The sequence below is a fragment of the Myxine glutinosa genome, chromosome 6 (assembly GCF_964187855.1).
Source record: "Myxine glutinosa chromosome 6, kmMyxGlut1.1, whole genome shotgun sequence".
In the NCBI taxonomy this organism is placed as follows: Eukaryota; Metazoa; Chordata; class Myxini; order Myxiniformes; family Myxinidae; genus Myxine; species Myxine glutinosa.
This window is the reverse complement of record NC_136266.1, coordinates 172702087-172846265: the sequence shown is the minus strand read 5'-3', so window position 1 is coordinate 172846265 and position 144179 is coordinate 172702087.

Genomic DNA, 144179 nt, shown 5'->3' with positions numbered 1-144179 from the left:
CAGGTGGCACCAGGTGTGAGAGCACAGGTGTGCAGGTGCAGGTGTGTGGAGAGAGTTGGAGTAAGTGGTATGGCGTGGTGTGCATGGTGCGAAGGTGTGGATGGGGGAAGAGTGGACCCCTTTCACGAGTACCCGGGGCGGGTAGTGTAAGTGTTAGGTAGAGGGTATAGGTAAATTGTGGTTGGATATTGGCATTTGTGGTGCGGTTGCAGAATGGTGTTGTGGATGGGTGCATTAGTGTTGTGGAAATGGCTGGGCGTGTAGCCTGTTAGTGTGTGTAGTTGGTTGGGCACTCCACCACTGTGAGGATGTCGGCCAGGTGAGGCCGCAGGTGGGCTCTGGGAGCCGTTAGTGTCAGTGGGTGCCTGAGGATCCCGGGTGTGGATCGGGTAGCCCAGTGCCAGAGAAGGCACCGAGTGGGGAGAGCGCCAGAGGGCCTTCCCCAGGTAGTTAGGTTAGGGTAAGGAGCAGGTAAGCGCGGAGGCAACTGCAGTGGTGGAGGTGTGCAGGTGGGTAGACCCGCTGGGAGAGGTACACGCCACAGCCCAGAAATTGTGCGAGGGCACCGGGAGATGAATCGGGGGAGTGAGACCCCAAATTGAAGAGCACCACAGTTTGGCCAATGGGAATTGGTTTTTTAGAACCCATAGTGTAAGAGGGCCAATGGTTTGGCCGGAGAAAGACCCCGGGTAGTGTAAAGTTGTTAAAGTCATTTAGGAGATAGTTAGGATTGATGAACCTGTCGCACCATACGCAGCCACTTACCTGTGGTGATGATGACTCCACACCTGTGTTTTCTTTGTTTTGTGTTGCAGGAAATAAGAATTGCTGTGAGGATTTGTGAGACGCATCACGACGTGGATGAGACATTGGGGTGATTCCATCTCTCCCTCCCTAGGAGGGACTGATGATGAATTGGTGATAGCAAATTATGATGTTCAGTTGGAGATGGCAAATTTTGATGAGAGTTGAAAATGGCAAATTTGATTGGTTAGGAGGGAGAGAAGACGAATTTGGTTTATGGGAGGAACGGGGAAGACAGTAGGGACGTTTGTTGATTGGTAAAGTAGATGTTTATGGGTAGTGTTGTGTTTTGTGGATGCAGTAAGGGGTAAGGGAGGGGCCATGTAGGTTACCTGGTGGGGGGGGGGGGGGAGCGTACGGTAGGAACGTACCTGTCTCACCTGGTTCCCATGTGCCCCTAGTGTGCATTACCTTGTGCTGCGTGCACTTTTGCGCCCTTACCACCTTACTCACTTGTCTGCTTCTTTTGTCTCCCACCTCCGAGGATCTGGCTTTGGGGCAGAGAGAGAGAGGAGAGAGAGGTGCTGGCTACGCAGTTGTGGGCCTGCACTTTCGCTGCTTGCTGCCTGGATCGATACACCATATGGACCGCAATGTTTGTGGCCACTGGCCACCCACCATGGACCGCAGTTCTTATGCGGCCAAGCACCACCCGTGGATGGACCTATGGGTCAACGTGGCACCTATGCCATACAGGTGAACCACTTATAGTTGGCCCCCTGACGGCCACAATAAAGAAATGGACGCGGTTGGCGCCTTTCTTTATTTTTTGAAAGAGGCAAGAAGGCCAAGTGCACCACACGAAGAGCAAGAGACACCTGCAGGGTTAGGGGTTGTTGTTTTTATTTTAATGAACAATGGTGACTGCACCGATTGGTGCTTGGGGTGGTGCTTTTGGTGCTTGGAAGGGGTGCTCTGCACATTATTAAAGGCCGTAAGGCCACAGAGCACTCATGGGTTGGTGTATCGATGCTGGCATGCGTGCTCTCTCTATGCATAACATCTGCATGTGTTCCTCCAAAAACAGGTCCTGGATCGTAGTGTAAATATCAGCGTAGTCTTGTAAATAATGCTCCCTACCGGCTGTATGTTTAGTTTGCGAATTCTTTCCGGATTCGGTTATCCTGTGGGTGTGTTTCTGTGAGGAGAAGGGTGCAACGTCGCAGGGGGACATATTTACTCATTTGTGAATATCTGTAAAACTGTCGCACTCAGGGTAGAGTTAATAGTAGAGGGAACTACATCTGCGTGCCACACTAAAGTAGGTAAAAATTTATCGGGTCGGGACGCCCCGAGGGTAGAGAAGGGTGCAATGTTGCGAATATGGCATTTGGCCTCCATATCCGCTTGTAAATATTCCCCTATTTCCCCAATACTCCCCAACTATCCCCAATCCCCCATTCCCTAGTCCCATTGCCTGTAAATAACACTCTGTAGAACCGACCTTCCCCTTTTTCCCCCATTGAATGTCGTGCCCAGGTCCACCGCATCTCACGTAGACAACTTTCGGACATCTTGCTAGTTATTCTTAGTCTATGTCAGTTAAGGACTCGTTTCCATTAATTCTGACTCTTCGTTGCACCAGAATGTGATTATATGGCACCAGTAGTGAGTTTAGGACCTCCCCTTACCTCCTCCCATCTTCCCCATGAAACAACTACAACAACAACAACAACAACTACAACAACAACTACAACTACAACTACAACAACAGAGGAGATTGGGGGCGGCGCGGCGCGGGGAGTGTGCGTCCTCACTGCGGCGTGGTTAGCCGCCATTGCCCATGCGCTCCACGGGGTTACCACGAAGGGGCTGGCTGTCAGCTCCTCGTCAGGGGCGGAGCCAGTAACCCCCCCCGCACCCAATAAGAAGGGCGGACCGATTCCATCTGGGGCGGAGCTAACTAGCCGAGGGCGTGTCACTCCCCGCCGGATATACGCAGCGACTTACCGGACGTGACGTCAGATGCGCCCCCAGCTTGAAGAAGACAAGTCACCACCTCCGAGCGCTGAGTGAGACCTCCCGCATCTTTGGACTGGACCGGGTCGAGTTTGCCCCTGAGCCAAGGTGCACCTTGAGCCATCGAAGACCTGCCCCTCCTTGCCATCAATCCCCGTGTGAGTCAGTTTTGTCCCGTTTATCTGTCGTCTGTCGGGGCTAATATAAGAGTGTGTCTAAGTGCCTGCCTTTCTATGCTGTCCCTCTTGTCGTTGTAATCTGACCTTCCGCCCTAATATAACCTCCTCCGGAGGTCTTGAGAACCGTATCCCTGGTGTCGTGTCATTTTAATCCCAGCCGTTGTGTCCTTTTCCTTCATTGATTTAGCGTAGCGCGACTCGGCAACGTTCGAGTATAATCGGGTAACTTGTGCGGACACGGCGGCCATTCCGCTCGGCCCACCATAACATCAAAGTCGTGTCTGTAACAATATATATATATATATATATATATATATATATATATATATATACACGCACACACAACACACACACACAAACAAACACACACACACACACTCCTATGCTCCTTCTTGCAAATGAAAACTGCATAAAGCAACAAAGAAAAGCTATACAAGGTCAGCCCTTTGTTGTTTCAAACCCTACCCGGGTTCCTCTTCAGCTGCAGATATTCAGAGGTAGTACATACGTGAGAATTCCAATGCAACACACACACATCCCCTTATTACTGAGTTTCTCACTTGTTGGCAAATCTTCAGTGACAGCTTAGACAGAAACTCCCACAACCAAGGCTCCCACGCATGTACCATTTGCAATGCCAATAGCAGCTAATATATAAATAGCAAGTTAACATATTGTTACAGACGCGGTTTTAGATGTTAGTTTACCGAGCGGTTTGGTATTACCGCGTCCGCACAGTTTACCCGATTCCACTCGAACATTGACTAAGTCGCGCTATGCTAAATCAATGAAGGAAAGGACACAACGGCTGGGATAAATGCGACGACACAAGGGGGTACAGTTCTCAAGACCTCCGGAGGAGGATATAATATTGGTGATGCAGAAACGGGTAGATTACACGGGAAGAGGTAAAGCACAGAAAGATGGGCACTTAGACACAGTCTTATCTTATGCCCGACAGACCACAGACAAACGGGACAAGACTGACTTACACAGGGATTGATGGCAAGGAAGGGCAGGCAGTCGGTAGCTCAAGGTGCACCTTGGCTCAGGGGCAGAATACAGCTCGGTCCAGTCCAGAGATGCGGGGAGGTATCGCAGCGCTCGGTTGGTGGCGTCTCTCTTCCTTCAAGTCCAGCGCGCATCTCACGTCACCTCCCTCTCTCTGCGCATGCTCAGCGGGGGGTGACACGCCCTCGGCTCGTTAGCTCCGCCCCAGATGGAATCGGTCCGCCGCTCCTATTGGGTGCGGGGGGTTACCGGGCTCCGCCCTTGACGAGGAGCTGACAGCGAGCCCCTGCGTGGTAACCCCGTCGGAGCACATGCTCAATGGCGGCTAACCAAGCCGGAGTGAGGACGCGCACTCCCCGCGCCGCCGCCGCGCCGCCGCCGCTGTTGTTGTTGTTGGTGTTGTTGTTCCATGAGGAAGAGATGCGGGGAGGTATTGGGAGGTCCTAAACTTACTAATGGTGCCATACAATCACATTCTGGTGCAACGAAGAGTCAGAATTAATGGAAACGAGTCCTTAACTGACATAGACTAAGAATAACTAGCAAGATGTCCGAAAGTTGTCTACGTGAGATGCGGTGGACCTGGATGCGACATTTAATGGGGGAAAAAGGGGAAGGTCGGTTCTACAGAGTGTTGTTTACAGAAAATGGGACTAGGGAATGGGGGATTGGGGATAGTTGGGAAGTATTGGGGAAATAGGGGAATATTTACAAGCGGATATGGATGGAGGCCAAATCCCATATCCGCAGCATTGCACCCTTCTCTACCTCGGGGCGTCCCGACCCGATAAATTTTTACCTACTTTAGTGTGGCACTCACATGTAGTTCCCTCTACTATTAACTCAACCCTGAGTGCGACAGTTTTACAGATGTTCACAAATGAGTAAATATGTCCCCCTGCGACGTTGCACCCTTCTCCTCACAGAAACACACCCACAGGATAACCGAATCGTGGAAAGAATCCTCAAACTAAACATACAGCCGGTAGGGAGCATTATTTACAATTGACGCTACTTTATTTACAAGACTAACCCAGGACCTGTGATTGTTCTTTCTGGGGGGGAGACAGTCTGCTCTGCATCAATGCACCATTAAAGCACCCAAAAACGCACCAATACACACCCAAGCACCAATCGGTGCAGTCACCATTGTTCATCAATAAAATAAAACCAACAAACCCAAACCCTGCAGGTGTCTCTTGCTCTTCGGCTCCCTCTGCTGGCTATTACTTTCTTCCAGATGTTGTCATTTCCTTTCATTTTCTTACTGGCGGCCTATTTGAGCATAAAATGAAATGCACCCAACGTGTCCATTTTTATTTATTTATGGCCCACAGGGCCGACTACGTGTGGTTCACCTGTGGGGCATCGGTGCCCTGTGGCCAAGGCCCGCCAGCAAGATTTTGGGCCCTCATGGCCGGTTCCAGCAGAGGGGCCATGCCCCAACCCATGGGGTCCATCAGTGGTGCTCGGCCACAGGCATGTGGTCCATAATGTGGTGCATCGATGCAGACAGCTGGTTCTGGGAGTGCCGGGCGCACAATGGCCGACTCACGCACGCTCCCCTCGGCACCCAATGGCGCACAGGTCATGTGGGAGACAAAAGGGGAAAGACAATGAGCGAGGGGTAAGGTCACAAGGGTACACATCAATAAGGCAATGCAAGGCGAAATGCGTACGGAGGGCGAAGTGAGAAAGCTCGTCCCTACCGTACGTCACCCCCCTGTCACCTACACTACCCTTGCCCTTACCCCATATGTACAAAATCTACACATTACCAATCCGTCGCTACTGTCACGTCTCCCCATATTTCCTCTATACCAAATTCGTCACCACAATCCCTCTATCCAAAATTTGCCATCACCCAATTCATCATCAATCCTCATAAGGAGGAAGAGATGGAACAACAAAGCACAATGTCACACCCACGTCATGATGCGTCTCACATTCCAAACATCTGCACAATAAAATAACAAAACATGGCATGGTGTGGAGGTACGTCATCCCAGGTGAGTGCATGTAGATGGTGCGAGGAGACTTCAATCCTACCTATCCTCTAAATGACATTAACACACTTTACACTACCCGGGGTCTTTCCCTGCCAATCCATTGGCCAACTTACTCTATGGGTTCTAAAAACCAATTCCCATTGACCAAACTGTGGCGCTTCTCAATTTGGGGTCTCACTCCCCCGATTCATCTCCCGGTGCCCTCGCACAATTTCTGGGCTGCGACGTGTAGCTCTCCCAGCAGGTCTACTCACCTGCACACCTCCAGCACTGTAGTTGCCACCCGAGCTTACCTGCTCCTTACCCTAACCTATCTACCTGGGGAAGGCCCTCTGGCGCTCTCCCCACTCGGTGCCCTCTCTGGCACTGGGCTACCCGGGTCCGTCCTCCGGATCCTCGGGCCCCATCCACAACTCTACCGGCTCCCAGAGCCCACCTGCGGCCTCACCTGGCCGACATCCTCACAGTGGTGGAGTGCCCAAACCAACTACACACACTAACAGGCTACACGCCCAGCCATTTCCACACACTAATGCACCCATCCACAATACCATTCTGCAACCGCACCACAAATGCCAATATCCAACCACAATTTACCTATACCCTCTACCTAATACTTACACTACCCGCCCCGGGTACTCGTGAAAGGGGCCACTCTTCCCCCATCCACACCTTCGCACCATGCACACCACTCCGTACCACTTACTCCAACTCTCTCCACACCACTCATTCTCTGCTCCATATATTCCACACACCTGTACTTGCACACCTGTGCTCTCACACCTGGTGCCACCTGCACCCTTCTCTCCCCAAGCGCATTCGCGCTGATCCACAACACTCACTGCTCCACACACCTGTTCAGTTGCACACCTGTGCAATCACACCTGTTCAATCACACCTGTTCAATCCTCACACACACGGCATCATCTCAGCTAACTACTCCCCTCTGAAACTTGCGCTTCCCAGTCGTCCCTTTAAACTATTGCGCTCCCACGTCATTATCATCCACTCTAATCTACCTGCGTCCCCACTACAGGTATCAGTCACTATCTAAACCTTAACGTTACCTAATGTCAATCTCTTCTAGATCCCTATCATTATCCAAGCCCTCCCTGGCTCGGTTGTCATAGCCACCCCATAAACTATTGCGCATTTGCCCCACTTTCTGTGAGGGATGGTGGATTTGCCATCCCACCACATCGGGGGTCTCTCACTATAAATTTTGTTCGTCCAAATCCAACAAATCAAAAATTTTCCATTTACTGCCAATTCTACTCACTTTTCTAAATTTCGTATCAAATCACTATCACTATCACCATCACCCGTCTACTTATTAGGTCCTCTCGGTGCGCCAATTCACATCTACAGCCCGGCTTCGTACAGCCGAGCAATGAACGCGGGTTCTTTTGTGCCAGCGGCTGGATACGTCCCGCATTCGGTGCAGGGACGGGGGCTTACCCGTGCCGAGATCCCACGCACCACCTCGGCGTGGAGCCATCCAATGTCCCGATCTCGACCTGCCGGCACGTCTCAATAGAAAGTGGTCGCCATGACGACCCTTCCTATCGGGCTGCCCGCTCCGCCTAGTGGAGCCCGGACGCGGCCGTTCCACGCGAGGCCCAGCGTGGATCGCGCACGGCGGTCCTTTCGAACCCGCCGTGGCTCGGATCCCCGCTGGTTCTCGCGGCACGCGAAGCCCGGCACGCACCGAGGGCCCGATTCGGCTATAAGTCGCTCTAACCTCTAACCTGGTTACCGTCGATGCCTCACCTGGATGCTTACATGCATACGCTACCCCTTTCTCGCTCATACCTCCAGCTGTTTCCATGCTCCTCGTCGTACCTTCTCTTACACACCCAGGTACACTCATTCCACTCCCAGCCTTGGTCACACACCTGACCACCGAACACTTTGGCACACATTCGTTGGTCGCACACCTCACCAACACACCTCTTCGCGCCCCTTTCTCGGTCACCTCCTTTGTGACAATCACAGGTGTGCTCTCACCCGCACACCCAACCACGTGCCTCACTACCAATTCCAGCGTGCATTCCCACTCACGCTCTACCATTCCAGGTGTGCATCCTTCCATTCCAGGTGTACATCCTCGCTCACCTGTCATAACCAACTCACGCTCCGTGTCACTCTCACTACTCTCACCTCCACTCTTGACAGCATGCGCTTTCCCCATGCACCCGTCCGTTACACACCTTTCTCGCGCATCCTCTTGCGCACACTTTTTCGTTACTTCCTCCGTAACACTCACCACACCGCGCTTCCCTGTGCTCCCTCGCACACGCGCTTCGACCAACTCACTCTTGACGGCACACTCACTCCTCGGCGTGCACTTTTTCCTCACACACCCCATGGTCGGACATTCTCGCACACCTCTTTTTTTGCACACCTGACCTGTCACACACTTCACCAACGGCCTCTCACGAACACCCGGATCCAAACCAATCCCCAAGCCGACTGAAGCTTTCCTCACATCATGTACATTTCCGATTATATCGCCACTCACCTTGGCACCTCGTCTCCGCACCTCTTTTGCCACCTGCAAACTCTTTATTTGGTTAGTGAGCATCACATTATGAGTTGAGCACCGACCTTGTACCAATTCCATTACCTCCTCCTGGATTTCTCTCTTAGTTTCTGTCCGTCTCTTCTTAATTTCACTCACCTCTTCTTCCACTTCCTCTAATTTTTGTTTAACCTCTTTTATTTCTCGGTGCGTCTCTTCAAGTTCGTCCTCTAAGGCTACCGTGACCGTCTCTATGTGCATCCTCACCTGCCGGTCCTTTGTCTCCATTATCTCTGTCACCTCGTCCACCCTCATTGTCAGTTCCTCACGTACCATCTGACATTGCTTCTGTGTCGCTATTAATTCGTTTTTAATTTCTTTTTGTGTCGCCTTTAACCCTCCTAGTACCGCAGTGTTCTTTTGAACCTGCTCCACTAACTCCGTCTGTCCCTCTGTCAGCTGTTCCACCTCCTCCGTCAGATCTTCTATTCCCCCTTGTAACTTTGCCGTATTATTTCTCACCTCTTTCTCCATACGCTTTTCACCTCGCTTTACCTCCTCGCGTAGCCCCGAGACCTCCTCACTTACACCTCGTCATATCCCCTCCATCTCTTTTGTAGATGCCACCCTCATCTGTCCCAATTCATCCCTCTGAGCATCCAATTTGGTTTCTACCCCGATTTTTACCTCCTCTATCTGCTCTCCCATTCGTTTGATTTCCCTGGCAGATTGTGCCCCTATTTCCCGCAATTTGTCCTCCATCCTATTTTCTAACCCCATTAACCCATTTTTCATCCCCTCTATCTGATTCTCCTGGGCAGCCATTCTATTTTCCACCCCCGTTAACCCATGTCTCACCTCTTTTATCCCGTTGTCTAACCCCTCAAAATTATTGTCTAACTTCCCAAATTTCTTGTCTAACTCCTCAAAATTATTGTCTAACTTCCCAAATTTCTTGTCTAACCCCTCACCGGTACCTCTCGCTTCATCCCTCATTACCCCCAATTGCTCATTCTGAGCCTCCATCCGGTTCCCCATTACCCCCATTTGGTTTCCCAATCGCTCACCCAATCGCTCACTATCAGCCCTCATTTACAAGATCGAGGCTCGTGAAAGAGCGAACATTAATCACACAGAAAGACAAACCGACACATAAAACATATAACATAGGGAGCGGTAGACAAGATGGGGAGAGAGGGGGAAGGACACAAACACAACATTTGAGAGCAGGGACCGAGAGACATGGAGACATCGAGAGATCTGAGAGAGGGCGAGGGCTTTGGGGGGGGGGGGCGTGGGAAGGGGGCAGTGGGAGAGGTATAAAACATATGGACACTGCCAGGACTTCCAGGAAAGAAGTTGGAATTTCAAACAAGGTGGATCTGGGGTGAATTAGCGGGGGTAGAAAAGATCAAGGTTTTGGATGGGGGAAGATAAGAGATGGTGGTGAACAGCTGTTTTAAAGACCTGGAGGGAGGAGTGGGATTGAAGGGAGTGAGGGAGTTTGTTCCAGAGGCGGGAGAAAAGAGGAATGAAAGAGTGAAGGTGAGCGGAGAGCCGAGATTTCGGCAGTTTAACCATCAGAGGGTTGCTGGCAGATCTTGTGCGACCTGTAGGAATATTTGGGGGACAGAGCACAGAGAGAGCTGGGGGTGCAAGGCCGGAGAGGAGTCGGTAGAAGACAGAAAGACCACCTACCTGCCTGCGGTGAGTGAGTGAAAGGCCCTCAGAGATAGCTTCATCGCGGGAGATTCCAATAATTCTGGAATTCTGGAAATAATTCTGGAATTCTGGAATTTGCTCACTATTAGCCCTCATTTGCTCACTCTGCAGGTTGAGGGACGCCTGCATTTGTACTATACTGTCGTTTTTCTTCTGCATTTCCACCATGAATTGGGCCATGAAGGCTTGTATTTGGGCCGCGCTCATTGGTTCCGCGACCGTGGCCCCCTCAACCACGTGCGCGAGAGCGCCATTTTGTGCGTCTGAAACCTCCGCAACCACATTGCTATTTTTCTCCTCCTCCCTTTCCCCCACTTCTTCCCTGGGGTCCTGGGTCGATTCTACCCTACTCTCCTCTACCGGAACCCAGCCGTCTTGATCCGCCATAGCGCGACTTTCAAAATTCGGGTTTTTATTTTTGTAAAACAAAATCAAATTTCGCCGTTAACAATTTCGAGCGCGTGAAGCGCGCTACGGGACCGATCTCACTCCTCGACACCAATTGTTACTGATATAACACAATTGGTGTTCCAAAATTTGGGCCTAACAAATTTAGTCCCAGGTCCGAATCCAACTCCTGACAACCAATTGTTACAGACGCGGTTTTAGATGTTAGTTTACCGAGCGGTTTGGTATTACCGCGTCCGCACAGTTTACCCGATTCCACTCGAACGTTGACTAAGTCGCGCTATGCTAAATCAATGAAGGAAAGGACACAACGGCTGGGATAAATGCGACGACACAAGGGGGTACAGTTCTCAAGACCTCCGGAGGAGGATATAATATTGGTGATGCAGAAACGGGTAGATTACACGGGAAGAGGTAAAGCACAGAAAGATGGGCACTTAGACACAGTCTTATCTTATACCCGACAGACCACAGACAAACGGGACAAGACTGACTTACACAGGGATTGATGGCAAGGAAGGGCAGGCAGTCGGTAGCTCAAGGTGCACCTTGGCTCAGGGGCAGAATACAGCTCGGTCCAGTCCAGAGATGCGGGGAGGTATCGCAGCGCTCGGTTGGTGGCGTCTCTCTTCCTTCAAGTCCAACGCGCATCTCACGTCACCTCCCTCTCTCTGCGCATGCTCAGCGGGGGGTGACACGCCCTCGGCTCGTTAGCTCCGCCCCAGATGGAATCGGTCCGCCGCTCCTATTGGGTGCGGGGGGGTTACCGGGCTCCGCCCTTGACGAGGAGCTGACAGCGAGCCCCTGCGTGGTAACCCCGTCGGAGCACATGCTCAATGGCGGCTAACCAAGCCGGAGTGAGGACGCGCACTCCCCGCGCCGCCGCCGCGCCGCCGCCGCTGTTGTTGTTGTTGGTGTTGTTGTTCCATGAGTAAGAGATGCGGGGAGGTATTGGGAGGTCCTAAACTTACTAATGGTGCCATACAATCACATTCTGGTGCAACGAAGAGTCAGAATTAATGGAAACGAGTCCTTAACTGACATAGACTAAGAATAACTAGCAAGATGTCCGAAAGTTGTCTACGTGAGATGCGGTGGACCTGGATGCGACATTTAATGGGGGGAAAAGGGGAAGGTCGGTTCTACAGAGTGTTGTTTACAGAAAATGTGACTAGGGAATGGGGGATTGGGGATAGTTGGGAAGTATTGGGGAAATAGGGGAATATTTACAAGCGGATATGGATGGAGGCCAAATCCCATATCCGCAGCAATATAAATAAATGAGTTGGGAAAGTAGGGGGGTGACCTGGGAAAGTATGAGGGGTGAGCAGGAAGCAGGACAGGGAGAGGGAGCAGCAGATAGGAAGGGGGAGCAGGAGGACATGTCGAGGGGTGAGTAGGAGGACGGGGAGAAGGGAGAGCAGGATGGTGAGGACCAGTGGGCTGATGCCGTCTAGTCCAGTTGCAGAATCAAAGTCGAGGTTTGACAGAAACTTCTCCACCTTGACAGGGGAGAAGGACACAGAGTCCAGGAGCAGCTGCGTACTACTGGGTAAGGTGGGTACAGAGAGAGACGGGTTTGGGACACAAGATTTTGAGGCAAACACAGAGTTGAGGCATTCGGCTTTGTCACGTGCGGTGTCAACTGTGTAGCCATTTGAGGTAAGGGAGGAGATGGAGGGGGAACACACACCAGAAACGGATTTGACCAGACGCCACCAGGATTTGGAGGAAGGAGACAGGTTTGAGAGTTCTGAAGAGTTTAGTTGATGACTAAACTTGGGGGGTGAGTTGGTTGGGTGACAAGAATAAGCTGATTAGATTTTGGTGCAGGTCCGAATCCATATACGGCCTATCAGTGGGATACATAACATAACCCGTTCAGCCTGGCGGAGGTATGCGCTCTACTGAGTGCCTCCTCGTACTTGATCTTTTTTATTTGACTCAAATTGTTTGAAAAGTGGAAATAAAAATGATGATGATTTTGATGATTCTCCACAGAGCCAAGTCCATTATGAGTCACACACAGCTCATCACAGTGAACCAGCCCTTCTCTGAATTAATGTGGAGTATGATTCCCTACTCTGGAAAGTTGCAGCTGCTTTGCATCTTGCTCGACTGATGACAATGGAATTCAAGGCTCTTTGAGTAATTACCCCATGTACGTATGTGAAGCAAAAGTGAGGTTAAGCAAGTGGGTCATTATGTCTGTCCGTCCATCCACAAATGTCAGTTTATGATTGAAGAACAACTTAATTTCAATTGAATGTTTTATTTTAAACATGAATCGAACACAAACCTGTTGTTAGGCAGTAATTAACTTCGGAATTTGTCCCGATCACGCATGTGCAGAGGAGTGACACATATTTTTTCGTCTGTCTGCCTGTGTGGCGGTCAAACACAATTAAAATTCATTCCAAACAGGAAACTTACCGTTTTTAACGACGTGATAAAGTACACAGACAACAGGCATGAAGAACTAATGTAACATGTTAAATAAGGTGGTGTAAAAGACTGCGCATCAACGGCAGTGAACCTACAAAAAATATTTTCTACCACCTTTAAATCTTTACTTTATTTCAATTGAATTATTTCCATCGACACTGTAGAACACAAGTGGCCTTTTTGGCACTTTCAAAAACCTTTCGTTTAGCAGTACATGGACAAAATATTGCTGTATTTTACATCATCTCGACCAATCAAATTTGCCACTCGCAGACCCCGCCAATGTCCATTTTTTCTCAAGACTGTACGGGGTAAGGTGTTCTATGAACGTTCTAGTTGGCATCCGTTTCTCTCACATCATGGGCAGGGTGGTAGCCATTTCACGACTTGACTGTCTTTTTATGGTTTCTTAATCCACTCACCTCCCCCAATCCTGCACATCTTCCATCTCCCAAGGTAACAGGTGTTTTTTCCAGAAATCTGTACCTAGTTACACCCCTTAAGTCCAAACTTGATGCTCATTCCCATTCCTTGATTACACTTTTCTCCCATCTGTGGAACCAAACCCTGTGTCTGTTGTCTCATGCCCTTCCTTCCAGTCTGTCAAAATTGCTGCCCATCACAACTTAATGATTTATTCTATTCTACTCATCTTCCCTAAGCTCACTGATACCCGATCTTTTCCATGCCTACATCTCTTCTTCATATATAACGTATCACATCTCCGCATTTTTTTGGATGTTGAAGGCTCCAGTCACGGACTATATAGTCCTCATTGAGGCCGGCCCTTAAATAAAGGTGAGGAGTGAAAATGAGTAAGAAAAGTGTATGATGAAAAGTGTATGATGTTTGTATGCAAGAAAGAGAGATTAATGCTAGCCCGGCAGCTATAGTTTGAGTGAGACAGAAAGTAAGAGCAGTAATCCTGACACGGAGAGTGTAAGATGGTTCCGGGCACCACTTTAACGCTCCTAAGTCAGAATGGTCGTTCTACCCTTGGCATTTGCTGTCTACAACCTACTACCTAAAAAAAATGTCATCTTTTTAAAATGTATATTTTGTTATCCTGCCATCCTCTGTCATTTATCTCTTCCATGAGTTTGGGTGTTGCGAAGCAAAAGAAATAAGTAAGTAAATAAATAAATAAATAAATAAATAAATAAATAAACAAACAAACAAACAAATAAATAAATAAATGCCTCGCTCAATCAATTATTTATTTATTTTGTTTTTTTTTTGTATACAAGATCGAGGCTCGTGAAAGAGCTAACATTAATCACACAAAAAGACAAACCGACACACAAAACACAAAAAAACAAGGGGAGCGGCAGACAAGATGGGGAGAGAGGGGGAAGGACACAAACAACATTTGAGAGCAGGGACATCGGGAGGACTTGGGGGGAGGTGGGAGAGGAATAACACATATGAACACTGCAAGGACTTTGGGGTGAATTACCGGGGGTAGAAAAGATCAAGGTTTTCGATGGGGGAAGATAAGAGATGGTGGTGAACAGCTGTTTTAAAGACCTGGAGGGAGGAGTGGGATTGAAGGGCGTGGGGGAGTTTGTTCCAGAGGCGGGAGAAAAGGGGAATGAAAGAGTGAAGGTGAGCAGAGAGCCTAGACTTTGGCAGTTTAACCATAAGAGGGTTGCAGGCAGATCTTGTGCGACCTGAAGGAATATTGGGGGGACAGAGCACAGAGAGAGCTGGAGCAAGGCCGGAGAGGAGTCGGTGGAAGACAGAAAGACCACCAACCTGCCTGTGGTGAGTGAGTGAAAGGCCCTCGGAGTTGACTACATCGCAGGAGATTCCAATGATTCTGAAAGCTTTGGCCTCAACAGCGTGAAGCCGAGCAAGGTGTGAGGCAGGAGCACCAGCCCAGAGGGGGGAACAGTATTCCATTGAGCTGCGGATGAAAGCCTTATATGTGGTGAGGAGCTCAGGTGTGCCAAGGAAGGACTTCGCACGACGGAGGATGCCCAGTCGGCGACTGGCTTTGGAGGCCAGCTTGGAAATGTGGTTTTCCCAAGAAAGATCATGGCAGATAGTGAGACCCAAAAGCTTGAGCGACAGAACTTCTTGGAGAGGATTGTTGAGAAAGTAGATGGGAGGGTTGTCCAGTCGGTCCTTTCGGAGAGACATTGAAAGAGTGTGAGATTTGTCAGGATTGAAAGACATGTTCCACTTGTTTGACCAGTCTGTGATTTTGTCCAGGTCTGCAGAGAGTGAGGGGGCTGCAGACTGCCGATCTGAGGGATGAAGAATGGAGCGGCAGATAGTGGAGTCATCAGCAAAGAGATAGAGAGGATTTTCCAGAGAGTCGGAGAGATCATTGATGAAGACCAGAAATAGCACAGGGCCCAGAACACTACCTTGGGGAACTCCAGCCAGAACAGGAAGGGAAGATGAGAGAAATCCATTCAGGGCCACACGTTGCTTATGACCAGAGAGGAAATCCACAAGCCATGAGTGGAGATTTCCCTGAATACCATAGGAGGTGAGTTTGGTGAGCAGAGCTGGGTGCCAGACCGTATCGAAGGCACGTGATATGTCAAGTGAGACAGCTCTCATTTCCTGTTTGGCATTGAGGACCTCCATCCATTGTTGAGACAGCAGAAGCAACATGTCCAGAGTAGAATGACCTGGTCTGAATCCAAATTGATGATCAGAGATCAAGCCATTGGAGAAGAGGAAGGATTTGATATCTGAAGCAATGATGGATTCCATGACTTTGCTGATAATTGGGAGCAGGCTGATTGGTCTGTAGTTGCAAGGATCTGTTTTTGCACCTTTTTGTGTAAAGCGGTAATGTTTGCTGATTTCCAAGATGTTGGCAGATGACCTTGAGCAAAAGAGAGGGTGAAAAGAACAGAGAGGGTGAGATAGAGCGGCAGAGCAGGATTTTAGGACCCGAGGGCTGATGCCATCTGGTCCAGTTGCAGAATCAGAGTCGAGGTTTGATAAAAACTTCTCCACCTTGTCAGGAGAGAAGGACACAGAGTCCAGGAGCAGTTGGGTTCGACTGGGAAAGGTGGGAACAGAGAGAGATGGGTTTGGGACACAAGATTTTGAGGCAAACACAGAGTTGAGGCATTCGGCTTTGTCACGTGCGCTGTCAACTGTGTAGCCATTTGAGGTAAGGGAGGGGATGGAGGGGGCACAAACACCAGAAACGGATTTGACCAGACGCCACCAGGATTTGGAGGAAGGAGACAGGTTTGAGAGTTCAATCTTGAGTGTGGAGAGATAGTGCTTCCTGGCACTCCTGAGGGTAGAAACACACTTGTTTCGAGCTTGGTGGAAGGAATTGAGATTGCCTTCAGTTGGATTTGCCTTCCAAGACGCAAAGGCAAGTTGTTTCAGGGCAACTGCCTCACCACAAGATTCAGTGTACCATGGACGGGAGGAAGGGTAAGACAACTGAAGACGAGATGGGATAAATCTGTGCATGAGAGAGAGCAGTTTGCTTTGGAAGAATTCCCAGGAAGAATTGATGTCAGAGGCATTAGAGATGGGAGACCAGTCCAGTTGATTGATGGCTGCTTGCAGACCGTGCCAGTCGGCCTGAGTGAAATGCCAGACTCGTCGGCGCTGAGGAGGCTCTCTGAGAATGGCCAGTGAGATGTCCACTTTAACAAGCACATGATCAGAAGAACCTATTGGAGCAGAAGAAGAGCAGCAGACATTTGCAGGGAAGTTAGTCCTAACCAAGTCCAGAAGAGAAGATACTCCATTGACTGAGATCCGGGTCGGGAAATTGACAGATTGTGTTAGTCCCAATGAGTCGCAGAAGTCCTTTGCTGAGGTGCCATGGCTGGTGAGAGATTAACCCACACCCAGCCAGCTGGCATGATGACAGTTGAAGTCGCCACATATGAGGAAGAGAGAGTTTGGATGAGTTGATAGAAGTTGGTCCATGTTATCCGACAGAGAAATGTAAATGGAGTCATCACTGTTTGGAGGACGGTACAGAACACATATGAACAAAAGGTGGGAGCGGAGAGGAAGCCGTAGCCAGAGGTACTCCTGTGGGTGGGGTGGAGAGAGGGCAGTGCAGGGAGAGTGAGGAAGAGCGTTTTTGATAAAGATAGCCACCCCACCACCAGGTCGACGCTCAGGTCTATCGTACCGGAGGAGGGAGTAACCAGGAAGAGATATTAAGGAATCAGAGACATCTTGAAGGAGGAAAGTTTCTGTTAAGCAGATCAAGTCTGGATTTTCAGAAGCAACCTGAATGGAGAGATCAATCAGGTTTGAGCGAAGGCCCCGGATGTTTGAGGTCCATACCGTTAGTGAGGAGAGAGGGGGAGCATCGGGTGCAGGACAGGGGAGGGGAGGGGTAAGGTCAGATGAAGGGTGAGAGGGGGATGTAGGAAGAGCAGTTGATAGTGTGTCAGAGATTACAGAAGAGTTACAAGAAAGGGAAGGATGAGGAGGACGAAAGGTTTCATGGTGATGGAATGAGGCACAGTGAGAGTTTGTTTGAGGGGGGGCAGAGGAAAGTAGAAGGTTGGGGGAGGTGGAGGTATGACATAGAAGGGAGACGAAGTGGGGAGGAGGCAGCTTTGAGAAGGAGGTGGGAGGAGGGAGAATTTGGGAGGGATGGTTGGGGGGGAGATTTGAAGGGGAGGGGCAAGGGGGGAGTTTAGAAAGTGGATGATTAATGAAAGACGAACATATATAACAAATTGGGTTTGTTGTGATTTTCAAGTTAGCGATTCGTTTAAGAACGATGGAGGAGGGATGGAATGAATGAGAATTTAGAGCATGGAGTGATTTGGAATCATAAGAGATTGAATATTTTTTTGAAATGGAATGAGTTGAAGAGGAAATTGAAAGGAGCCTTTTAAATCAGAAGAAAAACAGCGTGTTGTAATAAACCACTGAATAAAACACTGAAGGGGATAGTTGAAACATATTTAAACAGAACTGTGAAGAACAATCTTATATTCACAAAAATACCAATGGGGAGAGGAAGCCTAGAGCGACGACACGAGTCACTTGAACAGGGAAAAAGGTGGAAGGCAAGGGGAAAAATGGGGGCGGGGCGAGACAGCGCACGTGGGCAGAGGCAAAAGCACACGAGGAGAAAGGGAAATAAAAGTTTTTTTTGTTTGTTTTTTTGTTTGTTTTGGGGGGGGGGTGTGGGGGTTACAACGTTAGACAAATAGTAGATGTTTGGTGAAGCTTGGTGGAGAAGGGGAAATCAAAAAAGCTAGCAAAACAGCGAAGGAAGGAACAACCTTCGACGGGGGAAGCCTGAGGCTGCAAGGCCTTGCTCGCGACGCGGCAAACAAACGATTAATTTATGAAAGATAAACACCGAGAAACTTCCAGGGGGGACACTATAAGTTCACACACCGAACGATAAATACAGTTTCGACAAAATACAATTGTGAACAGACTTAACTTTGAAAAACGTGGAGACCGTGTGGACCGTCGAAAACCCCTGCCACCGTCTCCAAGATCTCGCGAGATCTCCAATAAATAATAATTTCAACAACTTTTTTTTTTTTTTTTTTTTTTTTTTGTATACAAGGTCGAGGCTCGTGAAAGAGCGAACATTAATCACACAGAAAGACAAACCGACACAAAAAACATATAACATAGGGAGCGGTAGACAAGATGGGGAGAGAGGGGGAAGGACACAAACACAACATTTGAGAGCAGGGACCGAGAGACATGGAGACATCGAGAGATCTGAGAGAGGGCGAGGGCTTTGGGGGGGGGGGGCGTGGGAAGGGGGCGGTGGGAGAGGTATAAAACATATGGACACTGCCAGGACTTCCAGGAAAGAAGTTGGAATTTGCAAAAAGGATGAACTGATGTGACATTTGAGCCTGGGATCTCAATATCAGGAATGATGTGTTTCGAAGGCAAAGCAAAACTATTTATTTAGTAAATGCATTACCTGACCAGAATTTGATTAAGAATTTCGACCACTTGTTGGCAATAAGCACAAAGAATTTCCCGATCATCAAAAGATGAAATCTATTAACATTTAACATGGTGCAGGCAATGCTCATAGCTATGTATAACAGTTATAAAAATGAATTACATAATATTGTATTACTTTGTCTTTATTTATTTTTTAAAAAAAATTTAACCATAATTTTTTTATATGGTACTACTATATTAGTAATAGCTGTAAATGTCGTAGCTTGTGCATTATTTGTTGATAATAATTATATCCGGTGTGTAAGCTCATGAAGGGCTGAATATCAGTACTTGATACTTTCAGGGAATGTGGACATCTCATAGACACAGACACATCTCAACCAGATGCAATAAAGCATACATCTTTTGGAGTCACATCAAACAAATAATGGGCATGATTCGGTTAGATTTCATTTCATAAGCACTAAATCCACTTAGCTGCATTACCCTGAGAACTCAATGCTTCCCTGTAACATAACCAATGAGTTATTAACCCTTTCTTTAGCATTCGCTGACCTGGTTCTCGATTAACGGCAATTGTTGGTGCTAGATCGTCCTGTTCAAGCCAATTATGATCCCACTGACATGAAAAACAATCTTGTTCTGCAAATTAGCACAATGAAAACATCCCGCCGGTGGATGCTGAAACTGACAGGTTAATGAAAAACGAATTTGCCATCGTGTTTGCCTTACCTAAGGAAAATAGTATTCACCGCATTACGACCTTGATGCAATCACACAATAAAGATTGTTGGTTAATTGTGCCAGAAAAGATTGTCAACAACCTCATTGTATGATATTGTAGTAAAGTGTCTTAAATATGGATCACATCATGCATCTAATGTAACTTAGATTTATTATTAGTCAATTGAATCGCCAGAATATAACGTTAATTTAAAAATTAATAAATTCCATCAAACAGCGTAAGAAGTTCTCCGATTCTGATATTTCCAGTAAAATAATTTGTTACATTTGCAAAAAGGATGATACACCAGATGGCTTCATAAATCTTTGAAATTGATAAATTCATTTCAAATTTAAATTGATAAAACGCAGTTTTATACTTCATCAGTGTGTGAGATTGTGTGCATATTTTACATCTGGCAACAAATTCCTGAATTTATTTGTTGCATATCAGTTAAACCAATTTGAGATCGTTTTTTATATCCTTACAATAATGTCAGTAACGGTACACAAATAATTCCAAAAAATATATTCAATTGTTATAAAGATTAAAATATTCCTTTAATTCACTCACCGACTCTTAATGGCAGCTGACGGTTAATTGACTTATAATGAATGCTTCCGTATGTTTTCATGCAATTTCTCTACCCGTGGAATTCATTTTCACGCACTTCATGACTAATTGCTATAAATAAATCCTTAAAGTCACACCGAAATTACACCCGAAATTCCAATTCATACTTCTTTAGCATTTCAAAACCTGACACTTGCTGCGATTAAATAAGAAAAAAAATGTTATTTATATAAAAAAAGTCAATCAACAAAAACAAGGTAAAATCATGAGCTCTTTCATTTAACATGATGCACATCAACAAGTCTGATCATAAATTCCTCCATGTAGAGACATTTTTAAATGCTTCTGCTGTCTCCACAATGGATGGAGGTCCTCAATGCCTAACAGGAAATCAGAGCTGTCTCCCTCGACATATCACGTACCTCCGATACGGTCTGGCACCCCGCTCTGCTCACAAAAATCTCCTATGGTATCCATGGAAATCTCCACGCATGGCTGGTGGACTTCCTCTCTGGTCGTAGTCAACATGTGGCCCTGAATAGATTTCTCTCATCTCCCCTTCCTGTTCAGGCTGGAGTTCCACAAGGCAGAGTTCTGGGCCCTGTGCTTTTTCTGGTCTTCATCAATGATCTATCCGACTCTCTGGAAAATCCTCCCTATCTCTTTGCTGATGACCACTCTCTGCCGCTCCATTCCTCATCCCTCAGATCGGCAGTCTGCAGCCTCCTCACTCTCTGAAGACCTGGACAAAATCACAGACTGGGCAAACAAGTGCAACATGTCTTTCAATCCTGACAAATCTCACACCCTCACTATGTCTTTCCGAAAAGACCGAGTGGACAACCCTCCCATCTACTTTCTCAACAATCCTCTCCAAGAAGTTCTGTCACTCAGGCTTTTGGGTCTCACAATCTGCCATGATCTTTCCTGGGAAAACCACATTTCCAAGCTGGCCTCCAAAGCCAGTCGCCGACTGGGCATCCTCCGTCGTGTGAAGTCGTTCCTTGGCACACCTGAGCTCCTCACCACATACAAGGCTTTCATCCACATCTCAATGGAATACTGTTCTCCCCACTGGGCTGGTGCTCCTGCCTCACACCTAGCTCGTCTTCACGGTGTTGAAACCAAAGCTTTCAGAATCATTGGAATCTCGCGCGATGAAGCTAACACCGAGGGCCTTTCACTCACTCACCGCAGGCAGGTTGGTGGTGTTTCCGTCTTCTTCCGACTCCTCTCCGGCCTTGCTCCCCCAGCTCTATCTGTGCTCTGTGAAGGTGTGGGAAGGGGGTTGGGGGGTGGGAGAGGTATAAAACACATGGACACTGCTAGGACTTCCAGGAAAGAATCGGTATTTCAGAAAAGTGGATCTGGGTTGAATTAACAGGGGTAGAAAAGATCAAGGGTTTGGATGGAGGAAGATAAGAGATGGTGGTGAAAAGCTGTTTTAAAGACCAGAGTGAGGGAGTTTGTTCCAGAGGCGGGAGAAAAGCGGAATGAAAGAGTGAAGGTGAGCAGAGAGTCTTGATTTTGGCAGAGTGTGGAGAAAGATTGATTTTTTTTTCTTGTTTATTAATTTATTTATTCTTGATTTATTTTTATATACAAAATGTAAGATCATGCAAGAGTGTGGAGAAAGAAGGAAAAAATTGCAGCAAACTGAGAGTAGTGCAGCAGGTGTATACAGCAGGTAAGTGAATGAGGAAAGAGAGAGGAGTGAAGGGAACATGTAAATAAGAGGGTTTGGTTAGGTGGAGTTAATGGGGGTAGAAAATATCATGAGTATGGATGACAGATGACATGAGATGGTGGTATACCACGCAACTTGAATCACTGGAGGAAATAATTGGATTAAACAGCCTGAGGAAGGAAAATTTCACCAATGGGAGAAAGGAGTGGCATAAGAGTGGAGTTGAGTAATGAGTCTGCATTTTGATTTTAACTGGGAGGCATTTACTGGATAAATCCTTGTATCATGGAGGAGCTGGGGAATGTCAGAGGGAGAGGTAAGAGAGCACAGGTAGCGGCTATAACGCAAAAAATAAACCTGTCCAGTAAAAAAGAAGATGCAGTATAAAATAGAGGTCACCAACCTACCTGCAATGTGAGAACAGCACACCTTGTGCTTGCGTCTCATTTTATATACTTTCTGTAAACGAAGTGAAGACTCGTGGAAGAGCTAGATACCAATAATATTGAGAGCTTTAGATTCTACAGAATCAATCAGAGATATTTGTGAAGCAGGGGCACCTGCACAGAGAGAAGAGCAGAACATTATTGAACCATAAACAAAGGCCGTGCAGGCTGAAAGTTGTTTTCATTTTTCATGGAATGACAGAAGATTCCCCATCTGTAGTTGCCTTTGGAAGTCGATTGTCCTGTGTGCTCGGCCTTACGTAGTGCATGGCTGATGATGAGGCCTAGAAATTCAAAAGGTTGGACCTTTTCCAATGGCTTGCCGTGGAAATAGCTAGTACGTTTGTTTGACGATCCCCCCGGAGTAATTGGGTGAGAGTGAGGTTTTCGAGCATTGAAGGACATGTCTCATTTGTAAGACTGGCATGTAATCGATTCCAGATTAGCAGAGAGCGATGCAGCTACTTTATTGCCTGTCTGTGAGATGGGTTACTGGTCTGCACAAATGTGGAGTCATTTGCAAAAAGCAAGAAAAGATTTCCAGAGCATTGGTGAAATCTGGGAGAAAAGTGAAAACAGGGAAGCAAACAAGAAGCGAAGGAAGGATATTAGATAGATATACCAAATCAACTTCAAACTGATACAAATAAAAATGAAATACTGTAATCAAATAATTAATACAAATTAATAGGATTCAAAAAGTTGTTGCAGGCCTCACAAACATATTATATAATCTATCTGAATTCTTGCAGAATTTTATTTAATTTTATATTTTCTGGAAGGTTCACTTGGCTGTGCTTGGATGGGATTGAGTGTAAGGAGGTAGGGGAAGGAGTTAGGGCTATGAGTTAGGGCTATGAGTTAGGGCTATGAGTTAGGGCTAGGAGTTAGGGCGAGGAGTTAGGGCTAGGAGTTAGGGCTAGGAGTTAGGGCTAGGAGTTAGGGCTAGGAGTTAGGGCTCGGAGGTAGGGCTAGGAGTTAGGGATACGACTTAGGGCTAGGAGCTAGGGCTAGGAGTTAAGGCTAGGAGCTAGGGCTAGGAGTTAGGGATAGGAGTTAGGGATAGGAGTTAGGGATAGGAGTTAGGGATAGGACTTCGGGCTAGGAGTTAGTGCTAGGAGCTAGGGCTAGGAGTTAGGGCTAGGAGTTAGGGCTTGGAGCGAGGGAAAGGAGTTAGGGCTAGGAGTTAGGGCTAGGAGTTAGGGCTAGGAGTTAGGGATAAGACTTAGGGCTAGGAGTTAGGGCGAGGAGTTAAGGGAAGGAGCTAGGGCTAGGAGTTAGGGCTAGGAGTTAGAGCTAGGAGTTAAGGGAAGGAGCTCGGGCTAGGAGTTAGGGCTAGGAGTTATTGGAAGGAGCTAGGGCTAGAAGCTAGGGATCTTTGTTCCTTTCACATTTCTTTCTACTTTTTCATATTTCTCTTATTAGTCCCCTACCGGTGTACACCGGAGGGGACTATAGTTTTGCACGCCGTCCCTCCGTCCGTCTGTCCGTCAGTCTGTCAGTCTGTCAGTCCGTCAGTCCGTCACGCAAAGAACAGTTTTCCGGACTTTTTTTCTAAACTCTTAATGCTAATGATTTCAAACTTGGCACATGGTTTCCTCATGATAAGTTACAGATCAAATTCGAACTTCACGACGTTTCGATCATTTTTAACAAAGTTATGGCACTTTGAACTTTGGGAATTCTAATTCTGATGATCCTTAACTCAGTGCCATTTTAAGTTTTAATTTCCTTTAAAAACCAATTTCTCTGCAATTCAATAGGACCGATTGAGATCAAATTTTCACCGTAGGAGGGACTCGGTCTGTATAATATTTTAATGGTAATTATGACGTCACAGGTCACGTGGTTCGGCCGCCATATTGTTTTTCGTGAAAACACAAAAACCCCTTTTTCTCTGCAACGGCTGAACTGTTCGAGGCCAAGCTTTGCAGGCAAAATCGCATACCCATGACGAACAGAAAAGTCAGTGAGCATGACGTCATGCGTCACATGGTTTCAGAGTTATGACGTTTTTAAGCATGAACATTTAACACCGAGCTCCTCCCTCATTTTTGATCCAATCGAGGGGAAACTTCACAGATCTGTTCAGCATGTCAATCTACTAAAATGTCCTTTTGGAATTTGCGATAGGGCACGTGGTTTGGCAGATATCGTTAATTAAACGAAAATATTTTTTTTAAATGGATATCGCTTGTTTATTCTAGTTCTCCTCAAGCCGCACCGCGTGCCCTCAGCCTCGTCTCGCGAACGTCAACAGCGCGACACAGCGCGTGCTTTCCGGAGGGGCTGAGCCAAGCCGAGCAACATATATATACACATCGATCATTGATCGTGAACCAGAAAATATAATAAATTACTGATATTTAGCGACTCAAAAGGTTATTTATCAACAACTTATTTTCTCGTGCTTCTGCTGACCTGTCTGCAAGGTGTATAAATCGAAGTCCCGAGTGCGAATCACAGATGAGCCCGTCCTGAGGTAATTAGCGATTGGGAACGATTCAGAATCTGTGGGTAAATAACCCTGGGTAATTTCCCCAACAGTTTTCCGGACATGACTGCCGGTAGGGGACATGTATTGCAGCGCAATACTCAGACTGCTTGTTCATTATAATTCTTGCTTCTTTATTTCTCTCTTTGTTTATCTATCTCTCTTCGGAGAAGTGAATTCTTGCAGATTTTTTTTTTTTTCTGGAAGGTTCACTTGGCTGCACCTGAATAGGTTTGAGGGTAGAGGAGTAGTGGCTGAAACCCTAATCCTATCCAGGTTCCTCCTGATGACTCCATCTTTGCTCTTTACTTTTTTTTGGGTTCCTTCTGATGACTCCAATGCAGTATTTGATTTTGTGTTTCACTATGTTCAGACCAGACCGTTTTAACCCATGTATCACTTCAAAAATAGATTTCGATTTCGAGGACGAGGATATCAATCGTTAAGCAATATTTCATTAGAGCAGAGCACATAGAAATAGAGATGGGGTTATCAAAATTGGAATAGCTGATGGAGAGACAGAGCTCAAGCACAGACCAAGAGAAAGATCATCAAAATGATTTTGTGTTTATATGAAGGTATGCTTGAGTTTATAGTATTCAAATTACATCTGTTGTAACCTCTAAATTAAACTGGATAATAATAATATAAAAGGCTTTTTTTGTCTGGAATACAGATATCCATTTGATTTGCAGTTTAAAAATGGCAATTGACACATCTAAAAATTGTTATATTGTTTCCTCAAACCCCGCCCAGATCAAAAACTTGGTACTTTTATAACAGGTTTTAACAGGTTTTCATCTTTCATCTTTTTTTCCATTTTTTAACAGGTTATCCTCTCTATCTCTTTGCCGATGACTCCACTCTCTGCCGCTCCATTCCTCTTCCCTCAGATCGGCAGTCTGCAGCTTCCTCACTCTCTGCAGACCTGGACAATATCTCAAACTGGTCAAACAAGTGGAACATGTCTTTCAATCCTGACAAATCTCACTCTCTTACTATGTCTCTCCGAAAAGACCGACTGGAAAACCCTCCCCTCTATTTTCTCAACAATCCTCTCCAAGCAGTTATGTCACTCAAGCTTTTGGGTCTCACTATCTGCCATGATCTTTCTTGGGAAAACCACATTTCCAAGATGGCCTCCAAAGCCAGTCGACGACTGGGCATCCTCCATTGTGCGAAGTCCTTCCTTGGCACACCTGAGCTCCTCACCACATACAAGGCTTTCATCCGCAGCTCAATGGAATACTGTTCCCCCCTCTGGGCCGGTACTCCTGCCTCACGCCTAGCTCGTCTTCACGCTGTTGAAACCAAAGCTTTCAGAATCATTGGAATCTCCCGTGATGAAGCTGATTCTGAGGGTCTTTCACTCACTCACCGCAGGCAGGTGGTCTTTCTGTCTTCTACCGACTCCTCTCCGGCATAGCTCCCCCAGCTCTCTCGGTGCTCTGCCTCCCAAATATTCTTACAGGTCGCCCAAGATCTGCCAGCAACCCTCTTATGGCTAAACTGCCAAAATCTAGGCTCTCTGCTCACTTTCTCTCCTTCATTCCTCTTTTCTCCCGCCTCTGGAACAAACTCCCTCACTCTCTTCAATCCCTCTCCTCCCTCCAGGTCTTTAAACCAGCTGTTCACCACCATTTCTTATCTTCCCCCATCCAAAATCTTGATCTTTTCTACCCCCGCTAATTCACTCCGGATACATTTTTTTAAAATTCCGTCTTCTTTCATGGAAGTTCTCGCAGTGTCCATGTGTTTTATACCTTTCGCCCCCCTTCCCAAGCCCCCTCTCCCCAAGCCCTCTCCCTCCCACAAATCTCCCGATGTCCCTGTTCTCTGCTGTTGTACTTGTGTGCTTCCCTCTCTCCCCATCTTGTCTCCCGCTCCCTTTATCTTATGCTTTTATGTGTCAGTTTGTCTTTTTGTGATCAGTTAGCTCGATCTTGTATACAAAAAAAAAAACAATCTCTCTTCTGGTGGATTAAAATTGATGGGTGAAAATTTGTTTACAAACAATTTTTGTTTTTCACCCTTATCTCACTGTTCATGATTCTCATGATCCAATCTATCGAGTATATCAATTTCCATGAATTAATCTTTTTTATATTTGACATATGTGTGAAATCGAAAGTGTAACATACTGTATATTTCAATGCAATTAGACCCCGTTAGACTTATTCCGAATTGGGGGGTTATGGATTGGGCCTCGTCCATCCGTCTGTACGTCCCATGCGTCAATGCGTCCGTCCACAACCACATAGCAGACATTTACAGACCGAGTTTGTTAATACTTGGCACAAAGACAACACATGATGATATACATATGCACATCATTTTGTTTCGATCAAAATCATGCAATCTGTTTTTTACAAAATCATGTGATCAAAAATAGTTTAATCAAGCGATCAAAGATGGCGGAATAGCAGCCATGTTAGTTGTAAAAAAAACCTAATGTTCAACACGTCCTCAACCATTTCCTGGATATACATTTGCCGATATTAATCAAACTTGGCACATAGATAATTAATGATGGCTTACACATCATCTTGTTTCGAGATCAGATCCAAGATGGCCGACTAGCGGCTATTTTGTTACTTAAACGTGTCCCCAAGCATTTATTGAACATGAATTGTTTGATTTTGTTCAAATTTGACACAAGCACAGAACATGACAGCATACACGAGCCCCTCACTTTATTTTGTGGTCTGATTAAAAGATGGCTGACTGATAGACTGGCAGACATTTTAGTTGTAAAATACCCAATGTTGAACAAGTCTTCAACCATTTCACAGGCATGCATTTACCAATCTTGTTCAAACTTGGCACACATATAACTAGAACGGTACTCAGTAGAGAGCATACCTCTGCCAGGTGAACAGTTTACGTTTTGTATCCCAGAGTAGACCAGAAGATCACAATACAAAATCACGTTTTATCGAAATCATCCGTCCACAACTTTTTGAGATATCCTGCTATGTATCGTTTTTGGCCATATCTCCCAATGGTGAAGAATCACTTAAAAAATTAAATAATTCTCACATCCGAATCCATAATCAGATCTCCACCAAAATCGAATCGAATAGTCCTTGTCTGACACCCAACCGGTCCACAAAGTTTCGTCCAAATCCGTCCACAACTTTTTGAATATCCTGCTATGTATCGTTTTTTGCCCGATCTCCCAATGGTGAAGAATCACTTTTTAAAAATCTACTAACCGGAACCGAATCCGGATCTTTTCCAAAATCTAATCATTTCGTCCTTGTGACATACGCTACCTCTCTGCCCAATTTCATTCGAATCTGTCCACAACTTTTTGAGATATCTTGTTCACAAACGGACAGACAAACAAACAGACAGACAGACAGACAGACAGACAGACAGACAGACAGGCAGACAGGGGTGAAAACATAACCTCCATCGACCTTTGGTGGCGGAGGTAAATGAGTGATGGGTTATATATGCACACCATTTCTTTTCAAGATCAGATCCAAGATTGCCGACTGGCGGCCATTTTATGACTTATACGTGTCCCCAACCATTTCTCGGGCTTGCATGGACCAATTTTGTTCAAACTTGGCACAAAGACAATACATGAGAGCATACATATGCAGACCATTTTGTTATGTAATCCAACCAAAGATGGCCGACTGATGGCCTTTAACTCTGAACAGCACAATTACTAAAACAACATGGGCTATGACATTTTATGTCTTTTTCTCCTTTCGTTCTCAGAATTATTGAAACATTGCTTCGATTGCTGTTATTACTCCCGCCAGGGAGTAATGCATTCGATCCTGTCCGTGTGTGTGTGTGTGTGTGTGTGTGTGTGTGTGTTTGTGAAAAAGATATCTGGAAAAGTTCTGAACGGATTTGGATGAAAGTTGGTGGGATGATTGCCCTTGGGATAAGGAAGAATTGATTAGTTTTTGGTGAAGCTCAGGATATTATTCCCGATCCAGGAATTTTTTGAAGGATTTTTTTTACCATTGGAAGATAGGGCTCATTTTTTTAACATTATCTTCTATATATTCTATATTTAACATTGTGATATGAAAATAGTTTTCATATTTGTTGTAAATGTAGTTTAAACTAGTGGTTATGCGTTAGAGCGGTGTATTTCTTTTAGCAGCGTCGTCTTCAATGTTCATTTTTTTTTTTTCTAATAAAGACATATTCTGTCATTTTAAAACCACTAACGTGTGTATTAGGCTTCCCCGTTTTATAAAATGTATCGTTTGATACGTGTAATGCTTTCAAACTGTTTTTTTGTTTTTTTTACCTCAGAAGAGATATCAACATTTAGCTCAGCGAATGTCAATCGCGGTGTCAGTATTTGATGAACTTACTAGTACCGACTGCAAAGCCGTAATGAGCCGGCGAAGCCAAAACCTCTTGCCACTATTTTACCCATCACCATGGCATCAGTAGGTTAGGTAGTTGGTAGGTAGGTAGTTGGTAGTAGGTAGGTAGGTAGTTGGTAGTAGGTAGGTGTAGTAGGTACCGTACCTGGTAAGACTTGGTAAAAGAGAAGAGCAGACAGTCCTCCCCAATACCTGCATACCTCTTGCCACTATTTTACCCATCACCATGGCATCAGTAGGTTAGGTAGTTGGTAGTAGGTAGGTAGGTAGTTGGTAGTAGGTAGGTGTAGTAGGTACCGTACCTGGTAAGACTTGGTAAAAGAGAAGAGCAGACAGTCCTCCCCAATGGCAATACCTGCATACAATACAATAAATGTCACAAGAAGCTTAAGGAAGTAACTATAGTATACGATGTGCTAGCTTAAGGCCTATTTTTAACTGGGCTTAACATACGTTTTCACAGTAAGTGTGTAGTCTAACTTCAGTCGCTGTCAGGCGCCAGGGCTGGTTCTCTGACTTTCCGGGCACGGCAGCTTCGTCCACCAGAAGACGTTAGCTTGCAGTGATTAATTCGGTGAATTCCATCTCAACTTCGGATATTTCCGGCCGTGAAAAACGATCCGTATTTCTAAACTAAATATGTAAAGCGCTTATACCATATTTCTGGCCGTGAAAAACTATCCCGTACGGCCGCGAGATTTCTAAAAAATAATTCTTCGTCAATGTGAGAATATTTGACGCCGTTTTCACCGTCCGAAACGCGTAATAATATTTTTTCAAATGCTCGAATCTCATTGGTTCTGGTCTTTGATGACGATTTTCGTTGAAGATAACGAGGTTGGTCTTAACGTATTTTAATTACTAATGAGAGGTTTCATTAGATTAGGAATCAAAGAACGACGGGTGAAACAAGCTCCTATTGAACTTTTTCGCAATTGTTTTATGCAAACTTCCGCATCCGGTCGATGGCTGTCTCCAGCACTCCATCCAGTGAGCGATTTCATTTTAGAAATATTTTTGCAAATGCTCGACTCTCATTGGGTCCGGTGTTTGGTGACGCGTTTTGTTGAAGATAACCAGGCCCGTGCGGGCCGATGTTGGTCTTAAATTATTTTATTAATACATCTGAGGTGCATAAGATTGTGAATCAAACGACGACGGGTGAAAGAAACTCCTAATGAACGTTTTAAATTTGTTATGCATACTTCCGCCCACGCAAGATGGCTGCGCCCACTGCGCTTCGGATTCTCGAGCCAAGGCAGAATCAGGTTTTCAACATAATACGTACGTACTCGTTTATTGACAACACCGGCTTCGCCGGCTATAAAGACTTAGTTCCAGATTTGTCAATGGCTGAGGTATATTAACAAACGAATAAAACAGATTTGGCAAAATGTCAACTTTTTAAAAAAAGATAGCATATTCACCCAGGGTTGTGAGAGGCTGAAGAAGAAGAAACCTCGCATGGGCTTCCCAGACCAAATAAATAATTCTGGTTCTGGCTCTGCGCTTTTCAGGTTTAGTTTATTACTCCCACCAGGGAGTAATGCATTTGATCGTGTCCGTCCATGTGTGTGTGTGTGTGTTCGTATGTTCGTGTGTTTGTGAACAAGATATCTGGAAAAGTTCTGAACGGATTTGGATGAAAGTTGGTGGGATGATTGCCCTTGGGATAAGGAAGAATTGATTAATTTTTGGTGAAGCTCAGGATATTATTCCGGATCCAGGAATTTGTTTGGGAAAGTTTTTTTCTGTTTTATAGTCTAGTAGGAAGACTAGGTCCCCCTGCACCCCCCGGAGATATACTTCTAATCAGTGTTTCTAGATTGGAAAAAATGTGTAGAAAATGACTAGCTATGGCCCCAAGCTGAAAAAATGTCCCACATACCATTTTTATGCAAATTACTGCTGCCATTATCAAAAAAACGATTTTTGACATATCTCAGCCAATATTGCAGATAATTGAAAAAATAAGGTGTCTAGACTCGTGTTTTGACGGGTGTAGATCATGATAGAACTATTCATAACAAGATCACCTGTGTCTATGGTTTGCTAGTATGCTAATTAGTGCTTTATTTACAAAATAATCACAGTTTTACGAAATAATAGACTCATATTAAGGTCCGTCTACACAGACGTTAACACAAAGTTTTATTTTTCTAAATATTACAACTGTCAAAATAGTCCTAGCACTCAATGTGACCACTCTTCTCTTGCTTGTTTTAGATAAACATCATTAGCATTAGTGATTCTACACTGAGTCAGTCATCATCATTTTCATCGAAATCGTCAGAGTCAAACTCTTCTTCTCCTTCCTCTTCCTCCTCCTCTTCGTGCTCTCCTGTGTTCAGAAGATCCACCAGTGAGGTTGGTAGGATGGGACCACTGGACCACATTGGTTTCAACAGTCCTTCATCAGTCCTTATCCATCCTTGCTCCTCATAAGGTTTTGGCTTTTCGATGATAGGTTGATCGGCTCTTTTGTACAATGCTACGCGGTGGTTCACACGCTGGATGTGCGGCTTCAGGGCAGACTGGCATGGAGGAAGGCGAGCCAGATCAACCTTGGACTTGGATGTGAGGGTCTTGTCCTCTCCCACCATTTTTCGTAGCAGCTTGGCACGGACAATGTCCACTGATGACTCGCGACTCTGGCCGTACATCACACAGGTGAATTTTTCTAACTGCCTCTCCACCTCAGGGTTGGTTGGCATGGGTGGGGGAGAACCAGTTGCAGAGGTGAAACCCCCTAGCCCAGGCACAGGCTGCAGGCCACAGCTTCCGATGTATCTGATGAAGAGCCAGATGTAGTACTCTTGCATCGTAGTGGCATAGACTGTGTCATTCTCTGCTGGCGGTGTGAATGATGAGCCTTCAGGGAACTTCGGGCCAACGCGAGTAAAGTGCAAGGGTGGGAGAGTTTTTGGTGTGTCGACCTTCAGGCTACGCTGTTGTGACCTATTGATGGTAGGTAGCATTCGGTCCTTGCTGCTCTCGAACCCGGGCTTGACCTCCTGCACCATGATTCCTCCAGCACTGTTTACAATGTTGCTGCCGTGCACACTGGTAGTGGTTTTATTCAAGTTGTCCCACTCACAGTGGAATACAAGGTTGCCCTCTCCTGTCACAATTTGTGGTGTACGATAAGTTGAGACTTCATCCAGGACCTTGGCGAGAGCAGTTTCCAACTCCAAGGCGAAATCGTAGCTCTCAGAGTGTCCAAGCCTGTGTAGTATTGTGGTGAGCTGTTTGCTTCGGAACAGGTGCCTTACAGTCACACAGAGGAGAATGTGCTTTGGTAACTTCCATTTTCCATCTGACACTGCACGGCACAGATCTTGTCCAATGGAGAAGACCAGACGCTTCACCTTTTCTGTCTCGATGCCCTCCTTGCCAGTCATTAGCACGCTGAGAAAGCGGACAAGGTCTGGAGGTAGGATGTCTTCAGGATTGAGCTCCATGTCTTCAGCTGTTGGTGGCCATGGTTGGTCTTTACACTCTCTGAAAGCCTGTAGAATACCCTGGCGAAGTTGGAGGGCAACATTTTGGTTCTTGTTTGTGCTTCCGAGTGTGAATGCTCGTGCGAGAGCATTGGAAACTGTTATGTTTGAGCTGTGCACAAGCCAGAAAGAAATGACATCACATTTGTCATGATCAACCTTCGTGAAGTGGATATGCTCCTTGATTGGGTCATTCTGTAGGCGTTTCAGTAGTTTCTCTGACCGATAATTTGAGTTCTCATATCCATTCAGTTTCAGTTCCTCGACATAGAGCAAGCGCAAGGAAGAAAGCTGTAGAACTTTATTCTGCTGGATGACCTGGGTTTGAATGTGTTCCAGTACTGAGTTGAATGCCTTTTCATGGGCGGCTGACATGCAAGCCTGCTCCTTTGGTGCTTCGGCTCTGTGAATCGCACGCTCATAGTTGTAGAATGCTGTGCGGAAAGCTTTAAAACATGACGGATGGTGTTTGGCCTCACATGCAAAGAGGTCTTTGTTTTTCACCTTTCGATGGAGTCGATAGAGACCCATTTTCTCAGCCCGTGTTTCGATTTGCTCCCATGCATTTTCTTTGTTTTTAAAGGATGGGAAGGTTGTAGGCCTCTCAGTATTGCGATGAGCATCTTTGGTCTCAACTTTCTCACAAAATATACACTCTGGCGGGAAGATGGGTTCAGCAGAACCTCCTGGTTTACGAGGAGAGTGATGCCATGATGAGGTTGATGGCCCTGGTTCTGTATCATCTCCCAGACGATGAAAGTGGCGGACAAAGTGCTTATAACACTTGCTGTGATATCCTACTCTTTCTAGGTCATCAGGAAGAGTTGCCGGGATCTGATCACATACTGATTGCATACGACATGGGGAGTCATGCGGTTGGTTGAGACGTCTATCCCGGATCTTTTGAAGCAGTTGCAGTTTTTCTGAAGCAGATCCTTTAATTTTACGGAGGGGCGTGAAATCCCCATGATCAGACATGGATGGTACATGAAGGATGCATGTAGGAGGAGAGCTTTGGGCTGCAGGTTCTACACTCCGTTTTCTTTTGGGCATGCTTGCTGTCGATGTCTACCATCACTGTTAAATGACAAATAAGAAATCACGAATGATGTTAAAAGTGCCTGTGAAAGGAGGCTCTGAGTTTTCAGTGAGGTAACAGAGGTTCTGAGTCATGTTCTACACTAGGGTACTTTTTAGCTGACTAAACCATGTTTAGTGGCATCAAAAGTGCTAATAGCTAAAACATCTAAATTCTTCCACACTAACGTTAGCTATCTAGGCCAATGAAACATTGTGCTAAGTTACTGTAGCTAGCTCAGCTGTCGTGCCTCTTTCTGGTTCAATTCATATACAGAAGTCAACAGATATGTCTCATGTTTGGCATTAACAAAAGTTTAAGTTACACCGACATTAGGAACATACTGTACATAGATGAGGCTAGCTTTAACGTTAGCTAACATGGTGCTAGCTGGCTCAGCTGTTATTCTGCCTGTTTATGATTTCATGCAGAAACTGAAGTCAAGAGTGTGAGTAACATTATAGTTAGCATCTTACCTGGCTAGATTGGAGGATGAATACCAAGAACAACACACAGATGGAATGGAAGACTGAACTTTCAACTGAGGTATTCAATAACATCAACGTTACCAATTGATACGAGCGCGCGACATTACCAATTGATACGAGCGCGCGAGCGCGCATGTTACATGGATGGAAATGTAAAATGGCAGCTATAGCAGCACTAATTTGGATCTCTAGTCTGTCATTTCTGCACTGTGATTGGATAACATAAAAAAATATGTTTGGGAGTTAACAGCAGGAGTTGGTAGATTTTACGTGGGCTGGGTGAGAAACCTTTAAATAAGCAAGTGAAAATCTCTCGCAATACAAAGTCAATGGTGGGAAGAAAAGTTGAGTGGTACCAATGTTACTGCCAATGTCCCGCCCCTATGCAAGACTCAGGAGCATCTTGTTGACATTTAACCTTGAAAATACCTGGGTTTAGACCCCTTATGTACCATGTTAAGTTATCTGCAGTATTAACGTATCCTTATCATTTGTAAAACTGATTATTTTGTAATTACAGCATTAATATGCATACTAGTATACCATAGACACATGTAATCATGTTATGAATAGTTCTATCATGATCTATGCCCTTCAAAACATGGGTCTAGACACCTTCATTTTTCAATTATCTGCAATATTGGCTGAGATATGTCAAAAATCGTTTTTTTGATAATGGCAGCAGTAATTTGCATAAAAATGGTATGTGGGACATTTTTTCAGCTTGGGGCCATAGCGAGTCATTTTCTACACATTTTTTCCAATCTAGAAACACTGATTAGAAGTATATCTCCAGGGGGTGCAGGGGGACCTAATCTTCCTACTAGACTAGTATTTACTGCATTGAAGCTTTTATTCTTATTCTTAAATGATGTTTTTCTCCTCTCATTCCGAGATATATCAAAATAAATTCTCTGACAGTTAGGGCTTACTTTCTTTTTCATTTATTGTTTTGGGGAGAGGGGATGTTAAACAAAACGTATTATTCCAACTAAACCCACGGCGGGAGTATGCGCTCTACTGAGTGGCGTTCTAGTTGGGACTTAAACTACCAACCAATTGACTTAACAAGGATCAGATCATGAAGCATCTATATATATAAAACACAGATTGTGTGTGTGTGTGTAATGTTACCGATAGACTCCTAAATGGAGAGGCTCACGTGCTTCATATTTGGCATAGACATGGCCATTGAGCCTGGGAAGAACATGGCCGACCTAAAAAAAATTATTTCATAATATTTTTTTTACCATATTTTTACCTCCGCGCATTTCAGCGAGGAATATTATGCACGGAATCTGAGGCGGTGGCAGAGCAGCACGCTGATTCGCTCAGAGCGATCACGTGATGTTCCTTGCAGTCATAAACTCAGTTACGCGTTCGCACGTATTTCAGAGCGAAAAGCGATTGCGTTTTTTCACATTTCAGCGAGGAACATTGCCATTCACACCACATAGGTTTTTTTTTCTTTCATCTTTATAAGATCCATATTTTTTATTCATATTTACCTCAGCGCATTTCAGCGAGGAATATTATACACGGAATCTGAGCAGGTGGCAGAGCAGCGCGCTGATTCGCTCAGAGCGATCACGTGATGTTCCTTGCCGCCATAAACTCACAGTTACGCGTTCGCACGTAATTCACACATTCAAAACAAACGAGATCCGTGAAGCGAGTTGGTTGAGTCGTGCTAACCAAGATGGCGACACGGCGGCTTCATTTTTCACGGAGTATGAGCGTTCTATATATTTTCAATTCAGTGCGCCCGACTCGCTCACGTACTTGATTTGTGTCATGGACATGGCCATTGGGCCTTCACGGTGTAATTTGTGCGAGGCTTTTGTCCGAGTGAGCTTGAGTCGAGAGGGCGAATGTACGGGTTGGGAATGTACGGGTCTGCCTTCCCCCGCCCGGCAACGCCGGTACTGGAGGGCGTCACAGGATCGGTGAGTCTCCAAAATCCGCTTCGTGCTGCGAAGATGCAGGACAATGTCGCGATTGTTGTGCTGCTCTCCGACCATGAGAACTGCAACGTCATTGTTGACTGGCCCTCCCCTTCCCCTTCCCCCCTCCCCTACCCCCTACCCCCTCCCCTTCTCTCCCTCCCCCTCGCTTTTCCCCCTCCCCCTCCCTTTTCCCCCTCCCCCTTCCCCTTCCCATCCCCCTCCGCCTCCCCCCCCCACCCTCCCCCTCTCCCCCTTCTCCCCCTTTCCCCCACCCTCCCCCTCCCTCCCCCCTCTCCTCCCCCTCCCCTCCCCCCTCCTCCCCCCCCCCCTCTTCTCCCCTCCCCTCCCCCCCCTCCTCTCCCCTCCCTCCCTCTCCTCCCCTCCCCCCCGTTCCCCTCCCCTCCCCCTTCCACCCGCCCCTCCCCTCCCCCACCTGGCAATGCCGGGTACTTCTGCTAGTCTACTATATAAGAGAGATGTCTGTCTTTGTGTCGCCATTTTTCTGAGAGATGGCTGAACGGATCGTCGTCAAACTTTGAGAGGTTCATCAGTGAGTGCCTGGGAGTGTTTCAGGCAAAGAAAATACATATATATTGAAAAAAAAAGTTCGTTTTCTGGAGTTAAAAAAAAAAATCGCTCAATAGTGCCTAAGCTTTTTAAATTAATGACAGTTATATGCAAGTACACATTCACATAAATAAATACAAAACAATCACTAGACATTTGAACACAAAGAAATCAAGCAATTCCGGAAGTTTCGAAGTTGGTAGTACGGCTTCTTCTTCTTCCTGATCTGCATCAGCCACCAGCAGATATATGAACCCCCTTCCTCTCCTGCCTCCCCCCCCCTCCCCTTCCCCCTCCTCCATCCCCCTCCCACCCTCCCTCCCCCCTTCCCCCCGCCCATCCCCTTCGCCCCCTCCCTCCTCCTATCCCCCCGTTCACTCCCCCTTCCTCCCCTTTCCCCCCTCACTTCTCTCCCCCCCTCCCCCGCCCAGCAACGCCGGGTACTTCTGCTAGTGTTCTATATAGCAGCGCTGAAGCAGTTTATCAGCTGGGATGACAATGCTGTACAGGTCACCACTCCAATACAGTAGGTCAGGGCAGGAATTTGGAACTCCCCTACTCTTTTCGGGGGATACCGTAGGATCTTTCGCATCCACCAACTAATGTGGGCAGACGGAACACACAATTTGACATCCATCGGAGGGATGGTACACACATTGATGAATCACCCTGCATGTGAAACACAGGGATGACAGTTTATAGCTGAGTCGGGATTCAAACCCAGCCTAGACAGGAGAGATGTGTGCCTAACCCTTAACAAAGCGATTTTTTTTAAAGAAAAGAGTTGTTGATTGTATGTCAGATGAAATTCCCCAATGTGTGTTTCTTCCTTAAGTAGGAAAAGGAAACATGGGAGCACTGCACCCATTTCATTTGCTTCCAGTTATCAAAGCAAATTCTCAGGATTCACGTTGTTATCATGCTCATCATTTGATTTATATTGTTTTGTATAGGTTGATAAAAGTGGCCTGGTACTATAGCTTAGTAATTTGTGCATTCACTTCTAAGCTCTCAAGGTTGGGTTGGAATCTCGACGCAGGCATAAACTGTCATCCTGGTGTTTCACATGTCGTCCATCGGAAGGACGTGGACCTAGAGGACCAGTCTTCTGCCACACTGGTGAATGTTAAATACCCTCACAGTGTCTTTCGCGAAGAGTATGTGATGCACCAGCAGCATCCTTCCAGCAGCAGCACCCCCCCCCCCCCCCTCCCCTTCCCATGTCTCCTGCCCCCAAGCCCTCTCCGTCCCACACTTCTCCCTGCTCTCAAATGTTGTGGTTGTGTGCTTCTCCTTCTCTCCCCATCTTGTCTTCCGCTCCCTCTTTTTGTATATTTTGTTTGTCTGGTTGATTTGTTTGTGAAATAAATGTTAGCTCTTTCACGAGCCTCGATTCAGTATACAAAAAAAAAAAAAAAAAAATCCTGATCAAATTCCATCTTCCTGCCACCTTCAGTCAAACATTAGGCCTGGTGAACTTGTTCGTAACCTGCATCAAAAATGTTCCCTGGCTGACCGCATATAAGAATGTGGGAATAATTAGGACCATTAAAGAAGTAGATAGATAAGTTGGTGAAAGTGGTCACATTATAAAAATGCATTTTATTTTAAAAAAAAAAAAAAAACGTTTAAAAAAAAAAATTATTAAATTAAATTATTTTAAAATACATTTTTTTAAATAAAATAAATAATAAATTTTAATTAAAAAAAAAAAAAAAAAATCACATTCAGGTACGTAGAAGATCCCAGATTCCGAAATAAAAATTTGAAGTCCTGGATGTACCAATTACCGGCACATGGTGTACTCACCAGATTGCTTCAAAGTACAGGCTTTTTCATGTATTGTGGATGTGCTCGTCCCAGAGGTGGTTCACTCGATTGTTGGAAGGACTGGCGATGCATTTCAGACACGTTGTGATGTTTGTAAATGAACTTGGTAACATTTATACACTTCTCAATGGTCAACCAGCCAGATCCACACCTCTGTGAGCCATCTTTTCAGCTAATCAGAGGAGGAGAGGGGGTGGAGGGGGAAACCCATGCAATCTGATCAAATATTAGACAGAAAATAATTTAAAATTCGTGTTTACTCTGTTTTTGGATCACCGTATGATGACGGATCCACGAAGACCATGTTTGCTTATAATAATGAAATTCTTTTTTTTGCAGGATCCTTTCATATCCTTTCCTTATATATGCTTTAAAATGATGGGTTTATCACACGAAGGTCTACGGTCTGTGATATAGCAACGTTTTGATTACCATGTTTATTGGTTTTTGCAATGAAATTATATGAAAAGAAAAAAAGAAAAAACTTTGATATCATCTGGCACTTTCGAAATGTAAACACAAGCTTAGGAGGAAACGACGCTCAACTCTACATGAAATGAAATGCGGTTTATTAGAATGCAAACCATGTTATGTTGGTGTTTATATCAGAGGCCACGTGGTGCGCTTTATCCTTCCGAGACTCCTCACATTGGTGTAAAGTGATATGGTGACAAACAGATAAACCTCATAACAAATAATTCCATTTAATGGCTGAAACATTTCGTTGTTGAAATTGTAGAATGTACATAATGTCATCGCAACATAAGGAAGCATGGAAGTTTGGGGGGAAAAAAAATGCATACACAGCAAGTCGAAATATAAACATCTAACCGTATAAAACACGATGACAGTTTGCGACTTTGTGCGTTTGTCTGTCCCCCATCGTTTAACATGAATGTGCGTGCACTACGGTCTGTTTTTGAGGATAAAACAAACTCGAAAAACATTTTCCATAAAAGAGTAATTATGTCTCTTCTATTGGAATTGTAGACGGTGGCTTGCAAACCGAGCCCCAATGGTGAAGAATCACTTTAAATATATATATAATTTTCGTATCCGAATCCATGTTAAGTTCTTCACCCAAATCGAATCGATTCTTCCTCGTCACACACACAACCAGTCCATCAGGTTTCGTCCAAATCTGTCCACAACTTGTTGAGATATACGGTCACAGACAAACAAACAGACAGACAGGGGTGAAAACATAACCTCCATCCACCTTTGGTAGCGCAGGTAATAAGCACACCTGACAATAGGCCAAAGCTACAGACTTTAGCACGCTCACAAGACTACACCGTCAGCTCACAAGACTACACCGTCAGCTCACAAGACTACACCGTCAGCTCACAAGACTACACCGTCAGCTCACAAGACTACACCGTCAGCTCACAAGACTACACCGACAGCTCACAAGACTACACCGACAGCTCACAAGACTACACCGTCAGCTCACAAGACTGCACCGTCAGCTCACAAGACTGCACCGTCAGCTCACAACACTACACCGACAGCTCACAAGACTACACCGTCAGCTCACAAGACTACACCGTCAGCTCACAAGACTGCACCGTCAGCTCACAAGACTACACCGACAGCTCACAAGACTACACCGTCAGCTCACAAGACTGCACCGACAGCTCACAAGACTACACGGTCAGCTCACAAGACTGCATCGTCAGCTCACAAGACTGCACCGTCAGCTCACAAGACTACACCGACAGCTCACAAGACTACACCGACAGCTCACAAGACTACACCGACAGCTCACAAGACTACACCGTCAGCTCACAAGACTGCACCGTCAGCTCACAAGACTACACGGTCAGCTCACAAGACTGCATCGTCAGCTCACAAGACTGCACCGTCAGCTCACAAGACTACACCGACAGCTCACAAGACTACACCGACAGCTCACAAGACTACACCGTCAGCTCACAAGACTGCACCGTCAGCTCACAAGACTACACCGACAGCTCACAAGACTGCACCGTCAGCTCACAAGACTGCACCGTCAGCTCACAAGACTGCACCGTCAGCTCACAAGACTGCACCGTCACCTCACAAGACTGCACCGTCAGCTCACAAGACTGCACCGACAGCTCACAAGACTGCACCGATAGCTCACAAGACTGCACCGACAGCTCACAAGACTGCACCGTCAGCTCACAAGACTGCACCGTCAGCTCACAAGACTGCACCGTCAGCTCACAAGACTACACCGTCAGCTCACAAGACTACACCGTCAGCTCACAAGACTACACCATCAGCTCACAGGACTGCACCGTCAAATAAACGATTGCAACCCGTCATTTTGATGGGCTTTTTAATAGTTATTACCCTCGCCAGAGGAGAGGGTATTGCATTTGAATCAGTTTGTCTGCACAGAATAAATATGATTTTCTCTGCAACCGTTGGTCTGATTGACAGGAAATTTCACCATGGGTGCAGGTCCTTCTGTAGATGTTTTTATTCATGATTATGACGTCATAGGTCATGTGGTATGGGCGCCATCTGGGAAAAACCAAAAAACTTTCCACCTCTATATCTCCGAAAGCGTTGCACAGAAAAATTGAGACCTGGCTCATTGTAAAGAACTCTCCATGGGGAATAACATATGTTAATGATGATGTCATAGGTGCCTCCATTATGACGTCACAATTGGATAAGTACAAAACTTCATCCGATCAAGATGAAATTTCTTGAGCGTCATCTAGGAATCAATTGGTGGAGAAAAAAATAATGATGACGTCACCGGTCACGTGGTTCGGCCAACATATTTGTTTCAACACAAAAGCCTTACATACTACGAAAACCATGTCCTGGCGAGGGTCTGCAATCTCTGATTGCTCTTCCCTGTTGATAAATTGCAATTGATATTGATGCCAAAGGACTTTTTCATCAGTATTCAAAAAATAAATGATTATCAAATTTAAAGTGACGATTTAGGTTAATGTCCATTTAATTTGTAATACATGTGGATTGCTGACAATTACCTTCTTGACTTTTTGGAAAAGTGACTACTTTGAACTAACACGTTGTTGCAAAAACAATTGAGTTGATGGTACACACATCAAATTAATTTACAATTGATATTTGGCTTGCATGTTATTTTTATAAATTGATTAAATGTCTCACGATAATGCAGGGCTCTTCCTTAATCGTTTGGCCACCTGTTGGTTGTATTCCATGGTGTAGTTTGTTGCAGAAAATTATAAAAGAAACAAATAAATGCCTGTTTTTAAGTGGCGAAGCCACTTCAATATTTGGCTGTCCTTCCTTCCATCCATTCATCAAAAAATGAAGAAGAAGAACCTTTCTAACACAGCGTGTTTACTTCTAGAGGGTTCTACAGGGCAATTCTGAACGATTCTAAAGGATAATTCTAAAGGGGTTTAAAGGGTAATTCTAAAAGGTAGTTCAGATGGTTTTTAAAGGGTAATTCTAATGGATTTTGTTTGTTTCTAGGATTTGGCCATTTCACACTAAAAACGCCAAACTGAACTGCTTCCTTCGGACACGGGTGCGAATATTTTTTTGATTTTTTTCAGTATTTGATCGATCGACACACATTTAGCAATACAAAAATAATAGCCCCGAGTTGGCTGACGGTCATCTCTTGAGGTTGTAGTTCAGACTAATTCTGATTTGGGGGGAGGGGGGGACTGTCCTGGGTGCCCCGCTGATATGAAATTGAAACACCGAAGACAGGGCTATCCCGCAGACCATCGAGTAGAAGGGCTCTATCGGTTTTCAGAGCAATCGGTTGTTAAATAAGGGATGAGTAGAGATCCAAAGTTTCAGGGGGTAATCCCCCAGGAACCCCATGATCCGAAATCGAAAAATTGAAACCTGAGTGATTGTGTGGGCTACTACCATGCATTCATATGTCAACTTTCAGAACAATCAGACATATGATAAGGGAAGAGTAGCAAAAATAACAAAAAGTTGATGGACAGACAGAGGGATGACCAGACGGACAGACTTCCGGACATCATGACCAATTTTATAAGCCAATTTCTTTGAAAATCAACACAAGATGGCATAACAATTTATTGTGTTTGGCATTATATAAATGAGATTTTCTCGATCTGTTTGAGCTTCCCCCTATATCTGAATTTCCTTTAGTTTCATCATATTGGAGAAATGTAGAATTTCACCCACTCCCCACCCGTTGTCCCTCCTGCTCTATCACCGTTTCCATCCTCCTGCTCCCCCTCCCTTCCCTCCTGCTCCCTCATGCTCCCTCCTGCTCTCCCCAATCCCCATCCTCCTGCTCCCCCTCCCTTCCCTCCTGCTCTCCCCCATCCCCGTCCTCCTGCTTCCCCCTCCCCATCCTCCTGCTTCCCCCTCCCCGTCCTCCTGCTTCCCCCTCCACGTCCTCCTGCTTCCCCCTCCCCGTCCTCCTGCTTCCCCCTCCATGTCCCTCTGCTCCCTCCTGGTCTCCCCCTCCTCTCCTTCTCACCATCCCTACCCCATCCTCTCTCTCCCCCCCCCCCCCCTCCACAATCCGTACCCTTCCCACCCCCCCCCCCCCGCCCCACCCCGACCAACCCCCTCCACTTCCTATCTCTTAATATTCCTGTCACTAAGCGACAATATGTTGCCCGGTAACACCGGGTGCTTTTGTCAGTGTGTGCAGTGCCTTCAGAAAGTATTCACACCCTTTGACTTTTTCACATTTTCTTGTATTACTGCCTGAACTTAAAATTGATTAAATTGAAAAATTTTGTCACTTAGCTACACAAAATACCCCATAATGACAAAGTGAAAACATGTTTTTAGAAAATTTTACAAGTTTACTGAAAATGAAATACAGAAATATCGAATTTACATAAGTATTCAGCCCCCTTTGTCAATACTTTGTAGAAGTGCCTTTGGCAGCGATTTCAGCTTTACGTCTTTTGGATATGTCGGTATCAGCTTTGCACATCTGGATTTGGGGAGTTTGTCCCATTCTTCCTTGCAGATTTGCTCAAGCTCTGTCAAGTTGAATGGAGAGCATCAGTGAACAGCAATCTTTTGGTCTTTCCACAGATTCTTAATGGGATTCAAGTCTGGGCTGACTGGGCCACTCAAGGTCTTATACGTTCTTGTTCTGAAGCCATTCCAGTGTTGCTTTGGCTGTATGCTTGGGGTCATTGTCCTGTTGGGACGAAAATCTTCACCACAGTCTGAGATCTGTTGCACTCTGAAGCAGGTTCTCTTCCAGCATTTGCCTGTATTTGGCTCCATTCATTGTTCCCTTTATCCTTGCAAATCTCCCAGTCCCTGCCACTGAAAAGCATCGGCATGTGCTCGGTTTCCGTCAGACGTAGCGCTTTACATTCAGGCCAAAAGTTAAATTTTCATCTCATATATAATGTATATATACATTCTGACTTTACAACTATGTATTAGTAGGGGAGCTCCCAATAGAGTTCGTGACCATTTTCCCGTGATCAAGGTTTGAAGGTTGATTTTGAAAGATAAAAATATATATAAAAAAATAAGCTTGGGTATCTTTTTTTAAAATGCGGGCTAACTCGGCCAGAGGACAAAATCCAAGATGTCCGCCAAAACCGCGAAATCGGGCATATTTCCGCCTACGTGAATGCTACATATACATATTGGGTGTCCATATGTGGGTTTTTCTGGGCCCAGATCTTGCATCTTACATCAGTCAAGTGATATTGTGACTTAAAATGATATTAAATGATTAATGTTGACCAAAATCCAAGATGGCCGCTGCAAAAAACCATGTATTGTATATGTTCATAATTGTGCATACCATAGATTCATCGCTGGCGTCTAAATACAGTTTTATACACAAAGAATTAAGTTAAGCACCCCCCCCGTTTTTTTACAACCTCGCACATTACAAGTTTGTTGTCGTCAAAACAGTGTAATATACCCATGATATTGCTATATTTTCTGGAGAAGTGATATTATGGTCACATAAAAACATAACAATCATGCCGTTTTCAATATTTTATTCTGAATAATTTAAGGTGCAATTTTTTGGGAATTTTAGGCATATTTGCACCTCAATTTAAGTATGGAGCTATAGGTCCATCACGGACAGTGTGGATGACGTTTATGTTTTCTAACGTACAGTCATTGTTCTGAGAAGACCTCTAGCGATCTTTGCGTCAATAACGTGTGTAGGACCCACGTGATCGGATCACTGACTCAACCCTACGTCTCATAGACCCTGTGTATCTGCATTTCATCAATGGATAATTGCTAATGTCATACCAATCATTATTTGATCTCACATACCTTAGAATATATGCCAATGTATACATATACACAAAGAATATATATTAGGGGGTGCTTACCTTAATTCGTTGTGTAGGGGTGCTTAACTTAATTCTTTGTGTATACATGACTAGTGTTTTCATTTATAACCTTACTGTTACTATGAATGACTTTTTGAGCAGGTAACGAACCAAGATGGCTGCCTCTCGCCCGTTAGATAAGCAGTTATGGCTACTGTACATTGTATCTATTGCAACGTCTTTTATTTGACACAATGTTCAAGGTTTTCATTTGCAATCAGTAAGAAAGAATTTATCTTTCTCTATTTTGTTTTATTATATTTACAGTGACATGACATTACATTTACAAGCAGTGATACACATTGCACAAGTAGCATATACGGTAGGGTTGAAAATGACAATAGTTGTTATAACAGTTTGTTTGTGTTGGATAGATTGAAATTGTTATTCACTGTCCGAATCGTCCGTCTCGGACCCAGACTCGACTGGATCATCCATAGTTGGGCTGCTTTCCAAAGCCTGAGTTAGTTTTTCTGGGAGTGCTGGGTGAATGTACCTCAATGGAAGACACATGCCTTCCTCGAGATGCCAGCCATGAGATAAAGGAGACGGTGGCGCATCAGGTTTTTCGTAGTTGAGCAACACGTAGGTTTGATAGTTCACTCTCTTGACTTTCAAATCGTGGGATTCTTTGTCTGGTGGAAGCCGCAGTATTGATTTCCTTTTCATTTGTCGCCACTTCCTGGCCCGAGCATCACACAGAGTGGTACTTTGTTTGTCCTTGTATATGTACCGTATGGTGTACAGCGTCATATGATCAAGCACCTGCTGAGGGACCGGTAGGTGTTTCCCTACTTCACTGAGGAACGCTCTAGCTTCAGGTGAAGTGGATGATATGTCGAAGATGGTTTTCTTCCCATGTCCAAAGAATGCTGCTGTTGTGTCTGAGCCGCTGTGGACGTGAAGAGGAACTATGATATCTGCTATTTCCTTCGGGCAGAAAGCTGTACAATCTATGAACTGCTTTTTGTACTTCATTGCGAGCACCCCTTCAGTTCTATGAGCAACATACTGTTGCGAATATGGAATTTGGCCTCCATATCCGCTTGTGAATATTCCCCTATTTCCCCAATACTCCCCAACTATCCCCAATCCCCCATTCCCTAGTCCCATTGTCTGTAAACAACACTCTGTAGAACCGACCTTCCCCTTTTTCCCCCATTAAATGTCGTGCCCAGGTCCACCGCATCACACGTAGACAACTTTCGGACATCTTGCTAGTTATTCTTAGTCTATGTCAGTTAAGGACTCGTTTCCATTAATTCTGACTCTTCGTTGCACCAGAATGTGATTATATGGCACCAGTAGTGAGTTTAGGACCTTCCCATACCTCCTCCCATCTTCTTCCCCAAACAACAACAACAACAACTACAACAACAGAGGGGCGCGGCGCGGCGAGGGGGGGAGTGTGCGTCCTCACACCGGCTCGGTTAGCCGCCATGACTATGCGCTCCACGGGGTTACCACGAAGGGGCTGGCTGTCAGCCCCTCGTCAAGGGTGGAGCCGGTAACCCCCCCCGCACGCACCCAATGAGAAGCAACGAGCCGATTCCATCTGGGGCGGAGCTAACGAGCCGAGGGCGTGTCACTCCCCGCCGGATATACGCGGCCACGTACCGGACGTGACGTCAGATGCGCCCCGAGCTTGAAGAGGAAGTACCAGTCGTGACCTCCGAGCGCTGTGACCTCCCTGCATCTACTGGACCGTACAGTACCCTGTCCTTGAGCCAAGAGTGCACCTTGAGCCATCGATACCCGCTTTCCTTGCCATCAATCCCCGTGTGAGTCCGTTTTTGTCCCGTTTATCTGTCGTCTGTTGGGGTTAATATAAGAGTGTGTCTAAGTGCTTGTCTTTCTATGATGTCCCTCTTGTAGTTGTAATCTAACCTTCCGCCTTAATATAATCTCCTCCGGAGGTCTTGAGAACCGTATCCCTGGTGTCGTGTCATTTTAATCCCAGCCGTGTGTCTTTTCCTTCATTGACCTAGCGTAGCGCGACTAGTCAACGTTCGAGCAGAATCGGGTAAACTGTGCAGACGTGGTCATACCAAACCGCTCGGTAAATAACATCTAAGCCGCGTCTGTAACAATTGGTGTCGAGGAGTGGAATTCGAACCCGGGACTAAATTTATTAGGCCCAAATTTGTAGTAGAATCGATTCGGAGCGCGTTTCCCGCGCGAAATTATAACGGCGAAATTTGATTTTGTTATACGGAAATAAAAACCCGAATTTTGAAAGTCGCGCTATGGCAGACCAAGACAGCTGGGGTCCGGTAGGGGAGAGTGAGGCAGGGTCGGTCCAGGACCAAATTGAGGGACGCGAGGAGAGCGAAGCAGTGAGGGCGGCAGGGTCACAAAATAGCGTTGTCACGCACGAGGTGGCCACGGCGACCGCGCCCGCGACCGTGGCAGCGCCCCTGGTGGATTCGAACCTTTTCCTCCTGCAAATGAGGGCCCTTATGGAACAAATGGTGGGAATGAGGGCTGATAGTGAGCGGTTGGGAAACCAAATGGGGGTAATGGGGAACCGGATGGATGCTCAGAGTGAGCAATTGGGGGTAATGAGGGACGAAGTAAGGGGTACCGGTGAGGGGTTAGAACAAAAGATGGGGTCCAATAGCGAGAAATTGAGGGAGGACATGGGGGCCCAGATCGGAGGGTTAGGGAGTAGAATAGAGGGATTAGGAAACAAATTTGAGGGACTAGACAACAAATTTGAGGGATTAGACAATAGATTAGGGGAAATACAGGAGGGGTTAATGGGGGTAGAAAACAGAATGGCCGCTCAAGAGAATCAAATGGAAGGGATGCAAAAAGGGTTAGAGGGGTTAGAAAACACCATGGAAGGCAAATTGAGGGACATGAGGGACCAAGCGGAAAGGGAGGTTAAACAAATGGGGCAGCAGATAGAGGGGGTCAGAATGGGGGTAGAAACCAAACTGGATGCTCACAGGGAGGAAATGGAGCAGATGAGGGTGGCATCTGGGCAGGAGATGCAAGTGATGGGAGAGGCGATCAGAAGAGGAGTGAGTGAGGAGGTCGGAGGAGTGCGCGAGGAGGTGAGGCACTGTGAGGAGCACATGGAGAAGGAGGTGAGAAAGGGGACTGTAAAGTTACAAGGGGGCATAGAGGACCTGACGCAGGAGGTAGAACAGCTGACGGAGGGACAAAAAGAAGTAACGGAGCAGGTTCAAAGGAACACTGCGGTATTAGGAGGGTTGAAAGCGACACAGAAAGAACTAAAAGATGACTTGATAGCGACGAAGAGGGAATGTCAGATGGTACGTGAGGGACTGACAACGAGGTTGGACGAGGTGATAGAGGTAATGGAGACGAAGGACCGGCAGGTGAGGACGCACCTGGAAACGGTCAAGGTAGCCTTAGAGGATGAGCTTGAGGCGACGTACCGGGGAATAAAAGAGGTGAAGCAGAAATTAGAAGAAGTGGAAGAAGGGGTGAGCGAAATTAAGAAGCGACGGAGAGGGGATAAGAAAGAGATAAAAGAGGAGATAAAAGAATTGGTCCAAAGTCTGTGTTTGGATCGTGATGATGTGCTCATTAACCGGATGAGGGATTCGCAGGTGATGGAGGAGAAGCGAAGAGGAAGAGGACCCGGTGTAAGTGGTGACCAATATGGTCGTGCGTATGATGCGCCAGGGGATTTAAGAAGCTTGGGGGTCGAGATGGACCCGGGTGTTCGTGAGAGGCCGTTGGTGAAGTGTGCGACAGGTCTGGTGTGCGAAAGAGGAGGTGTGCGAGAAAGTCCGACTCTGGGGTGTGTGAGGAAAAAGTGCGTGCCAAGGAGTGAGGGTGCTGGTGAGAATGAGTCGGTCGTAGCGCGTGTGCGAGGGAGCACATGGAAGCGCGGTGTGGTAAGTGTTACAGAGGGTGTGACGGGAGAGTGTGCGCATGAGTGTGCGCGAGAAAGGTGTGTGACGGACAGGTGCATGAGGAAAGAGTGCGCTGTCAGAAGTAAGGAAGAGTGTCCACCTGTGGTGAGTGTTACAGAGGGTGTAACGGGAGAGTGTGTGCGAGAAAGGTGTGTGACGGACAGGTGCATGAGGAAAGAGTGCGCTGTCAAGAGTAAGGGTGAGAGTAGTGAGAGTGACAAGGAGAGTGAGTTGGTTGTGACAGGTGAGCGGGGATGTACACCTGGGATGGAAGGATGCGCACCTGGAATGGTAGAGCGTGAGTGGGAATGCACGCTGGAGTTGGTGGTGAGGCACGTGGTTGGGTGTGCGAATGAGAGCACACCTGTGATTGTCACAGAGGAGGTGACAGAGGAGGGGGCGCGAAGCGGTGTATTGGTGAGGTGTGCGAGCAACGAATGTGTGCCAAAGTGTTCGGTGGTCAGGTGTGTGACCAAGGCTGTGAGTGGAATGAGAGTACCTGGGTGTGTAAGGAAAGGTACGACGAGGAGCATGGAGACGGCTGGATGTGTGAGCAAGGAACGGGCTGCGGGGTGTAAGAATCCAGGTGAAGCATCGACGGTAACCAGGTTAGAGGTTAGGTCGACTTTTAGCCGAAGCGGGCCCTCGGTGCGTGCTGGGCCTCGCGTGGAACGGCCGCGTCCGTGCTCCACTAGGCGGAGCGGGCAGCCCGATAGAAAGGGTCGTCATGGCGACCACTTTTTGGTGAGACGTGCCGGCAGGTCGAGAGCGGGACATTGGATGGCTCCGTGCCGAGATGGTGCGTGGGATCTCGGCACGGGTAAGCCCCCGTCCCTGCACCGAATGCCGGACGCATCCAGCCGCTGGCACCAAACAACCCACATTCATGGCTTGGCTTTACGAAGCCGGGCTTTGGACAGGAATTGGCGCACCGAGAGGCATTAGTGAGTAGACTGGGTGATGAGGTTAGTGTTTTGGCCCCAAAATTAGAGAAAAACAAAATTTGATGATTGGCAAAGGATTGGCAGAGTGATGATTGGTAATGGTACAGTGATTGGCAGATGATTGGCAAATTTTTAATTTGTTGAAATTTGATGTGCAAAATTGGTAGTGAGAGACCCCCGATGGGGTGGGATGGCAAATCTGCCACCCTTCCCATGCGTGGGGGCAAAGGAGCAATAGTTTATGGGGTGTATGGCAGTGAAAACTAGCCCGGGTGGGTTAGGTTATATTGATAGGGCCCTAGAAGATGACATTAGGTGACGTTAAGTTTAGTTAGTGACTGATACCTGTAGTGGGGACGCAGGTAGATTAGTATGGATGATAATGACGAGGGAGCGCAATAGTTTAAAGGGACGACTGGGAAGCGCAAGTTGCAGAAGGGAGTAGTTAGCTGAGATGATGCCGTGTGTGTGAGAGTTCAACAGGTGTGATTGCACAGGTGTGCAACTGGACAGGTGTGTGGAGCAGTGTATGAGTAGTGAGTGTTGTGGATCAGCGCGAATGCGCTTGGGGAGAGAAGGGTGCAGGTGGCACCAGGTGTGAGAGCACAGGTGTGCAAGTACAGGTGTGTGGAGAGAGTTGGAGTAAGTGGTACGGAGTGGTGTGCATGGTGCGAAGGTGTGGATGGGGGAAGAGTGGACCCCTTTCACGAGTACCCGGGGCGGGTAGTGTAAGTGTTAGGTAGAGGGTATAGGTAAATTGTGGTTGGATATTGGCATTTGTGGTGCGGTTGCAGAATGGTGTTGTGGATGGGTGCATTAGTGTCGTGGAAATGGCTGGGCGTGTAGCCTGTTAGTGTGTGTAGTTGGTTGGGCACTCCACCACTGTGAGGATGTCGGCCAGGTGAGGCCGCAGGTGGGCTCTGGGAGCCGGTAGTTGTGAGTGGGTGCCTGAGGATCCCGGGTGTGGATCGGGCAGCCCAGTGCCAGAGAGGGCACCGAGTGGGGAGAGCGCCAGAGGGCCTTCCCCAGGTAGTTAGGTTAGGGTAAGGAGCAGGTAAGCTCGGAGGCAACTGCAGTGGTGGAGGTGTGCAGGTGGGTAGACCCGCTGGGAGAGGTACACGTCGCGGCCCAGAAATTGTGCGAGGGCACCGGGAGATGAATCGGGGGAGTGAGACCCCAAATTGAAGAGCACCACAGTTTGGCCAATGGGAATTGGTTTTTAGAACCCATAGTGTAAGAGGGCCAATGGTTTGGCCGGAGAAAGACCCCGGGTAATGTAAAGTTGTTAAAGTCATTTAGGAAATAGTTAGGATTGATGAACCTGTCGCACCATACGCAGCCACTTACCTGTGGTGATGATGATGACTCCACACCTGTGTTTTCTTTGTTCTGTGTGCAGGAACTGAGAATTGCTGTGTGGATTGGTGAGACGCATCACGACGTGGATGAGACATTGGGGTGATTCCATCTCTCCCTCCTTAGGAGGGACTGATGACGAATTGGTGATGGCAAATTTTGATGTTGAGTTGGAGATGGCAAATTTTGATGAGAGTTGGAAACAAGTACACATACATTCAAAGTACACCGCCCCATGCCAAATAATTAAATATGCTGCAGCGCGGCATTGCCGGGGCGCCTCTGGCGCCCGGCAATACCGCAGTGCAGCTCATTAAGGCTGCATTGGGAGGGAGGGGTGTACACTAATTGATTGATTAATTGTATAATTAAAATCAATAAAAGATTATCACAAAATATTTTCATAATCAATTGGCTAATCGCATAACTAAACCACTAGTGCTTCATCCGAAGATGTATCTTTTAGAAATTTAATTAAATAAGTCATTTATAAAAAATTAAATAATTAATTGATTACTCAATAAATAATTAATCGATTAATCAATAAATAATTAATAGATGAAATGATTAATCAATAAATCAAAAATATCCTTGATAGCCACATCACTTGGTCACTCATGTCCAAATATTAGCTTTCCAGCTCAAAAGGTGCCTGAGATATTGGCCAAATGAGAAAGAAAATAAATAAATGATTAATAATGAAAATAAATAAATAATAATCATAAAAAAATTAAATTATTAATCAATTTGGTCAGAGAACACATAAACTACCACTATTTCATCAGAATCTGTAACTTTAAAAAAAAAAATTTTTTTGTCATTAATCGAATAATTAAATAATTAATCGATTAATTGATTAATTAATAAATCAAAAATATCCTTTGCAGCCAAATCACCTGGTCATTGGCATGTCCAAATATCAGCTTCCTAACTCAAAAGGTGCCTGAGTTAATAATGGTCAGAAGAGAAATGAAATTTAATTAATTAAATAAGTACTTAATTAAACGCTAATAATTAAATAACTCCTCAATTAATTGATTATTCAAAAAACAAAAAATACCGTATTTGACAAAGGACTTGCTCACTACTGTGCCGAAATTTCAGCTTCCTAGCTCAAAGGATGGCTGAGATATCGTCCGGACAACCAAGAAAGAAAACAAATAAATAATTAAGCAATTAAATGATTAATCAATAAATCAAAAATATCCTTGATAGCCACATCACTTGGTCACTCATGTCCAAATATTAGCTTCCCAGCTCAAAAGGTGCCTGAGATATTGGCCAAATGAGAAAGAAAATAAATAAATGATTAATAATGAAAATAAATAAATAATAATCATAAAAAAATTAAATTATTAATCAATTTGGTCAGAGAACACATAAACTACCACTATTTCATCAGAATCTGTAACTTAAAAAAAAAAAATTCTTGTCATTAATCGAATAATTAAATAATTAATCGATTAATTGATTAATTAATAAATCAAAAATAGCATTTGCAGCCAAATCACCTGGTCATTGGCATGTCCAAATATCAGCTTCCTAACTCAAAAGGTGCCTGAGTTAATGGTACGAAGAGAAAGGAAATTTAATTAATTAAATAAGTACTTCATTAAACGCTAATAATTAAATAACTCCTCAATTAATTGATTAATCAAAAAACAAAAAATACCGTTTTTGACAAAGGACTTGCTCACTATTGTGCCGAAATTTCAGCTTCTTAGCTTGAAGGATGGCTGAGATATCGCCCGGACAACCAAGAAAACAAACAAACAAACAAACAAACAAGTACACATACATTCAAAGTACACCGCCCCCATGCCAAATAATGAAATATCCTACAGCGCGGCATTGCCGGGGCGCCCGGCAATACCGCAGTGCACCTCATAGAGGCTGCATTGGGAGGAAGAGGTGTTCGCTAATTGATTGATTAATTGTATAATTAAAATCGATAAAAGATTATCACAAAATATTTTCTTAATCAATTGGCTAATAGCATAACTAAACCAGTAGTGCTTCATCCGAAGACCTATCTTTTAGAAATTTTATTAAATGTCATTAATAAAAAATTAAATAATTAATTGATTAATCAATAAATAATTAATCAATTAATCAATAAATAATTAAGCAATTAAATGATTAATCAATAAATCAAAAATATCCTTGATAGCCACATCACTTGGTCACTCATGTCCAAATATTAGCTTCCCAGCTCAAAAGGTGCCTGAGATATTGGCCAAATGAGAAAGAAAATAAATAAATGATTAATAATGAAAATAAATAAATAATAATCATAAAAAAATTAAATTATTAATCAATTTGGTCAGAGAACACATAAACTACCACTATTTCATCAGAATCTGTAACTTAAAAAAAAAAAATTCTTGTCATTAATCGAATAATTAAATAATTAATCGATTAATTGATTAATTAATAAATCAAAAATAGCATTTGCAGCCAAATCACCTGGTCATTGGCATGTCCAAATATCAGCTTCCTAACTCAAAAGGTGCCTGAGTTAATGGTACGAAGAGAAAGGAAATTTAATTAATTAAATAAGTACTTCATTAAACGCTAATAATTAAATAACTCCTCAATTAATTGATTAATCAAAAAACAAAAAATACCGTTTTTGACAAAGGACTTGCTCACTATTGTGCCGAAATTTCAGCTTCTTAGCTTGAAGGATGGCTGAGATATCGCCCGGACAACCAAGAAAACAAACAAACAAACAAACAAACAAGTACACATACATTCAAAGTACACCGCCCCATGCCAAATAATTAAATATGCTGCAGCGCGGCATTGCCGGGGCGCCTCAGGCGCCCGGCAATACCGCAGTGCAGCTCATTGAGGCTGCATTGGGAGGGAGACGTGTACACTAATTGATTGATTAATTGTATAATTAAAATCAATAAAAGATTATCACAAAATATTTTCATAATCAATTGGCTAATCGCATAACTAAACCACTAGTGCTTCATCCGAAGATGTATCTTTTAGAAATTTAATTAAATAAGTCATTTATAAAAAATTAAATAATTAATTGATTACTCAATAAATAATTAATCGATTAATCAATAAATAATTAATAGATGAAATGATTAATCAATAAATCAAAAATATCCTTGATAGCCACATCACTTGGTCACTCATGTCCAAATATTAGCTTCCCAGCTCAAAAGGTGCCTGAGATATTGGCCAAATGAGAAAGAAAATAAATAAATGATTAATAATGAAAATAAATAAATAATAATCATAAAAAAATTAAATTATTAATCAATTTGGTCAGAGAACACATAAACTACCACTATTTCATCAGAATCTGTAACTTTAAAAAAAAAAAATTTTTTGTCATTAATCGAATAATTAAATAATTAATCGATTAATTGATTAATTAATAAATCAAAAATATCCTTTGCAGCCAAATCACCTGGTCATTGGCATGTCCAAATATCAGCTTCCTAACTCAAAAGGTGCCTGAGTTAATAATGGTCAGAAGAGAAATGAAATTTAATTAATTAAATAAGTACTTAATTAAACGCTAATAATTAAATAACTCCTCAATTAATTGATTATTCAAAAAACAAAAAATACCGTATTTGACAAAGGACTTGCTCACTACTGTGCCGCAATTTCAGCTTCCTAGCTCAAAGGATGGCTGAGATATCGTCCGGACAACCAAGAAAACAAACAAGAAACCAGAGTGAAAACTGAGTACTCTCTTTCAGCGTGCGTCACTGCCGAGCCCCCTTCGGTGCCCGGCAATGACGATTTGCAATGCCTGGAGGTGGCATAGGAAAGGAGCGGTGTACAACAAGAAACCAGAGTGAAAACTGAGTACTCTCTTTCAGCGTGCGTCACTGCCGAGCCCCCTTTGGTGCCCGGCAATGACGATTTGCAATGCCTGGAGATGGCATAGGAAAGGAGCGGTGTACAACAAGAAACCAGAGTGAAAACTGAGTACTCTCTTTCAGCGTGCGTCACTGCCGAGCCCCCTTTGGTGCCCGGCAATGACGATTTGCAATGCCTGGAGATGGCATAGGAAAGGAGCGGTGTACAATAGCAAATTTGATTGGTTAGGAGGGAGAGAAGACGAATTTGGTATATGGGAGGAACGGGGAAGACAGTAGGGACGTTTGTTGATTGGTAAAGTAGATGTTTATGGGTAGTGTTGTGTTTTGTGGATGCAGTAAGGGGTAAGGGAGGGGCCATGTAGGTTACCTGGTGGGGGGGGGCGTACGGTAGGAACGTACCTGGCTCACCTGGTTCCCATGTGCCCCCAGTGTGCATCACCTTGTATTGCGTGCACTTTTGCGCCCTTACCACCTTACTCACTTGTCTGCTTCTTTTGTCTCCCACCTCCGAGGATCTGGCTTTGGGGCAGAGAGAGAGGAGAGAGAGGTGCTGGCTCCGCAGTTGTGGGCCTGCACTTTCGCTGCTTGCTGCTTGGATCGATACACCATATGGACCGCAATGTTTGTGGCCACCCACAATGGACCGCAGCTCTTTTGCGGCCAAGCACCACCCGTGGAAGGACCTATGGGTCAATGTGGCACCTATGCCAAACAGGTGAACCACTCTTAGTTGGCCCCTGACGGCCACAATACAGAAATGGACGCGGTTGGCGCCTTTCTTGATTTTTTAAAGAAGTAAGAAGGCCAAGTGCACCACACGAAGGCAAGACCAGCGGCAGAACATCGGCCGGCTGCGACACCACACAATGATTTATAGACACTTTATTGGTGCACCGGATGGTGCTGACTGTGTGATGGGGTGGTGCTTTTCGTGCTGGGAAAGGGTGCTCTGCACGTTATTAAAGGCCGTAGGCCACAGAGCACTCGTGGGTTGGTGTATCGATGCTGGCATGCGTGCTCTCTCTATGCATAACATCTGCATGTGTTCCTCCAAAAACAGGTCCTGGATCGTAGTGTAAATAGCAGCGTAGTCGTGTAAATAATGCTCCCTACCGGCTGTATGTTTAGTTTGCGAATTCTTTCCGGATTCGGTTATCCTGTGGGTGTGTTTCTGTGAGGAGAAGGGTGCAACGTCGCAGGGGGACATATTTACTCATTTGTGAATATCTGTAAAACTGTCGCACTCAGGGTAGAGTTAATAGTAGAGGGAACTACATCTGAGTGCCACACTAAAATAGGTAAAAATTTATAGGGTCGGGACGCCCCGAGGGTAAAGAAGGGTGCAATGTTGCGAATATGGAATTTGGCCTCCATATCCGCTTGTGAATATTCCCCTATTTCCCCAATACTCCCCAACTATCCCCAATCCCCCATTCCCTAGTCCCATTGTCTGTAAACAACACTCTGTAGAACCGACCTTCCCCTTTTTTCCCCCATTAAATGTCGTGCCCAGGTCCACCGCATCACACGTAGACAACTTTCGGACATCTTGCTAGTTATTCTTAGTCTATGTCAGTTAAGGACTCGTTTCCATTAATTCTGACTCTTCGTTGCACCAGAATGTGATTATATGGCACCAGTAGTGAGTTTAGGACCTTCCCATACCTCCTCCCATCTTCTTCCCCAAACAACAACAACAACAACAACTACAACAACAGAGGGGCGCGGCGCGGCGAGGGGGGGAGTGTGCGTCCTCACACCGGCTCGGTTAGCCGCCATGACCATGCGCTCCACGGGGTTACCACAAAGGGGCTGGCTGTCAGCCCCTCGTCAAGGGTGGAGCCGGTAACCCCCCCCCCGCACGCACCCAATGAGAAGCAACGAGCCGATTCCATCTGGGGCGGAGCTAACGAGCCGAGGGCGTGTCACTCCCCGCCGGATATACGCGGCCACGTACCGGACGTGACGTCAGATGCGCCCCGAGCTTGAAGAGGAAGTACCAGTCGTGACCTCCGAGCGCTGTGACCTCCCTGCATCTACTGGACCGTACAGTACCCTGTCCTTGAGCCAAGAGTGCACCTTGAGCCATCGATACCCGCTTTCCTTGCCATCAATCCCCGTGTGAGTCCGTTTTTGTCCCGTTTATCTGTCGTCTGTTGGGGTTAATATAAGAGTGTGTCTAAGTGCTTGTCTTTCTATGATGTCCCTCTTGTAGTTGTAATCTAACCTTCCGCCTTAATATAATCTCCTCCGGAGGTCTTGAGAACCGTATCCCTGGTGTCGTGTCATTTTAATCCCAGCCGTGTGTCTTTTCCTTCATTGACCTAGCGTAGCGCGACTAGTCAACGTTCGAGCAGAATCGGGTAAACTGTGCAGACGTGGTCATACCAAACCGCTCGGTAAATAACATCTAAGCCGCGTCTGTAACAATACGATGCCAATACAAGCACGTCCGTATCTTCTGCGTCGATGATAACAGGTGTTTCTATTCCAGCTTTACGTATTTGTGAGTAGATGAAGAACATGCATGTGTCTGCTTCTAACTGTTCACACTGGAAGTCTGTAACAGGCAAACCTGTCGATAGATTGACACATGTGGGCCCAACGCAGTAGACAAATTCAGTGTTAGAATAGTTTCGGTACAACACGCTGAACTCGTTTCTGAGAAAGATCTGTAGGTGCTGCTTGTTTGTTGCATTGTGGAAGAAGTCTTGAAATCCTTTGGCAGATGGGAATTTGTCCGACTGCTTGAAAAATACATTCTTGGAGCCATCTGAAAATCCAGAAGTGCTTTTTCGAAGCTTGCGTTCGCTATCCTTGACGGTCAGGGAAACATCATATCTGTCATTGACAAACACAACTTGTGATGCATATTTATGTCTGCTCATAATAACGGCGAACACCTTCGATGCGTAGTCTCCCCAGGTGTAGGAAATTCCATCAGCCTTTTCCCTGTCTTCTACCGATGGCGTAGACAAACGCCATATAAATCCCATGTCCAGGATCGCCGTGTACTTGTCTGGTGTTGGTTCCAACGCATGTAGCTTGAATTTTTCTACCAACTTAGATTTTTGCACTTTTTTCATGGTGCCGTTGATATTGAATATTGGCAGACATTCATCTGTGACTCGGTACGACATTATCTCTGACAAGGTGAAATTTTCGGTGTCATTTTCAGCAAGTGAGACAACTGCTGCCATCGCTCTGTTCTCCATTGCGTCTGACTTCATGATGCGCTCGCCAGTCTTGACTGAAGGTGGGTTGCTGAAGTTCCGTCTCAAATTCCTGTGAATGGTTGCATGGAAAGGTTTGTTGCTGCTGAACATTCTGTCTTCACAGAATGCCTTCAAGCATTTCTCGCCATCGTTCTTCTGCTGTTGAGGAAGGATTCCGCAGGACAGTCAAGTGAGCTTCAAGTTCATCTGAGATGCTTCCCCCATTCTGTAGTGACTGTTGTATGATTCTTCTCAGCAGAGTTTCATACATCAATCGGAGACATCGTATGCTCCTCTTGTAGTGTTTGCCCCGTAATGCCTGGTCCACAGACCCTTCTGCAATAACATCTGCCGCAACGAGGATGTCAGACAAGCCAGACCCGTGAAAACGCTTATTCATGGCAGAAATGTAAGACATGTAAATATGAAATGGGCCCATAGAAGGCAACACGACACTGAATTTATCAGGGTGTTCGTATCTCATTTGCACTATCAAGGCATACACTGGTTGATCTCCTACCAACTGGATGAAGGGCATGTTCTTTTTGCCTGCTGCATCAACCATCCGGCACATTATTTCGTGCACTACAGATTTTCCAGGAGGATTTGGAAAAGTCAAGAAGTAATACGGCTTGCTTTTGACAACATGCGGCTGAACTGTTGACTGGAAACCTGCAAATCCCCCAACTGTTTGACTGCATGGTGCAGGTGGTGTATGAGTCTCATCTAGACGTGCCATGGCATGAATGAGTCCTCGCTGCCTCTGGACTTTAGTATCTGAAGGAGTAATGTCAACACCTGTTCGCATACTTGGAGCTCCACGCTGGACAGTCTTGTAAGGATGGACTTTATGCTGATCGATGCAAAGATGCTTCATTTCTTTAGACTTGGGAATTGTTAATTCTGGGGCCGATTCCTCTGGAGCATGAACCAAATCAAGTGGCTGGACAAACATAACATTTGTACGGTGTGAAGTGTTCGCGCCAGTTAGCGTGTCCTCAGAAAAGTCATCATTGTCCATTACTGCTGTCCCTGGCATACCCAGTGCAAGCTCCTCTGGACATGCTTTGTTCTGCTCAATATCGTACTTGGCCCAAGCATCATAGAGATGTAGCACGTCTTTGTAGCTGATCCCAATTGAGAATTTTTTCAATAACTCGACAAGTTCCCGGCTTCTGGTTAGTCCGTGTATCATAACAGACAACCTTGTTCCAAATGAAGTTCGTTTGCCTGTCATATATGAAGAGAGCAAGGCAGTCAAAGCGATAACTGCAGAGTCGTCATCCTCCATATCAAGGTCACGCTGAGGTTTTGAAGACTTTAGACGGGAAATGAGCTGTTTCAGTAGGCTGCTTGTTTCGTCCTCATTGAGTAAATCGTCAATGTGAGGTGGCCAGATCATTGGCGATACTTTTGCTGCTTCAGCTCTAATTCGTTGCGCTACAATTGAGACGAGTTGGTCATCAGTTGCACCTAGGCAATTTACAGCAGCTTCTATGTATGTTCCACCAGCTGACGTGTCAAAAACCATTGAGCTCTTGTTTTTTGTAACTCTTTCGTGGAAACCAATTTGGTCGCTGAATTCCGTTTGGAGCATAGATTTTATTGTGCTAGAGTGTTCACAGTCATGTGTCTTCACAGTGTTCACAGTCATGCCAAAGTTCACCAGCATTTGCGTGTAGTCTTGTAGAAGGCTCTGTAGTGTTCGGAGTTCATGTCTTTCAAAAATTACAGTGCGCACATGTTTGAAAAACATTTGACGTACTTCTGCCAGTCGTACATTGTGCATGTGCAAATGTTGATCATTATAATCATGGACTTTGATGTATTTCGTCCAACATGACCGATGGTAGCGGATCTCTGTGGCAAATGGATCTGACGTGGAATCAATCAGTGTCAAAATGCGATCCCGCATATTCTCGTCGTCCAGATGGACTGTGTGACCTTTGAAGACATGCCATGCATCCATTTGTTGCATGATGTGCCACTTGTCCCGTCCAGGGTGTTTCAGGTCTTCTCCCTTCATACACCAAATACACAAATGTTTGTCTTGTATAATACCGGTTTGTGATCGTGATTGTCTCTGAGCGCAAGATGGTCCAGGTGCTTCGTCAGCTACATCATCGCTGCGAGAGATTTCTGTTTCAAAACATTTCTTTTGTCGCTTTAGTGCCTGCTCCAATTTATAGTTACTGGCCAGTTGAACTTTACACAGTTTGTGGAAATATATTCCAGCTGGTCCATTGTGCCATGGCACTGCATCAAAGACTTGACCGTATTTGTCCAATCCTCTCCATCGTTCTGCTTGTTGTTGGAGATGCTGCCAGGCTTCTGGGCTTAAGCTACTCTTTTCCTCATCACAATGCTTATGACAGAGGATACACTCACTGGAGCTTGATAGTCCTGGAGGCTGGTCCTCATCTTCACTCTTTCTCTTCTTTCCTTGAATGGGTGGTGTCGCCATGGTATACTCTGCAATGAAAAATAAAACCTATTACTTACTGTACATACCGTACATCAGACAGCATGATATGAATGATGTTAATACTTAACTGAACTTAAATATTGAACAGGACAGATCTTTATCTCTTAAAGAAAGGGACTTAACTAATATTTTAACTATTATTAGTTGAATATACTTAACTGTAATGCCTTGATCCATTGTCCACCCTGGTACTCCCTGGAAATTAATACTAACAACTACCTGTGAACAAATACCTGTGAAACTTAATCAAACCATCTTGTAGATAAGGCAGCAATCTTGGTTCGTTACCTGCTCAAAAAGTCATTCATAGTAACAATAAGGTTATAAATGAAAACACTAGTCATGTAAAACTGTATTTAGACGCCAGCGATGAATCTATGGTATGCACAATTATGAACATATACAATACATGGTTTTTTGCAGCGGCCATCTTGGATTTTGGTCAACATTAATCATTTAATATCATTTTAAGTCACAATATCACTTGACTGATGTAAGATGCAAGATCTGGGCCCAGAAAAACCCACATATGGACACCCAATATGTATATGTAGCATTCACGTAGGCGGAAATATGCCCGATTTCGCGGTTTTGGCGGACATCTTGGATTTTGTCCTCTGGCCGAGTTAGCCCGCATTTTAAAAAAAGATACCCAAGCTTATTTTTTTATATATATTTTTATCTTTCAAAATCAACCTTCAAACCTTGATCACGGGAAAATGGTCACGAACTCTATTGGGAGCTCCCCTACTATATATACCTTTTGAAATTCCATGTTCTATTGTGCTCATCAGACCAAATAATATTTTGCCTCATACTCTCAGAGTCTTCCTCGTGCCTCTTTGCAAACTCCAGGTGTTCTGCCATGTGCCTTTATCTCAGGAAAGGCTTCTGTTTGGACACTCTCCCATTAAGCCTAGATTTGTGAAGTGCTGCAGACATTGTTGTCCTTCTGGCAGGTTCTTCCATCTCAGCCAAGGAACTCTGTAGTTTTATCAAAGTGGATATCGGGTTCTTGTCACCTCCCTGACCAAGGTCCTTCTTGCCCGGTTGCTCAGTTTGGTCGGACGGACGGGTCTTGGAAGAGTCTGGATAGTTCCATATTCTTTCCATTTCCTACTGATGGAGCTCACTGTGCTCTTGGGTGCTTTCAACACTCAAGAAATAGTTTTTTTCACTTCCCCAGATCTTTGCCACCTCACAATTCTATCTCGAAGTTCAACGGATGGTTCCTTGGACTTCATGTTAGAGTTTCTGCTTTGACATTGTGGAAATGTAACTCATTGATTGGGACTGGTAACTCATTGATTGGGACTGGTAACGAAGCAGATAGACGATTTCGTGGATGAATGTCAGGAATGTGCACGAACGTGGTAATCTCTTGTTCACCTGGTCGCGGCCCCGGGCTAGAGCACCCTCCTATTGTGAGGCAAATGGAACTCCCAGCAGGGGGGGGAGCGAGCCGGCTCCGATAAGGCGATTGTGGATGACCAAGGAGCTTCAGCGCACGGAGGATTAACATTTAGCGCACGGAGGATTAACTCCAGTGTGCCCATATAAACGAGAGCAAACTTTGTCAGTAACACTTGTCACGAGAACCTCTGCCCGACGGAACGAACGAGTACGCAACGGGAAACAGCACCAGGAGAGCACCGGCGAACGAAGAAGAACCAACGACTTGAATTACTAAATTCGTTATAGTATTGTAGTTCTTTATTATATTGAAACAAGTGAATTATTAGTTAATAAAGCTTTGCTTTTGTAAAAGCCCTGTTTAGTTATTTTGTATCCTCCTGAGTCATATAACTATTCCCGAACAATATGAAGGCACCGCTGAGATCAATTGGACACCGACAAGATCTTTAAAGGTAAGTGTGTCTTGTTTTTTGTCCAGTATGATTTACGAACCTGGGAATAGTTATTTTGTATATACATGGAGGATTTGGTGTTTGGGCTTCTCCACACACCATCGGTGCACGGAAGCCCTGATAAGGAAAATATAGATGGGACCCTTTGCTCAGGTGCTGTGCTCGCGACACAAAGGATCCATATGAGCGGGGCCCGGGTGCTGTGTAATTAATTAGTACACAAGGAACCAACTACTAGGGTGCTGCATATTCACAAAGATCCATATTTTGAGCTGGTTCTCCCGGTGCTGTGTTTATGCAAAGAACCAATGGCTGTGTGATTAAGATGTATTTTGAGGTACCTTGTAAATAAATGTAATGACGTAACGAATTTTGTAACGATCGTCCGAGGTAAAAGTCCTACAAAATGTCTGCTCGTTTTTCTGGCCGAGTCGAAATTGCGTTGAGTTCCTATGGCATGCGCCATTAAAAGCGCTGTGTAATGGTTGAGCTCCCTTTATTTCGTTTTGGTCACGCGGATGAGCAGACAAAATGACGAATGCTGCGGCTGGAGCAGTAGAAGCGATTTTTCTTTTAATTGTTTAATGATTATTCGTGTTTTTTTTCTAGCGATCTCTGTTAATACGGGTTTTTGCGCTGTGTAAATGAATGCGCCAGTTCGTCTTACACGCGTCACTGAGAAACGCGCGTCTCTAGGCTTGCCTGCATTCACCTGTGTAATTGGGACCGTGTGTTTGCGAGGATGCGTACGTTATACGCTGGTTATGAAAAGCCTCACTCTGTTCTGGAGGCGAATCGGCCCATGAGTGCACAATGGGGCGATTTGTTTGCCGGTTCGGTAAGGCCCATACACGTGTACAATCGTGTACACCTGTTTTGCACTTACAAACGTACTTTTGAGTTGCCCGCCCAAATGCTGGAGGACTCGCTTAGCGTGCGAGAGAGGGCGGGAAATGGAGATATATATATATATTTCTCCCAATTTGTGGTATCACGACGAAATGGCTTATATCTTTGGAACGGCTGGTCGGATTTAGACAAATTAAACGGAATTGTGTAGGACGAAAGCCGTGGGTCCAAAGTAAGAAAGAAAAAAAAAGGGTGGAGGAGAGAAAAAAAATTTTCGCAAATTTTTCCCCACCATTTTATAACACCTAAAAATCGGTCGATCAACATACAAATTAATGACAGGCAATGCCATCTCATGCCGGTCCAGAATTATTGTGAAAGATGGCGATTGGATGAAAATTGCATACCGACACTCCCTCACTGTCCCTCATTGTCCCTCATTTCCATTCCGGCTACCTGTCTCTTGCTCCCGCTCCTTCTCCCTCCCTCTAGTTCCCATTGGCGGACGCTTTGCGAGAAGCAAAGCGTTTGTTGTGTTGTTGTTGCAGTGTTGTTGTTTTTTGTGTATTTTCTCTGCTCCCTGTGCTCGCAGATTTGGTTGGTACATATATTTTATTGAAAGATGAAAAGTATATAGATATGGGATTGGAATGGGATTTTAGACTGGCTTGCATTCCATCTTTGGGATGGTGAATCCAGACCGGGAACAGAAAGAACGGATAACGGATCTAGAACTTAAAATAAAAAGGATACAGGATACAGTGGAGGAGACAAATGCACAACTGCCCTCGAAATTAGGAATAAAAGTGACAGTTGCCCCATCTGATTTCCATTTGTCTCCCCAAAAAGGACGGTACAGGGAATTTTTTCGTGTTTCAGGAGATAACGAGAGATTGCAGTGGCAACTCAGGGATGTAGAGATGCAGCCCAGCAATACAAGTGCACAGGTGCACAGACCAGGCAACGACAGAAACCGGTGTTTCGAGTGTGGAAAGATGGGACATTGGAGAAGAAGATGTCCGTATGTCAACAGGAAGACAAGTTCATGGGGCAAACCAAGATCAAGGGTACCAGTGCTTACCGGTACCTCAGACAATGATTAGGCCTTCATTGCTCCAAATCCCAAATGATGATTGGCCTCAACAGATTCGATTACTGGACAAACATGAATAACTGTCGATGATTCTTGTGTCTGAAAAGTTTTCGGAGCAAGAATGATTCATTTTTTCTTTTGCTTGTTAACAAATTAATAATTAATTGATCAAATGCCAAAATTGGATCTTCTATTTTGGGCACAGCAATTTAAAATTTACAAAGTTTGGAACAATTGCGTTGCAAATTTTTTGAAACCAAGTGACAAGAGTCACATGATGATCAGGTGGGAATTTCGGACTATTGTTCCGCATGATCGATAGGTCAGTGGTCGACTGACATGTAAATGGGCGTGTAGTCAAATTTGGATAAATTATTGTGGGAACTGAAAGGGTAATTTCAATGTGACATCATAGGGGTTTTCTAAGAATAAACTCTTTGGTCCATTTGTGTATTAGCATTTATAAAATTGAAGGACAAATTTTATGAAATTGAAATAAAAAACTGACACCCATCCTGATCTGTAAATAATGGTTCCAACGCAAACAAATATGCATAATGCATGCGTGTGTGTGTGTTTTGTGTATCAATGTTTGTGTTTGTTGTTGTTTTGTGTATCAATCTTACAAGATTGTTGACACCGACAGTGTGCCTTGTCTGAAAATAGATAGTTCCATGTGGATGGGATCGCATATCGAGAGAATTCGTAAAATAAAATAGAAATATAATTTGATTCTGAACATTATCTCTTTTGTCAAGGGAGATGGATTATAAAGATTTGATTTGCTGAGTTATGAGCAGCTATTCATTAAGTGAATTCATTGATAGTAAAATTGGGAGTAATCTTGGGATTCCATTTTGATAGAATTTATATGAGAATCAAAGCTATTTATGGATATGAGCTTCATAAAAATGTGGGAGTACAAAATTAGCCAAATTTGGGAGAGGTCTTACACTGACTTCCCAGAGTACTCTGCTCACGGATTTTATATATATATGAACTTGAATTTGATCAGAATATAAATTGTGCTGTATGTATGGATGTGGATTAGGCATAGATGATATGGGAAAATAGTAAAGAAAATTTTGCTGGTTTGAACTATTGTGAGTTTTAAGTTTTGGAGTTCAAACAAAGTCACTGGTTAACAGATGAGAATGGATAGTAAATAAATTCTTCGATGCTGGGTAAATTAAGTACGATATTACTAAGACTTATGAGAGCTATTGTTCTTCCTTACAGCAGTGGAAAATTATGGGGAAAAAAAAATTAGATCAAACATAATGAATCTATAAATGAATGTGATAGGGATAATATCCTCAATTTGTACTAACTAGGGCGTGCCCGCACGTACGTGCTTGCCCGTACGTGCGTGCAAAAAAACATGCGTGCAAACAACAACAACAAAAAAAAACGTTGAAACCACGTGGCAGTAACGACCACAGAACCCCCCCCTCTATTTACATGAAATGGTTTGGTCCATTCGCAACGACCACAGAACCCACCCCCCCCCCCCCCCCTCTATTTACATGAAATGGTTTGGTCCATTCGCAAAGCCAAAGCGAACGGCTTGCGAGTACGGTGACCATACCTTGGGAAGCACTTGTCCGATTAATTTCAAACCTTGAAAAGGCACATCCTCGGGTCCCCAGCAATATACCTGGCAAGTTTCAAGTATATCGGACCGGTAGTTGTCGAGAAACAGCGGTCACAGACAAACACACACACACACACACACAGACACACACACAGAGATTACTGGAATTATAGATAGATTATTTGATTGTGGGTAAAGGAATTAATTTATCATAGTGGATTGTTAACAACAGCCTGAAAATGTCCTGAGAGTGCATCCATGTAATCAGAAATCCCAGATTTGTTTTTACAAACAACATTTTGGTAGAGGTCTTGTGTGGACGAGCACTTGCTTGGTAGATAAAAAACGGTACTGCATGCTGGCAGCCACTTTTGCGGCCATTTAGACCGAACAAATTGGGAGAAACTGTAATTGAATATGTAATTTACAGATGAGTATTTGGGAAGAAAAAGGGAATTTATTGAGATGAGAGACATTTTTCTAAGTTTTATTAAAGTGTTATAATATGACACTCGGCAAGGCAAACTATTGGATGGGAAAATTATATCTGGTTATATAATAAATTTATTGACCCCTTGAAGTTAATTCTTCGAATCATTGTTTCACTGGATTTTGAGTTCACATTGGATATAGTTTGGTAGAAACCTTTGGTTAAAACCTTTGGTTGCGGTATTTTGGAACGAATTGATAAACCATAGGAGATTGATAAGAATAGAAACAAATATGGACCCAAAATAGAAAGTTGGATACATGCCACTCATTGCAAGCGAGCACACGGGGCTAAGGTGGATGGTCCCACAGAAAATGAGGCTGCACCTAGCAGCCCAGCAGAACATTCAGTGGTGGATAAATGATAGTCGTGATTTACATTCATTTGAATTACATTTTAACACCCCTTGCATTGATAAACATTACATTTTAAACATTTAACATTCCTACTTGAATTAAGGAAGATAGTGACATTTATTTGCCTACATGACATACAATTACCTACTGATATTAATACAGCATGAGTGATAATGTATCACAACTACACTCATGATCAGGGGATTTAGTTCGACTACGGGAGATAGGGGGATCAGGGTAAGACAAATAATCTGATTTATGTTACATATTAAGGGATTTTCTTTATTTACCTTTTAGGAAGCTTGTTAGTTTGGTATATAATGTTGAATGTCATCGACATATAATTATGTCATAGGTATGAACATATACAAGGAGTAGCAGACTTGTTTGTGGGTTTAGTAGTTATATTGGCAATTGTTTTAGTGGTGGCTTGCTTGAAAGCCTTAGTGACGGTGTGTTTGAATAAGGTAACCAACAACACTATGATAATGCATGAAGTAACACCAGAGGAAAGAAATGTGGAACCACAAGAGGAAGACTTTTATGGCGACATAAATACTGAGATTAAAAGATTAAATCAAGTGATGTTGCAAATGAATACAGTAGAATTAAGATAATGACATAACGACAATGTTATGAGTTGTGTCAATTACAAGATCAGTGAACTCATATCACCACGAGTGACACACTGTTAGTAAATTTAAAAAAATAAAAAAAAGAAGGAAAAGGAAAAGTGGGGAGGAATTATGGTAATAATACATTATGCTTAATTTGTTGGTTTGCAAATTTGTTGGGCATTAGATATTCCTGTTTGTGATTGTAATCATATACAATTTATTTTCTTTGAGGAGTGCTAAAATACCTGCATGAGTTAATTTTTGAACTATATTAACCTGAAAGCAATTGTGGATGCTATTCTTAGTTTAGTAGTAAAATACATACCTGATTGAATATTATTTGTGTGACGCATATAAATGAATATAACTTTTGAATGTTTTAAGGGAAAAAGACAACAAATTGTTGAATGTGAAACTGTCGGAAGATATACATGATTATGCTGATTTCATGGTAAGATGTACCCTATCTGATTCAGTGTGTGTGGAAAGCAGATTCAGATGTGACTGAGCATAAGGATAAGACGAGATCACATTTGAAGGGGGTGCTAACGGAATTGGGAAGAAGTTCGAGAAAGAAAATGTGTGGCTAAAATGAAGTTAATCGTGGCATACACCCTCCTTCTCAAAGAATGATGAAGACATTCTCCTGTGTAACTTGGAGATGGATGTTTACCTTCACCAAGGAAATTTATGTGACCATTTGCCTGGATCACACTGCAACATATGAAAGAAAGGCGGTCACTTACTCTTGTTCGAAGGCTTGGAACATTCATCACATCAGAAGTTGCAGGACAACAACATTTTACCTGCGACCCCTACGAAATGCGGGGACATATGTTATTACTTCACCAACTTCCGAGGAGCCAGCATGGAGCTGCAAACAAATGGCTGTGCGTTTTCACAACAGCTGTGCACGATTCTGCTGGTGGCTCCTGGTATGGACCATGGATGACCTGAACACCATGGTCCCAACATCATTGTGGATGCATCCGGCATCCCTGTTCCACATCTTGCTGGCCAATCAACATCACACCAATACTTGCTGCCCACTCATAATGAAGGAGGAGGCAAGTCGACTACAACTGGGCGAAGGCCTTGTTCAGGAATCATTATGGTTTACAGCAAAAGTGGCAAGAATGCTACATGAAGAGCAGGGTCAGTCTATGACTCCGTGCAGTTATTACAACAGCGAGACCCTACACGAAGTAGTGCAGGTGCTATGAAGACATTAGGAAAAAATGTTTCATACCTGAATTCAAACGCAAGTGATCAGCCCTTCCTTTCAAACAAAGAATCAACATTTGTTTGGAGGCAAACGTTTTCGCCAGATGTTGCAGATGCTTAAAAACATGAAAATGGTGAAGTGAAATTGTTGTATCTTGGTGATGGTGAAGTGTTGTTTTGAAAAGATATTTGTGATGCAAATGCAATAGATTGAACAATATGGAAGGAGTCAATGACCAACGAAATGTTTTGTGATCAGATTCTTGCAGGATGACGGTGTATGCCTAAGGGAATTTAATTACCAAAGTTGTGTTTGAGTACTTGTATTGATATTTACTTGTAGTGATTGATTGTTTACTTATACTTGTATTGATGTTTACTTGTAGTGATTGATTGTTTACTTATATTGATGTTTAGATTAATGGTTAATATAAACAAAAACAAAAAGATGAGGGAATTGTGGAAATGTAACTCATTGATTGGGACTGGTAACGAAGCAGATAGACGATTTTGTGGATGAATGTCAGGAATGTGCACGAACGTGGTAATCTCTTGTTCACCTGGTCGCGGCCCCGGGCTAGAGCACCCTCCTATTGTGAGGCAAATGGAACTCCCAGGAGGGGGGGGAGCAAGCCGGCTCCGATAAGGCGATTGTGGATGACCAAGGAGCTTCAGCGCACGGAGGATTAACTCCAGTGTGCCCATATAAACGAGAGCAAACTTTGAGTCAGTAACACTTGTCACGAGAACCTCTGCCCGACGGAACGAACGAGTACGCAACGGGAAACAGCGCCAGGAGAGCACCGGCGAACGAAGAAGAACCAACGACTTGAATTACTAAATTCGTTATAGTATTGTAGTTCTTTATTATATTGAAACAAGTGAATTATTAGTTGATAAAGCTTTGCTTTTGTAAAAGCCCTGTTTAGTTATTTTGTATCCTCCTGAGTCATATAACTATTCCCGAACAATATGCACTGTCTACTGTGGGACATTGTATAAAAAGGGTTGTTTCTTTATAAATGATGTCCAATCAATTGAATTGGCCACAGGTGAATTCCAATCAAGTTGTTGGGACATCTCAAGGATTATCAAAGGAAACTGAATGCACCTGAGCACAATTTGGAGTGTCATAGCAAAGGGGTTGAATACTTATTGATGCATGACATTTCAGCTTTTAATTTATCATTATTTTGTAAAAAAATTCTAAAAAGAAAAAATTTCACTTTGACACGATATACATTATGGAGCATTATGTGCAGTTCAGTGATTTTTTAAATCTCGATTTAATCTATTTTAAATTCAGGCTGTAACACAACAAAATGTGAAAACGCCATGGGGTGTGAATACTTTATGACTTCACATACAGTATATGCATATACGTTCTGACTTCAGATATATGTATAATATACATATACATATACATTGTATATACATTCTGACTTCACATATATGTATGTACATTCTGACTTCACATATATGTATATGCATTCTGACTTCACATATATGCATATACAGTCTGACTTCACATATATGTATATACATTCTGACTTCACATGTATGTATATACATTCTGACTTCACTTATATGCACATACATTCTGACTTCACATATATGCATATACATTCTGACTTCACATATATGTATATACATTCTGACTTCACTTATATGCACATACATTCTGACTTCACATATATGTATATACATTCTGACTTCACTTATATGCACATACATTCTGACTTCACTTATATGCACATACATTCTGACTTCACATATATGCATATACATTCTGACTTCACATATATGTATATACATTCTGACTTCACTTATATGCACATACATTCTGACTTCACATATATGCATAAACATTCTGACCACTTATATGGATGTACATTCTGATTTCACATATATGTATATTGTATATACATTATGACTTCACTTTCATGTATATACATTCTGACTTCACATGTATATACATTCTGACTTCACATCTATGCATATACATTCTGACTTCACATCTATGCATATACATTCTGACTTCACATATATGTATATACATTCTGACTTCACATCTATGCATATACATTCGGACTTCACATCTATGCATATACATTCTGACTTCACATCTATGCATATACATTCTGACTTCACATATATGCATATACATTCTGACTTCACATTTATGTATATACATTCTGACTTCACATATATGCACATACATTCTGACTTCACATATATGGATATACATTCTGACTTCACATCAATGCATATACATTCTGACTTCACATATATGCATATACATTCTGACTTCACATATATGTATATACATTCTGACTTCACATATATGCACATACATTCTGACTTCACACACCTGTATATACATTCTGACTTCACATCTATGCATATACATTCTGACTTCACATCTATGCATATACATTCTGACTTCACCTATATGTATATACATTCTGACTTCACATCTATGTATATACGTTCTGACCACATGCATGCACATACATTCTGACTTCACATATATGTATTATACATTCTGACTTCACATATATGCATATACATTCTGACTTCACATATATGTATATACATTCTGACTTCACATCTATGCATATACATTCGGACTTCACATCTATGCATATACATTCTGACTTCACATCTATGCATATACATTCTGACTTCACATATATGCATATACATTCTGACTTCACATTTATGTATATACATTCTGACTTCACATATATGCACATACATTCTGACTTCACATATATGGATATACATTCTGACTTCACATCAATGCATATACATTCTGACTTCACATATATGCATATACATTCTGACTTCACATATATGTATATACATTCTGACTTCACATATATGCACATACATTCTGACTTCACACACCTGTATATACATTCTGACTTCACATCTATGCATATACATTCTGACTTCACATCTATGCATATACATTCTGACTTCACCTATATGTATATACATTCTGACTTCACATCTATGTATATACGTTCTGACCACATGCATGCACATACATTCTGACTTCACATATATGTATTATACATTCTGACTTCACATATATGCATATACATTCTGACTTCACCTATATGTATATACATTCTGACTTCACATCTATGCATATACATTCTGACTTCACATCCATGTATATATGTTCTGACCACATATATGCACATACATTCTGACTTCACATATATGGATATACATTCTGACTTCACATATATGTATATATACATTCTGACTTCACATATATGTATGTACATTCTCACTTCACATCTATGCATATACATTCTAGATTCACCTATATGTATATACACTCTGACTTCACATCTATGTATATACATTCTGACCACATATATGCACATACATTCTGACTTCACATATATGTATATACATTCTGACTTCACATATATGCATATACATTCTGACCACATATATGGATATACATTCTGACTTCACATACATGCACATACATTCTGACTTCACATATATGGATATACATTCTGACTTAACATACATGTATATACATTCTGACTTCACATCTATGCATATACTTTCTGACTTCACATATATGTGTAGTGAAAATGCACCAAAGTTGAACCCGGGAGTGATGCCCACTTAAACCGCAGAGGGGCGTCTATAAGACCTCGGACGTCCGCGACGCTGAGCCACTCCTGTGACATTTTACTATGACATGTAGACTTGAATGGTACGTACCCGCACATATATTTTAGGCTTGCTTGCATTGACTAATATAATCGATCCTTCCTATATGATGCCAAGATCCTGATATCTATTGCATGATTGTATTTTACAGGATGATGCTAAAGATCTGATTGAGATTAAACCTACCTATGGGACAAAGTTGTGGACTTGGTTGATTTTCAGAACAATATGTATATACATTCTGACTTCACATCTATGCATATACATTCTGACTTCACATCTATGCATATACATTCTGACTTCACATATATGCATATACATTCTGACTTCACATCGATGCATATACATTCTGACTTCACATCTATGCATATACATTCTGACTTCACATCTATGCATATACATTCTGACTTCACATCTATGCATATACATTCTGACTTCACATATATGTATATATACATTCTGACTTCACATATATGCATATACATTCTGACTTCACATATATGCATATACATTCTGACTTCACATCGATGCATATACATTCTGACTTCACATCTATGCATATACATTCTGACTTCACATCTATGCATATACATTCTGACTTCACATATATGTATATATACATTCTGACTTCACATATATGCATATACATTCTGACTTCACATCTATGCATATACATTCTGACTTCACATCTATGCATATACATTCTGACTTCACATCTATGTATATACGTTCTGACCACATGCATGCACATACATTCTGACTTCACATATATGTATATATACATTCTGACTTCACATATATGTATGTACATTCTGACCACATCTATGCATACACATTCTGACTTCACATATATGCACATACAATATACATTCTGACTTCACATATATGTATATACATTCTGACTTCACATATATACAATATACATTCTGACTTCACATATATGCATATACATTCTGACTTCACATATATGCACATACAATATACATTCTGACTTCACATATATGTATATACATTCTGACTTCACATATATACAATATACATTCTGACTTCACATATATGCATATACATTCTGACTTCACATATATGCACATACAATATACATTCTGACTTCACATATATGTATATACATTCTGACTTCACATATATACAATATACATTCTGACTTCACATATATGCATATACATTCTGACTTCACTTATATGTATGTACATTCTGACTTCACATATATGCATATACATTCTGACTTCACTTATATGCATATACAATACATTCTGACTTCCCTTATATGCATATACATATACATGCAGTTTATACATTCTGACTTGACTTATGTATATACATTCTGACTTCACATATATGTATATACATTCTGACTTGACTTATGTGTATATACATTCTGACTTGACTTATGTGAATATACATTCTGACTTCACATATATGTATATACATTCTGACCACATATATGTATATACATTCTGACTTCACATATATGCATATACATTCTGACTTCACTTATATGCATAAACATTCTGACCACTTATATGCATGTACATTCTGATTTCACATATATGTATATTGTATATACATTATGACTTCACTTTCATGTATATACATTCTGACTTCACATGTATATACATTCTGACTTCACATGTATATACATTCTGACTTCACATATATGTATATACATTCTGACTTCACATCTATGCACATACATTCTGACTTCACATATATGGATATACATTCTGACTTCACATATATGTATATACATTCTGACTTCACATATATGTATATACATTCTGACTTCACTTATATGCACATACATTATGACTTCACTTTCATGTATATACATTCTGACTTCACATGTATATACATTCTGACTTCACATATATGCATATACATTCTGACTTCACATATATGCATATACATTCTGACTTCACATATATGTATATACTTTTTTACATTCCATGTTATATTGTGCTCATATCTTCCAGGCATATGTATGTTGTCTTTTCAAAAAGCATGATCCTGCCGACATAATGACTTCAGAACAGTTACTCTGACCAATGAGCATGCAAAATGAAATATATATTTGAAAATTACCGCCTCCTAAAGGTGTCAAATAGTGAATTATTATGAGTTTACGCATTCATATCAGTACTTCATTAATGTGCAAATGTCTGTTTAACCCGGGACAGGAACATGTATGCAGGAAGAATTGAAAAGATTGGTGGGAATGTGTTTGTTTCTGCCTTCCCAGCAGACATCAGAGCTCGGGTGCTAATTTGCTTCGATTCCCTGATAAACTGGCTCCGCCATTTACATGCTAATGTTCACTTTGCCATTAGAAATATGGAAGCTCCCTCTGTGGGGACTGTCGCACACAATGCGCAGGGATTTGCACACAGAAGAAAAAGGCTGGCCGTTCTTGCGAGGAGAGCTTAGAAAGGTACGGATAATAAGCGGCTTATGCACCATGCGCTCGCTTGCTCTGCTTCGCAGCTGGAGGTAATGGCGGCTTGGAATGGCGCCGTGATGCACACGTGCGCACAATAAACCGCACAAAATAGCAGCCCGTAGTCCATGGATTCCACAGCGTGGATTTCCATGGATTGCACACACTGGCCTGGAGCTCCGATGCGGGAGCATTGTATAATTATGCATGCGATTCAGTGAAGCAGATTTTCTTGAACAACGGTGATATCGATGTTCGACCATCTTTGTGAAGGGTTGGGATCTTCAAAATCCCCTGCGATTCCATTTTTGGGGATTTGAGCCTTCAGAGCTTCACCAATTATATTTTGAGCATTTACATGAGTTGAGACATGCGACACTTTCTGCAATTTTGTTCTTTTAATGAACGATTAAATTTCACATTTATAAATGAAACAAAATATCCTTGTTTTTCATTCACCCAAAATTCACCTAAAAAATTCTTCTTTTTACCTTCGCCACCCAAGGTGTATCGAGGTTATGTTTTCACCCCTGTCTGTTTGTCTGTCTGCTTGTGAACAGGATATCTCAAAAAGCTGTCGATGGATTCGAACAAACTTTGGCAGAGAAGTAGTGCATTGGACAAGGACGAAATGACTAGATTTTGGTAAAGATCCGGATGATGATCCGGCTCGTAGAATTTTTTAAGTGATTCTTAATCATTGGGGGATAGATAGGGCCAAAAACGATGCATAGCAGGATATCCCAAAAAGTTGTGGATGGATTCGAACAAACTTTGGCAGAGAAGTAGTGCATTGGACAAGGACAAAATGACTAGATTTTGGCAAAGATCCGGATTCGGATCCGGCTCGTATAATTTTTTAAGTGATTCTTAATCATTGGGGGATAGGGCCAAAAACGATGCATAGCAGGATATCCCAAAAAGTTGTGGACGGATTTGGACGAAACTTGTTTGACAGGTTGTCTGTGCGACAAGGAAGAATTGAGTTGATGTTGGTGAAGATCCGGATCCGGATCTGGATCAGAGAAGTTTTTAAGTGATTCTTCACCATTGAGTGATCGGGATTAAACCGATACATAGCAGGATATCTCAAAAAGTTATGGACTGATTTGGACGAAACTTGATGGGCAGGTTATGTGTGTGACAAGACCGAATCGACTCGATTTTGGTGAAGATCTGATTATGGATCCGGATATGAGAATTATTTAATTTCAAGTGATTCTTCACCATTAAGAGATTGGGCGAAAAGCGATACATAACATGATATTTAAAAAAGTTATGGATGTATTTGTATGAAACTTGTTGGACAGGTTATGTGTGTGACAAGACCGAATCGATTCGATTTTGGTGAAGATCTGAACATGGATTCGGATCAGATAATTATTTAATTTTAAGTGATTCTTCACCATTGAGTGATCGGGATTAAACCGATACATAGCAGGATATCTCAAAAAGTTATGGACTGATTTGGACGAAACTTGAAGGGCAGGTTATGTTATGTGTGTGTAAAGACCGAATCGATTCGATTTTGGTGAAGATCTGAATATGGATTCGGATCAGATAATTATTTAATTGTAAGTAATTCTTCACCATTGAGAGGTAGGTCAAAAAGCGATACATAACATGATCTTTCAAAAAGTTGTGGACGAATTATGACTAAACTTGGTGGATGAGTTGGTTAGGTGACAAGAACAAGCCGATTAGATTTTGGTTCAGGTATCAGTAGGATGCAAAATATAAACTGTTCAGCCTGGCGGAGGTATCCGTCCTCCACAGAGTCCGTTCCAGTTAATTCACCTGCTTTTGACACCGGTATTTTTTTTACCATATGTGGCCAGATCCGACATACTTCTTGTCGACATGGAGAGAAATTAAAGCTAATTCCAGCCTAAAAACGATGCATTATCAGAATGTTGTCTTGATTATGTCATTAACGCAGAAACACGTGCACACAACAGTGCAGACCTGACACTTTAAGAATGCTGGCTTAAAATCTGTCCCTTCATGGGGTTTGTCTTCATTGTTAACTCATTGCAGAGATTTCTCTGGGGATTATCGAATTCAGCTTGCTGGAAGATTTGTCCCATCTGTTTCTGTTTTTCTTGATTGCTCCATCTAATCTGAGATCATTGATGACGTGTTCAGTTATGTAAATTAAGTATTTGCGAAAAGTGGTGCTCATGCAATGGGGAGTCAATTGGTGAAAAATCCCAGATAAAAATTTTAAATTGTTTAAAAAAAATCTTTCTGATGTTGTTGGAAAGCAGAACAGTTAGCAGTTTTTGTAGGAGCAGACCAAGGTGGTGTGCATTCGTTTGGCAAGCTTTTCACAAGCATGCACTTTGGTCTTTGGGCTGAAGTACATGTACTTTTCTTTATCCAAAAGTTTGGATTTTTAATCTTTTTAGATGTGAAGACATTTCTCAACAAATCACCTGTAAGCGCAGCTTGTGAAGGTGCATGCATATCAGCCTTAGGGTTAAGGTGCACATTGCTTTGACAATATTATGATGGCTTTGCGTGACCATGTACTCAAATGGTCTTCGGCATAAAATGCTTCTGTTCAACTTGCACAATGTTTCCACTACTTTTTGCATTTTTACCTTCGCCGCCAAAGGTGGATGGAAGTTATGTTTTCACCCCTGTCTGTCTGTCCATTTGTTTGTTTGTTTCTGAACAAGATATCTCAAAAATGTTGTGGACGGATTCGGACGAAATTTTGCAGGGATGTAGCGCATGTCACAAGGACGAAATTTAAATTTTGGAGAATATCCGGATTCGGATCCGGCTAGTTGAATTTTTAAAGTGATTCTTCATCTTTGGGAGATAGGGCCAAAAACGATACATAGCAGGATATCTCAAAAAGTTGTGGACGGATTTGGAAGAAGCTTGATGGACAGGTTGTGTGTGTGACAAGGACTAATCGATTAGATTTTAGTGAAGATCCGGATCCGGATCCAGCTAGGAGAATATTTTAAGTGATCCTTCACCATTGAGTGATATGTCCAACCAGGTGGAGGTATGCTCTCTACTGCGTGCCGTTCTAGTTTTTTCATGTTTCTTAAACATGAAACACATGTCCATGCCCAAAGCTTTAAAATGCTGCCCTCGTCACTACCCACTCCCACCATCTCTTATATAGCCCAGCAGATATGTGAAAAAATTGTGCTTTTGGTGATACAAGCATGAAATTTTGAACACTGATAGAGCATACTACTAGGAAGATTTTTGGATATAGGGGCATTCAAATCTTTTCCTAGGGACAAAATGGCGGCCATTTTAAAAATGGCCGTTTACGGATAATAAGATACACAGTACCGATGTCTATAAAACTAGATTTACTTATTGCTCAAGCACACCTATGATGTTTTTTTCACGTAAACAGGTTGTAAGATCATAATTAAATGTCAACAAACTCACATAACATTTATTTGGTCCTTATTCTTTACAAAAATAATTACTTTTTGAGCTATTTTGAGCAAACTCCAGAAACACAATGGAAATGAAGTGAAAATGCCACATTAACGCTGTGGAAGTGACTTTCACTATAAAACAGTCTACAAAACAGTCTTCCACATGTTTGTGTATATGTAACAGGTGTGTTATTCCTCCTGTATACTATCGTGTGCACTCCCCTGCACAGTGACACAGAGCTGAGCACTGGAGTGCGGCCTTAACACACTTGCACTGTTTCCTGCAACCCTTCTTGCATCCACATCTAATCAATTGTCGGCATGCCTCAGTTGCCTCTGTGAGGGTTGTCCAATATATCCCCCAGCCGTTATTACTCTGTTTCCAACCCCATTCACTTGGCGATGGGAGCTCAGGTGCGCAAATCATCATCTGGCCCCAACAAAAGCCGGCTTGGTAGGCAGCTCTCTTGATGTGTTGTCTGAGGGCTTCTTGCGTTGGTGGGATAGCCTCTATTGATCTACCAGTCTGGGTGAAGAGATGCTTGCGGGCATCGTTAACATGTTCCTGGCTGCTTGTTCGATCGTAGAGCAGAACAACAAAACGCTCCAGTGGATCCATGTTGTCATTTGCAGTTGAAATGGTTGGTGTGGCAGCCAGTGCGCAGAAAGCTGAGGTGACCTCATCATAGGCTTTCCATGTTTCCCATGCTGTTTTCTTCCCCCTTCCGCCGAAGCAGGACACGGTGTCACACCCAGTGAAGGCGTGGAAGAATGGCAACCCTCGACACTTGTTTGGTCCCAGTGCCACAGCCATCTCGTGAGCTGCCAAGTGCCTGAAATTCTTCCCTGTGCCAAAAGCAACCCAGAGTTCATCGATGTCAAGATATCCAGTTGCTGCCACTGCAAGGATCAAAACATCTGTGTCCACTGTGCGGATTGACACCTTGGTATAGCCCTGTCTGACTGCATCTTGGACATGGAGTAGTATCCTTGTATCTGCCTCCTCGTGACTACACGGGGAAAGACCAGTAACATCTCGTGGCTGTGTACAAAAAACTTCTTTGTGGTTTGTGGTGACGATTTGCTTGTCAGTCTCAATGTTTGCTATCCTCGTTGCTAGAAAGTCAAACAACTCCACCTTGTTCTCGTCTATGCGAAGGAAGGCCTGCCAGTTTCGAGGGATGGAACTAGATGGCTCAACTCGTCTCCTGGTGCCTTTACCCCTCGTCTTCCTGGTGTCGGCTTTCAAACTGTCTGGGAAATATTCATCCCAGATAATATCAACCCTGCTCTTATTTTGTATCTGAGATGTGATGTATGGCAAGAATACTAGTGATGCATACTCAGAGAAGGTCTTCGCATTACGAGGTGCCAGCATGTTCACGATGGCTGCTCCATCCAGGATCATGACTTCAACAGGGGGGCTTACATCATCATTTTCCCGTGAGGTGATCAGATCTTCTAAGCACCCAACCAGATCAGACTTGGTTCCAAGCCGGATTTTGCCCATTTGTGACAATGCAGGGGGACAAGCTTGGTTTTCATGTGCAAAGAATTCATCAAGATCTCCATTCCGTGTCTGGGATGCAATAAACAGCCTGGAGAACAGAACGCAGTCATTCTTCAGAGATACCACCTTCAACTCTGTTCTTGACTTCTCTCTGACTGGGGGTCGGCTGAAGAGAGGGAGATTGTTTCTTTTTATTGGGTCAGTGATAGGCTTTGTCTGATGTACAAGCCTCTCGTTCACATATGTGTCATACTGTTCTTTTCCCAGCTTCTCGATCTGGTAAAGGGTGTTGATGACTGCTGGGTCTGCCAGGTCTCTGCTGTCTAGCACCAAGAGATCTTTGCTGTCGTCACAGAATGGGTTCCCCATCTCTCCTATGACACGGGTGAGTGCTCTCACATCTCGAGCAAAGGCTACCTGCGTGTGCTTTGTCTGTTCATGGTGTTTTAGTTCAGTTTTCCTAATTCTTTTTTCTGTTGTGGCCTCGAACTTATAGATCAGTTTGGCCATCTCTGGACCAGACACCATCCATCGGCGCAAAGCTGCAGCATTCTCCGTAAGACCTACAGCCCCTCCATCACCTTTCACCAATGCATTATTTTGCTCGTGTGCCTGGTCTAAGGCTATGGCAGAGAATGCACGTGTAGTCTTCTTCATGGTGAAGTTTCCTGCCAGAAACTGTGCGTTTTGGTTGGTTGGATGCTTTGTTGCAAGTGTCACCATGTCGCGCAAGTGAACTGGGATCCACCTGGCATAGTTTGTATGTCCCAAGGCGAAGAACCATGGTACAAGCTTGGTCAGAGCATCAGTGTACAGTTGGAAGTTTCCTTCACGGACGGATCTCACATAGATCAGGACTGCCAGTTCTAGCTGCATAATTAGGAACCAGAACTGAAACTGTGGACTTGCATTGGCTTGTTCACCGCACCAGTCATCTAGTGGTATCGTATCCTGTCCCTCATCTAGTCCACTGGTGTACTGGCTGTAGGCTTCCTTCAGGAGAAGATAGAGAGTACTGGCTGTGACTTGGTGTGCTCGTCGTGTGCGTGTCACATGGGTCACTTTCAGGAAGGAATCAGCAGTACCACTTGTAGCAACCCCTGCAAGCATCAGAACGCCTGTCCACCCACTGCTATCCAGAAGGTCACCGAGGGTTTTCCATGCTGCCATCTCAATATGGAGTCCACCAAAGACCATGACGAAGTGATCTTCTCCGTGTGTTTCTGGCCATCTCCATTGGATCTGTTTGGCAAGTGTGTACAGTGGCTGATCAAGTGTGATTACAGGGATCTGACCTGGATTCAGAATATCGATTGCTTTCTTGATGACATCCATGGAGTGACGTATCATTGCCACAGATTTTGCCTGGTCATAGAAGAGAGGCAGCAATGAAGTTAAGGCCACACTACACTCTGGTTCTTCTGGAATAGACTGCTTGCTGGCATGGTATCCAGCCCATGATACTGTCTCGTCTCCCTTAAGTGGTGTGTCAGATAGCACTGTCTTCTCCATCTGCTCCAGCCACCTGTCAAAATGCAAGATAATGAACACAATTAAGAACAAACAAGTCCACACAAGTTAACAAGTCTTGGTTATTTAGGTACACATATAACTGTCCACAGTTCAAACACAATAATCAGTTACCTGTACTCAATCTGCATTGCTTCAGGGATGAGTTGGCAGTTGCTTTTGTTGGGACCCGCTAGCTTGGGTACAGGTGGGTCACATTTACCCAGAACAACAGGAGGTACGATGGTGTATGACTGTGGCAGGTGTGCATCTGTTGTTGATGTGTCATCTGGGTTTACCCGTTGAACTCCACGGCTATCGCTATTTGGGTGCTGGAAAAGTGAAATGCCAGTGCCATGGAAGGAGTCGTGGGCACTTGTTGAACTGGGGTTATGATCAATGTTATCCACTGCCCCAGTTGTGAAGAGGTCACTTTTTAGCTCAGGGGGGCAAACTGTACCCTCATTTTGGAAGAAACGGCAGATTCTGTTCCCCAAGTCCGTGGAGATGCTAAGCACCCTGTCATAGGAGATCGAGAGACCCAGGTTGAACATAGTATCAACCAGGTCTCTTTTTCGAGTCTTTGTGTGGATAAGGGTGCCCAGGTACACAGGCAGGGGAGTCTCCCGATTGTGACTGTGCCTCGTGGACGTGGTAGTACTGCTACTCTCTCTGCGGCGTGAGTAACTGTTGAACATAAGGAGTTGTGAGATTGTGAGAGTAGGTGTTGATACCGACGAGTGGCTTGACTGCTCTTGGATGTTAGGACCATTCAAGATCATAGAAACTAGTGATACAAGCGAATTAGGTACCGAATGTTCTTGGCAGTGGGCTTCAAATGAACCACTAAATGTTGAGTTCATTTTCAACATGTCTCTACGAACTATATTTGCGGCTCTAGCAAGACAAACTCCATCACTGTCAGTGTCATGATCACATGCCTTCTGAAGGGCTGAGCCAACATCCTGGTTGAAAGCAAGCAGAATATCTCGACCGGACATGTGCTCCTCTAGGTCTGGAAAATATGTCATGATTCGATCTTTGAGTTTGGTGGAGTGGACACGCCTGGTCAAGACTGTTCCAAGCTGTTCCAGCCTGGTGGTGTATAGTCTTGCTAGGTCTACCAGCTTGAACACTGGTGTCACAAGAGCATCTGTGCGGGCATCATCGATGTAGGACACTAGCTCTCCAAGTGCTATACCGTGATTGATATCATCTTGTTCATTCAGTGTTGTGCTTGTGGCCCTTGCTTTGTTATAAAGTGACACCAGACACTTCACGTGGTACTGTGCATCTTGTGCTATAAGGTCACCTGCACTCAGTTTAGCAAGAAGTGCCTGATCTCCTAGTTTCAGGGCAGCTGTCCTGACATGTTTATCGAGGTCGAAGGTGGAAGCTTTTCGCAGAGAATTAGTACCCGCTGGTTTGTCACAAAAGAAACACTTTTCAGGCTGTGGCTGTGTGTGGTCTACATGTACTCTGTGACGGGTGTACTTTCTTGAGACACTTGCGGTTTCTTCACTAGACGTTTCTCTTTTTTGTGCCCGATGCAGTTCAGTTTTGTTGTATTTCAGTCTGCATGAATCATGCCACTTAGCCTTGTGGCTCTGGAAGGTTGACTGGATACCTTCACCATCGTCCAGGCGGGACAGTTCTAGAGATTTTGGCAGGCAGCCCATCTGGCTGAAGGTGAGGAGATAATCTGCAAGAGTTTGGTATCCGGACCCTGTGGTTCGCTTGGAATCAGCTGGACAGGCAAGGGCCTCATCGGTGACCTCCTGACATAACACACACTTCTCCCAATCTGTCAGATAAGGCATGTTTGTTCCAGATGTACTAGGGCTTTGGGGGTCTAATAGCTTGAAATTTTTGTTGGCCATTGTCAATTAAGCATTATCCACCACCACCATCCAATCAATATACAAATTGGGAACCAAATCTAGGTAGCTACTACAGTCAATGAGCGAAGGTGCAGTGCAGTCGAGTTATCATCTGAAAAAGAAATACATACATTATTATCATAAATATAGTAATTCGCTTTCGTAACTTTTCACTAGCCTTGCATTGTTCCTTATAGTCACCTAGTCTATGATAGGAAAGTTCATAAAGCTACATCAAAGTTGTTCATATAAAGGTATTGAACCAAAATTACACCCAGGAGAAATCAGATAGTCATGCAAAGTTAAATAATTAAACCGCTAGACCAGTCCTGTCTATTGCAATGGTAAACCATTTGTTCTGCCCCTTATAGGCCACCGTAGATTCCAATTTTGAACCCAGTATGAAGGTATTGCATAGCATGTACATGACAATTTATAATATGCTCATTACATTGTGTTTCAATAGCAGCACAAATGACAAGTCTGAAATAATAGGTAAATATGTCCTTCTTAGCCGCCATTTTGTAAAATGGCCGCCATTTTGGGCCAAGGAGAAATCTGGAATGCCCCTACATCCAAATTTCACTGTAAGGGTATGCCCTAACTGCGTGCCAAGTTTCATGCTTGTATCATCAAAGGCACAATTCTACCACAATTCTTCACATATCTGCCGGACTAATAGAGAATCTGTCGATGGCACTTGATCTGGCAGTAACTGGAAGTAACTGGAAGTAAGATTGATCTTGGATGACTTAATAAACATTTATTGGCATGGTATTCTTTTTAAAAATTGAATTGAAGTTGAAATGAATTCCACAAACATTTTTAAAAAGTCTTATACAGCACTACTTACTTTGAATGAACGTGAATGAATGCTGCAGGTTCAAGTTCACGATTACAAGCCACATTATCCTTTACGTAAGGTTAATGGTGTAAAGATTTGGTGTCAGGTTGGTCTCTTCACTGCCACCGGTAACATGTAACCCAGTGCTACCTGCCGCATGGTCGGGTAGTCAGTGACTAAACCAATAGGGAGCCAACGGCCATCTAGTAAGGAGATGGTGTCTCCTAAAAAACACCAATCCGGTTGGACCGGTTGTTTTTAGATAGTAGGTTGTAGACAGCAACCAGTCAGGGTCGTACTACCGTTCTGGCCGAGGAGCGTTAAAGTGGTGCCCGGAACCATCTTACACTCTCCGTGTAAGGATTGCTGGTCTTATTTTCTGTCTCACTCAAACTATAGCTACCGGGCTAGCTTCAACATCTCTTTCTCGCAAACAAAAATGCCATACACTTTTCAACATACACTTTTCTTCTCTTTTATTTTAGACCTGGCCTCGATGAGGACTATATAGTCCGTGCCTGGAGCCTTCAACATAAAAAAAGAAACAATGAATGCACATAGGTGGATACTGGGTTTGTAAAGGGTGCAAGGGGGGTGTAACCGGTCCACTGCTCCACAATAGGGTGGATGTGGATATAAGGTTTTGAAAAAGGTTAATATACACGTGTTCAAAGTTCAAGTAAATCCAAGTGTTTTTACAAATAAAAACGTAAAAAGGTTGACATTTACACTGTTGATTAAACTTGGTATTCATATGTAGTCACTAGTAAAAAGCCCATTAAAAATTACGGGTTGGAATAGTTTATTGGACGAGGCAGCCTCCTAAGCGTGCCTAGTGTCAGGTGTGCTGATTTCTTTTTTTATTTATTAGACATCTGCGGATGTAAATGAAGACATATTTTATTCTGCGCGAGTTGCACATCACGTGCAGTGAATTTCACCTCCCTGTACCTTGTATTTATTGTTATTTTAAAAAACGCTTCTGTACACCGCCCTTGAGGTTCGGTCTGCAAGCCACCGTATACAGTTCCAAATAGAAGAGTACTCGGCCTGGGCGATAATGGAAAAACCTATATCACGATAATGGACCTTATCATCACGATTATTGCGATGATATCATGATAATATAAACAAGAAGAAAAAGTCATTAAAATGTCATACCCCCGCCATGGTTTCAGTAATTTTGCTGTACGGCGTTAAAGGCCATCATTTGGGCATCTTTGGTCGACTTTCAAAACAAAATCTTCTGCATGTGTATACTCATGTATTGTCTTTGTGTCAAGTTTGAAGAAAATAGGACCATGCATGTCCGAGAAATTGTTGGGTGACACGTTGAAGTAACAAAATGGCTGCCAGTCAGCCATCTTGGACCTGTTCTCAAAAAGAAAATAATGATCATAGGTAACCCATCATTCATTATCTGTGTGCCAAGTTCCAACAACATTGGTAAATGCATGTCTGAGAAATGGTTGAAGCCGTGTTTAATATCGGGGGTTTTTTACAACTAAAATGGCCGCCAGTCGGCCAACTTTGTCCGCATCGCGAAACAAAATGATGTTCATAATCACATGTATACTATCATGTATTGTCTGTGTGCCAAGTATGAACAAAATTGGTCCATACATCTCCGATATATAGTTGCAGACATACGGATGCACGAGACCAAACCAAAAAGCCCCGTTTCGGAATAAGTCCAATGGGGACTAATAATGTAATTAATGCCTTGAGAATCATGTAGCATACAATAACAATCACATCAAAACAAACTGAATTGTCAGAGAGTTACCTGTGTTCATACTCTTTATTTCATAATTCTGTTGCAATTTGGTTAAAGTCAAACCTTATTTTACCTGAACGAAATCGCTTTGCTCCTTTGCCGAGTGACTTGAACGAGCAGTTTGCAAAGGATTTGATATGGAACGTCTGGCTTGGCAAGCGATAGCAAGCTGCTTGCTAACCGAACACACCAAGCAAGCTGCTCACTAACAGAACACACCGAGAAAACTGCTCGCTAATGGAACACACAAAGCAAGCTACTTGCTAACAGAACACACCGAGCAAGCTGATCGCTAACAGAACACACTGAGAAAACTGCTTGCTAATGGGACACACAAAGCAAGCTGCTTGCTAACAGAACACACCGAGCAAGCGGCTCGCTAATGGAACACCCAAGGAAGCGGATCGCTCACGGAACACACCAAGCAAGCAGCTCACTAACGGAACACACAAAGCAGGCTGCTTGCTAACAGAACACATAGAGCAAGCTGATCGCTAACAGAACACACCGAGAAAACTGCTTGCTCATGGAACACACAAAGCAAGCTGCTTGCGAACAGAACACACCGAGCAAGCTGCTTGATAATGGAACACACCGAGGAAGCCGATTGCTAATGGAACACACAAAGCAAGCTGCTTGCTAACGGAACACATAGAGAAAACTGCTTGATAACAGAACACACCGAGCAAGCTGCTTGACAACGGAATACACCGAGGAAGCTGCTTGCTAACGGAATACACCGAGCAAGCTGCTTGACAACGGAATACACCGAGGAAGCTGCTTGCTAACGGAATACACAAAGCAAGCTGCTTGATAACACAACAACACGAGCAAGCTGCTTGATAACGGAATACACCGAAGAAGCTGGGCTGCTTGATAACAGGACACACCGAGCAAGCTGCTTGATAACAGAACACACCGAGCAAGCTGCTTGACAACGGAATACACCGAGGATGCTGCTTGCTAACGGAATACACAAAGCAAGCGGCTCGCAAACGGAACACACCGAGCAAGCTGCTTGCTAACGGAATACACAAAGGAAGCTGCTTGATAACAGAACACACCGAGCAAGCTGCTTGATAACGGAACACACCGAGCAAGGTACTTGCTAACGGAATACACAAAGCAAGCTGCTTGATAACAGAACACACCAAGCAAGTGGCTCGCTAACGGAACACACCAAGCAAGCGGCTCGCTAACGGAACACACCAAGCAAACGGCTCGCTAACGGAACACACCAAGCAAGGTGCTTGCTAACGGAACACACCAAGCACGTGGGCTCGCTAATGGAACACACCAAGCAAGCGGCTCGCTAAAGGAACACACCAAGCAAGCGGCTCGCTAACGGAACACACCAAGCAAGGGGCTTGCAAACGGAACACACCAAGCCAAGCAAGTGGCTCGCTAACGGAACACACCAAGCAAGCGGCTCGCTAACGGAACACACCAAGCAAGCGGCTCACTAACAGAACACACCAAGCAAGTGGATCGCTAACGGAACACAGCAAGCAAGCGGATCGCTAACGGAACACACCAAGCAAGCAACTCACTAACGGAACACACAAAGCAAGCGGCTCGCAAGGCACACCAAGCAAGCTGCTTGCTAATGGAACACACTGAGCAAGCTGCTTGATAATGGAACACACCAAGCAAGCGGCTCACTAACGGAACACACCGAGCAAGGTGCTTGCTAATGGAACACACCAAGCTAGTGGCTCGCTAACGGAACACACCAAGAACGCGGCTTGCTAACGGAACACACCAAGCAAGCGGCTCGCTAATGGAACACACCAAGTAAGCGGATCGCTCACGGAACACACCAAGCAAGCGGCTCGCTAACGGAACACACAAAGCAGGCTGCTTGCTAACGGAACACACCAAGCAAGCGGCTCGCTAACGGAACACACCAAGCAAGGTTCTTGCTCATGGAACACACCAAGCAAGCGGCTCGCTAACGGAGCACACCGAGCAAGGTGCTTGCTAACGGAACACACCAAGCAAGCGGCTCGCTAACGGAACACACCAAGCAAGGTGCTTGCTCACGGAACACACCAAGCAAGCGGCTCGCTAACGGAGCACACCGAGCAAGGTGCTTGCTAACAGGACACACCAAGCAAGCGGCTCGCTAACGAAACACACCAAGCAAGCGGCTCGCTAATGGAACACACAAAGCAAGCGGCTCGCAAACGGAACACAGCAAACAAGTTCTTCACTAACGGAACACACCAAACAAGCTGCCCGATAACGAACACACCAATAAGCGGCTTACTAACGGAACACCATTTGTGAAGAAAGTCATATATGACTATCTTCATTATTCGTGCATTTAAAATTACGCCTTTGATGTTGAACTTCGCGGGCTGACAGGATGGTCTAGAGTCTAGACTCTAGAGTCTAGAGGTACACACACTCACTTCTGAGCTCTCTAGCCTGAGTTTGAAGCCTGACCCAGCTATAAACTGTCAGTTTGGTGTTTCACAGGCAGGCCGATTCCCCAATGTGTGTGCCGGCCCTCGGGTGGATGTTAAACTGGGAGTCCCATCTATCAGCATGGTTTGGTGGACGTTATAGATCCTATGGTGGCCTTCACAAAGAGTCGGCGAGTATGGCGGCCCCATCGCCAAATTCCAGCCTTAACTAGCCGAATGTCAGGCCTGGCCAGCCGGGTCGTGAATGACTTGGGCCAAGCTTCCCCAGGCCGACTCCACAAGTCACATAGTGGCTGTGGCTGTTAGTGTTACATTGCCCAGGGGATAATAGTGGCTGTTAGTGTTAAAGAACAACAACTTTGATGTTGAACTGAACTTCGCAATATGCAAAATGAAACAACGTCGCCATGTTTTCCGCTCGTTCGGTCCATCGCGAACGGCGAGGCCTGAGGAGAGAACGACATTACCTGCTTATCCTTTTCCTCAAAGCCAAATCTCCACACATTGAGTATGCTCACCTTCTCGATGTTTAACAAGGTGTCACCTTTAGTGCTAAACTTCGTGCACAGACAAACAAACTCAAATGGATCAGCAGGTTTCGACACCAGAAGCGTTTTCGGCGCGCTCATTAATTGGTTGTTTGTTTGTTGTAGTTTATTGTTTAACAATTATACCATATAAATTACATATCGGAGAATATACATTCCATATTCGATCACCTGCTTTATTTTTATAGAGCTGCACTTAATGCAGGTGTATATTTTGAGAAAAACTAAACACACAAACTGCTCAAAACAGCCAATACACCGTCAATATCCGGGTTTAAGGTGCGTTCTATACCGACTGCGCATGCGCAGCACCTATCATGACAATAAATCTGGATTATCGTTATCACGATAGTAAATGTAAAGCACGATTATCCCCCAGCACGAGAAGAGACATAATTACTCTTTTATGATATCGAAAATGTTTTTCGAGTTTATTAGCGCTGAGGAAGCGCCTCTAGCGAATGACTTCCAGCCAGTGTAACGCGAATTCCTGTCACAGGAATTCTGAGATCATATAAGTGTGACGTGGCAGTTCCTGATTGGTTCGTGTTGGGGAACGCCTTCTCGCTGCCGACGTGACGTAAATTCGCGCACGCGCACTGGTGAAGCGCGAGATTCGGCCCAAGGTTCTTATTATTATTATTATTATTTTTGTATACAAGATCGAGGCTCGAACCATGATCGAGGCTCGAAATTCCATGCCCGAACCTCAGCGCAATCCAAGAGGATTCACTTGTTTGATCCTCTAAAAATAGACTGTAGTGAACACGTGTTCGTGTTAAAACATGGGCCTTTAAAACCCGACTCAATTCGTCTTTCGGTCGGGGGACAGACATCCGCATAAACACACAAACTGACATTTTGTTTTACTAGCAGCGGAACCCGCCCTACGGGGCGGGGCTTCAATTGGGAGGCCCAAATGAAAAGGCAAAATATCAGAAATTGAAGGCTTTTTTATTTTAAACGATTTATATAAACATCCGTTGAATCATATCGCATGCAAATCATCAAAATCTAAACAGTATTTGGAGAATTTCAATAAAAGCCACATCACTGTTCATATCGGTAAATATTATTCCATCGTGTTTGGAAAAATTGGAAATTGGAAAATTGGAAAATTGGAAAAATTGGAAAAACAATATATCCTATTTTACTCCAGGGGGGTCCCAGGATTACCCACCCAAAATTTTGTCGCGATGGGTTCAGCCGTTTTTGCGGTACCTGGGAACAGACGGACACATTCGGCGAATTATAGGAAGATATGGTAGATATTCCGTGCCACACACTCTGGGAGGGTTCTCAATGGAATGAAGTAACTGGGGATGTATCAGTGGAATGACCCAAATCCTGTTTTAAATAGCAGCTGCTCACATCAGGCAATCATTTTCTGAGGGTTCTGATACATTTCACATTTTGAAAATCACACAAAATGAGGTAACAAAAGTCTTGCGAGGAGGTGACAAAAGATGAGGTTGCATGGCAAAGACAAAATGTGAGGTTGCATATGGCACGCAAGAAGCTATCGGAAACCCGCTGCAGCCTTTTCTTATAGGATCGACAACACACTCGCTGATGGATTGATGTAATTAATGGTTGTTTTTTTTGTTTTGTTTTTTTGTATACTGAATCGAGGCTCGTGAAAGAGCTAACATTTATTTCACAAACAAATCAACCAGACAAACAAAATATACAAAAAGAGGGAGCGGAAGACAAGATGGGGAGAGAAGGGGAAGCACACAACCACAACATTTGAGAGCAGGGAGAAGTGTGGGAGGGAGAGGGCTTGGGGGCAGGAGGCGTGGGAAGGGGGGGGTTGGGGGGGGGACATCGCATCCACTCCAATCTGGGAGTCTGGTTCAAATCCCAGCTGACTCATACCAAAGACTTTTAAAATGGTATGTGCTGTTTCCTTCTTAAGTTCAGCATTTAAAAGTATATAGCATAGACAATCTCCCTGGGTTGGTATCCATGGGGAGGAGGAAATGCCCAGATGTGTGCGGTGAGAAAGGCATGCGCGGCACCATTGTCATGGCATCGCTGGTACCCAAAGTTGAACCACCTTTGGAGGCCATTTTTCCCCGCAGAGCGGGGGTTGGCCTTTTTCGGGCACCGTGGTCCCCTTTTTGAAGCAGTTTTACAGCCGGATGCCCTTCCTGCCGCCAACCCTGTTAGTTGTCTCTTGCGACACACAAGGAATTACCAGTGAACTGGTACTCAATTTGTCGATCTCGGAAGGATGACAGGCTGAGTCAACCCCCCTGGTGTTATTCAGTGATGAACCGGGATTTGAGCCCAGGATCCTAGGATCCCAAGCTGGCACCCTAACCGCTAAGCCAACACCAGGCTCAACTGATACCCAGAGTATCCTGGGAAAAATAATGCACTTCCCCCAAGCTCAGTAGCTGTGTGTGTCTCCTCTCGACCAGTCCTGTGTTGTGTCTCGTGTATTTGTCTGTGTGTGTGTGTGTGTGTGTGTGTGTGTGTGTGTGTGTGTGTGTGTGTGTGTGTGTGTGTGTGTGTGTGTGTGTGTGTGTGTGTGTGTGTGTGTGTCAGCTCCACTGCAAGGATTATCTATCTATAATTCCAGTAATCTCTGTCTGTACGTTTGTACGTTTGTCTGTGACCGCTGTTTCTCGACAACCACGGGTCCGATATACTTTTAACTTGCCAGGTATATTGCTGGGGACCCGAGGATGTGCCTTTTCAAGGTTTCATATTAATCGGACAATTACTTACCGAGCTATGTCCAAAAAACGATTCAACCAATCAGAGAGCAGCGAACGATCGCGTGTGCCGAACGTGGCGGGCACACTCTGCCTCGGATGGCACATTTGAGAGCGTATTCATTTATTTCACGTTTGCAAACTATGTTGGCGTTAAACTATGTTTTACAACTAATAAAAACGAATTTGCGATTCATTCGCTTTCCTGCGCGTTTGTGCACGCGATGGCGATTTCTTTACCAAACTCCGGAAGCCGTTCGCTTTGGACCAAACCATTGCATGTAAATAGAGGGGGGGGATTGTCACCACTCGTAAGCCGTTCGCTTTGGACCAAACCATTGCATGTAAATAGAGGGGGGGGATATAATTTTAGATATAGATATAGTACGGGCATGCCCTAGTATACTGTAAAAAATGGCTCATAATGGAGCTTCCACTCACACACATCTCACACACATGGACATACAAATGAATACAAGAGACACAAGACATGACTGTTCAACTTGAAAAGCAGTCACTGAGCTTGGAGGCACTCACCTTCTTTATGATTTGCAGGTTATAAATCTTATGCAGCATCAACAGCGGCATAAATCCCGTTATTAAATGTTATTTTAACATGTCATTACTCCCTGATTTTAACCTTTCGGTCCCTGATTTCCCAACTTTTGAGCTCGCGATATGTGAGCACTTTCTCAGTGACTCCCCCCACATATCCTCACAAAATCTTCAGGTGTCTCTTCTCTCCCCATTACCTCTCCCCATTACCTCTCCCCGGTAGTAAACGAAGACAAGAGCTGTGCTGGGAAATCTCAAGTCTGCATTTTGGCTTTTTATGGAGAGTGAGACCAACAGAAGAGCTTCGAAAATGTTACAAAATACAATCGTACATGGTAAAAATGTAAACATTCATCATTGTGGTTAAGACCAGTTGTTATTAGCTCAACCTATTTTTCTGGAGGATGTTGCCATTGGTGGCACCTCTCAAATGGCATGGCATGACAAAGTTATCAGTGCAACGGAATTTATGATTTGAAAATACTGGTTACCTTGAACCTTTTTCCCCCCCAGAAAATTACTGCAAGATTCCCTTTGACCTCTTGGAAGGCATTTTTTCATCAATCAACCAGTAATGCCTACACCTTCACATCACGCAGGTTAGCACTGATATATTATCTCAGAAGACTGTCCTGCCTTCCCCGAGTAAGGCCTTGAAGCAAAACAAAACTCACACATTTATGGGACGGGTTTGAACCTTGGTTCCCACCTTTTTAAAGCCATTGGTTCAGAGGGCAAAGCGAAAAATTCCAACTAAAATATATATTTTTATTTTGAAGAAAAGAGGTGGGGAAGCTCTGACATGCCCCAGACCACCCCACCATCTTCAGGTCCCTCCTGCTCCTCCCACACCCCCTCTACCTCAACCTTCCTCCTTCACTTACTCATAAATTCCCCTTAACCTGCCGGCCATATCTACCCCTGCTCTAAAAGGTTGAATTTTGTTGATTCAAGTGTTGGTGTAGAAGGGAGGTATTTAGGAAGACAAAGCCCATACCCTGATTACCCTAGAAAAACTGTATAGATCTACCTTTTAATGAGCCTCTGAATACACAGAATTGTGAAAATGACCATTATGGATGGAGTTCAAGAGTGTTTGAAATATCATGCCCTATCATCGTTTTGGGCCAAACAACTAAATGGTGAAGAAGCAATGAATTTTTTTTTCACATTCTGGATCATTCTTGGATTCTTGGATTTGGATTTTCACCAAAATCGAATCAATTCGTCCTTGTCAAACATCCAACCAGTCCACCAAGTTTCATCCGAATCTGTCCCAAACGTTTTGCGATATCGTGCTACAGTCACATGAAAAAGTAAGTACACCCCATGTAAAGTTTTGACTTTTTCAACATATTTCAACATACAGCTATTTGATCTTCATTTCAACAATATTGATAGATAAAGGTGATATAATATAACAAATATCATGAAACATTTACATTTTGTAGTCCATTGTATAATTTAAATAAACATAAATGCAAATTTTGCATGTGGAAAAAGTAAGTAAACCCTTGGCTCTAATAGGTGGTGTTGCCCACTTTGGCAGAAACAACCTCAAGTAGGCGTTTCTTATAACTGTCTACAAGTCTCTGACATCGACTGGGAGAAATTTTTGCCCACTCCTCCATGCAGAATTCTTTCAGCTGTGCGATGTTTGAGGGGTTTCTTGCATGCACAGCTCGTTTCAAATCCCCCCACAACATCTCGATGGGATTTAGTTCCAGGCTTTAACTTGGCCATTCCAAAACCCTCCATTTTTTTCTTTTCAGCCATTCCTTGGTGGATTTACTGGTATGTTTAGGGTCAATGTCATGTTGCAAGGTCCACCTTCGGTTAAGCTTCAACTTTCCGACAGATGGCCTTACATTATCCTCAAGCACCCTCTGGTACAATGAAGATTTCATAGTGGATTATATGATGGTGAGCTGCCCAGGCCCTGATGCAGCAAATCTGCCCCAAACCATAATATTTCCACCACTATGCTTTACAGTTCGTATCAGGTTCTTGTGGTCAAATGCTGTCTTTGGTTTTCGCCAAACATGTCTTCTGGTACTGTGGCCAAATAGCTCTACCTTTGACTTATCTGTCCAGAGCACATTGTTCCAGAAGTGCTGGTCTTTGCCTCCATGTTCATTGGCAAACTTTAGTCTTGCCCTGATGTTCTTTCTGGACAGCAAAGGTTTCCTCCTGGCACACCTCCCATGTAGATCAAATTTGTGCAGCCTCTTTCTAATGGTAGACTCGTGCACTTTGACATCAACAGTGGCAAGAGCTACCTGTATGTCGCGTGATGACATTCTGGGATCCTTAGAGACCTCTTTCAGCATCTTGCGGTCTGCTCTCAGGCTGGACTTGCTGGGGCGGCCTGGCCTGAACAAGTTGGCAGTTGTTTGGAATCTTCTCCACTTGTAGATGATCTTCCAGACAGTTGAATGATTGATTTCAAATTGTTTGGAGATCTTTTAAAATCCCTTCCCAGACTTGTTGGCATCTATAACCTTCTTTCTGGAGGCCTCAGAGAGCTCTTTTGATCTAGGCATGGTGACGCCGCACACTTCAACTACAAAGAGCAAACCAAACGAAATGTCTGAGGTTTAAATAAGACAGGTTCCTCCAAGATCCTCTCTGACGATGTTCTAATCATTTGCAACTGAGCTGGTGCACCTGATTCTAATTTTAGGTATTTGAAGTCGTGATAAATGTAGGGGTGTACTTACTTTTCCCACATGCGAAATTTGCATTTATGTTTATTTCAATTATACAATGGACTACAAAATGTAAATGTTTTATGATATTTGTTATATTATATCACCTTTATCTATCAATATTGTTGAAATGAAGATCAAATAGCTGTATGTTGAAATATGTTGAAAAAGTCAAAACTTTACATGGGTTGTACTTACTTTTTCACATGACTGTGTATATATATATATATATATATATATATATATATATATATATATATATATATATATATATATATATATATATATATATATTTATATATATATATATATATATATATATATATATATATGTATATATATATATATATATATATATATATATATATATATATATATATATATATATATATATATATACGTATATATATATATTGTTGCGGATATGAGGACTGTATTTTTTTATTTATTGTGTGCTTTATTATTATTATTGTTTATTCTGCGCCTCCTGCCTCCGGAGTTGTGTAAAGATAAAAAGGGCGTCTCGGTAGTTATTCCATGAAACACCACATTGCAGGACCCGATAAAACCCTTGTTCAGTAGCTTATATCTTATTATGTGTTTTAGAGTAAGGCCTTGTCTTCCATTAAAATGACACTCCATTGCACCGAGTAAAAGAGATAGATTCCCTTCATTCCCATTCCCAAAAACCTCCATTTCCCCTTTCGTAATGGCCAAGCCTCAATTTGGCAATTACATCCCCTCCAAAGCCGCCATTGACCACGAGGCAGGGTTGGGGAAGAAAGGCGGGTCTCCACCTCGTCATAGAGGGGAGGAGTAAGTCGGCCCCGCTCATCCAACCCAGAACGAGGGGTTTGGCTTGAGAGGGCGGAGAGAGAATGCTTGGGGGAGGTTCGCAAAGGGTGAAGGGCGGGGGCCGATATAACCCGCCGTGGGGACGCACACCAAAAAGGAGACAAGCAGATGCGTCCAAGAGAGTTGCAAAAAGGTCCAAGGCTGAGCTGAGCTGCGTGGTGAGGTGCAAAGGAAAGAGCTGGGTCGTCAGAGCAGAGCTGAGTTGTGAGGTCCAAAAGCAGAGGTCATCCAGGAAAGCGCAAAAGCCTGCTATTCGTCACCTTGCTCGCCAGCGGCGGCGTCTACAGCAGCAGCAGCAACAACGCTCGCCAGCCGCTTAGGGGCCTGGATGGCAGTTCGGAGCAGGGCCGCGAAGGAACGGCGGCTGCAGAACGTGCGGATCATGCTGCCGGACCCAGTGGACTTTCCTTTCCTTCCAGTCAATCCACTCTGCAATTCCCCGCGTGAGTCTGTGTCTTCGTTTGTTCTGTCCTGGGTATTAAGTAAGCCTGTTAGATAAGCTAGTAATTTGCACTGTGTCGCCTGCGTCTCATGTCCCCTGTAAATAATCGTGACTGTTCTTCTTGCTTGTGTATGTGTACATAATAAACCCCATTACTCTTCTGTACGTCTTCTTCTTCCTCTTTGCATTCGGTCGCTTTAGAGTTTTCCAGATTGAGTATCTGTGGCGCGATACGGCCAACGTTTGGGTGAATCGGGTGAATCGGGTTTAGTCGGGGAACAACTGTTCGGCCGCGGAGCCTTCGCTCGGCAAACAACATCTAATCCGCGGACCGTAACAATATATATATATATATATATATATATATATATATATATATATATATATATATATATATATATATATAAATAAAAAAATATATATATACATATATATATATATATATATATATATATATTGTTGCGGTTCTGAGAAAGTGTACATATTTGATTAATAAAGGTTAAAGGTTTTGCTCCCATAGTTAGTCCACATGCAACACGTAGGTCACCTTAGAACGTTAGTTTATTTTATTTTATTTTTTTTTTTTGTATACAAGATCGAGGCTCGTGAAAGAGCTAACATTTATCACACAAAAAGACAAACCGACACACAAAACACAAAAAACAAGGGGAACGGCAGACAAGATGGGGAGAGAGGGGGAAGGACACAAAAGAGAGGGGGAAGAGGGGGAAGGACACAAACACAACATTTGAGAGCAGGGACATCGGGAGGACTTGGGGGGAGGTGGGAGAGGAATAAAACATATGAACACTGCAAGGACTCTGGGGTGAATTACCGGGGGTAGAAAAGATCAAGGTTTTCGATGGGGGAAGATAAGAGATGGTGGTGAACAGCTGTTTTAAAGACCTGGAGGGAGGAGTGGGATTGAATGGAGTGGGGGAGTTTGTTCCAGAGGCGGGAGAAAAGGGGAATGAAAGAGTGAAGGTGAGCAGAGAGCCTAGACTTTGGCAGTTTAACCATAAGAGGGTTGCAGGCAGATCTTGTGCGACCTGAAGGAATATTGGGGGGACAGAGCACAGAGAGAGCTGGGGGAGCAAGGCCGGAGAGGAGTCGGTAGAAGACAGAAAGACCACCAACCTGCCTGCGGTGAGTGAGTGAAAGGCCCTCGGTGTTGACTACATCGCAGGAGATTCCAATGATTCGGAAAGCTTTGGCCTCAACAGCGTGAAGCCGAACAAGGTGTGAGGCAGGAGCACCAGCCCAGAGGGGGGAACAGTATTCCATTGAGCTGCGGATGAAAGCCTTGTATGTGGTGAGGAGCTCAGGTGTGCCAAGGAAGGACTTCGCACGACGGAGGATGCCCAGTCGGCGACTGGCTTTGGAGGCCAGCTTGGAAATGTGGTTTTCCCAGGAAAGATCATGGCAGATAGTGAGACCCAAAAGCTTGAGCGACAGAACTTCTTGGAGAGGATTGTTGAGAAAGTAGATGGGAGGGTTGTCCAGTCGGTCCTTTCGGAGAGACATTGTAAGAGTGTGAGATTTGTCAGGATTGAAAGACATGTTCCACTTGTTTGACCAGTCTGTGATTTTGTCCAGGTCTGCAGAGAGTGAGGAGGCTGCAGACTGCCGATCTGAGGGATGAGGAATGGAGCGACAGAGAGTAGAGTCGTCAGCAAAGAGATAGAGAGGATTTTCAAGAGAGTCAGAGAGATCATTGATGAAGACCAGAAAAAGCACAGGGCCCAGAACACTACCTTGGGGAACTCCAGCCTGAACAGGAAGAGGAGATGAGAGAAACCCATTCAGGGCCACACGTTGACTACGACCAGAGAGGAAGTCCGCCAGCCATGCGTGGAGATTTCCATGGATACCAAAGGAGGAGAGTTTGGTGAGCAGAGCAGGGTGCCAGACCGTATCGAAGGCACGTGAAATGTCAAGGGAGACAGCTCTAATTTCCTGTTTGGCGTTGAGGACCTCCATCCATTGTTGAGAAAGCAGAAGCAGCATGTCCAGAGTAGAGTGACCAGGTCTGAAACCAAATTGATGATCAGAGATCAAGCCATTGGAGAAGAGGAAAGATTTAATATCTGAAGCAATGATGGATTCCATGACTTTGCTGATAATTGGGAGAAGGCTGATTGGTCTGTAGTTGCTGGGATCTGTGTTTGCACCTTTTTTGTGCAAAGTGGTGATGTTGGCTGATTTCCAAGCAGATGGCAGATGACCTTGAGCAAAAGAGAGGGTGAAGAGAACAGAAAGAGGGAGTGAAAGAGCAGAAGAACATGATTTTAGGACCCGTGGGCTGATGCCGTGAGGACCAGTTGCAGAATCAGAGTCGAGGGTTGACAGAAACTTTTCCACCTTGTCAGGAGGAAAGGACACAGTGTCCAGGAGCAGCTGGGTACGACTGGGTACGGTGGGTACAGAGAGGGATGGGTTTGGGACACAAGATTTAGAGGCAAACACAGAGTTGAGGCATTCAGCTTTTTCACGTGCGGAGTCAGCCGTTAAGCCGTTTGAGGTGAGGGAGGGGATGGAGGGGGAACAAACACCAGAAACAGATTTGACCAGACACCACCAGGATTTGGAAGAGGGAGACAGATAAGAGAGTTCGGTCTTGAGAATGGTGAGATATTGTTTCCTGGCTCTCCTGAGGGTGGACACACACTTGTTTCGGGCTTTGTGAAAGGAAATGAGATTTCCTTCCGTTGGATTTGCTTTCCAGGAGACGAAAGCAAGTTGTTTCAGGGCAACAGCCTCACCACAAGATTCCGTGTACCATGGACGGGAGGAAGGGTATGACAACTGAAGACGAGATGGGATAAATCTGTGCATGAGAGAGAGCAATTTACTTTGAAAGAATTCCCAGGATGAGTTGATGTCAGAGGCGGTAGAGATGGGAGACCAGTCCAGATGATTGATGGCTGCTTGAAGACCGTGCCAGTTGGCCTGAGTGAAATGCCAGACTCGTCGACGCTGAGGAGGCTCTCTGAGAATGGTCAGAGAGATGTCCACTTTGACAAGCACATGATCAGATGAGCCAATTGGAGCAGAAGAAGAGCAGCAGACATTTTCAGGGAAGTTTGTCATAACCAAATCCAGAAGAGAAGATGCTCCGTTGACTGAGATCCGGGTCGGGAAATTGACAGATTGTGTCAGTCCCAGTGAGTCGCAGAAGTCCTTTGCTGAAGAGCCATGGCTGGTGAGAGAGGTACCCACACCCAGCCAACTGGCATGGTGACAATTGAAATCACCACATATGAGGAAGAGAGAGTTGGGATGGGTAGATAGAAGTTGGTCCATATTATCAGACAGTGAGATGTAGATGGAGTCATCGCTGTTTGGTGGACGGTACAACACACAACACATTTCTTAGTATATGTGAGATAAGGCCATTTCCAATAGTGATACCTGCGTTGTGTAAAAGAAATAAATAAGAGTAGACCCTGTTCATTTTACAGCCCACCCTCCAATCGACCTCATTGCATACCATCCAGTCTGCGCCCCATGCCCCATTGCGCCCATCCAGTCTGCGCCCCATGCCCCATTGCGCCCATCCAGTCTGCACCCCATTGCCCCTCGCATTAGGATGCTCAAACCAGCCCAAATGCCACGAGGTAAAGCCTGAAAAGGGGGCGGAGCTCGAGGTCAGGGGTGTGGCCACGTCAAGCAGACGTCAAGGGCAGAGCCGGTAAGACCCCAACAACCAACCAGGGCTCCGTGGACATGGCCTAAGGCACGTGGTCAGAGCGTGGCTGGGACATTCGAGAGGGTTCGCTGGGCGGCGCTATATAACCGCGCTCACAAAGCCCTTCCACAGGACTTATGCGCTTACAGAGGACTGTGCGGAAAGGACTGAGCGAGCTCATATTGAAAGGACTCGCCTGATAAGGACTGAGCGAGCTGGCATTGAAGGACTCACGTGATAAGGACTGAGCGAGCTGGCATTGAAGGACTCGCGTGATAAGGACTGGAGGACTTATGTGGTTTATGAGCACTTGAGGATATTCGTGCATTACATAGGACTGAGGAGTATATGCGCTTTACAAAGGACTTGCACGATTGCGCTTTGATCAAGAGGACTGTCACGTTTGGCATTGATTGCAAGAACTCGTTGGGGGTTTGGCTTTGGGCTTGCTGAGACCGCCAGTATAACCGCCAGCCGGTTCGTTTATTACGTACGCGGCTAAGCCGTGAAATAACCGCCCAGCCTAGCTCACCTCTCCCCATATAATTGTCCGATCCACGCCAACGACACGCGGAGAGCTTGCCTGCCGTCTACCATCTCCTTCGTGGTACGAGTCGGGGACCGGAGCGAGCTGTGGACATCATCGCTGGACCTTCAACCCCGACCATCTACACCCCCGTGTGAGTGTGTGTGTGTGCGGGCCAGTTTGGCTGGGGATAAGTATAAGACTGTTATTAAGGCTGCCCTGTGTATTCTGTACTTCTCCTTCTTCCTGTGTAAATAATTAATAAATCCATTGTTCTTCCTTTTTCCTCTTAATTCGACCGTTTTAGTGATTTCTCAATTGGGTAAGCGTGGCACGATCACAACCGCTCAAATCGGGTTTAGTACCTGTTAACGGCCCGAATCGTGGCTCGCTATCGCTCGGCGTGTCCACTAAAACCGTGGTTCGGGTGGGGTTATTTCCTTGCTTCCCGGGAGGCGCTGGTAATTAGGTAATAGGACGAATTCGACCTACCACCCTATTCAGCGCTGACCGGAAGGAACGTCATGGCCCCGGATCGCGTCGGCTAGATAAGAGAAGGGGATTAATCCCCCCTCGGTAAGGGGAAGGCCGACGTTTGGACGTTATAACCGACGTTATATATATATATATATATATATATATATATATATATATATATATATATATACACACAGTATATCCTGAGGAAAATATAACGAATGACATGACTGGTCCTGCAGCATGGGAGGACAGTGAGTGGCAATTAAATGTACCGGTAATTGCTTTTTCATCTATGGCTTTTTATTCGCCAATATGTCAGGTTGTTCTATTCAATGATGAAAATGTATAACACTAATCGAAAATACAACCTGAAGTGTCCCTTTGATACAACAGTGCAAATATCTGTTAATACACAATGAAACAATAAAATTGTCATGAATAATGCCAAAAAGGAAGTAATTTTATTTTATTTTATATTGTCATTTGTGATGTTAGTGTCATGCACTTCATTGCTCGCTTTTCAAATATATTTTCTGGGAACATTTCCATTCACAGTCTATTTGGTTTTGGTGACAATTATTTCATTCCTTTCAACCCAAGCTCGAACCATATGAATAATTACAAGGAAATGTATACTGCTCACAAAAGTGAAGCCAAACGTGTTCGAGTGTTGTATTGTTTTAAATAAATTATTTAGTTCTGCTCTGAATGAAGAGAGTCAGTGGAAGGTAAAGTTAAGCGGTTTTGCCAAAAGAAAGATGGCTGTCTGAAATGGAAATGCAAATTGGCAACGACACCAACATACAAATGACCACAGATGACTTTATATTGTCAGAAAGGGATATAAAAATATGTCCAATATGGACACCAATACAATCTTCTACAGGTCTTTCTTTTTGATATGTATTCAAAGCTCAAGGAAGAACTAGAACAAATAATGGATCAGGCCACAACATAAGAAAAGGAACAGCAGGCGGAGAAGGGGGAAATGGCAACAGCAGAGTGGGAGTGTTTGAGTGGTTTGTTGGATGTACACAAGATCATGGTTTTTGATGGGGGTTGTGCGCAACTGTCTTGAAGACCAGGAAGGAAGAATGAGATTGAAGAGAGTGTGGAAGTTCGTTCAACAGGTGGGAAAAGAGGAACGAATGAATCGAGGTGAGCAGCTCTTCTGGATTTTGGCACTTTCACGAGGAGGGTGTTGCTGGTGGACTTGGTGTGTCCTGCAGATACCTAGGGGGACAAAGCATGGAGCGGGTGAAGGGTGCAAGACCAGAAAGGAGGTGGACGAATACAAAGAGACTACCTACCTGTTGGTGATGGCAAAGTGATAAGCCAATAGCCTCAGCTTCATCGCGAGAGAATCCAATGATCTTGAAGACGTGGGTTTCCATGGCATGAAGCTGAGCAAGATGCGAAGCAGGGGAGCCATCCCAGAGGAGAGAGCAGTACTCCAGAAATCTGCAGATGAAAGCCTTGAAGGTGGATAGGAGTTCAGGTTTGCCAAGGAAGGACTTTGTATGACGTAGGGTGCGCAGTCAGCGTTGGAGGTCAACTTTGAAATGTGGCAAATGTGGTAAATGTGGTAAATGTGGTAAATGTGCCAAAAAAAAAAATCATGGTTGAGAGTGAGACCCAAAAGTTTGAGTGACAGAATGTATGAGAGGGCTGTTGAGAAAGTAGATGGGAGGTTTGTGGAACGGTCCTTTTTGGAATGTGCATTCATATATTATTGAATATATAAAATTATCTAACTTTCAAAAAGCTTTCAAAAAAGGATAATGTTGATATGAATGAATGATCGTTTTAAGGCCATTTTTTCCCCACTAGATTGGGGTTTTTTTGGGGGTTTTTTGGGGATACAGAATCGAGGCAGGTGAAAGAGCTAACACTTATCACAAAAAAAAAAAATCAAATAGACAAACAAAATATATAAAAAGAGGGAGCGGTAGACAAGATGAGGAGAGAAAGGGAAGCACACAAACACAACATTTGAGAGCAGGGACATCGGGAGATGTGTGGGAGGGAGAGGGCTTGGGGGGAGGAGGCGTGGGAAGGGGGAGGGGGGTGGGAGAAGTATAAAACACAAGGACACCAAGGACTTTCAGGAAAGAAGTTGGTATTTCAAAAAAGTGGATTTGGGGTGAAATTACCGGGGGTAGAAAAGATCAAGGTTTTCGATGGGGGAAGATAAGAGATGGTGGTGAACAGCTGTTTTAAAGACCTGGAGGGAGGAGTGGGATTGAAGGGAGTGGGGGGAGTTTGTTCCAGAGGCGGGAGAAAAGGGGAATGAAAGAGTGAAGGTGAGCAGAGAGCCTAGATTTTGGCAGTTTAACCATGAGAGGGTTGCTGGCAGATCTTGTGCGACCTGTAGGAATATTTGGGGGACAGAGCACAGAGAGAGCTGGTGGAGCAAGGCCGGAGAGGAGTCGGTAGAAGACAGAAAGACCACCAACCTGCCTGCGGTGAGTGAGTGAAAGGCCCTCGGAGTTGACTACATCGCAGGAGATTCCAATGATTCTGAAAGCTTTGGCCTCAACAGCGTGAAGCCGAGCAAGGTGCGAGGCAGGAGCACCAGCCCAGAGGGGGGAACAGTATTCCATTGAGCTGCAGATGAAAGCCTTGTATGTGGTGAGGAGCTCAGGTGTGCCAAGGAAGGACTTCGCACGACGGAGGATGCCCAGTCGGTGACTGGCTTTGGAGGCCAGCTTGGAAATGTGGTTTTCCCAAGAAAGACCATGGCAGATAGTGAGACCCAAAAGCTTGAGCGACAGAACTTCTTGGAGAGGATTGTTGAGAAAGTAGATGGGAGGGTTGTCCAGTCGGTCCTTTCGGAGAGACATTGTAAGAGTGTGAGATTTGTCAGGATTGAAAGACATGTTCCACTTGTTTGACCAGTCTGTGATTTTGTCCAGGTCTGCAGAGAGTGAGGAGGCTGCAGACTGCCGATCTGAGGGATGAGGAATGGAGCGGCAGATAGTGGAGTCATCAGCAAAGAGATAGAGAGGATTTTCCAGAGAGTCGGAGAGGTCATTGATGAAGACCAGAAATAGCACAGGGCCCAGAACACTACCTTGGGGAACTCCAGCCAGAACAGGAAGGGAAGATGAGAGAAATCCATTCAGGGCCACACGTTGCCTACAACCAGAGAGGAAATCCGCAAGCCATGAGTGGAGATTTCCCTGAATACCATAGGAGGTGAGTTTGGTGAGCAGAGCTGGGTGCCAGACCGTATCGAAGGCACGTGATATGTCAAGTGAGACAGCTCTGATTTCCTGTTTGGCATTGAGGACCTCCATCCATTGTTGAGACAGCAGAAGCAACATGTCCAGAGTAGAATCACCTGGTCTGAATCCAAATTGATGATCCATGACATGACAACAAATGACAACAAATCCAAATATTCGAAGCAATGATGGATTCCATGACTTTGCTGATAATTGGGAGAAGGCTGATTGGTCTGTAGTTGCTAGGATCTGTTTTTGCACATTTTTTGTGTAAAGCAGTGATGTTGGCTGATTCCAAGCAGATTGCAGATGACCTTGAGCAAAAGAGAGGGTGAAGAGAACAAACAGAGGGCGTGAAAGAGTGGAAGAACAGGATTTTAGGACCCATGGGCTGATGCCGTCAGGTCCAGTTGCAGAATCAGAGTCGAGGGTTGACAGAAACTTTTCCACCTTGTCAGGAGGAAAGGACACAGAGTCCAGGAGCAGCTGGGTATGACTGGGTATGGTGGGTACAGAGAGGGATAGGTTTGGGACACAATATTTAGAGGCAAACACAGAGTTGAGGTATTCAGCTTTTTCACGTGCGGAGTCAGCCGTGTGGCCATTTGAGGTAAGGGAGGGGATGGAGGGGAACAAACACCAGAAACAGATTTGACCAGACACCACCAGTATTTGGAAGAGGGAGACAAATAAGAGAGTTCGGTCTTGAGAATGGAGATGGGATGAGATTGGGATGAAGAGAGATATTGCTTCCTGGCTCTCCTGAGGGTGGACACACACTTGTTTCGGGCTTTGTGAAAGGAAATGAGATTTCCTTCCGTTGGATTTGCTTTCCAGGAGACGAAGGCAAGTTGTTTCTGGGCAACAGCCTCACCACAAGATTCCGTGTACCATGGACGGGAGGAAGGATATGACAACGGAAGACGAGATGGGATAAATCTGTGCATGAGAGAGAGCAATTTACTTTGGAAGAATTCCCAGGATGAGTTGATGTCAGAGGTGGTAGAGATGGGAGACCAGTCCAAATGATTGATGGCTGCTTGAAGACCGTGCCAGTTGGCCTGAGTGAAATGCCAGACTCGTCGACACTGAGGAGGCTCCCTGAGAATGGTCAGAGAGATGTCCACTTTAACAAGCACATGATCAGATGAGCCGATTGGAGCAGAAGAAGAGCAGCAGACATTTTCAGGGAAGTTAGTCACAACCAAGTTCAGAAGAGAAGATGCTCCGTTGACTGAGATCCGCGTCGGGAAATTGACAGATTGTGTCAGTCCCAGTGAGTCGCAGAAGTCCTTTGCTGAGGAGCCATGGCTGGTGAGAGAGGTACCCACACCCAGCCAACTGGCATGGTGACAATTGAAATCACCACATATGAGGAAGAGAGAGTTGGGATGAGTAGATAGAAGTTGGTCCATGCTATCAGACAGCGAGATGTAGATGGAGCCATCACTGTTTGGTGGATGGTACAACACACATATGAACAAGAGGTGGGAGTGAAGGGGAAGCCGTAGCCAGAGGTACTCCTGGGGGTGAGGTGGAGAGAGGGCAGTACAGGGAGAGTGAGGAAGAGAGTTTTTTTTAAGATAGCAACCCCACCTCCAGGACGAGGCTCAGGTCTATCATACCGGAGGAGGGAGTAACCCAGGAGAGATACTAAGGAATCAGAGACATCATGAAGGAGGAAAGTTTCTGTTAAGCAGATCACGTCTGGTTTGTCAGAAGCAACCTGTATGGAGAGATCAGTTAAGTTTGAACGAAGGCCCCGGATGTTTGAGGTCCATACCGTTAATGAAGAGGAAGGGGGAGCATCGGATACAGAACAGGGGGGAGGAGGGGTAGGGTAAGATGTGGAAGAGGAGGAAGAGGTAGGGAGAGCTGTTGAAGGTGTGTCATATTGTTACTGGTGTTGGTGTTGATCAGCAACCATGTCCAGACCTTTGGAGCCCTCCAGTGGAGCCAACTTCAGTCCCCCCAATCTCATTTTTCCCTCCATGGCTTCAAGACAGCTCTTCATCACCATTTCAGGTGATGATCCCTCATCCACAATCAGTATCTTTTCTGCATGCTATTAAGCCTCTCCAAGCGCAGCTCTTTCCGGGTTTCCAGTTTTTCCTTCCACTTTTGTGATTGAGAGTTTGCTGCTGTACCCATCTTGTTCACACCTTGTGTTGTTGTCTTGCCCTCATTTTTCCTCTATGTCTCTTACTTCTGCAAGACTCCCTCTACTTTGTCCCTCCCCCACTTTATTTCCATTGTTCTTTTCATTCTGTTACATCTTGATACATTCTATGTTCTATCGATCAATAGCATAAAAGTTAATTTTGCGTGTACAGGTAAAAAAAAACAACCATAAATTGTTCAATTGGGGATTCCAAATTTTGCAACAGAAAACTTGGAATCATGTGTGAATGTCAATATCTAATAAAAGCTGGAATCCAGTACTCTTCCTCAATGATGAATGCAGCGGTTTATTCTTTAACGTGCTGGATTTTTTTTTTTACGCAAAATTAGTCTAACTTCAAATGTAAAACAAAAAAATAGTTGTCTTACTAAAATACTTGGTGTGATTTAACAGTCTTGTCAGTTAGCCTTTTGAAAACCATTGGAGCATAATGTGCCTCTAAGAACATAGCCATCAAATTCAGGCATATATCGTGTCTGCATGTCCAATTACATTGTCGCCCACCTTGTTTTTCAAAATGCTGTCGTCAAAGATACCTGGCAGATTGTGTAAATGTCTACAAGTGAAAATGTAAACTCCTATGACCCAGGAACCGCGTGGTATCGTCAAACCAAAGTTACCATGGGGAGCAATGAAAATGAATATTTTAGGGTTTGGCCCATGGACTTATTCGGCTTTTACAGCCATGAAGAGTGGCTAAGGTATTCAAACCAGATGCAACGCCTACCTTGAAGAAGTTACTCATCGCATCGAAGCCCTTGAGTGCAAACCATCAAAAAGAAGTCTGCAAAGTAGAATTGTGATGAATTCCGTGAAAGAAGTGTGGAGAAAAATAAAATAGATAATAATGTCAGAGTCTACAATGTGGAAGAGGATAAGATCAACAATAACCTAGAAGACGAGAGGATCAAAGTTGATATCAACCTCTTCCTTGAAGCGTGTGAAACAATATGTGAAAAAAAAATAAACAACGCTGTTCTGTAAAACCTGTCAAGAGAATTGAGGGCAAAACGAAATGAGCCAAGACTATTGTTGGGTGACAAGGCCAAGAAATGGAATATTCAAGAAATCTTCCTAAGCTTGTTAACTGTTTGAGTGCTGTTGGCTACGATCGTGGCCTGAGTCATGGTTAAACAATCTGTATTGTTTGTTCCTATTTAAGTGTTTGCTCCTCTGGTTGCCTCCATTGATTGCCTTTGAAGCAATGCAGACATTCTATTCAGTTTGCCTGAAAAATACCATATTTTCCCATCACATATTGGAAAATTGAGCACATAAACAGTTAATCGAGAAAATGTTAAATCGAATTAATCAGGATGAAGCATTATATGACAAAAGACAAGAGAGAAACAGCAAGACAGCTTCATGGACAGGTCAAAGATGGCGAGGCTAATGACACAGAGGGAAAACACATCCACAGCATTTGCAGAATGCCTTGGGACATGAATATTGTCAAGATTCCAAAGAACTAAGCAGCTGCAGGTAAATGAAGCACAACACAGTACATGCAAATACACACCATAGCCATACCAAACTTGTACAGGGTCCGTCAGGGATGTGTGACGATTTTCAGAAAACTCGTACACAGTTATTTTTAGTCGAATTTCAATTTTTATTTTTTTTAAAGACTACATATATAATGCCATGTAATACACTGTAACAAAGACATTTTAAAAATGTAATTCATGTTTGAAAAATGACATCATCTAAATGGCGGCCGTTCTTGTCCAAGCATTCTTGCAGTCGCGCGGAAAAGTTGTCCATAGACCTTTCAACCATGGCAAGTGGAATAGCTCGAATTTCTCTGGTGATGGCATCTGAAAGGGTCTCAAGAGTGCGTGGTTTTTCAATGTAAACCTTAGCTTTCAGGTAACCCCATAAAAAATAGTCACAGGCCGCCACTTTCAGTCAATTCAAAAAAAAAAACAGTCAATTCGACGAACTGATCTGTCTGACATCCGTAGAGCGCGAGCGTGCCGTACCGCTGACTGACGAGGGCTGGCCTCCACAGCTTGTCGAACCCTTTAGATGTTTTCCGGGGTCCTAACGGTTCGATCACCTCCCGAGCTGCTCCCGGCCTCACAGGTCCAGTTGTCCTGAAGTTTTTTACCCACTTCAATATTGTGTTTCGAGACGGAACGGCGCCACGTCGACCAACATTGAAGTGAGTACGAAATCTGCGCTGTGTAAGCACCACCGAACTACCCGTTTGAATAAACGTCTCAACAACAAAGACGCGATGTTCAATCATCCACAGCTCCATGGCTACTGAAATGGCGCCTAACAACGAGTAACCAACAGCCATCACGCATGCGCTAGACCCCCCTACTTGCATTGTTATACCCAATTTAAACATGAATTACATTTTTTAAATGTCTTTGTTACAATGTATTAAATGGCATTATATATGTAGTCTTTAAAAAATATAAAAATTGAAATTCGACAAAAAATAACTGTGTACGAGTTTTCTGAAAATCGTCACACCTCCCTGACGTCACCCCTGTATTTAAGTGTATATGCCCCAATCCAGAGATTATTGGTGACAAGATGGGAGAACTTCAACTTTATGTTAAACTAAATTCGCCTTCAATCATTGGGTTGATGAAGTCAAGCATAAACACTTCCGGACCATCCTTTGGGTTAAAATGTCAAAGATCAAAGTCAATGCAAGTAGAAATAGGCCTTATTAGCCCATCCACCGCTGTGCAGCACGAAACGGCCTTGTGTTTTTAATCGCTTCCATGTTTCTTTATTTATTTACCATTTCAGCTTCAGTGTGTCTCTCCCTAGGGCCTGGGCCATAATATTATTTTTACCAGTTCAGCTTTTGTCATCAAATTTTCAACAAACCTTTATCATGAGAATACAAAACTTTATCATGAGAACATGAGAATGGGTGATTAATAAAATGTACAATTATTTTTTTCGTCAGGCTTAGATTGAGTACATTGCGGACGTAGATGGGCTTTGCATTTTGAGATACTTTCTAGTTGTTTCTTTAATCCAGGTGTTGATCTTGTTACCACAGAATGTACACAGGAGTGCGTGCAGGATCAAAATTGATATACAGGATCTCTATTTATAATGAAGTTACTGTTCCACTCATCCGGCACTTTAGTGATGCACTTCCATTTTGAGGTTATATATACACTACCAGTCAAAAGTTTAGGTACACTCAGCATTTTTTGATATTTTACTGTTTAGTGTGCAAAATGAACATAAGATGTCAACAAAACTCCTGCCGAAGATATATCTGCTTATCTTCTGATAATATATTGTGCTTCAATGCATCTTTGTTGTGTGAAACGGAGGTTTAAAGCAATTTTTGGAAATAGGTCAAAAAGTGCAATACTAAATCCAAACTGAAACGCAAAGTTAATGTTATTAACGTTTCATCTCAAGAGCAAAAACTGTTTACAAATACTCTGCTCTGTGTGGAATGAATGTTTGTGCTTAGTTTCTTCATCACGTGCAATGTCTATTATTGACAGGCGTTGTAAAAAATATGTTTACAGAAAGGCCAGCCCTACAATCTAATGATGAGTGTTTTTGTGTTTCAGATTGCATGAACATGGGTGCCAAAGCTCAGCTAATGCCAGAAAAAAGACAGGCAATTGTAACTTTGAGAAAAGAAGGCCAATCCTTTGAGAAAAGAAGGCCAAAAGAAGGCCAATTGAGACAATTTGCAAAAAAATTACAAGTGTCAGTAAATGAAGTTGCTTGTGCCATAAAACGACATAACGAAACTGTTAAAAATGCGGACATAAAACGTTCTGATCGACCAAGAATCACAACAGAATCGCAGGACAAGTAATCTGAATCACCAGTCTGTGAAACAGAACGGTTTACAGCACCGGATATTAGAGCCCAGCTCAACAGCTCCAGCATTGCAACTGTTTCAAGGCCTTCTTTTCTCAAAGTTACAATTGCCTTTCTTTTTTCTGGCATTAGCTGAGCTTTGGCACCCATGTTCATGCAATCTGAAACACAAAAACACTCATTAGATTGTATGGCTGGCCTTTCTGTAAACATTTTTTTTACAATGCCTGTCAATAATAGACATTGCACGTGATGAAGAAACTAAGCACAAACATTCATTCCACACAGAGCAGAGTATTTGTAAACAGTTTTTGCTCCTGAGATGAAACGTTAATAACATTAACTTCACGTTTCAGTTTGGATTTAGTATTGCACTTTTCGACCTATTTCCAAAAATTGCTTTAACCTTATGTTTCACCCAACAAAGATGCATTGAAGCACAATATATTATCAGAAGATAAGCAGATATATCTTTGGTTAGAGTTTTGTTCACATCTTATGTTCATTTTGCACAATAAACACATTATGTTGGTTGTACCTAAACTTTTGACTGGTCGTGTATATCTATATAATTATATGGATATTTCTTTTTTATAATTTTTTTTTTTTTTTTTTTTTTTTTTGTTTGTATACAAGATCGAGGCTCGTGAAAGAGCGAACATTAATCACACAGAAAGACAAACCGACACATAAAACATAACATAGGGAGCGGTAGACAAGATGGGGAGAGAGGGGGAAGGACACAAACACAACATTTGAGAGCAGGGACCGAGAGACATGGAGACATCGAGAGATCTGAGAGAGGGTGAGGGCTTTGGGGGGGGGGGGGGGGCGTGGGAAGGGGGCAGTGGGAGAGGTATAAAACATATGGACACTGCCAGGACTTCCAGGAAAGAAGTTGGAATTTCAAACAAGGTGGATCTGGGGTGAATTAGCGGGGGTAGAAAAGATCAAGGTTTTGGATGGGGGAAGATAAGAGATGGTGGTGAACAGCTGTTTTAAAGACCTGGAGGGAGGAGTGGGATTGAAGGGAGTGAGGGAGTTTGTTCCAGAGGCGGGAGAAAAGAGGAATGAAAGAGTGAAGGTGAGCGGAGAGCCGAGATTTCGGCAGTTTAACCATCAGAGGGTTGCTGGCAGATCTTGTGCGACCTGTAGGAATATTTGGGGGACAGAGCACAGAGAGAGCTGGGGGTGCAAGGCCGGAGAGGAGTCGGTAGAAGACAGAAAGACCACCTACCTGCCTGCGGTGAGTGAGTGAAAGGCCCTCAGAGATAGCTTCATCGCGGGAGATTCCAATAATTCTGAAAGCTTTGGTTTCAACAGCGTGAAGCCGAGCTAGGTGTGAGGCAGGAGCACCGGCCCATAGGGGAGAACAGTATTCCATTGAGCTGCGGATGAAAGCCTTGTATGTGGTGAGGAGCTCAGGTGTGCCGAGGAAGGACTTCGCACGACGGAGGATGCCCAGTCGGCGACTGGCTTTGGAGGCCAGCTTGGAAATGTGGTTTTCCCAAGAAAGATCATGGCAGATAGTGAGACCCAAAATCTTGAGCGACAGAACTTCTTGGAGAGGATTGTTGAGAAAGTAGATGGGAGGGTTGTCCAGTCGATCTTTTCGGAGAGACATAGTAAGAGTGTGAGATTTGTCAGGATTGAAAGACATGTTCCACTTGTTGGACCAGTCTGTGATTTTGTCCAGGTCTTCAGAGAGCGAGGAGGCAGCAGACTGCCGATCTGAGGGAAGAGGAATGGAGCGGCAGAGAGTGGAGTCATCAGCAAAGAGATAGAGAGGATTTTCGAGAGAGTCAGAGAGATCATTGATGAAGACCAGAAAAAGCACGGGGCCCAGAACACTGCCTTGGGGAACTCCAGCCTGAACAGGAAGAGGAGATGAGAGAAACCCATTCAGGGCCACACGTTGACGACGACTAGAGAGGAAGTCCGCCAGCCATGCGTGGAGATTTCCATGGATACCAAAGGAGGAGAGTTTGGTGAGCAGAGCGGGGTGCCAGACCGTGTCGAAGGCACGTGATATGTCGAGGGAGACAGCTCTAATTTCCTGTTTGGCATTGAGGACCTCCATCCATTGTTGAGACAGCAGAAGCAGCATGTCCAGAGTAGAGTGACCTGGTCTGAAACCAAATTGATGATCAGAGATCAAGCCATTGGAGAAGAGGAAAGATTTCATATCAGAAGCAATGATGGATTCCATGACTTTGCTGATAATTGGGAGAAGGCTGATTGGTCTGTAGTTGCTAGGATCTGTTTTTGCACCTTTTTTGTGCAAAGCGGTGATGTTGGCTGATTTCCAAGCAGATGGCAGTTGACCTTGAGCAAAAGAGAGGGTGAAGAGAACAGAGAGAGGGTGAGATAGAGCAGCAGAGCAGGATTTTAGGACCCGTGGGCTGATGCCGTCGGGTCCAGTTGCAGAATCAGAGTCGAGGGTTGACAGAAACTTTTCCACCTTGTCAGGAGGAAAGGACACGGAGTCCAGAAGCAGCAGGGTACGACTGGGTATGGTGGGTACAGAGAGGGATGGGTTTGGGACACAAGATTTAGAGGCAAACACAGAGTTGAGGCATTCAGCTTTTTCACGTGCGGAGTCAGCTGTGCAGCCGTTTGAGGTAAGGGAGGGGATGGAGGGGGAACAAACACCAGAAACGGATTTGACCAGACGCCACCAGGATTTGGAAGAGGGAGACAGATAAGAGAGTTCGGTCTTGAGAACGGAGAGATATTGTTTCCTGGCTCTCCTGAGGGTGGACACACACTTGTTTCGGGCTTTGTGAAAGGAAATGAGATTTCCTTCCGTTGGATTTGCTTTCCAGGAGACGAAGGCAAGTTGTTTCTGGGCAACAGCCTCACCACAAGATTCCGTGTACCATGGACGGGAGGAAGGGTATGACAACTGAAGACGAGATGGGATAAATCTGTGCATGAGAGAGAGCAATTTACTTTGGAAGAATTCCCAGGATGAGTTGATGTCAGAGGTGGTAGAGATGGGAGACCAGTCCAGATGATTGATGGCTGCTTGAAGACCGTGCCAGTTGGCCTGAGTGAAATGCCAGACTCGTCGACGCTGAGCAGGCTCCCTGAGGATGGTCAGAGAGATGTCCACTTTAACAAGGACATGATCAGATGATCCGATCGGAGCAGAAGAAGAGCAGCAGACATTTTCAGGGAAGTTAGTCATAACCAAGTCCAGAAGAGAAGATGTTCCGTTGACTGAGATCCGGGTCGGGAAATTGACAGATTGTGTCAGTCCCAGTGAGTCGCAGAAGTCCTTTGCTGAGGAGCCATGGCTGGTGAGAGAGGTACCCACACCCAGCCAACTGGCATGATGACAGTTGATATCACCACATATGAGGAAGAGAGAGTTGGGATGAGTAGATAGAAGTTGGTCCATATCATCAGACAGCGAGATGTAGATGGAGTCATCACTGTTTGGTGGACGGTACAACACACATATGAACAAGAGGTGGGAGCGAAGGGGAAGCCGTAGCCAGAGGTATTCCTGGGGGTGAGGTGGAGAGAGTGCAGTGCAGGGCGAGTGAGGAAGAGAGTTTTTGATAAAGATAGCAACCCCGCCTCCAGGACGAGGCAATTACACAAAATCCAATGCAACGGGAACTTGTTCATACGAAAAACAGGTAAAGTTAAACAAGAGATTAGAATGACGCATAAAAACCTTCTCACTGTGACCTAATCAAACTATTAGCCCAATAACAACTCTTCGAAACTGGGAAACTAAAATAGTCAACTTTATGATGCACACTCATAGTAAAACCGTTCTCTCCAAATCTAACAAATCAGGATATGCAGCTACATTATCACCATGACTACCCTTATCTGCTATCAGGGTATCGGGGTAAATCCTGTGAATCAACTTATCAAATGCCTAATAGTAAACCACACAAATATCTACAGTCATGTGAAAAAGTAAGTACACCCCATGTAAAGTTTTGACTTTTTCAACATATTTCAACATACAGCTATTTGATCTTCATTTCAACAATATTGATAGATAAAGGTGATATAATACAACAAATATCATGAAACATTTACATTTTGTAGTCCATTGTATAATTTAAATAAACATAAATGCAAATTTCGCATGTGGAAAAAGTAAGTACACCCTTGGCTCGAATAGGTGGTATTGCCCCCTTTGGCAGAAACAACCTCAAGTAGGCGTTTCTTATAACTGTCTAACAGTCTCTGACATCGACTGGGAGAAATTTTTGCCCACTCCTCCATGCAGAATTCATTCAGCTGTGCGATGTTTGAGGGGTTTCTTGCATGCACAGCTCGTTTCAAATGCCCTCACAACATCTCGATTGGATTTAGATCCGGGCTTTGACTTGGCCATTCCAGAACCCTCCATTTCTTTCTTTTCAGTCATTCCTTGGTGGATTTACTGGTATGTTTAGGTTCATTGTCATGTTGCAAGGTCCACCTTCGGTTGAGCTTCAACTTTCCGACAGATGGCCTTACATTATCCTCAAGCACCCTCTGGTACAATGAAGAATTCATAGTGGATTCTATGATTGTGAGCTGCCCAGGCCCTGATGCAGCAAAGCTGCCCCAAACCATAATATTTCCACCACCATGCTTTACAGTTCGTATCAGGTCCTTGTGGTCAAATGCTGTCTTTGGTTTTCGCCAAACATGTCTTCTGGTACTGTGGCCAAATAGCTCTACCTTTGACTCATCTGTCCAGAGCACATTCATCCAGAAGTACTGGTCTTTGCCTAGGTGTTCATTGGCAAACTTTAGTCTTGCCCTGATGTTCTTTCTGGACAGCAAAGGTTTCCTCCTGGCACACCTCCCATGTAGATCAAATTTGTGCAGCCTCTTTCTAATGGAAGACTCGTGCACTTTGACATCAACAGTGGCAAGAGCTACCTGTAGGTCCGGTGATGACATTCTGGGGTTCTTAGAGACTTCTTTCAGCATCTTGCGGTCTGCTCTTGGGCTGAACTTGCTGGGGCGGCCTGGCCTGAACAATTTGGCAGTTGTTTGGAATCTTCTCCACTTGTAGATGATCTTCCGGACAGTCGAATGATTGATTTCAAATTGTTTGGAGATCTTTTTAAATCCCTTCCCAGACTCGTAGGCATCTATAAACTTCTTTCTGAAGGCTTCAGGGAGCTCTTTTGATTTAGGCATGGTGACGCCGCACACTTCAACAACAAAGAGCAAACCAAACTAAATGTCTGAGGTTTAAATAAGACAGGTTCCTCCAAGATCCTCACTAACGATGTTCTAATCATTTACACCTGAGCTGGTGCACCTGATTCTAATTTTAGGTATTTGAAGTAGTGATAAATGTCGGGGTGTACTTACTTTTCCCACATGCGAAATTTGCATTTATGTTTATTTAAATTATACAATGGACTACAAAATGTAAATGTTTCATGATATTTGTTATATTATATCACCTTTATCTATCAATATTGTTGAAATGAAGATCAAATAGCTGTATGTTGAAATATGTTGAAAAAGTCAAAACTTTACATGGGGTGTACTTACTTTTTCACGTGACTGTATATTACCACATATAGGAGATAACATTTCAGCTAAACCTAACTTCTCCTTTATCAGCTAAACCCCCAAAGTCCACCTCTTCTCCTCCAATAAGCATAACTTAACCAACTCAATTTCATATATCCATTTGTTTTGGTGGAAAGAGCAGCAAATGAGCGAAATGAGCCATCATGGTAGCAACGGAAGAGGCGGAGGCAACAAAAGGAGGTATTTTACAGCTTTGCACACTTATGTGATGGCAATCCCAATTACCAGATGAGGCTCCAGAGAGAGAGAGAGAGAGAGAGAAGACTCTGTGGTGTAAATATCTCCCGCTTCACTGCACAGACGAAATCGCTTCCTTGCAAAGCCAATTATGTCCAATCAAAAGAATCTTTGCTACCTTGGTAAACATTTCAAATTGCTCTTGCGTATCATGTATTCCATTTGCGTACACTTGTTGACTTGTAGACCGACAATCACTCAGTTCAAACACCCGAGACACATCACATATGGCTCCTTTGCCCACCCGCCCACCGCTCTCAGGCCGAAATGTATGACCTTACTGATAGCTAGAGAATGAATGTTCATGGTTAGAGTTTACTTTGAAATATGAAATAATTATTTGTTTATTGCTCCAAGTTTTTTAATTAGCTATACGCATTAAATTAAGCCGCACCATAGTGTGGTAGTTTTTCGATGGGTGAAACACAGATGGTATAGAGTATAAACTCTTAGGGTTAAGGATAAGGTTAGGGTTAGAACATTTTTTTTTCTTTCTTAAAAATATTTTTCCTTTTTTTATATAAATAAATCCCATAATTATCTCATCCCCCACTTCCCTCACCTCCTCCTTCCATTTTTACTCACATCTTTCTTCATCTCCCTTTGTGATTCCTGTGGATTTCCATGTACCATATCCATGTGTTGTTGTCTGAGTAGCAATTAGTCAGACATCTGGATTCTTTAACACAGTGGCTAAAATACCACTTTAGTGAATGAATAAGCACTGCCGGGAATCAAGAATGCACTGATATTTGTAATCTAACCAGAATTTTGGCATTTTCTAGAAACTCAATAATCACAATGGATACGGATCCTAACTGGAGGTCTGAGGTAATACAGATAAATTCGGAACCACATCAGCCACACATAAATAACTAGAGTGACGTCGATGGTGGGAATTCGATATCAAATTTTGGGTTAAAGTTTTTTTTCTTCTGTTTTGACCCCTGTGACCTCAAGTCCTGGGGCATTAATCCTGGGGCATGAACCCGGTGGTCAAATCCATAAAAACATTACATATATTTCATGCGTCCCCAAATGTTGATTGCATATACATTATACAGTTTCATTAAAAAATATTTTCAAATGTGCCCAAAATTGCATTTTTCGATTTTTGACCTTTTGACCCGGCATAGGGGCGGGGCCAAAATTGATACTGCTCTTGCACCTTCTTGCCATGTGGTGATCATAACTACTAAGTTTGGTGAATTTATGCACAACCGTTTAGGAAGAGATAGAGTGACGGACAGATGGGCAGACGGTGTCAATTACAATATCCCCCCATCCCCATTTTAGCTCACCTCAAATGAAAATTGTTCAGGCGAGGTATTAGCACCGTGCAGTGTCCGTCAGTCAGACACTCAGTCAGGCTGTCTGTACACACTCAGAACTTCTCCAAAACTAAAAATACGATTTTTATGAAACTTGATGACAACCTTCATAACCCATGATGAACCAAAGATTGTTCACGGCATTGAAAATAATCCGTGTCTAAACGGGTCTTCTGGGGATACAAATGGATCCAAGTAGACTTTGACACTCCCCATCCACCCAAAAAGAGGATCTGGGGTGAATTAACGGGGGTAGAAAAGATCAAGGTTTTGGATGGGGGAAGATAAGAGATGGTGGTGAAAAGCTGTTTTAAAGACCTGGAGGGAGGAGTGGGATTGAAGAGAGTGAGGGAGTTTGTTCCAGAGGCGGGAGAAAAGAGGAATGAAGGAGTGAAGGTGAGCAGAGAGTCGAGATTTTGGCAGTTTAACCATATGCCCAGGGGGCAAACCCCCCATTTTTTGTGAAAACAGACACGGTCTGCTATAAAAGGTTCTTGTATATGGTTGGATTCCTTAGACCCCCAGCAACAACTTCCAGGTGGACAACCTTTCCAACATGCTACTGTAACTGTGCAATTCAATATGGCGTCCAAGATGGTCGCCATATTTTTAAATCTCCATATTGTCGTCAATTGTTATCTTATTTTCTTGTGTAATACTTTGTTTCTCTGGTTTTCAAGGTCAGGGAATCTATTTATGATGGTTTCAGAGTGATATGATGTGTTTTATACCATGTACTAGGCCTAATATTTATTACATGTTAATATATTATTTTAAGGCGACCATGACACAGAAAATCTACAATAACAATACACAGTAGTTTACTGTTGTTGTAAGAACAATAATGGTACAGAAAGGTACTAGTTACGAAGAACAGATTACATGAGAAATCAACTACTGCATGTGCGTCACAGTTTGGAATGCAAGCCAAATGGCTGAGGCAAATATTTGTAAAATTCATGTCAGTGATACACGCCACAATGTTGCATCCTATGAACAGGTCTACCACTCAATATAATGCTGCAATACAAGTGTCCATGTGAACAGCTGATGGTATACAGTTAATTGTCACTGTTTGAGTCACTGCTGTCACTGCTGTCAAATGCTGCAATGTATTTCACTCGGCTGCACTTGGAGGCTGATCCCTGGCAACGACATACAATGTAACAGGCCACGTTCTTCCTGGCACAGGAACAGTTCCTGTTGCAGCCTTTGTTGCAGCCACATGCAACAGCCTCTGTAATTGTCTGTGGCCAGGCTGATTGAGTTGACAGGACTGGAACTAGTTTCCCATCCTCCAGAGCCCAACCATAATCCACAAATGGGGGAAGCTGAGGCTTGGCCACATGTGCAGACTTATCTATAATAGTTACAAGAGCTGCACGCTGTAGATGTAGAAGGAATGTATGTTCTGTTGGTGGGAGTAGTTTCAGCATGGTTGACCTGTTGATCAGGAATTTATAGGCTCTAAGCTTTCCAAGATCGCAGTCCTCAAAGTCATCAGATCTGTTAGTGTACACAGCAATGACAAGTTTGCGTGCCTGGTTGATGAGGTCTGATGTGATCTGGTTGCGGTTCTGACCTTGCTCACCAAAGTGTTCGAGCTCAGTTATGTCTGTGGTATAGCTACGATTCTACCAGGTCTTTTTGCCAGTGAAGAATGGGTAGCTGGTCGTATCCCTTCCACTCAGGCTGTGGATGAAGGGAAGTGCACGACATTTCGAAGGTCCTAGTGACCTAGCCATTTGGTGTATGGGCAGATATGTCTCTGCAGCAGTTCTTACCCACAGTTCAGGAAGATCTTCCGAAATGCTGGCAGCATAGTAGATACAAATGATGATTATATCTGTGTCATTGCCATGAATGACCACCCTATCAACACCTTCATTCTGGATACTATAAATAGCATGAAGCATTACTCTGGTATCAGCCTCCTGCTGTGTAGACTCCAAGGCAGTGATGTCGGTGGCTGACCCTTCAGTGACCAGCATGCTCTTGGTTTCTTCATTGAAGCCTCCACCTAAGTAAAGGCGAGTTGAGCCCAGTGCTGGATTTAGCTGTTCACTCTTGCTCCATGTCTCACACAAGAAACTCAGAAGGGCTGCTTTGTAAGCTGACACAGAGAAGAATTCCTGTGGGTCAGGGGCTTTGTACTGCTCACTGACCTCAAACACCTTTGCTTGCCTGGATTGGCCATACCTGTGTTGCTGTTCTGCTGATTTGAGGCTTTGTTCACTGTTTCGGTCGCAGCAGAAATGTATGATCTCTGTGCCAGCAGGCACATCTTTCAGCAGCTGCTCCTTGTAGCGATCAGTAATGTTTCCAAATGTCTCCTTTTTCTTGAAGGACCAATGGCATATGGCATGCATTGCATCAACCACTACTGTCGTCTTCCAGTCTCCTTGTGGCAGAATATCAGCACCGGTCACTTGAGTCTCCTCCTTCAGTGTTTTCACTAGACTAGCCTTTGTACCTGCAGCACTCATGGTTCCATCTTCATTGAATAAAGATGGGGGTACTTTACTGCACTCGTGTTTGCCAATAAAGTTGACGACATCGACGTCTCCACCACTGGCATTAACCTTGAATTTTGGTTAGCCTTGAATGCTGGGAAGAGGTACTGCACCCAGGCTGGTTCAAGTCTTCAGCATCACTGCTTCCAATGTTCCTCTTTTCAGCAAGTTTGTAACTCTTTTCATTCGTGTACCAGTTTCTACATTTACTGTGCCATTTGGGCATTTTGTCTGTCAGCCATGTACCAGTAGCCAAATCATATTTGAGTCTCTCAAATGTCTCATCTTGTCGAGCCTTCATGGCCAAAACTAGTTTGTCTGTTGTTGTAATATTATATAGTCCCTTTGCACCAAGTCCTTGACATATTATGCACTTTGTGTAGTCAATGTCAGTGTCCTGGCGTCTCCTCTTGGGTCCCTTTTTCAGTGACAAGCTTCCTTCCACCACCCGTTTCTCTGCCTGGGTCATCATCGTACCTCTCATGCAATCACCTGCAACAGCAAAACCACCACCATGTTATGCATACTAGCAACTAGAGTAGGCCTACATGCAAGCTATTGATATGCTACACTCCATGCAAATTTCTGATATGCTAGACTACATGCACACTACACAATGGCCACACCACTACAGATCACACAGTTTTGGACATTTCTGCCCACATGATTTTTATGAGACAAATGGCATAAAACACATCATATCACTCTGAAACCATCATAAATAGATTTCCTGACCTTGAAAACCAGAGTAACAAAGTATTACACATGAAAATAAGATAACAATTGACGACAATATGGAGATTTAAAAATATGGCGACCATCTTGGACGCCATCTTGAATTGCACAGTTACAGTAGCCTGTTGGAAAGGTTGTCCACCTGGAAGTTGTTGCTGGGGGTCTAAGGAATCCAACCATATACAAAAACCTTTTATAGCAGACCGTGTCTGGTTGACCACTCTTGCTCCCTGGGAAATAAGAGGGTTGCTGGCAGATCTTGTGCGATCGGCAGGAATATTTGGAGGACAGAGCACAGGCAGAGATAGGGGAGCAAGGCCGGAGAGGAGTCGGTAGAGACAGAAAGACCACCAACCTGCCTGCGGTGAGTGAGTGAAAGGCCCTCAGAATCAGCTTCATCGCGGGAGATTCCAATGATTCTGAAAGCTTTGGTTTCCAAAGCGTGAAGCCGAGTTCCATTCAGCGAGGTGTGAACGGAGAGGAGTGGTCACCCCCGTTTATACCACATACTTACTCGTGTACCAGCCTTAGAAAGGCAATATGATGGCAAATACGCCATCATTTCCTGAGGAGACTCGACATAATCAGGTATGACGCAGGAGCACCAGCCCAGAGTGGAGAGAAGTATTCCATCAAGCTGTGGATGAAAGCTTTGTTTGTGGTGAGAAGCTCAGGTGTGCCAAGGAAGGACTTCACACGAGGGAGGATGCCCAGTCGGTGACTGGCTTTGGAGGCTACCTTGGAAATGTGGTTTTCCCAAGAATGATCATGGCAGATCGTGAGACCCAAAAGCTTGAGTGACAGAACTTCTTGGAGAGAGTTGTTGAGAAAGAAGATGGGAGGGTTGTCCAGCCGGTCTTTTCAGAGAGACATAGTGAGAGTGTGAGATTTGTCAGGATTGAAAGACATGTTCCACTTGTTTGACCAGTTTGTGATTTTGTCCAGATGTGCGGAGAGTGAGGAGGCTGCAGACTGCCGATCTGAGGAATGAGGTTTGGTGCGGCAGAGAGTGGAGTCATCAGCGAAGAGGTAGAGAGGATTTTCCACAGTCAGAAAGATCATTTATGAAGACCAGAAAAAGCACGGGGCCCATAACTCTGCCTTGGCGAACTCCAGCCTGAATAGGAAGGGGAGATGAGAGAATTCAATTCAGGGCCACATGTTGACTACAACCAGAGAGGAAGTCTGCAAGCCATTCATGGAGGTTTCCATGGTTACCAAAGGAGGAGAGTTTGGTGAGCAGAGCGGAGTGCCAGATCGTATCGAAGGCACGAGATATGTCAAGGGAGACAGCTCTGAATTCCTGTTTGGCATTGAGGACCTCCATCCATTGTTGAGAAAGCAGAAGCAGCATGTCCAGAGTAGAGTGACCAGGTCTGAATCCAAATTGATGGTCAGAGATCAAGCCATTGGAGAAGAGGAAAGATTTAATACCAGAAGCAATGATGGAATCCATGACCTTGCTGATGATTGGGAGCAGGCTGATTGGTCTGTCGTTGCAAAGATCTGTTTTGCACCTTTTTGTGTAAAGCGGTGATGTTGGCTGATTTCCAAGGAGATGTGAGATGGCATTGAGTAAAAGAGAGGGTGAAGAAAGCAGAGAGAGCGTGTGAGATGTCCATCCATTGTTGAGACAGCAGAAGCAGCATGTCCAGAGTAGAGTTCACATAATAAATAAAATAATCAGATGTTTGCCCCCCAGCCCCCCAGCCCCCCAGCCCCACAAAATAGGTATCAATTACTTTATTCTCTGCTACATTTTTTGTGGGTCATCCACGCCTTCAAGTGGTTGCCTGGTTCTACCAGGTGAGCCCAGGGCCATTGCCCCTATTTTTCCAACAGCGTGTGGATGATTACTACACTCTGCCACGAATCCAGTGAAAATTATAGGCTCAGACTTCAGGGAGAAGAGGAACTATTATTACAGATGAAAAGTATGGTAAATAAACTATTGTTTGTCCACCTTCGGAATATTTTATCTGTCCATGACTACACTCTTCAGTGTGTCGGTTTGGCCAAAACAATTTCTGTTGCCAAGAACCAACCATAGAATGATTGTCACTCCATTACATGGTGCTCCAGTCAGGAGGCGAAAATTGGAATTTCGCCAAGGAAACTACATGAAATGGCTGGGAAGTCCACCAGGAAATGCTCGAAGAGGCACAGCAGGCTTAACATCCCTCTATAGGATCATGTACTCAATGGTGCAATGTCCTGTTGTGAAGTACCGGGGTTAAAATCTATAGTTGGGTGAATGAAATTCACACGAGACTCCTCAAGGGTGAGCATGCTATCTGTTAGTAATAATTCCAGCCCGAAAGATCCAATTTTGACTTATTTTTTTGAATTTTGAATTTTATTGGGGGAATTTTTGAATTTTGACCTGTCCAGCCCATACAGTATACATTCATAACAACATCGAAATAACAATTGAATTATCAAAATTATTATTTTTATTGTCATTATTATTCCAAAACAGATCAAACAAAAACTGCTATTTATGGAAGCACCATTAGATGGCACGATATAAAAGAGCAGGTCTTTTGGAGTGGCTATTAAGCTGAGTGTCTTGACAATAATGTAGGTGGTCAGTGAAATTATTGAATTCCAGGATTATGTGTATTTAGAAAATATGAGGATAACCTTGCCTCATTATGGTGTCTCGCTTATTTGACTGTCCAACAGGCCGCAGCCGTACAATATCATCATCGAATAGTGAGATTCCTTTGAATTGATGACAATGTTTGAATCCTTAACTCAACAGTGTGAAGGAAGAATAATGATGATTCTCATGAATTTAAAGAAATGCATCCTCAGAAATACCTTCGGTCACTGCGTCAAAAATTTATGGATGTTCTCCAACCTCTTTATGACACCGAAGGCTCAGTTGATTTTTTTTAAAGTTCTCTAAGAAATATTATATTTGCTCAAGAACCAGTGAATTATGTTTCACAAGAACTAAATATGGTGGCTTGATTCACACGTATTGTATTGAAATAGTCACACCATGCAGGGCCTGAAGCCTGACTACTCCGATGATGTGTAGTTTTCTACCTGATAGTGTGGAAGTTGCACATCACGTTGGAGACATTCAGCACCCAGGTATTTCCAAAACACCAAAAAAAAAACCAAAATTCTCAGATCATATAAGGAGCATTCAAAAAGTTTTGTAACTCAAGTATTTAGAAACGAGATAAGTTTTAAATTTTATTACCTCTACCTCCGAAGGTGGATAGAGATTATGTTTTCATCCCTGACTGTTTCTCTGGTCCCTGAGCAGCAGGTAACAACCCCTTCCTTGGGTTTTCTGCCCCTCCCTGCAGCTGCTCCAAATTCTCTAGGGGGACCAGTTTTTCTGAGGCTCTATCTCCCGACTCTTCCATGTCCGAATCCAGCTCGGAGCCAAAACACCCCCCAATTGGGTATTACATTTCGGAGCCTCCGGTGCCCAATTGTGGTTTTTGGTGAGGGCCCCTCGGTCACCTTAACCTCGTCCTGGGGACACTCGATGGACCGACTCACCTCAACTCCCAGACTCTCTTGAATTCAAAATTCTCTTCTCGTTCTGGATGCCATAGCGGATGGTCGTGGACCGACATTTTCTTTTCTTGCACCTTCTCGTTTTGGACTTTGGGTCGCATCTTGGGCTCTCCCAACATCGACATGTTGTCTCTCGGCATTGACATCTTCTCGTCCCTTCTTTTGTTGGACACCATCGCAAGCGATTGTGTGCTGACACCTTGCTAGTGGTCATGAGGAGGAAGAGCCGTTAGAACTGCGGTTTTCCGTGCAGAGGTTGTGAGGACAAGCACGACCGGAAGAGCGAGCTGCACGCCTGTACGTCTGCTTCGCATGCGAGGCCTAGTTCCCTCCAACTAGTCTGTTGTTTCCCACACAGATGCGCGGGCCTGTGACAATTCCTGACAAAACTCGGGAGTCACTCGCAGATAAGTGCCAACCACACCTTTTATGTTTATGTCATTATACAGTATTTCCCTTTGTCTGTGTACTGAGTCTGTGTGGAGGATCCCTCAATTTAGGAATTCAGTTTTATTTCGCCGTGTTTTCCTTGTTACCGGCATTTTCTTTAATAAACCTGTTCATTTTTGTACATTTTAAATCCTGTTCGTTTGGAGTTTATTTATTACAGTGTGAAGACTGCTGGTGGGTAAGCGCTCCGGCCTTCCCCCACTTGCCCCCACACGTGTCCTCCACTAATTTTTGACTGAACGCCTCAGAGTTAAAGCTGGTTCGGCAATCGGTTTCCTTGGACGGTTTTAATCACGAGGAACACGGCATTTAGTGTCAGGAGTAAGGGATTCGAACCTAGTGGACACTCGGTGTCCGAAGGTTGCGAGTTCGACACCCGCTGAGGGCAAATTGCGCTCAGCTTTCGGAATCGAATTTTTTTTAACGATTGTCTTTCTCTGGTCGAGGGGGAGGTAATCGTAGTACCAGGGTGTCCAACCTAATTTTAGCGTCGATTGAGGTACGAAGCGCAACATCGCGTTTTTCGGAAAATTTAAAATCTTTTCCTTTCTGAGGTAAAAATACGCGGGAGGGGGAACTGCTACGCGGGTGGGACCGAAGGATGGATGGTGGGTCACACCTTTGGTGCAGAACTTCTTCAGAGGACGAGACACCGGATGCTTCCCCTGTATTTATTCAGTCTTGGTCTCAGAGTCGCAGAGGTGAAGCCATATCTCATCCCAGAGGTGAAGTAACAGGACATGACAAAAACTCCACTATCAACGTTGAACAGTTGAGGACCTCTTCAACTGGACATGCAACCTTTTTGTGATGAGTTTTTCAGGCACCCAACTGACAGAACTGATGATTGGTTGATTGAAAAAATGATTTTAATACTTCCAACACTGTTTTGCAAGTTCTACACACAAGATTCACACAATCAGACATTATCATACTTTCCGCAAGTAACTTTCTCATACACACAAGAGTGTTTCTGGACTGATCACGTCCAAGGGTCATCCAGCCCTGATATCTTTCATCGATTCCCTACCACATATACTTTTCTGGCCATTTTGTCACTGTGATATATTGAAGGGAATCCACCCCTAAGAAAGAAAACAGGAGTCTAATTTAATATATATATATATATATATATATATACACCAGCCGAAAGCACCCGGCGTTGCCCGGGTTCTTTTTGAATGAATTTACTCTGATAATTCAGATTTTACTCACGGCCGTAGAAGATTGACTACGATAATTCAGCTCAGCTTTTAATTGCGAAATGGGCCCAGCCCGGCCGATGCAGCCTCGACCGGCCTCGCCACCTAGCCAATAACCTTCCCGGGGCCCATCCCGACATTTTTGGTTCTTTTTGAATGAATTTACTACCATAATTCAGCTTTTACTCGCGGCCATAGAAGATTGACTACTATAATTCAGCTCAGCTTTTAATTGTGAAATGGGCCCAGCCTAGGGTGTTTCAATTTTCCGAAGTTGCTATTTTCGTGTCACTTTTCTCGTCCCCTTGGTTCGGCATCCCCTCCAATTCCCTCCAATTGGTGGATGATGGACGGACGCTGATGCCACCGATCCTGCCGTGTGCGCGGGATCACGGGTCGGATCACGGGTCGGATCACGGGTCGGATCACGGTCGGAGCCGACACGCTGGTGGGGGGTCTGGCGTGACGGGTTCTCTCCTCTCTCTTTCTTTGTCCAACCACTCTTTCTCCAACGTAACCACTCAACGCAACCACTGACCACCCCTGACGACCAACTCAGCTCTTGTCATGGACCTCTCTTTTCAGACTCATCTCCTTGTCTCAGTAAAAGCACATCTCTCTGACGACCCAGCTCTTTCCTTGGACTCAGTAAAAGCGCAACTGCTCTGACGACCCAGCTCTTTCCTTGGACTCAGTAAAAGCGCAACTGCTCTGACGACCCAGCTCTTTCCTTGGACTCTTACCACGCAGCTCAGCTCAGCCTTTCTCTCACTCTCTCCCGCTCATCTCCTTGGGGAACGCCCCCGCGGCGGGTTATGTAGGCCCCGCCCCTCAACCTTTGCGAACCTCCCTCAAACGCTCTTCCTCCGCCCTCTCAAACCAAACCCCTCGTGCTCGGTTGGTTGTTCGGGGCTGGCTCACTCTTCCCCTCTATGATGAGGTGGAGACACGCCTTTCTTCCCCAACCCTGCCTCGTGGCCAATGGTGGTTGAAGAAAACCGCCCAAAATGCAGTTGGCCATTGAAATGAAATGAAAGGGGACCTATTCTTATTTCACTTGGTGCAATGGAGTATTTAAATTAATGGGAGACACAGCCTTACCCTAAGACACATAATAAGATATAAGCTACTGAACAAGGGTTTTATCGGGTCCTGCAATGTGGTGTTTATGGATTAACTACCGAGACGCCCTTTGACCTTTACACTACGGAGGTATTTACAAGGAATCATTACATTTTACAGAGGGTGATATTTACAACAATTTACTACACAATAAAAAAAACAAACCATTCTCATATCCACAACACTGCACCCTCCTCCTCTTAGGCACGTCCCGGGCCTACAACTTAAATTTAGTGTGACACGTAGGTGTAGTTCCCTCTACTTTTAACCTGACCCTGAGTGCGACAGTTTTAAAACATAAATAAATGTGTCCCGCTGCTCCATTGCACCCTGCCTAACAGACTTACGCCCACAGTTAACCGAATTGCGGAATGGTCTTCAAACTACACACTGACGGTGGGGAGCATTATTTACAGTTGACACGACTTTTATTTACAAAATTAACCCAGGACCTGTGATTGTTCTTTCTGGGGGGGGGGGGGGGGGGAGACAGTCTGCTCTGCATCGACGCACCATGAAAGCACCTAAAATGCACCAAAACACCCTCAAGCACCCATCGGTGCAGTCACCACAGTTCATCAATGTTCATGAGTAAAAAATAAAATCAACAACCCCTAACCCTGCAGGTGGTCTCTTGCTCTTCAGCTCCCTCTGCTGGCTATTTACTTTCTTCCAGATATTGTCTTTTTCCTTTGCTGGCGGCCTATTTGTATTAAAACGAAATGCACCCAACGTGTCCGTTTTTATTTATTTTATTTACGGCCCACAGGGCCGACTACGTGTGGTTCACCTGTGGGGCATCGGTGCCCTGTGGCCAAGGTCCGCCAGCAAGATTTCGGGCCCTCATGGCCGGTTCCAGCAGAGGGGCCATGCCCCAACCCATGGGGTCCATAAGTGGTGCTCGGCCACAGACATGTGGTCCATCATGTGGTGCATCGATGCAGACAGCTGGTTCTGAGAGTTCCGGGCGCACAATGGCCGACTCACGCACGCTCCCCTCGGCGCCCAATGGCGCACAGGTCATGTGGGAGACAAAAGGAGAAAGACAAATGAGCGAGGGGTAAGGTCACAAGGGTACACATCAATAAGGCAATGCAAGGCGAAATGCGTACGGAGAGCGAAGTGAGAAAGCTCGTCCCTACCGTACGTCACCCCCCCTGTCACCTACACTACCCTTGCCCTTACCCCAAATGTACAACAATCTACACATTTACAAATTCGTCGCTACTGTCACGTCTCCCCATATTTCCCTTATACCAAATTCGTCTTCACAATCCCTCTATCCAAAATTTGCCATCACCCAATTCGTCATCAATCCTCATAAGGAGGAAGAGATGGAACATCAGCACAATGTCACACCCACGTCATGATGCGTCTCACATTCCAAACATCTGCACAATAAAAAATAATCAAAACATGGCATGGTGTGGAGTACCTGTCACCTCAGGTGAGTGGATGCAGATGGTGCAAGGAGATTCTTCATCCTAACTATTCTCTAAATGACTTTAACACACGTTACACTACCCGGGGTCTTTCCCTGCAAATCCATTGCCCAACTTACACAATGGGTTCTAAAAACCGATTCCCATTGACCAAACTGTGGTGCTTCTCAATTTGGGGTCTCACTCCCCCGATTCATCTCCCGGTGCCCTTGCACAATTTCTGGGCTGAGACTTGTAGCTCTCCCAGCAGGTCTACCCACCTGCACACCTCCACCACTGCAGTTGCCACCCGAGCTTACCTAGCTCCTCACCCTAACCTATCTAATTGGGGAAGGCCCCTCCTGGCTCTGTCACCCCTTGGTGCCCTCTGGCACTGGGCTACCCGGGTCCGTCCTCCGGATCCTCGGGCCCCATCCACAACAACTCTACCGGCTCCCGGAGCCCACCTGCGGCCTCACCTGGCCGACATCCTCACAGTGGTGGAGTGCCCAAACCAACTACACACACTAACAGGCTACACGCCCAGCCATTTCCACAACACTAATGCACCCATCCAAATACCATTCTTTCACCTCGCACCACAGATGCCAATATCCAACCACAATTTACCTGTACCCTCTACCTAACACTTACACTACCCGCCCCGGGTATTCGTGATGGGGGTCCACTCTTCCCCCATTCACACCTTCGCACCATCCACTCCACTCTATAGTTTCCACCATACTCACTCCACGACCATCCATTCCAATACCCCATATATTCCACACTCCATGTCTTCCACACAACCATTTATTCCATACACCTGTTGGTGCACACCTGTGCACTCACACCTGGTGCCACCTGCACCCTCCTTCTCCCTGGACCATTTGGTCAACACAATACACATCACTTTCACTATCACTCTTACTCATACACTGCTCCATCCACCTGTTCAGTTGCACACCTGTGCAATCACACCTGTTCAATCACACCTGGTCACCATACACTTCCAATCCTCAAACACACGGCATCAGCTCATCTAACTACTCCCCTCTGAAACTTGCGCTTCCCAGTCGTCCCTTTAAACTATTGCGCTCCCACGTCATTATCATCCACTCTAATCTACCTGCGTCCCCACTACAGGTATCAGTCACTAACTAACCTTAACGTTTCCTATTGTCATCTTCGCTAGATCCCTACACACGATATATCCTAACCCACCCGGGCTAGTTTTCACTGCCATCACCCCATAAATCTAGTGCTCCTTTGCCCCCCTGCTGTGAGGGATGGTGGATTGGCCATCCCATCACATGGGGCAGCTCTTACTATAAATTTTGCTCGTCCAATTTCCACAAATCAAAAATTTGCCAATCATCTGCCATTCACTGTACCATTACCAATCATCACTCTGCCAATCCTTTGCCAATCATCAAATTTTGTTTTTCTAATTTCGGGTCCAGACCACTATCCTCATCATTACAGTCTACTTACTAATGCCTCTCGGTGCGCCAATTCACTTCCAGAGCTCGGCTTCGTAAAGCCGAGCAATGAATGTGGGTTGTTTTGTGCTAGCGGCTGGATACGTCCCGCATTCGGTGCAGGGACGGGGGCTTACCCGGGCCGAGATCCCACGCACCACCTCGGCATGGAGCCATCCAATGTCCCGATCTCGACCTGCCGGAACGCTTCAACAAAAAGGGGTCGCCATGACGACCCTTCCTATCGGGCTGCCCGTTCCGCCTAGCGGAGCACGGATGCGGCCTTTCCAAGCGTGGATCCCGTACGGCGGTCCTTTCGAACCCGCCGTGGTTCGGATCCCCGCTGGTCCTCGCGGCACGCGAAGCTGCCCGACGCGCACCGAAGGCCCGATTCGGCTATAAGTCGCTCTAACCTCTAACCCGGTTACCGTCGATGCCTCACCTGCATGCTTACACGCATACGCTACCCCTTTCTTGCTCATACATCCAGCCGTCTCCCTGCTCCTCGTCATTGCACCTTCTCTTCCACACCCAGGTACACTCATTCCGCTCACAGACTTGGTCACACACCTGACCACCGAACACCTTGGCACACATTCGTCGCTCGGACACCTCACCAACACACCTCTTCACGCCCCCTTCTTGGTCACCTCCTCTGTGACAATCACAGGTGTGCTCTCACTCGCACACCCAACCACGTGCCTCACGACCAATTCAAGTGTGCATTCCCACACACGCTCTACTATTCCAGGTGTGCATCCTTCCATTCCAGGTGTACATCCTCTCTCACCTGTCACAACCAACTCACGCTCCGTGTCACTCTTACTACTCTCACCTCCACTCTCGGTCGCGCACTCACCCTTACTCTCGACAGCGCACTCTTTCCTCATGCACCTGTCCGTTACACTCCTTTCTCGCGCACACTCTTGCGCACACTCTCCCATTACACCCTCTGTAACACTCACCACAGGCGTGCATTCTCCCTCACTCTTGACAGCGCACTCTTTCCCCATGCGCCTGTCCGTTACACACCTTTCTCGCGCACACTCTTGCGCACACTCTCCCGTTACTTCCTCCGTAACACTCACCACAGGCGTGCATTCTCCCTTACTCTTGACAGCGCACTCTTTCCCCATGCACCTGTCCGTTACACACCTTTCTCGCGCATCCTCTTGCGCACACTCTCCCGTTACTTCCTCCGTAACACTCACCACAGGTGTACACTCTTCCGTTACATCCTCTGTAACACTCCTCACTACGCGCTTCCATGTGCTCCCTCGCACACGCGCTACGACCGACTCACTCTCGACAGCACACTCACTCCTCGGCGCGCACTTTTTCCTCACACACCCCAGAGTCGGACATTCTCGCACACCTCCTCTTTCGCACACCAGACCTGTCGCACACTTCACCAACGGCCTCTCACGAACACCCGGATCTGAATCAACCCCCAAGCCGACTGAAGCTTTCCTCACATCATATACATTGCCAAACATTTCGCCACTCACCTTGGCACCTCGTCTCCGCACCTCCTTCGCCACCTGCAAACTCTTTATTTGGTTAGCGAGCACATCATTATGAGTTGAGCACCGGCACCGACCTTGCACATACTCCATCACTTCCTCCCGTATTTCTCTCTTAGTTTCTGTTCGTCTCTTCTTAATTTCACTAACCTCTTCTTCCACTTCCTCTAATTTTTGCTTCACCTCTTTTATTTCCCGGTGCGTCTCCTCAAGTTCGTCCTCTAAGGCTATTTTGACCGTCTCTATGTGCGTTCTCACTTGCCGGTCCTTCGTCTCCATTACTTCTGTCACCTCGTCCAACCTCGTTGTCAGTCCCTCACGTACCATCTGACATTGCCTCTGTGTCGCTATTAAGTCATTTTTAATGTCATTTTGTGTCGCTTTTAACCCTCCTAGTACCGCAGTGCTCCTTTGAACCTGCTCCGTTAGTTCTTTTTGTCCCTCCGTCAGCTGTTCTACCTCCTCCGTCAGATCTTCTATTCCCCCCTGTAACCCAGCCGTATTATTCCTCACCTCTTTCTCCATACGCTTTTCGCCTCGCTTTACCTCCTCGCGTACCCCCGAGACCTCCTCACTTACACCTCGTCGTATCTCCTCCTTCATCTCCTCCCTCTCTTTTGTAGATGCTGCCCTCATCTGTCCCATTTCATCCCTCTGAGCATCCAATTTGGTTTCTACCCCGATTTTCACGTCCTCTATCTGCTCTCCCATTTGTTTAATTTCTCGGGCGGATTGCTCCCCTATCTCACGCAATTTGTCTTCCATCCTATTTTCTAACCCCATTAACCCGTTTTTCACCCCCTCTAACTGATTCTCTTGGGCAGCCATTCTATTTTCCACCCCCATTAACCCATTCTTTACCTCTTTTATCCCGTTGTCTAACCCCTCAAATTTGTCGTCTAACTTCCCAAATTTCTTGTCTAATCCCTTAAAATTATTGTCTAACCCCTCACCGGTACCCCTCGCTTCGTCCCTCATTACCCCCATCATTCTGCTTTCCATTTTCGCACTATCAGCCCTTGCTTCGTCCCTCATTTTGTCCATAAGGGCCCCGATTTGTAGCAACAAAAGGTCCGAATCCAACGGCGGCGCTGCCAAGGTCGCGGCAAAATTTGGTGCCGCTACACCCACGTGCGCGAGGACGCCATTTTGTGCGCCTGATACCCCCTCAACCGCCTCCTCATTGCTCTCCTCCTCCCTTTCATCCACATACATTTCCCCGAGGTCCTGGGTCGATTCTACCCCGTCTATCTCTGCCACCGGCATCCCGTCGCCTTGACCAGCCATGGCGCGATTTCAAAATTCGGGTTTTTCTTTACAACACAAATTTCCAGCTGCTTGTAATTTTGAGCGCGTTAAGCACGCTTCGGGCCTCGTATCCCAATCCTGACACCAATTTGTTACGGTCCGCGGATTAGATGTTATTTTTACCGAGCGGTGGTGTAACCGTGGCCGAACAGTTATTCCCCGACTAAAACCCGATTCACCCTGAACGTTGGCCGTATCGCGCCACAGCTACTCAATCTGGAAAACTCTAAAGCGACCGAATGCAAAGAGGAAGAAGACGTACAGAAGAGTAACGGGATTTATTACTATTTACACACACAGGCAAAAAGGAGCATGCACGATTATGTACAGGGACATGAGACGCAGGTGACACAGTGAATTCCTTATACAAGCTTAATTACCTACCCAGGACAGAACAAACAAAGATGACTCACACAGGGAATTGCAGAGTGGATTGGCTGGAAGGAGGTGTGTGGCTGGAGGGGGAGGACGGCACAGAGCTGGCTGGAGCTTGATCCCGCACGGGACGTCGGGCTGGACCTCGACGGCCGCTGATGCCACCGATCCTGTCGTGTGCGCGGGATCACGGGTCGGATCATGGGTCGGATCATGGTCGGAGCCGACGCGCTGGTGGGGGGTCTGGCGTGATGGGTTCTCTCCTCTCTCTTTCTTTGTCCAACCACTCTTTCTCCAACGCAACCACTCAACGCAACCACTGACCACCCCTGACGACCAACTCAGCTCTTGTCATGGACCTCTCTTTTCAGACTCATCTCCTTGTCTCAGTAAAAGCGCATCTCTCTGACGACCCAGCTCTTTCCTTGGACTCAGTAAAAGCGCAACTGCTCTGACGACCCAGCTGTTTACTTGGACTCAGTAAAAGCGCAACTGCTCTGACGACCCAGCTCTTTCCTTGGACTCTTACCACGCAGCTCAGCTCAGCCTCTCTCTCACTTCTCTCCCGCTCATCTCCTTGGGGAACGCCCCCGCGGCGGGTTATATAGGCCCCGCCCCTCAACCTTTGCGTAGCTCCCCCAAACGCTCTTCCTCCGCCCTCTCAAACCAAACCCCTCATGCTCGGTTGGTTGTTCGGGGCTGGCTCACTCCTCCCCTCTATGACGAGGTGGAGACACGCCTTTCTTCCCCAACCCTGCCTCGTGGCCAATGGTGGTTGAAGAAAACCTCCCAAAATGCAGTTGGCCATTGAAATGAAATGAAAGGGGACCTATTCATATTTCACTTGGTGCAATGGAGTATTTAAATTAATGGGAGACACAGCCTTACCCTAAGACACATAATAAGATATAAGCTACTGAACAAGGGTTTTATCGGGTCCTGCAATGTGGTGTTTATGGAATAACTACCGAGACGCCCTTTGACCTTTACACTACGGAGGTATTTACAAGGAATCATTACATTTTACAGAGGGTGATATTTACAACAATTTACTATACAATAAAAAAAAAAAACCATTCTCATATCCACAACAATATATATATATATACACCAGCCGAAAGCACCCGGCGTTGCCCGGGTTCTTTTTGAATGAATTTACTCTGATAATTCAGATTTTACTCACGGCCGTAGAAGATTGACTACGATAATTCAGCTCAGCTTTTAATTGCGAAATGGGCCCAGCCCGGCCGATGCAGCCTCGACCGGCCTCGCCACCTAGCCTATAACCTTCACGGGGCCCATCCCGACATTTTTGGTTCTTTTTGAATGAATTTACTACCATAATTCAGCTTTTACCCGCGGCCGTAGAAGATTGACTACTATAATTCAGCTCAGCTTTTAATTGCGAAATGGGCCCAGCCTAGGGTGTTTCAATTTTCTGAAGTTGCTATTTTCGTGTCACTTTTCTCGTCCCCTTGGTTCGGCATAAGTGCGTCCCCTTGGTGGGCATAAGTGACCCATATGCCAAATTTTAGACAAATTGAATAATATTTGGAGGTTGCACACTTATAGTCTGCACTGCTTATATTCATTGCATTGCACACACACTACATTGCACACACTGCTTATATTCATTTCATTGTGTTATGTTCAATGTTTTACAATTCTTTCGATGTCTTATTAATTTTTATTTTGCAAATAAAACTTCTGCTTTTTCTTAAATGAACTGGAGTAAAATTTCAAAAGTGTGCAGACTGTGCAACCTCTAAATATTACCTGATCTTTCTCAAAATTGGCAGACAACCTTTGCATATAAAAAGGAATGAGGGCATGAGCAAAGTCAACTAACATGTCATATTTTAATTTTAAACCTATAATATGAAACACCCAACCGGATGCCCTTCCTGATACCAACCATTAGTCGCCTCTTAAGATGCGCAGGGATACGGTGCTCCTATTCTAAACCGGGTTAAGAATCACTTGAAAATTAAAGAACCCTGTATTAGGGTGTTTCATATTATAGGTTTAAAATTAAAATATGACATTTTTGTTGACTTTGCTCATGCCCTCATTCCTATTTATATGCAAAGGTTGTCTGCCAATTTTGAGAAAGATCAGGTAATATTTAGAGGTTGCACAGTCTGCACACTTTTGAAATTTTACTCCAGTTCATTTAAGAAAAAGAAGAAGATTTATTTGCAAAATAAAAATTAATAAGACATCGAAAGGATTGTAAAAAATTGAACATAACACACTGAAATGAATATAAGCAGTGTGTGCAATGCAGTGTGTGTGCAATGTGTGTGCAATGCAATGAATATAAGCAGTGCAGACGATAAGTGTGCAACCTCTAAATATTATTCAATTTGTCTAAAATTTGGCATACGGGTCACTTAGATGAATAGAACCAAGGGGACGAGAAAAGTGACACGAAAATAGCAACTTCGGAAAATTGAAACCCTAGCCCAGCCCAGCCAAAGCGGCCTCAACCGGCCTCGCCACCTAGCCTTTAACCTTCCCGGGGCCCGTCCTGACATTTTTGGTTCTTTTTGAATGAATTTACTACCATAATTCAGCTTTTACTCACGGCCGTAGAAGATTGACTACTATAATTCTGCTCAGCTTTTCATTGCGAAATGGGCCAGGCCCGGCTGAGGTGGGCCTCGACCGGTCTCGCCACCAAGCCTATAACCTTCCCGGGGCCCGTCCCGACATTTTTTGTATTAGAGGTTTCCTCCTATCTTTCACCGTCCAGGAGATTAGCTTGCGCAGACAAAGGCATATATATTTTTGCGGTCTGAGAATGTACATATTGAGTAATAAAGGTTAAAGGTTTTGCCCCCAAAGTTAGTCCACATGCAACACGTAGGCCACCGTAGAACATTAGTTATGTCATAGTATATGTGTAGAATAAGGCCATTCCCAATAGTGATACCTACGTTGTGTAAAAGAAATAAGAGTAGGTCCCATTCATTTTGCGGCCCACCCTCCAAATCTACCTCGTTGGGCAACATCCAGTCTGCGCCCCATTGTTGCTATTGCCCCTCGCATTGGGATGCTCAAACCAGCCACATGCCACGAGGTAGGCCTGAAAAGGGGGAGCAGCGTGAGGTCGGGGTGTGGCCACGTCAAGCAGACGTCAAGGGCGGAGCCGGTAAGAGCCAACAACCAACCAGAGCTCGGGCGACATGGCCTGATAGGGCGTGGTAAAGGCGTGGTGATATAAGCGTGCACACAAAGCCCTCGCGAAGACTATTGGGAGAGGCGCTTTTGTTTAAAGGACTCGTTGAGGATTGCCTGTGTAAATAACTCGCTGGGGAACTTTGACTCTGAAAGGTCTCGTTGAGAATTGGCTTTGAAGGACTATTGGAAGCAGCGCATTGCAGAGGACTTGTGGGAGAGGCGCTTTGCCATTGAACTGCATTGGGAGCGCAAATAGCGCCGGTACTTCTATTATGTACGCGGCTGAGCCGCGAAGTGACCGCCTAGCCCAGCTTACCGTTCCCCCCCCCCCCCCCTTAATGTCCGGTCTGCGTCAACGACACGCGAGGAACGCCGCCGTTTGCTCAGCCCTCTTCATCCTACCATCCTCTCCATGGGGCGAGTCGGGGACCGGAGCGAGCTGTGGACACCATTCCTTGGACCATTGCCCTGACCATCTACATCCCCGTGTGAGTGTCTGAGAGTGTGACTGAGTGTGAAACGGGCCCACGTCCAGGGATAAGTAAGACTGTACTAAGGCTGCACTGTGTGTTCTTCTTCTTTACTGTACATAGTGTAATAAACCAATCTGTTCTTCCTTTTCCTCTTGATTCGACCGTTTTAGTGATTTCTCCATTGGGTAAACATGGCACGATTAGGAACCGTTTAGAATCGGGTCTAGTCATTGTTAACGGCTCGGATCACGGATCGCTACCGCTCGGCATTCCCATCTGTATCCGTGATTCGGGCGGGAGTTATTTCCTTGCTTCCTGGGCGGCGTTAGTAATTAGGTAATAAGAATTCGGCTTACAACCCTAATTAATGCCGTCCGGAAGGAACGTCATAGCTCCGGATCCCGTCGGCTAGTCAAAGACAAGGGGACTAACCCCCTCTTGGTAAAAGGGGAAAGGCCGACGAGGAGAGCCGCAACAATATACTGTATATAATTCAATGACCTTGATAAGAAAAGCGCAGCATTAGTCAATACAGACATTAAATTGAATATGTGATTTTCAATAATGCATACAAAAGACACATAAATAGGCACTCTCTAAATATGCAAATTGCAAAACTTTTAGAGGCTTCCCCCTGCCCCCTCCCTCCTACTTCCTGACATAATTGTTTGCTGAAAGTGCTGAGTGTTGCATTATTTTTGCCCTTTAGACATTCCCATGACTCTATTTGTAAACAATCCATGGCTGAATGAGTCTTTCAAAATTGCTTCCTGATTTTGTTATTATCTACAACCTCAAGTACTAAATTGCCTTGGTTGCAGGGCTCTTCGAATTTGATGTTTCTGTTATCTGAATGCAGGACTTCTGAGAAAAGAGGCAGATAATATATGCTTTTCCTTTCATAATGTGATTCATTGAAAGATATTTCAAATGAAAGAGAAATGTCGAATGTGGACAATGCTGTGTGCAGGCATTTTGCCTCAATAATCATAATGCATCATTTTTGCACATTTCTATTTTATTTTGCTTTAATTTGAGTTATTGTACTCTCCGTTGTTTATTCTTTCCCATCAAGTCACCAACTATATTCCGATTTTGATGTGCTGTACCATACTCTGTTACAGAGCCTTCGTGCTGCTGCCGAAGCTGTTTCTTGACAAGGATTATTCCGGGTGATTTCCCATTGCCTTCCCAGTAGTAGTTGCAATGTGAATTTGGAATTTGGCCATGGTGCCGGATATCTTTGAGAAGGACACCATGGGATATTTAATGTCCACCAACTAATGGCGCCAGACGGGACACCTAGTTTGATGCCCACACACATTGATGACTCACTCTACCAGTGAAACACCGGAATGACAGTTTATTGCTGGGCAGAGATTCAAACCCAGGCTAGACAGCTGAGAGGCGAGTGTGGGTAACTCTAGGCCACCCTGCCAACCTAACTAGTGAATAGTGACACCTAAAAACACTCTACACAAAATTGACCACACAATTAAAGCAGAGGTGAAGCATGACCTTCACCTGCCTAAATAGACTCTGGATGGCTAATTCTGCTGGAGGCCATGGGATGACAGGATTGAGATAATAGAGCTAGGCCGTACTGTCCCATGGATGAGGTTGGCTATTGGTGGGCGCATGCCCACTCCAAAGATATATGACCTGAGCAATTACTCTTGGCTCACCGGTTGTCACCTCCCTCCAGGATAGCTTCACAAAATTAGGCATGAAGGCGAGAAACTCTGGGATAATTTTTAGTAATGGCTGGCACAAGGTAGTCAGGCAATGGTGATGTTCCCAACCAGTTTACTGGCTCTGTGCAACAGCCTTCCAGGATGATCCATGTAGTATCAAATGACTGAAAGGTCTTCAATTGGGACCAATTCGGCACACCACAAACAAGTACCCGAACAAGGCTGCGCTGACTATGGTCCAGGCTGGAGCTGACACATCTTGAGGTTTCGAGGAGCGGAAGAGGTGCTACTCCACATCCTGTGATTATCCCTGTCAGTTAAGGAAGCCAGGAAACACAAGCTCCGGGGTGCATCATATAAAACTCATGTTTGAAAAAATGACAAAAAAAAATCTCCACATTGACTGTTTTGTGTGTTTCTGTTGAATGAAACGTTTCGGTTTTCTTCCAAATCTCAACTGTTCCTAATTAAAATTGAGCAACTCAACTGAAGCTTTCCTGTCTTCTGTCCCTTTTATTACTTGGCAATTTTTTTTTGACAAGTATGTTGATCACTGGTTTGTTTGTGTGTTTGTGTGTTGGTGTGTGTTTGTCTGTCCACTCACTTATACTTGCCTACAGGTAACAATTTTATACCAATCTTCATTAAACTTTACCAAATGGTTGAGTTGGTGGTCTGACAAAATCCTATTTAGTTTTGAGGTCAAAGGTCAACATAGGCCAAAAGTCAACCACTTTTTTTCAAATTTCTAAAATCCTCAATTTTCATCTGATTGACTTGAAATTTGAATAGGATTTTCATATCAGGAAACTTAATTCAACCACCAATAATTTTTGAGGTCAAAGGAATGCTCTACTGAATGCCATTATACTTTGTTCTCTTTTGCAAAAGTGTCGCTCGATGAGTGATTTATTTATTTATTTGTTGTTTTATCCTTTTTTCAGATGCCTGCCTTCTCAGTTACTTTGTCCTTTTCAACTTAATTGATGAATCTCTTTGTAAACATTCCTCTAATTCATATTCTCATGCATGAAATAAAAATAAATTATTGATATAACACTGTTTGTGCAATTGAAGAATCAGTGTGACGTGAAGTGCAGCAAGTTTGTCATAATTTTATAGAGAGCAGGAAGATGATGTGGTTGTACATTATTTTATGAGGCATTATGTTATACTTTCAAGCAGATAATGCTACCAGCTCTCATTTCAATAACTAGGGCATGCCCGTACTATATATATAACTAAAATTATATCCCCCCCCTCTATTTACATGAAATGGTTTGGTCCAAAGCGAACGGCTTGCGAGTACGGTGACAATCCCCCCCCCTCTATTTACATGAAATGGTTTGGTCCAAAGCGAACGGCTTGCGGAGTTTGGTAAAGAAATCGCCATAGCGTGCACGTAATTAGTTTTAAAACATAGTTTAACGGCAACATAGTTTGCCAACGTGAAATAAATGAATACGCTCTCAAATGTGCCGTCCGAGGCAGAGTCTGTTCGCCACGTTCGGCACACGTGATAGCTCGCTGCTCTCTGATTGGTTGAATCGTTTTTTGGACATAGCTCGGTAACTACTTGTCCGATTAATATGAAACCTTGAAAAGGCACATCCTCGGGTCCCCAGCAATATACCTGGCAAGTTTAAAGTATATCGGACCCGTGGTTGTCGAGAAACAGCGGTCACAGACATACATACATACATACATACATACATACATACATACATACATACACACAGAGATTACTGGAATTATAGATAGATGACAGAAAAAAATACAATAATCAAGAATGTATATCCCCAATATAAATAATATTTCGTTTTCCTTTTCATTCCCATAAGACGTTCATTAAATGTAAAAACGAATAAGTGCATGCGTCCGACAGCACCAGCGTTGTTGGTGGGCATTAAATATCCTGGTGGTGAACATTAAATATCCCACAGTGTTTTTTGGGAAGTCCAGAAAATTTATTCCGTGCATCCTCTAAACAAATTACAAATTCCCTTCTACTTTGTCAAGAATATTGTGAAAGGATAGGGGCCTCCATTGTATACGTAAAGAGTACATCTTCACTGCAATGGTAACCTTCAACCCTCGCCTTACACCAGCAATTGCCGCAAGGATTTTCACTGCAATAGGAAGTGCCTTCCATGCATCAACCCTATTTAGACATCAATTGTACAGATTTTAGCAGACACAAAGTATGACTTTTACAGTTAAAAAGTTACTGCAGGCTAAGAGAAAGACACAGAACCACTCACTGCAAACAACCAGTGTCAGCTGCTAAACTGTGGCCAGCAGGACAAACAGTCGACATTGTTTTTTCGTTTTTTTAGCAATGCCAGACCATCACTTAGGAATCAATCAATACGTTTCTGGCTCAGTGACCTTATGAGACTTCCATTTTTTTTTATTTAAAAAAGCAAACAGTGGAACAAAGCTCAAGGCGTGCACCTCAGCCCCATGGCCAAAGTGCATGTTCAGCAATGTACCATGTACAATGTACATGTACCTTGGCCCGAAGGCAGAAGAACATTGTCAAACAAATACATACATCCCAGATGACATGTAGGAGGGGAAAGGTAGAGGTGGGAGTCCGGAGGGAGGTGTGTGCGGTGGGAGGAGGAAGGAGAAGGGGTATGAAGAAAATATAAGAAAACAACTAGCAAAAATGCAAAACTTTGAAAAATCCAAACCCGGATGGAATTCCAAACTTTTGGCAAAATCAACGACCTGCTCTCTACAATCACTATGCTCAAGCATTGAATGAACTTATCCAAGGAGAGGAAGAAATGGATGAATGACTCACAGAGGGTAGGGAACACATTTCCTCATCCAAAAATCTGTCTGTTATGTCAATCCTGCATACTTTTGTATTCCCATTGTGAATGCAAAATTTCATTCCGAAAGACGCCGCCAGCTCCAAGATACAGCTTGTAAAAAAAAGTTGGCAGAAAATGGAGAAAAACCGAAATGGTGGCTGAGTACTCCTCGGGTGTAAACCTTGACCTTTAACCCAGAGGTGTATGATGAAAATTAAGTTTAAATGTGGCTTGCTCTTGGCTATCTAGAGAGGGCAATTTCGTTCAGATCGGCCAAACCTGAGTCAAACTTTGGTGAAAATGTTAAAATTGAGTTTTGGTGAAAAAGGTTAAAATGTCTATAATTGGGTCATGACCTTAAAATTGGGGCAAGGTCAATACAATGATGCAAACCCCACAAGATGTATTCCTATTATTGAAGAAAATTTCAATTCTGAAAGTCCTCGGACATTGGCAAAAAAATGAGAAAATCCTAAATGGTGGTTTAGTATTCCAAAGGGTGTAAAACCTTGACATTTAACCAAGGGGTAGGGGTAAGATGTAAATGAAATTTAAATGTGCATTGTACTAAGCTATCTAAAGAAGGCAATTTCGTTTTGATGGAAAAAGTTTTCGTCGAGTTATGGTGAAAATGTAAAATGAATACAATTTGGGCATGACCTTAAAATTAGGTCAAGGTCAATGCAATTAGGTCAACCCCCGTACTTTATATTTCCATTATTGATGCAAATTTTCATTCCGAAATTCCCAGCTGGGAAGTCCCAGCTGAAAGTCCCAGATACAGCTCGGAAATTGGTACAGTTTGGAAATTTGGAGTGTTGAGAGTGCAGGAAGGGAAAAAAATAATCTAAGTAGTGATTTAGTACTCGTAGGGGTGGGGGGAGGGGGTAGGGGAATGGAGACGGAGGCGTCTAGGAAACTCTGTGGTACCAATAAAAATTGGGGGTGTCAATTGTAGAAACAAACCCTGCAACAACAATAAGCCCTCCCCTATGCTGTTGTGGGGGGCTTAAAAATCTAATTAATTGAGACAACAATGGAGCTTTGAAATACCACATTGATACGGCAGCATTTAGAATGAAAGATCAAAATACCAGCGGTGAAGATACGACACGGGATCTCCCAGGGTGATAGCTTTTCTCCCCTCCTGTTTCACCTGGTTCTGGACCTACTGAGCAACCTCATTGATGAGCAAGGACATGGATGCACCTTAACATCCAATACGATAACTTCCAAAGAGACAAGAAAGGTGACACATCTACTTAACATGGAAGATTTAAAACTCTTTGCACCAAATGACAAAAATTGGTAGAACAACACAAATTAGTAAAACAGTAAATACTTCGACGACATTCAAATGGAATTTGGCCTGGATAAGTGTGCCAAGTGCACATTCATACAAAGTATACCAACAAAAACAGACAACATAAAAATCGACACAAATACAACAATACAGGAGCTCGACAATGAAGCATCATCAAAATACCTCGGAGTAGAAGAAGGATGCAAAATATGTCACAAACAAATGCGCAAAACAATTACCAAAGAATACGTGCATAGAACGAGGCTGATCCTGAAAACATGCTCATACTCCAATGAACAAAGTCAAAGCCATAAACCATCTCACAGTACCAGTGTTCCAATACAGCTCCACAATAATAAACTGGTCACAACCAGAAATCAACAAACTAGGTATCAAATCAAGGAAACTCCTCACCATCCACAAAATGTTTCACAAAAATTAGTGCATCCCAAGAATGTACCTGCCGAGACGAGAAGGAGGTAGCGGCCTAATGGACCTCAACCAAGTGCACATAATGACAACTGTAGGATTAGCTGATTATGTGAAAAGTTCAACAGACTATCGAATTCAATTTGTATGCAAACATGAAGGCAGTAAGCGAGAGAAGGAATCCCTAATCCACCTATAATTTTTTTCCCAAAAAGGTGTGAGCAGAAGTCATACATGAAACTGAAACAGCAATGAATAAAACCCCACCGATTGCAAAAAAGACAAAATAATAATATAAAACGAAATTTCAACAGATATACACCGATAACTGGAAGAACGACAAATTGAGAACAAAAGTACAAAAAAGAGTTGGACAGACTGGGAGTAGACAAAGAAGGCCCTTTGGAATGGCTAATAATAGGTCAGCTCAACACGGATGGAGATGAAATCAATATAAATGCCCAAGACCAAGAACGCTGCACAAATGGCTTTAATAAAATGGTAGGACTGAGTCAATCGGACTAGTATAGGTTCTAAAATGTATAAACAGGAAGCACGAGTCCATCCAATCAGGGTGTAAAAAATTCATGTCAAAGCAGCTGCACACTCAAAGGCACAACAAGGTATGCAGAGTAATCCACTGGTACATATGCAAATACTATACTATCCCAGTTCCAGAAAACTCATGGACACATGGACCAAAAGCAATTATTGAAAACATGGAACTGACCCTCACTTACTGATCCAGTTGAGCGTGAACGTTGAAAACAAAGCATTGTGGCCGGATATCGTACTTAGGTACAAAAAAGAAAATAAGGCTTTGCTAATTGAGGTATCAGCCCCAGTGATTTTGGCCTAAACAACGCAGAAATCAAGAAAATGACCAAATGCCAAGCCCTCAAAAATGAAGTGAAAATATCCTGGAAGTGAAGAGTGCCGGAATTGTACCAGTGATTATTGGAGCAACTGGAATGATAAAAAAAGAACCTTACAGAGGTCTTAAAAAGCATCCTTAGGAATATTACTACAAACAAATTACAGTTGTAAGATGCCCGGTCCTCGGTGACGATCCTCAAAAGAGCCCTCAGAACAAAAAATTGAGAATAATAAAATTCACAAACTGGTCCATGATCCCTTACTGAAACGGAGGTGGATACTTCAAAATTAGATAAGAGTCTGTTCCACCTTCTGAAACCCACATATGGAGATAACCAACGACACACTCACACACACACGCGCGCGCTGACAGGATGGCCAAAATGTACGAAGACTCACCTCAACGCTGTGGAGCCTGGGATCAAATCTCAGCCCAGCTGTAAACTGTCATCCTGGTGTTTCACAGGCCGGCTGATTCATCAATGTGTGCCGTCCCTCGGATGGATGTTAACTAGACTTCCC